At 35.2% G+C, this 144,179-nt stretch overlaps 1 pseudogene; it reads right to left on the reverse strand.

Annotated features, from left to right (window-relative positions):
• Positions 1–12,065: 12,065 nt before the first annotated feature.
• On the reverse strand, positions 12,066–114,193 carry LOC103552026 (flotillin-1-like; annotated as a pseudogene).
• Positions 114,194–144,179: the final 29,986 nt, after the last annotated feature.

Here is a 144,179-nt window from a genome sequence, read left to right on the forward strand (position 1 = left end):
TTTAATCTACTTTTCCCTTTTCCTTTAATGCTAAACAGCAAGCATTAAGGGAATTCAATTAAAACTACAATGAGATACTACAATATACCTATTAAAATGCCTAAGCTAGAGCAACTGACAATACTAAATGTTGGTAAAGAAATTGTTCAACTGGAATGATAATACTTTGCTGGTGAAAATGTACAATTGTAAAACCATTTTGGAAAAGAGTCTGATGTTATCTTACAAATTTAAACATACACTCACCTTAAAAGCTAGCAATTGTACTCCTAGATATTTACCTAAAAGAAATACCAAAAAAATAAATACCTTCCACAAAAACATGTATAGGTATGTTCAGGATCTATTCATTCAAGGGCTGGCTCAGTGGAGTAGTGGTTAAGGTTGCATGCTCTGCTTTGGTGGCCTGGGGCTTGCCAGTTTGGATCCCAGGCATGGACCTATGTACTACTTATCAAGCCATGCTGTGGCAGGCATCCCACATATAAAATAGAGGAAGACGGGCACGAATGTTAGTTCAAGGCCAGTCTTCCTCAGCAAAAAGAGGAGGATTAGTGGCAGATGTTAGCTCAGGGCTTATCTTCGTCAAGAAAAAAAAAATCTACTCATTCATAATAGCCCAGACATAGAAGCACTCCAAACACCCTCAACTGGTGAAGGGGTAAATCACAGAGAGGGTACATCACAGGGGTAATAGTGACACATTTGTGTACTATTGCAAAGTAAATAGGAAAGAACTACTCAGATACGCAACAACATGACTGAATTTCAAACACATGAAGCTAAGTGCATTCAAGTCTGACATGAAAGACTGCATCCTGAAGCACTGCATTTATATTATATTCAATAAAATGAAAAAATAAATAAAAGAGAAATTAGACTGAACTCAGAAAGTCTTTTGGGGGGTGATGGAACCGTTCTATGTCTTGGTGGTCATTGCACGGTCTTATGCTTATGTCAGAACTCATCAAAGAGTACACTTAAAATTGGTGAATTTCATTGTGTTTATATTATACTTCAATAAATGCGCATTCTTCATAGTTTATCCTCCAGGAAACAAGCGTGTTATGGAAATAATGTTAATCAAAATTTATTTACTGTTGGCTTTTGGCAAATTATCTAGCCTCAGAGTGCCTCTGTGTCCTAGTTTTAAAAATATGTATACTAGTAACTCCTTCTTCTGACTTAGAAAATAAAGTTGATAATCTTAGGAGAATGCAAACATACCTCAGAACCCACTAGCTTACTGGATCTCAAATGTTTCATTCCTGAGGATCAAATGCAATACCTGTTATAACACAGATTCTTGTCCCCTGATCCCAGACAATGTGATCAAGTTGATAAGGGTTAGCCCATGAATTTGCATTTCTAACAAGACCCCAGGTGTATCTGATGTTTCAGGCACATGGGCCACAATTTGTGTCACATTGCACTAGATAGTTTGTTGATCCTAGGTAAGATTACTTGAACTTGTGGGTTCTACAGTCCATGTAGCATCTATATACCCCTTTGTTAATCAGCCAGTTCTCAGCTCTTTTCTTTCTTTCTTTTTTTTTTTTTTTTGAGGAAGATTAGCCCTGAGCTAACTGCTGCCAATCCTCCTCTTTCTGCTGAGGAAGACTGGCCCTGAGCTAACATCCATGCCCATCTTCCTCTACTTTATATGTGGGATGCCTGCCACAACATGGCTTTTGCCAAGCAGTGCCATGTCCGCACCCGGGATCAGAACTGGAGAACCCTGGGCCGCCAAGAAGCGGAATGTGCAAACTTCACCGCTGCACCACCATGCCGGCCCCTCAGCTCTTTTCTTGTTGGAAGAGGGTCCCAAACAGAAGACCCCTGCAGATTTATGGATCTATGGGCTGAGGGAAGGAAAAGGGGAAAGAACTAGGAAGGGAAGTTACTGAGTACTGAGTCAGAGTGGAGAAAAATTGTCTCAAGCTTCCCTCCTCTCCTCCAGATAAGGAGGTCTCAGCAGAGGCACCTAAGCAAGGCATATGATGAAGGCTCCCCTGTAAAAAGGCTTCTGAGTGGAAGTATCTGGAATAGGAATGCAGATATGCATGAGAGCACGGCTGAGAGAGAGGGAGGACGGAGTCCTTGACAGCGACTCCGTCAGACCCTGCAGTGCATTGCCTGTGAGCCAAGTCTGGTGTGGAGAGGGCAGCTCTCCCCTGTGAGGCCTGCCAGGGAAAGCCTTTGTAACTGTCCATGCCCAGGCCTGAGAAATCACAGACACCCCTCCCTGGGTGCAGTCCCTGATACCACAGGCGAGTCTAGAGGGTCTCCCATGGCATCAATAACATATCTGCATCCTTGATGTTCACTGGCTAGTCTTCTTTCTTCAAGTGGGCTCTTACGGTAGATGATCTACTACTGGCATTCATAAGGATATTTTGTTTCAAATTTATCAGAATTAGAGATGAGGTGGCTGTGGCTAATGCTATGGTATCACTTACCTCTCACAAGGATTATTAAAACAGCCTCTTAAGTGGCCTTTCTTCTTTCACTACTGTATATCACAGTCAAATTTAGTCCACCAGCCAGATTGTCTTAAAAATTGCAAGCCATTCACATAATCCCTTTCCTTAAATTTTACAGCCATTTTCCATTTTGCTTCGAAGAGTAAGTGAATTCACTCCTCATGACTACTTTCTATAAAGTCCTGAAAGAACAAGACCCTGCTTACCTATCCGCTTCCTCTTCTCCTCTCCTTCTTACCTGTTCTGCAGATTCGTTGGTCCTTGCTTCTATTTTTCAAAAATGACAATCATTTTCAATGTAATTTCCTCAGAGGGGCATTACGTGACTATCGTTATCTGACTGCCCCATGTAACTTTAAATACTCTGAAACAAATTATCCTGTTGTATTTTCTTCACAAAGCTTCTCAAAAGTTAATTATGTGTGCCTTTGCCACACCAGATTGCAAATTTTCTGATAGAAGAAAATTGTCTGTAACCCACTTGAAGCTAGACTGCAAGTTATATTGCTGCCATCATTGCAAGCCTGATACTTATCACTTATGAAGTTACTTTATATATGAGAGGTTAATGCCTTATTTGGTTCTTCTTATTTTAATATATTAGAAAATATATTTCCTATTTACAATCAACACAATTGTTCATCTTGAAATCTTTGACCATAAACTTTACAAAGATTTTATATACAATCAAAGCTTAAATGACTTTTATGAACTGTTATTTAATATTTTCTCTCATCCTTGTTTGGTTTATATTTTCACAGGTGATAAAATTACGTGTATTTGTACTTCCTTTTGAGTATTTTATTAGTCCTTAACTTTCAAATGTGGGTGAATTATTTTCTATTCACAAATTTTAAGATGTAATGAAGAAAAATTCTTGCAATATAACGTTGATAGTTCTGAATCATGATTAAACTATATCCTGCTCTCTGGGATGATAATAATATGTATTAATAGTTCATCTAGGAGGAGCTCTTAAACGTGAAAGAAAAATAAGCTGAAATACACTTATCCTAAATAAAGTGAGGTAAAGGCTAGACCACAATCAGACACAAGGTTATAATAATAACAGGTTCACACAACACTTTAAAAACTGAACTTTGGGCATCCAGGTAGGGAACTCAGTCTCAAAAACCTGTCTAGGACCCAATCCCCATTGAGTCTGAAAGGTTTAAAAAGTTAGGCCAGCAGAATCCAAAGCAAACAAGAAAGAGGCTATAGACAGATAAGAACTTGAGGCAAACACAAAATGAGAAAGAAAATAAAAGCCTATCTAACACCTGGGACTAGGGATAAGGAGACTAAGGAAAGAAAGCTAAAAGCTTTCTATCAACGCAGCCAACCCTGGAAAATCAATGGACCCCAGGGAGCTATATATGTGTTTTCTTTGGCGTCTATCCTTTCCGATGCTTATACTAAGTATTATAGAGGACTTGTAATTCAAGGTGGAAACCTGGGATTTAAATGTTATGTTTAAAAAGTATAGTAATCAACTATTCTGCGTCAACAAAATACAACACACACAAAAGCATACCTACAAACAAATACATGTATATACAAATGCATTGTATTACTGAAATAAGGTAATGTGGAAGAAATCATGACATACTGATTTTTTTAATTATCTAGGAGAGGGAAGAGGATAAGAAAGCTTCATATAAGGTTTTTATAATATTTTAATAAGTTCATATAATATTTTACTATTGCAAAAGGCTCTAGAAGTTATCATCTTAATCACTGAACATATAACGATAGCAATTCAACTGGTTCCATCAGGTAATTTTGCAACACAGCATCGTCAATCTCTGTATTCCTTCCATAAGATGATAGTCTAAGTAGACAAATTCAAAAAATAAATTTAAGACTATGTTTGTGGTAAACTACTAGATAAAATGTCACTGCACCCAGACAAAAGACAAATTGTTTCCCATGGTTATGAGCCCTTAGAAGCCATCTTTAAAAAATGTATGTGAGGTGCACAGCATCCTTTAACAATAATGTATTTTTGTGCCCACTCTTTAAAACATGTTTAAAAAGAATATGGTGCACACATTTTAGGAAATTCCAAGACCTAACATCTATTATTTATAGGTCCAAATTTAGGAACCCTGCACATTATAATTAGAAGTCCTACACATAATTGAAGTTCCTATGTGTAGGCACACAAGGTTGCAATTCCCCGCAAGGTAGATGTGGCCATATTATTTGCCTGGCCATTGGAACGTGAGTGAAAGTAACCCACAACACTGTTAAGAAGCTGCTGAGGGCCAGTTTTCTATATCTACCTCTTTGCTGTTACAGAGTTTGTGTAAGGACCTGTCAAGATAAGCATTCTCTGTCTGAATCCCTGACTTAGGAAAACAAGCAGACCTTCCAGGTTTGAGGTGGATATGTAGCATGATAAAATGAAATGTCTTGTGATGCATCTCAAAGGTTGCGGGAGCAGGTTATGACTTCAGCGTACCTAATTTATCCTGATTCATATACCAAACAAGAGCAAATTCTTGTGCTGATCCTGCGATTTTGCATTGCTGTGAGATATGCTACTATTCAATTACTATCAAAAAAAAAGAAGCATCCAGATCAGCTAGTGGGCTCTTTTGACAAAATAAGGTTTTAAAAAAAAATCCTTTAAGGACCTGAAGCATAAAAGATAAGAGCAGGAGGAAATAAAATTTTGCTATATCCAAGAAGACAAGAGTTGGTAATTTTTTCAATGTGATCACTGAGAACAAAGTATGATTACTTACATTCTAGCACAGGTAAGAAAGAAGAAATTAGTGCTAATATTGAATGTAAGAAATTTAGAAGGATGGATTTGATGCGCACACACATATATACACACATAGTTGTACTTATACATATTATCATGTGTTCTATGTAGCTGTATCAACATATTTATATAAATATAACGTATATTGAAAAGTGGGCATTTTTGAAAATAATTCTTTTGCTTTTTGGTATAATTTAATCACATATTGAAACCCTGTTAGACAGTTTTCTCTGTTTTTTCTTCCCACTCTTGATATTGACTAAGTGGGCTCACATAGTATATATTCTTCTGTCTCATTAGCACAGCATTCTTTTGACAGCTTCTTGTATGTTTTTGTCTCTAACTGTTTGGTTGTAGATTATTTTCACATGATACACGATGTGTAGTACTCCATTATATGTATATAAACTAAATTTTATGATTCTATTGGTGATGACAGTTTCATTGTTTGAAGGGGACTATTATTAAAAATACTCCTATGAACAATGTTATTCATTTCTCGTGATGCCCATGTGCATGCATTACTGAAGAATATTTACATAAGACTTGAATTTTTGGAGCACTGGTTATGTCTACGTTTAATTTAGTTTAATTAAAAATATTTTCAAGAGTGTTTATAACATCCACTCCCACCACCAATGCTTGAGAGTCCACATTCTCTTCATTCTCGTCAAGATTGTTTCTTTCTCCCTCTCTCTCAAGCATCTCAACTGGAGTAGAGGGCAAGAAGTGATATATTGTAGTTGGAAGTTTTATTTTCTGGTTTATTAAGTAATGTGAAAACGTTTTCATATTTTCATTGGCCATTTTGATACCCTCTTCTACTATATGTGTTGTAGTCTTTTAGCCAATATTATTTCGTGATGTCTATGTTTTTTTTGATTTGAAGGAGTTCTTAACATATATTCTAGACTAGACTCTTTATTTGGTTACATATTTTGCGAATATATTCTTCTACTCCATGGTCTGACTTTTCATCTTCTTAAGGATGTCATTTTTGAAACAAATTTTTAATATAAATGTCATTTTTCTTAAAATGTCCTTGTATCCTATGAAGAAATTCCCCTAATCCAGATATTTGCATATTATTTTATTTTAAATTTTAGTATATTTGTTGTTTTACATTTCCTACACAATTTGTTTTGGTAAGTGAGGTCAAATTGGAGTTATATTTCATTCTCTTCCGTATGTGCACACAATTAATGCTGCCTAATTCATTGAAAGAACTATCCTTCCCCAATTGCTCCATAGTACCACCTTTGTCACAAAACAAGTGACCAAGTATGCATGCATATGACCCTGGCTTTTCTATTGTGTTCCACTCCAACCACACTCTACTCTTTTAATTATTTTAAATATAAAATAAATCTTGATATATGATAGTCCTCCAACTCTCTTCTTATCTTGAGTGCTTTTGGCCAGTTGCTTTTGCATGATAATTTTCAAAATTATAAATCCATTTCTACAAAAAAAAGAAAGAAAGGAAAGAAACTTGATGACATTTTACTAGGACTACATAGAATCCTAGATCAATTTTGCAATGGTTTGACATATTTAAAATATTGAATTTTTCAATAAAATAACATGGAATATCCTTCTTTCTTTAGATCTTCTTAAGTTTCTCTCAATAATGTTTCATAGATTTCTATGAAGATGAATTATATATTTAAAAAAATTTATTCCTTAAATGTATTCTGCTAAATTTATTAATGTTATTGAAGTAGTGACTATTTCAATTTCATTTTCTATAAACATGTTTGTCATACATAGAGATACAATAGATTGTTTTAATAAACATCTTGTATTTAGCAAACTTGCTGTTTTCATTTAATAATTACACTATTTTGGCTATAAATTCTTTTACATTTCCTATATTCGTAAGTGAAAGACGACAGTTTTACTTTTTCTTTCCAATTCATAGACATCAGATTTTGCACTCACTTGAGCTTCCATTACAATGTTGAATACTAATGATGATAGTATCCTTGTCTGTTTTCACTGGCAGAATGAAGCTGTCAGTAATTTACCATTACATTTAATATAACAATTTTGGGTATATATTCTTTATCATATGAAGAGAATTCCCTTCTACTTTTATTTTGCTGCTTTTTTTTTCAAGGAGGCTAATTTATATCTATTGAGATAATCATAAGAAACTTCTCCTTGTTTACTAACATAATGAATTACATTGATTTTCAAATTTAAAACAACTTTGCATTTCAATTTCTTTGTGATTATATGAGATTATTGGCCTATAAATTTAATTTCTTGTAATGTCCTTGTTGAGTTTTGTTTGCTTATATGTTTTTTAAAGAGTTTATTTTCTTAAAGCAGTTTTATGTTCACATCAATATTGAGAGGAACAGAGATTTCTATATATCCTTTGCTCCCACACATGCCTAGCCTCCCTCTTTATCAATATCAGTCACCATAGTGGTACATTTGTTACAATTGGTGAACCTACATTGACACACTATTATCACAGTTTTACATTACAGTTCCCTCTTGGTGGTGTGCAGTCTACAGATTTGGACAAAAGTATAATGGCAAGTATCCATCATTATAGTATAATACAGAGTATTTCCCTGCTCTATAATTCTCTGTGCTCCACCTATTTGTCTCACCACCCCTCCCCAGGAAACTGCTGATCTTTTTACTGTCTCCATAGTTTTGCTTTTTCAAGCACGCCATATATTCCAAATCATATAGTATGCAGCCTTTTCACATTGACTTCTTTCAGTTAGTAATATGCATTCAGGGTTCCTCCATGTCTTTTCATGGCTCTACAGTTCATTTCTTTTTAGCGCTAAATAACATTCCATCACGATGTACCATAGTTTTATTTATGCATTCACTTATTGAAGGGCATCTTGGTTGCTTCCAAGTTTTGGCAATTATGAATAAAGCTTCTATAAACATCTATGTGCAGGTTTTTGTGTGAACATAACTTGTGCAATCCATAATTGCTAGATCAAATGGTAAGAGTATGTCTAATTTTGTAAGAAACCACCAAATTGTCTTCCAAGGTGGCCGTACCATTCTGCATTCCTATCAGCAATGAATAAGAGTTCCTGTTGCTCCACATCTTCCTTGGCATTTGGTGTTATCAGTGTTCTGGATTTTGTCCATTCTAATAGATATGTAATGGTATTTCCTTGTTGTTTTAATTTGCATTTCCCTGATGACGTATGGCGTGAAGCATCTTTTCCTATGCTTACTTGCCATCTATATATCTTCTCTGGTGAGCTGTCTGTTAAGGTCTTTGGCCCATTTTTTAATCTTTTTTGTGTGTTTGTTTTCTTATTGTTGAGTTTTAAGAGTTCTCTGTATATTTTGGATTATAGCTCTTTATCAGATGTGTCTTTTGCAAATATTTTCCCCCAGTCTGTGGCTTGTCTTCTGAGTCTGTTGACATTGTCTCTTGCAGAGCAGACGTTTTTAATTTTAATGAAGTCCAGCTTATTATTATTATTTTTCTCTTTATGGATTTGCCTTTGATGTTGTATCTAAACAGCTATCACCATAGCGAAGATTATTTGTGTTTTTTCCTATGTTCTCTCTTAGGAGTTTTATAGTTTTGTACATTACATTTAAGTTTTGATCCATTTTGAGATAATTCTTCTGACAGGTATAAAGTCTGTATTGAGATTCATTTTTTTGCATGTAGATGCCCAGTTTTCCAGCACTATTTGCTAAAGAGACTGTCTTTGCTGTATTGTATTGCTTTTATTCATTTGTCAAAGATCAATTGACTATATTTATATGAATGTATTTCTGGGCTGTCTATTTTGTCTTTGTTGAGTTTTAACATTAAAATTTTGTTGGCCACATAAAACAAGTTTGAATTTTTGTCTCTTCCTGCTATCACAAAAAAAAAATTTACGAAAGGGTCATATTGTTTCTTCCTTAAATGCTTACAAAAATTACCCTGTTGGAGTCATTTTTCTGGGAAGAAGTTCAATTTTAGATTTTATTTTTTGAATACATATCATACTACACAAAATTTCTTTTTGTCAGGTTTTCTATGTTACTTTATTTCAAAGCATTTATCCTTTTTCATGTACATTTACTAAATTATTGGCATAAAATTTTACACATATCTTCTCATGATCAGCTTATGAAGTACTGAATCTATAGTGACATGATATATATATATATATATATATATATATGTTATAAGTATTTTTTGTGGAGGCTGGGGTGCTGATTTTCCCTTATGTTTACCACCATTCTTGTTTGGTAATTGTGATGTTTATTACTGTTATAAAGGAATTAACATTGAATTTTTATCTTTATATTTGTTGTTATCTCCTCTATGTGTTTTTATTTATGCCATTAATTTCCTATCTTATCTTTATTATTTTTCTACCTTATTTTCCTATGGGGTCAATTTGCTGTTCTTTTATCTGAAAATTATGATAAATAAACTTTATCTAATTACAAAGTTTAAGCAAACTATATGGAACAATGTACCTAAAGCTACAGAATACACATACTTTTAATTTTATGTATTACTTTACAAAAATTGACAATAGGCTTGTTCATAAAGCCAATCTCAAAAACCATCGATGTCATGCAGAATATCTTTTGACATACATATTTTGAAGTGAATAGCAATAGCTAACATTTTCTTCACTTATATAAGCAAATCATTTTGACATAAAAATGCATTTAATTGTCCCAGTCTACTATGGATCCCATAAAATTATTACTGAATTTTTGCTATTGACATTTTAGCATTTAGGAAAGTGAATTCATAATACCATTAGTGAACATAATTTGGCTCAGAGGACTAGAAGGTTGGGAAGGTAGGTTTTAATCCTGAACCATCTGATTCCATGGTCTACTCTTGCAGCTTGAGTGTTTCTATTGTCTGTACCTTCTCTTTCCATCTGCCTAAGGGGAGATCAAAACAACATTGTGTGGTTAGTCCACACTTTGCTTTCAGGTTCCACTGCAGCTGTATTCTCATGAGTAGAGTTACCGCATTATTGTCAGGTAGAACTGTTGAAGGAGAACGCAGAGACAATGCTTGAGGGATCAGGCTTCTACTGCACTCCATGTCTTTTCAGTCTCTGGCCTTCATCAAAGTCAGCTTTTAGGAATCTTGCTTTGTCTAGAGAAATCAACCACCTTCTAGGTTATTTGCTTAGTAGCCAATTTCTAACCACAGGGAGACAGAGTCTCCCTGGTTAATGCCAGATTGTTCTCTTTTCTCTTTCATTCAGATCAGTCCTCTTTGTACCACATTTATCACATGTGCAAACTTCCTTAAACTCAAGACCCAAAGTAGCCAAAACACTTCAATATTTGAAGATTTCTTGCTCAGTTCCCAAATGCAAAATCCTTTGATTCCAGTATTAAACAATGTTACAATTTAAATAAGTGTTTTGCTCATGCTTAACAAGTGTTGGCATCCTCCAAACCCAGCGTATATTAGGTACTTCTCTAATCTTCTCCCTATCTCTGATTAAAATTGACAAACTAGAACCTGTTATCTGTAGCTCCCCTCTTCGTGGTACTGAGTCTTATAAAATCAAAGCTTTTGGTAGCAAGGAATCTGCTAAGTCAAGGTAAAAATACATTTAATATAAGATTACTGGGTAGGTCACAAATTCAGCAAATAAAAATACAAGGTGCTTCGGATGTTAGGTCAGGGCCAGTCTTCCTCAGCAAAAAGAGGAGAATTGGCAGCAGATGTTAGCTCAGGGATAATCTTCCTAAAAAAAAAAAATACAAGGTGCCCAGTTAAATTGGAAATTCCATTAAATAACAGCAACAAAAAAGTAGTGTATGGGGCCGGCCCCAGGGCCAAGTGATTAAGTTCATGTGGTCCACTGTGGTGGCCCGGGGTTTCGCCGGTTGGGATCCTGGGCGCAGACATGGCACTGCTCATCAGGCCGCATTGAGGCAGCATCTCACATGCCACAACTAGAAGGCCCGGCAACTAAGATATACAAGTACGTACGGTGTTGTTTGGGGATATAGGGCAGAAAAGGAAAAAAAAAGAAAAAGAAGAAGATTGGCAACAGTTGTTAGCTCAGGTGCCAATCTTTAAAAAAAAAAAAAAAGTAGTGTATGTCCCATGCAATATTTGGAATATACTTATTGAAAATAATATTTGTTTCCTACCTGGAATTCAAATTTAACTGTGCATCCTGTATTGTATCTGGTGATCACGTTCAGGTAAGCAATACAAACACACACACACGTGTAGAAAAGTGGCCCATACCTCATAGCAAGACTTTCAAAATTACGCGGGAGTGGGGAGGGGTTTCCCTGCAAAATAGTACATTTGTATCATGTTGAGCAGCTTAAAATGCTTTTTTTCCTTATTGTATGTTACTGAATGGAGATTACATATCTCTATATTAGCTGTAAATAATAAACTAGAGTTTTTTTTTAATTTAAATAAATTTAGCAATTTATTTGACAAGTGAAGTTGAGACCCTTCCCTCCAGGCCAGGTCATTCCCTAGTCTTAGTCAGGAAAGAATTCTAGACAACAAGCTCAGACAGTCTAATTTAATTAGGAAGCTCAAGTTAACTAAGTTGGGGGTGGGGTGGGATAATCAGAAGGCTGGCCTGGAACCTCTTGTGGACTGGCAGTCTTGGTTGCATGGGGCTGGGAAGGAAAGCAACCCTTCCCCTCCAAGGCAATGTACAGGCTATTTGGCAAGGAGAGGTGAGGGGTGGAACCCCACTGTCAAAGAACATGCCAGTTGAAGGAGGCCAGTTGAAGTGCATACAGTATGGGGACCATTCAGGCAGCTTGGTCCATGAGGCTGGGTGTCAGCGAAGGTTGAGGGCTCAGGCTGTTCACAAATACTTGAGGTTCACCTGGGAGATGCTGACACCTCTGACTCTCCTCATGCTCTCAGGGAGGCAGCTTAGGGTGTCCAGTACCTCCTGGGAGTCCCATTGCACACCCAGCTGGGTGAGCAGTGTGGGATAGGCTTCAGAGAGACCAAAGAAAAGACCTAGAGACAGCAAATGAAACATATAGGTTTATTGGGAATCACTTACAGTGAATGTCCAGTGGCGGCTGGCTGGACAGAAATGTGCACCCGCTACCACCCACGGAGAGAAGCTGGCTTAAGTAGGCAGAGGAACAAAGGCTGTGTGCCTGCCAAGGGGGATTGTCCCTGTAAGACCTGCATTCCAAGGACTGGAATGCCCCCTGAAACCCCTGAGGGCCTCCGTGTTCCCTCAGTTGGAGGCAGTCTTTGTGCTAACTATCCTGGGAGAAACAGCTGGGTTGACTAAGCCCAGGACTGTTATCATCATGAGTGCTAGCGCTAGCCCAGACAAGGGGCCCCAGGAATGCATGGCTTAAAGGGCACATAGGCTAGTGTTCCCACACTGGGTCATTTTGGCCACCCCCACGGCCCCACTTCCACTGGACCCCAATGTGATCTTGTTGGCCAAGATCAAGGTACCACTGATCTCTGCCACCTGGGGCAGCTTCTGTAGCAGAATGTCCAGCCAAGCAGCCTCCAGGTACTGCTGGAACTCTTCTGCCTTCTTGGCCATCTTCTCAAGCTTGACCCAGAGCTCCAATCTCTGTGGCAAAGCCTTGGCATCCTCCCGCATCTGCACAGACTCGGCTTCTGTCTGCCTGCAGAATCAGCTGAGACGTTTCTGCCTCAGCTAGGTGCTCCAGCTTGTAGCACTAGACTTCTACTGGCTTCAGAACTCGGACCTCCAGCTCCTTCTCTCGGTGTGCGATCTCTGGCTCCTGCACTGCCACCTGCTGTGCCTGCTCCACCACCTGCATCTGTACCCACTTTTCCTCCATCTGCTGCTTAGTCTTGGCCACCTGAAGCTGACAGTCCAGCTCAAGCTGCTGGTGGTGACTTTGATGTCATACACAGCCTTCTCAGCTCCTAGTCCCTCTGCCCCTTGGTCATCTCCATCTCACTCAGGTGCTGAGCACTCACCTTTTCCTTTTTGGCTTTGGCCTCCTGGATCCCAGCATCTCTCTTGGCATCCACCTCCCCAATAGGAACATCATTTTGGACTTGAGAAGTTAGAGCCTTCCCCAAGGAGTGCAAATAGTCCTGATGATCATGAGTGTCCTTCAGTATAGCTAACCATGCCAGTAAGTCTTTAACAATTTACAAAAAAGGGTTATTGCTATTGTTATAAAAAAACAAAAAAGTCTTCTTCTCATTAAAAGGTCTTTGTTCCAGCCAATAAATCCCCATTTTAACCTTGGTGTACCAGTTTTTCTGTTACTTGCAACAAAGAAACAACTCAATTTAACTAATCTCAAATTTTTCTGTTTATATATATTTCTTTTTAATTCAGTCAAGGAGGTTTTTTTTGTAATAGTTCAACATATTACTGTTTAATCTAGTAAACTGAAAACTCTTTATACCTCAGTTGTGGTGTTAAATTACTTTGTTATAGTTTGGACGTTCCATGCATTGGATACATGGCCACACTTTTGTTTTGTTTTGTTTTTTTGAGGAAGATTAGCCCTCATCTAACTACTGCCAGTCCTCCTCTTTTTGCCGAGGAAGCCTGGCTCTGAGCTAACATCCGTGCCCATCTTCCTCTAGTTTATACGTGGGACGCCTACCACAGCATGGCTGCCAAGCAGTACCATCTCCGCACCTGGGATCCGAACCAGCGAACCCTGGGCCGCCGAGAAGCGGAACGTGCGAATTTAACCGCTGCGCCACCAGGCCGGCCCCAACATGGCCACACTTTTGGTCTTTAAGTTTAGTATATGAGAAAAACCTTCTACAATAACATGATCTGCTCCTCATTCTCTCTCTGCACCTGTGTATAAAATAACCACACATTCCAGAAGAAAAGCCCCATGCCCTTCTCTTTACGCTTATCTTGTAAAGAGAAAGCTGTAGTTTCCGACAATCTATAACACTAGTGGATTTGAAGGGGCCAGGGCAGATCATTAATTGATGGGAATTATAATGAGCTGTTGTATATAATTATACAACTTCATAAAAATCTGGGAGTAAATTACTCCAATCTTAAAAAAAAGAAGTCAAAAAATACATGAAGTTAGTCAATGAGAAAGGAAGATTATTCTTTTAAGTTTACTGATTTCAGATGTAGAGGCTATGCTATATGTCTTAGAAATAGTACTTGAGAGGTAGTTAACATAAAATGTTCTCATGTTCATAGTTGGTTATGATCTTTGGGGTTGAGAAATTTTCTTTGGAACAATAAGTTAAGTGGGAAGAGATCAATAGATATATTTTTTATGGAAAATTTCGACCTACTAACTACATTATAAATATATAACTTTTATATATTTATTATAGTATCTGCTGAAGTGAACTATATTACCAAAATAAACAAACAAACAAACAAAACATAAGTGAGTACTAAAATTCTAGAATGGAATACTAAGGAGCAATATGTAATTGAGTTTCCTGCACATATATTTACTAATGGAACAGATAACCATCTATAGTGATTGATTAAAATCATAAAATCTTTTAGGGCATTTACTTAAACCAGGAAATTTAAAGTGTAGTGCCATATTATGATTTCTCTGGTCCATATGATCTGAGTGCCTATTGATCATTTAATAATCACTGTTTTGCCTTTTTACTGACGCATAAAATATCCACATATGCTATTTACTAGCAAAGAGATGACACTAATCTGAATATCCACCCACAAAGATAGCCAGGAACAGAATTCAGGCAAACAAAGATTATCTCCCTATGATATTAATTATACTATCATTAGTTCCAAGAGCCCAAGGTCTCTTTTGGATAAGATGCTGAAATAATCCATTCTAACAATTTCCAAATTAGCTTACAAAACAACTTTTAACAAAACCTGCCATCATAGTGAATTAGATCATAGCCCACCTTGGGACTTTTGTTATGCTCCACATTCAGTCGAAACATGACTAAACTCCTCCTGTTGTAAGGAAGATGCTGTGAATTTCATCAAGGCCAGAATTTCACAACACAGTACTGCAGCTCAGTTATAACCCAATATGGTTTACTTCCCAGAAAAGCTGGACATTTGGTCCTGTGGTTGATTAGATTGGGTCAAACTGGGAAGGCATTTTAATATTCACTGTTTGGTTAAGCTTCCGTTCTCAGTGGTCAAAAATAAATAACAATAATATTAATGATAATGAGAAAATAATAATAATAATAATGCAATATTTGCTACTTAGAAAAATTAACTTAAAACATTTTTCAATATTGTCCTTAAAATGTACACAGTGACAGGATAAAATGCATAGAAACAATGAATACTATGGTATAAATAATAAATAATAAGAATTTGGTAATATTTCTTAATAACAAAATGCTACAATTAAAAAGAAAAGAAGCCCTCTTTTATTTAATAAGATTTTTTGGTAAAATATGCTTGTAAATAATGTTTTTTAATTGAAATAATGTGTATAAAATGGATTATTATTAGGAGAAATTATATTTTACAAATAAGATAAAAATTTTCTTTTTTTCCCTTTCTCGAAATAGCAGCAGCTCAGTTTTCTAATTTAAACATTTTGCTGTTACATATTTTCACCAGAAAAAAAATCTAAAGACAAAAAAACTAAAACCACACACACACACACACACACACAAATCCTACCTCGGTTGTATACTTCCGTTATGCATCATGCATTGTATCACTAATAATCATTTAGCATTGGGCCAGCCAGCCTGGTTGGTCAAAAATTTAAACGTATATTTTCAATATATAGGAGTTTGTAAGCTCAATAAAAGACACATCTCTTATAAAAATTAATGAATGGGAAAATAAGATCTCTGTGTCCACTTTCCTATACTTTTTGAATTTGAGATGTGTATCTATAACCTGTACAGTATGATATTTTGCTATGTATTTATTTTATACACAAACACGCTGTTGAGCTCTAACAAGAGAATCTAATAATGACTTGTAATCTCCCCCACATGGAAAAAACCTCATAAAATAAGCTTTGATATATTTCTTCTTTTTGTTGGATAGAGTTTCCAACAGCCAATCAGTGTCTCTACCTAAAATGACCACAAAAGTCAACAAAACATAGATATAATCTGTTTGAAGGAGTGGAAAGCTAACTGTGTCAATCAGAATTAGAGAGACAAGGGCCCAGAGCAGGAGAAATCTTGAAGAAGTGACCTAGCTCCTGTAGCCACTTCTACTCTAAGACAATTTCCTAATTCTGATTAGAGCAGGAGGTTAAAGATCCAAATCACAGCCCAGGGGATAGCTCTGTGACTAGACAAAGATGCCGGAAGAATTTCTAGTGCAGACGTGGGGACTTCAATGACAAGATATGACTGGTTTCCCTCAATACATTTGCTGAATACTAGAGTTAACTGGAATTCATGACTAAAATCGTTAGCAAAAGTTCTCCGACAAGCAAACAGGTCATTTTTCGAAGCTCCATTAGGCAAATATTAGAGTTCAAAAGCCACTAGAGCAATGGGTCTACAAAATAAAAGAGAATTATAGTTGAAAACTTTGGAAACCCAAGAGCGAATGAAAGGTAAATCTAGATTTATAAAGAATGCAATATAGCCTCAATTCAAGACAGTCCATAATTAATGAGAATAGCCACTACTCTATTGATCATTTCCAAAGGAAAATAACATTATCTGAAGATTCTAAAGTTTTTTATTTTTTCCCAAAACATCTAGCATTGTCAGACTTTACTAGGTTCACGTATATACACACATAAACACAAACACAAAATAGATCATTTGACTAAAATGAAAAAAAAAAATGAACTATACCCACAGGTAATCCAAGTATTGGGGTTACCTAACGAGGATTTAAAATAATTCCAATTAAAATGTTCCAGAATATACAGAAAACTATGAAAAAAGAGAAAAACGCATAGAGGATTTAACAGTAAATTGGAGTCTATAAAACGAATTTTAAAAATCTAGATGCTCTAGTACATATGAAATGAAGAACTCTGAAATGAATTTAACAGTAGCTTTTATACAGCAAAAATAAATAAATGAGTGATGAACTGGAAGATAGGTCAACTCAAGGTATCCAAACAGAAGCACAGGAAAGCAAAGAGAAAGGCACAGAGACAAAGAGACAGATCATTTTTGCAAAATATAATCTGCTACTCTTTCAGCTGCATTTTTGTTATCATGTGTTTTATTTCCAGTTCCCTTATGTATAAATGTTAACAAGATACTCAATGACATATATACGTTCACCAAAATCCAAAGCATCTCATATAGTGTTAAAGCACTTATTGTTAGAAGAATGCAGTAAGTAGAATAGTGTTTGTGGAATGTCTCTTGTGGCCCATGCTCAAGCTATTCCTAATAACTTAACAGATTGATCAGGGTCCTATATTTTAGATGGTTAAATTAATCATTAGTCATGTATCCCACTACAAATTATACGCTATAACAATTAGTCATATATGCTATTCCATTTCCCAAAATTTCTTGGCTAGCTTTTCTGAAAAAGACAATGGTATAATATAAGCAATATAATGAATCAAGTTACTTTTGATGGTAATCAACTCTACACATCATCTCACCAGGTAGTAACAGTACACTGGAAAAATCAGACACCCTAGGGGAGGAACAGTGAATGAACTCTTTAGGAGTTTCCAACCAAAAAAAAAAGAAAGAAAGAAAAAGAAAAAGAAAAGAAGAAGAATATATGCTTGACTTTCTTCAAAATTGAGATAAAACATAAAAGGAAACCTTAACCAACTCTATGACAGTCTAGCTGTGAATTTTCTACTTTAGCCAGTCATCATACCTGGCAGCAGATGCTATTAGAGGAATTACATAATTCAAGCCATAAGACTGAACATTTACCTTCCAGGAAATATCTAGTTTTCTCAGAGCCCAGCAGGGACACTTGCAAGTGAAGATATTTTGAGTGTAGTATGCCTCTGTTACTTCTACAGAACTACAGAATGTAGTTCTGCCATTCTTCCACTGAATGCAAAATTTCTGCTTTCAAAAGTTCCAAAATTTCTATTTAGCGTAACAATAAAACAAAGTGCAGACTTGCCCAACATCCAACGCTAAGCCGTCAACGGTAAATTGCTCCCATTTACAGTCTCATTCATTCCAATCGTGCATTCTGGTACAGGTGATGCTCTCATACCGTGGTACAGATTAATCTACAGTTTCACATAACACTGGTGACTGCTGCCATAGTATGAATTTACCTTGCAGCTTTCAATTTTAGTTATCTGATTGTGTCCTCTTGTCTTCCAGTGTATTATGCATCAAAATCTATTCCCCCTCCAAACTTTTGTTATCTACCCAAGGCTATATAACTTTATACTGTACAATCTTAGAACCCCAGCTAGAGATTTGGTGAAAGATACTGACCCTCAAATCACTCATCCTCTACCACTACCACATTGAAAGATTGAATTTATTCAGTACCTTGTTTTAATAGCTTGGTGTTTTTTTATTTAACCTCCTTTTACAGTTTTGGATTTATATGTATTCAAGATAGGATAAAGGGAAAATATTTGACAGGTTCTTTTAGCTGCTGTGTTCCCTGGCCAGGAGTTAATTTTCCTCCATCCAGATGGCAACAATGCGCCAACTAGCTTTTTGTTCCCTTTTTTTGTTGTTGGCCCAGGACCACTTCATTGCAACCAATCTCTGCTTCTGTCATCATATTTCTTTCTCTTACTCTCACCATCCTGCCTTCCTCTTATAAGGACCCTTGTGATTACATTATCTTTATCCAGATAATTCAGGAAGATCTTAAGCTCCTTAGCTTAATCATACACACAGATTCTTTGGCTATAAAGTAACATGTACGTAGGTTTAGAGGATTAGCACATGGCATCTTGAGGGGAGGGTCATTTTTCTTCCTGCCACAGTTTCAAATATGTCTCAACTTTTGCTTTGTTTGATTTTGTTTATTTTGCCTTCCCATATGAGTGGATGTATTATCATTTAAGGGATTGGCAGCAACCAGAAAATAGTTCATAGCCATTTCCTAATTTTTATGCCCTCCCCATTTTTTGCAATCTACCCTGAAATGCCCATTCTGCTTTTTCAGCAGCAATGGTCATGGGTTTGGACTGACAATCAAATTCTTGAAAAAGAATAAGCTTCTATCAATATCAAGTGTATTTACCTATAGCTAAGAGAGGATTTTCTCTTTTTCTGAGGTTGAGAGAACCAGCACAGTATAGCTAACATCCATGACTTCCAGCCACCATTTCCAAAGGCCCAGATATTCTTCAATCTAGATGTGTGTAATTATGAGAGACGAACGTAGCTGTTTGAGGAAGAGGTCGGCTCAAAGAAGCTGTAGTTTCCCTTCAGTGACTACTCAGCTGGTCACATTACTCCCGTTAGGCCATGTGACTAGCTAGTTACAAAATCGTCAAGGGACACATAACTAATAGCCATTATTCATTATCTAGTTATTCATTACTTGATAAATAATGTTGACAATGAGATACAGATGCTTAATTCAGTACATAGCCGTGGGCCGGATTCTCATTTATTATCGATCCAATACAATCAAATTCCTAATAGTTCCTTGAGTTGATGTTGCAAAGTGGATTTAATCAAGAATCAAATCCTCAGATATTCTTGTTGCTAGAGGAAAGACTACCAAAATAGTGATTAACCCTTTCCTTCTAGTATCTTTCATCAGATTTTGGAAATTTGTGTCCATTATCACTTCAAATATTGGCTTTCTGTATCCTCTCTCTCCTCACATTCTCAGATCCAAATCACCCATGTTTTATACTTTCACTGATTTCCACAGTACTCTAGTCTTGCTCTCTCTCTCTCCTACCTCACATGTTCTACTTTTGCTGTTACTGACACTCCTTTCACTGAGATGTGGGGTCTATGTTCCCTCCCATTGAATCTGAGGTTAGCCTTGCGAACTACTTAGACCTTTAGTGGCTTTTGAAGGTAAGACATAAAAAAGGTATAGCTTCTATCTTTCACCCCAAAGACACTTGCCTTTCGAATCCAACCACAATCTTGAGAGGAAGTCAACATGGAGAGTCCATGTGGACAAGCCAGGCCAAGGTAGCAAGTAAATGAGGTACTTTTGTCTGTCAGTCAGCATCTTTCTTCAGACATACGAATTAGTGACCCTTCAAATGATGTTAGCCTCCAGACTTGGAGTCTTCCCTCTTAGGCCCCAGACATCATGGAGTCGAGATAATCTATCCCTACTGTGGTCTCTCTGAATTCTTAACCCATGTTATCCAGGAGAATAATTGGTGATTGCTTTATGCTGAGATAATTTGCTCACAGTTTTGAGGTAAGCTTTGAAGAATTTTGCTACCCAGCTGTAATAACTAGAACAGGGAATGATAAGGGAATGAAGGGCAGTCTGCCTCTACTGGGTAAACATATACTTCATCTGAATATGAGGAATAGTAAATGGGGAATATCTTTGGAAAGATTTCATAGGTGTTGGTGAGAATGGCAGCATGTGTTGGTGGAATCATGGGATTATAAAATTCTCTATCTCTCCTACAAAAATTTGCCATTAGCCTGCCAGATATAATTACACCAGGCCTGGGACTGCATGTGCTAACCTGGCAAAGGGAAACTTCTACTCAGGACTGCATTTTAATTCTTCAGAATAAGACAACAGGGGGTTCAAGAGTGACTTCCCTTCAAAGACTAAACTAGGATGGATTATATGTCCTACCCAACTTCCTACTGGTAAAGGTAATCCCACTTTATTTTATTTTTCTAACACTGCTCCTTCCAGGGACCAAACCAAAAAGGAAACTCTGATGAGTCTCTTCTTGAAACTTGCCCTGCGGGTTGCCAGTATGGATGGCTCAATCAGAGACTCCCATTCAGAATGTCAAGTCTGTACAATGACAGGAAGTAAATGGAAGATGAGGGAAACTGTCACAGAAAGTAATGAAGTCCATAAATGGATAATGATGCTGAGGAAGAATACCATCACTCTCTTCAAAGACCTCGTATCAGCATAAGAGAATATTCAGGCTTGTTTCTCTCAATTGTGTGCCAATTCATGGCCAATTCTCAAAGACATTCCTGATTTGTTATCCTCTGAGAAGAACTGAATGAATTCAAACTATGAAATTTACCTGGCAAGTATACTTTGATGATTTGAGGGAAAGACATCAATCTGTGTCCTATGATATTCCACTTGAATATAGCAGCGTGGAAATTTTCATTTGGGTTACATTTTTTATTATTTTTATAATATTGGTTTTTATTCAGCCTGGAGATAAATCTTCCCTTTGAGCTTGACTGGATTTACTCTGACTGGCATACGACATCTGATGCATGTGTTGCTATGAATCAGAATGACATGCTGTTCAGGCAATTTCCTAGGAATGAAGGACAACACATTTCCTAGCGGACACAGTTCTAATAGGCATATACATTATACTTAAATTGCTTCAATGCCACAAGTATTCAATGGACACAACACTTGTAGTAGCGTAATCAACACTGGTCCCGATTCATAAGAGAGCCTTGGGGATATTGGGAACTAGATTGAATGTGTGGAGCCAAAAGGAAATTTATTATCTGAAGGTTAGGGCACAATGATGATGACAAGATAACTCCTAGGTGGGGACCCTAATGTCATTCACTTCTAAGAAATTGTTCATGTTTGGTAATTAACCTAGAAAGTTGATGAAGCAACTGCTTCAAAGCCAATTTTGAATTAATCTCACTGGAAATCTTGGACAGAGTGCATACTTTCATTTAGAAAAGTATTTAACATGTTAATTTCACTGCATTCTGATATGTTTAAAGGACATGACTAGGAGTGCTGAAGGCTCAGGATAGTGGGGTCAATTTGGGGAAATACTATGGACTGCTTATATAATGCAAAATCATCACTACCAATTTTACTACTTACTGCTGCATCCTCTTGGCCACTGTGCCCAGAAATAAAAGAAACTTACATTTCCTCTGATACATTCTTTGGAACAGTTAGATTAATGATCAACACCATGTTGATTCCATGGAAGGCAGAAGATTGGCTTTCCCCAGTGATATCTGGAAACATGCGTCAAAGAAAACATGTTCTTTTTGGCTTTGTCATAGTTATTCCCCAAGATAAGATGAAACTTGGACTTTGCATAACAATTATTCCCAAGGACTCTAAGATAGGAAACAGAGAGTATATAGGAAAGAGCATTTTGGGTTTTTTTTCCCCGAGAAAATATAAAACACTGACATTAATATTAAATAATGTGTGGTGTGTTAATCATTATATTAATGCCTTTTCAACAACTCTATAGGGTGATAAATGTATTTGTGGTTCAAATGTATAGTCAAATAAGAATGAAAGTATGTAGAAAACTACCCCCAAGAAAAAAATACATTTTAAAAAGGTGGCTTAAAATTCAAACTCATATAATACACATGGAGACTGATAATAGAAAAAGGAAGAAATAAATTTAGCTTTGGGAAAGTTACACACACCTTTAAAACTTCTATCAACGTCTGTAGAAACTTGCAAGTAACAGTAAGGAAAGCTGTATGGAAAATATTCCAGTTGGTAAAGGGCCACCAGAAAATTTCTCAGGGCTATGGACATGTTTAACGTGTTTGAGGAGGGAATTCTAATTTTCTAGAAGTTTTTTCCCTTTAAAATGTCTCAATAAACTTATCAAGTGTCCCAAGGATCAGGGTTGGGATAAACTGGAAGAAAAGAATTAGAAGAAAGTTCGAAGAATTTTATTACAGCCTCAGGATGCGTGAAGAATTGCCTGTGTTTGAATACTTTGTATAACCTTTACTCATGGAATTACTCAAGGTTGACCTAAATCTACTTTATCCTGGACAAAGGAGAATCTGAACAAAGGCTATGGGCCAGACCAAGCACCCGTAGCTCTTTGCTGAGATCATTTATTGAGTAATGAGTAACTGAGAATGATGAGATGCAGCTTGTCTGGGGAATGGAAGTGAGTCACATTTCTCTGAGTGGGCTATGTGATTAAGCCAAAGTGATCCCATAGTGGATAGCTTTCTGGAGCTGAGATTGTCTACAAACACTCAGCCTCTCAGGTTGTGAACACCCACATGCAATATGGAATGGGACATCAGAGGCTGTGCATGGGAGTCAGGAGATCGTTGCTCTGCTGTTACCAAAGATTTTTTGCTGTTTCCTTTCCTGTATCTTTTCCTAAAGTTCAGTAAATGTGGTGTCTGATGAAGCCACTGTTTTATCAATTATATAGTCAAGCTGAATCTAATATGCCACTGCTGCTAATAAGGTGAAATGGGCAGCATGATGATCAGTCAGTGGAATGAAGATAGTTCACCAGTCATAAACCAAATAATTATAAAAACATTAAGACATATCACAGTAAGACAACTAGAAACTTAAAACACCACCTTAAAACTACCCAGAAAAAAGTACATATTGTCAAAGGAGCTGTGACATGACAGACAACTAAGTTTTCAAGAATATCCACATTTATTTCAAGTAAATGTAGAACATTTACTGAAAGTGATTATGTTTGCTGGGCCATAAAGCACGTATCAACAAATTTCACAATGTTGAACATTATTCACAGTACAATATCTGACTAAATTGACCATAGACTTGTCCATAAACAAGTTTCAAAGCATTGAAATAATGCATAATATTATCTTTCGACACATAATTTCAAAAAGAAAAGTAAAGGCTAATACTTTAGTCATTTAGTGAAACCGACATGGGGAAATATTTTGTCATGATGGAAACACTCAAACTAGATTGCAGTGAGGATTGTGTATTGTGTGAATTTCTTTGACATGTACATTTACAATGAATGAATTGTATGGTATGCATGTATGAACTTACCATTTTAATTTTTAAGAAATATTTATGAAAAAATAAAATAGATCATATGACATTTTTAAGTTCAGTAAATTTGGTGTCAAAACTCTCCAAACATGGTTTTATCCTGAGCTCATTACAAGCAGAGTTTTTCCAGGGATAATAGTATGCTTAACAGTTTCACGTTTTTATATAATATGTGGTATCAATCACTTTAAGTGAAAAAATAGCCATCAGATGAATAGATATTAAATCCACTTGATTAAATTTAGAAATAATTATTGTCTTTTTAACTTTTTTATCATGGATATTTTTCTGTCAAACTTAATAGACTAAATAAGAAAAATCAATAGGATCACTTTTAAGTATAAGCTTTTATTCAGAATGAGGCAACATGAAAATGATTCCAAAGGAGAGTTCTAATTTGGGGAAAAAAAGGTATAGTTTTAGCAAGAGAGGTCATCAAAATTTCAACTAGTTTTGAGAATAGGAAATCAAAAAAGAGTCTTAGCGTGAATAGCCAAAGCATTCTTGAGAAAAGAGAACAGAGCTGGAAGTATCACACTCGAAGTTATAGTAATCAAAACAGCATGGTACTGCCACAAAAACAGACACATAGATCAGTGGAACAGACCTGAGAGCCCCAAAATAAAACCACACATCTATGGACAGCTAATCTTTGACAAAGCAGCCAAGAACATACAACTGAGAAAGGAAAGTCTCTTCTATAAATGTTGTTGGGAAAACCGGACTGTCACATGCAAAAGAATGAAAGTAGACCATTATCTTTCACCAGACACAAAAATTAACTCAAAACAAATTAAAGACTTAAAGGTTAGACCTAAAAGCATAAAACTCCTAGACAAAAACATAGGCAGTATGCTATTTGATATCAGTCTTACCAGTATCTTTTTGAATACTGTGTGTCCTCAGGCAAGGGAAACAAAAGAAATAAACAAATGGGACTGCGTCAATTAACAAGGGAAGTTACACAAACAACAAGGGAAGTTACACAAACGGCAAGGGAAACCACAAACAAAATGAAAAGACAACTTACCAACTGGAAGAAAATATTTGCAAATCATATATCTGATAAGGTGTTAATTTCCACAAGACATACTCATGCAACTCAACAACAACAAAATAACTCAATCAAGAAATGGATAGAGGATATGAAAAGACATTTTTGTAAAGAAGACATACAGATGGCCAAGAGGCACGTGAAAAGATCTTCAACATCACTAATTATTAGGAAAATGTAAATCAAGACTGCAGTGAGATATCACCTCATACCCGTCAGAATGGCTATAATTAACAAGACAAGAAACAACAAGTGTTGGAAAGGATGTGGAGAAAAGGAAACCCTCATGTATTGCTGGTGGGAATGCAAACTGGTGCAGCCACTATGGAAAAGAGTATGGAGATTTCTCAAAAAATTGAAAATAGAAATACCGTATGATCTAGCTATTCCACTTCTAGATATTTATCCAAAGAGCAAGAAAAAACACTAATTTGAAAAGATATATGCACTCCTATGTTGATTGCAGCATTATTCACAATAACCAAGAATTGGAACCAAGTGTCTATCAACAGACAAATGGAAAAAGATGTTGTATACATATACAATGGAATACTACTCAGCCATAAAAAAGACAAAATCATGCCATTTGTGAGAACATGGTAGACTCTGCGGATATTAAGCTACTCGAAATAAGCCAGAGAAAGACAAATACTGTATGATTTCACTCATATGTGGAAGATGACCAAACAAACACATAGATAAGGAGAAAAGATAGAAAAGATTGGTGGTTACTAGAGGGGAAGAGGATGAGGGGAGGGTGAAAGGAGAAAAGGGGCACATATATATGCTGATGGATGGAAACTAGACTTCTGGTGGTGCACCTGATGCAGACTATACATAAGCCAAAATATAATGACGTACACATGAAATTTACACAATGTTATAAACCAATGTGACCTCGAAAAATAACAATTTTTTTTAAAAAGAGATTCTTAGAAAATAAAGGAATTATTCATGTAGTTTAGCAGTCTGTGGTTGTTTGGATAGTAACAGGAGTTTAGCAAAAGAGGTAGGAGGTACAGTAGGGTTAAGTTAATCTGAGAGCCAATGTGACAATTTTCAATTCTATAGGGACTCCTGCCAGAGAGAAAAATACAGTAAACCCCAGCTACACATCGACCATTTTAGCAATTGTCAGCAATTTGACAATCAGGCTTTTTTTTTTTTTTTTTTCATTTCTATTCGCCCTCACACTCACTCACTCTTAGTTATTTAGTTACATGGCATAGCATTCATTTATTTACCTATTTTATTTACTTTATTTGGTTAGCTTATTTATTTATTTTTGTGGGAGCATTTTAAAGAAAATATCAGCACCATAATATTTAATTGGCTAAGACTAAGTCCTTGAAATGCAAGAATTTTTGTTTTTACATACACATTATGCCATTATCATACACAGAATTACTAAAATAATTCTTTAATATCATCCATACCCAGTTCATAATCACAGCTCCTATTGTATAAAAAAAAAGACATATCTGAATTAGGATACAAGAAAAGGGCTACATGGTAAAATTAGATGACAGGATCCTAAATCATTTTCATTTTCTAATAAACCCTTTTCTTTTATTTTCTGAAGCAGTTAATTTGTTAAAGAATCAGGTCATTGATATTGTAAAAGTCCTCACTTTATTAATAATAGGTTTATTAATAATAGGTTAATTAAAAAGTGAAACGTTAAACTGAAAGATCTAAACATCCATTATGCAACATATCTTTAATGGTGTGTCACAGACCTTTAACTTACTAAAATTATAACAAAGGAGTCTATCGAATTTCACTACAAAATGTTTTGTAAAATAGCAATTATGTACTAATCGCCTCTGGGGCACATCAAGGGGTAGGAAGAAGCTCTCATGTGAAATTAAGCTACTGAGATTCAACTAACTATTTGCAATTGTTGTTATTCCCCAACCAAATAAGAAATAATTGTCAACACTGCCAAAGTTAAAAAATATATGAATTAGTAAGGGAAACATACCACTCCTATTCATAAAGAAAGGATTAGTGTTTACTTTCACTATACAAATTCTGTTTAATATTCAATAAAAAAATCAGATTAACAAAAGTAGGGAAATTAGAAGATTTCACATAACATTGGAGACAATATTTAGAAGATCTGTAGAATTTTAATCATGGTAACGTAAAATGTCAGCTTCAAGCTAAATGTTTATAACAGTTAGGAGTCCTCCACGTCTTCTGAAAATATTAAGCTTTCCTAGTATAAAAAAGTAGAAATATTATAATAGATAGCATAGTACCTAACTATCTTATGGACTTTAAATAGGGTGGCCATATAATTTATTATCTAAACCAGGACATAGGTAAAGTACTATTTTATGAAATTTAGATATGATCCTGGAAGGGAGACATTCTCTTAGATTTAAAAAGTATTTATGAACCATATTCTCAATTTATTTTCAGTTTTTAAAATTAAGGTAAAGCTTCTTTTATTTTATTACATAAAATTAGCCATTTTGACATGAACAATTCAGTGGCACTTAATACATTCAAAATTGTGTGTAACTACCATCTCTACCTAGTGCCAAACCATTTTCAATACCCCAAAAGGAAACCTTACACCCATTAAGCCCTTGCCACACATTCTCCCTTCCTCCAGCCCCAGTAACTATCACCTGAACATGTGGAAATAGTACACATTCTTATAGAAATAATTTGTTAACATAGGAACTATTTGAAAGCATATTATGAACATAAAATAATTATAAGCTAAAAAAGAAAATATAAATTTGGCAAACTATGTAAACTATACCTCATGGTGTTACACATCATGATGCTTAGCAAAGTGAGAAAACTCTACGAATTTTCCTCAGTTTTATAATAATGTACCATTAAGAGATACATGATTTATGTAAGCATCCACATTAACATATTTGTTAAGTTATTAATGGGAAATATACATATGTAAATAAAGCATTAATTATAACTATGCTATAATCTATCAGTTGTTTTCATTAGTATTCTCTTATTTGATGTTCACAATAATCTAATCATTTTTGGTAATCGTGACACTTACTTTCATTTTTGATATCAGAAAATTTATTCCGGGACATATCCAAGGACACACATTTAGAGGGTGGTAAGAAAGGGATGAAATTCCAGATACCCTTCCTTAAGTTTAGTGATCTTTGCACTATAGAACATTATGTGTTTGCATGTGTGTATGTTGTATATACCTGTGTGTGTTTTCAAGCAGTTTAAGCTGGAAGTTAGGTTCCATATGCATGTCGATGAATATGCAACTATTCATCGTCATTCATCATATGAAATAAGCAAATAACTACAACAAATGCACCAGCATACGGAGCTCCCCAATTTATCGCCTCACCACTCTGTTAAGTCCTTGAAAAATTATGAAAATCTTCATCACAACTTTGTGTCACAGTGTTATATTCAAGCGTTCGCTTTAAAATTCATAGGGTATTCCCGGAAAACTTTGAAAAAAGTTAACCCTTAACCCTTAGCAGCTATGAGGTTGTTAGAATTCAATTGTTGAATATATAAGCCAGCAAAAACAGATCCTTAGAGAAATGACCAAAGTCCAGAGCAAGAGGAATAGTGTGTGTGGATGGGCACTGGAATGGACCAACCTTGAGAACTGAAAACAACTTTAGGAATCAACAGAGTCATCCACACTTGTTGTGACCAGTTCTCTTGCTAACTTCATCTGTAAACCCCATCTCAGATTTCACGCTAACACCATTGAAACTGCATCTCTAAAGATCACAAATGATCTCCACGGTGCTAAATCCAATAATCAATTTTCAGCCCTCATATCTTCATCTTGATTGAGCCATCGGCAAAATTTGAAACACAGCATCTTTTATAGTTGCTTAATATTTTCTTGTCTTGACTTCCTGTGTAGCCCACTTTACTTCTTTCCTTCTACCTCACTGATCATTCCCTATTTTTGCTTGTTTTCCCTCACTTCTTTGAGAACCTAACAGTGGAAAACTTGAAGTTCTGTTCTTATTTATCTATACTGACTTTCTTGGTCATCTCATCCAAACTCATAGTTTAAATATTTGGCACATCCACTTATATTTCCAGCCCAGAATTCCCACCTGAACTTCAGATTTGATATAGCGAAACATGTACTCAAAGTCTCCACTTGAAATCTAATAGGCCTCTCACATTGAACACTTCAGTACTAAATTATTGATTCCTATGTCTGTATCATGTTCCTCTCATAACTTCTCCTCATCAATAATTTTGCAATTCACTTTTTTCCAGTGTTCCAGAAAAAAAAAACCTTAGTAATTCCTTAATCCACATTTTTTTTAATAATCTTCTTTTTTTTTTTTTCCTGAGGAAGATTAGCCCTGAGCTAACATCTGTTACCAATCTTCCTCTTTTTTTTGCTTGAGGAAGATTAGCCCTGAGCTAATATCCATGCCAATCTTCCTCCAGTTTGTGTGGGAGTTGCTGCCACCCCATGGCTGAGGAGTGGTGCCGGTCTGCGCGTGGGGCCTGAACCTGAGAACTCAGGCTGCCGAAGCAGAATGCCCCGAACTTAACCACTAGGCCATGAGGCTGGCCCCTCAATCGACTTTTTATTTTACACCTTCATTCTCACAATTCCTCTTGAATCTACCATCAAAATATTTCCACAACGGCCATTCTTGTCCAAGCCTACATGATCTTTCACCTGGCTTGTTGCAATGTTGCAATATTCTTCTAATTGGTCTTGCTTTGGTTCTTGCACACTAATAGTCTATCTTTTTTTTTTTAAAAAGAAGAGCAGCCAGAAGGGTCTTTTTGGAAAGCTTATGTTATGTCACGTAATACGTATTTATTTGTTAAATTCCTTGCAGTGGCTTTCCATTTTACTGAGAGTAATAACCAAAACTTTATAAGGCCCTATATAATTTAGCACTTATTTACCATTCTGGTCTCATTTACTAATACTTTCTTACATTATTCACTCAGTTTCAGGCACAGTAAACTCTGCTTTTCCTTGAATAGAGCAGTTGCATTCTATACTGGGTGCTGTAGCTGGCGATCCTTTAGTCTGGAACACATTTCCCGTATGTATCTGCATGGCTAGTCCCTGCCTTTCCTCAGTCTTTGCTTGGTTTTAATATTCTCCTTGAGGGTTTCTCCTGCCACACCATTTAAAAGTGCATCCTGATCCCAACCATCAACATTGTTTATTTCTTTTTTCAGATGAATTTTTCTCCATGGTACTTGCGACCATCTAATATCTTCTAAATTTTACTCACTTGTCTATGGTCTATCTCTCTCTGATGGAATGTGATCATTATGAAAACAAGGGTAAGACTTTAATATTCAGTGCTCTATCCTCAGAACCTGTAATTGTTTTGACACATAGTGTGCATCAATACATCTTAATTAAATAATGAATAAATTGAGTCTGTGCGTGAAGAGTGAAGAAAGAAGTAATGGAAACATCATAAAAGCCATCTGCTTCCTTCAGAATCTTGTCTGGAGTTGATCCATTGTTCAATGAGAATTCTTATTAATATTTTCTTTTAAATTCATTGCATAAAAATATAACTAAAAAGTAGTCTTTTTTTACATAAAAGTGGTTATTATAATAAATCATAAAGGTGTTTTAAATAATGACAATGTCAGTAGAAAATGATTAACCTCACTAATAAAAAAATGTAAAACTATTTTGGGTGCTTCCACTTACTTTCTAAAGTCTCATGATTTCGTACACACATATCATGCAGCTCTGTGACTACTCCTGATGTCAAATAAAGAGTAATAACACATCCACTATATCAAAATGAAGGCAATAAAAATCACCAATATAAAAATTTGGACGTTACCATAAATAGATGATTGTGTCGTTGTCTTCTCTCCAGTTATGTCCGCATGCAAATCCCTAAGAATATATAAGGCCTGAGAGGGCAATTTGTTAGGGAATTATCAACATTTACAGGATTTCTGCGAAGTCATTTTTAATAGTTGGCTTATGTAACAAGAATTTTTATGAGTTTGTTTTAAATGCATATCTTTTTGGTGGGTGAAATCCCGCTGAGGAGCAGATTACCTGTGTGGTCACTTTTGCAGTAAAGTAAACTTCCATTTCTTTACTGAACACTTGTATATTACAGGAACTCTTCCAGGTTCTGCGTAAACAGCGGTGTACAAAACTGTTATACTTTCTTTTGCCAGCCTGAAATTTACAAAGTAATAGAGGAAATAAATTAATGAAGAATATGTAAGCAATTATTAGTTGAGAAAATAACACATAGTTACAAAACGGAAACATGGAGTGATCAAATTATAATTGGTTATTTAAGAAGACTTCTCTGTGAAACCCACATGTAAACTAAGGTCCAAAAGACGAGTCTAGTTAGTAATACAAGATTTAAGGTATGTGTAGTGCAGGCACAGAAGGTGGAATGCTTGAAAATGCATTGGCAGAAATGATATTGATGTTTTGGAGCAAATAAAGGTAAGCCAGAATGGATAAATTGAACAGTATACAAGCAAATGCTTATAAAAGTAGAGTTTGAAGAGGTAGGTAGGTTGCACATTTTAGTTTTTATTGAGGTAACATTGGCCTATAACATTATATAAATCTCAGATGTACATCATTATATTTCAATTTCTGGTAGACTACTTCATGGTCACCACCCAAAGACTGATTCCTATCTGTCACCACATACAGGTGCCCTTTTACTTCTTTCTCCCTCCTCCCTGCACCTCTCCCATCTGGTAACCATTAGTCTGTTTGCTTTGTCCAGGTGTTTGTTTATCTTCCACATATGAGTGAAATCATACGGTATTTGGCTTTCTCCATCTGACTTATTTTTCTTGGCATAATACCCTCAAGGTTCATCCATGTTGTGGAATACTGCTCAGACATAAAAAAAGATGAAATCTTGCCATTTGCGACAACATGGTAGGTAGGTTATAGATCATATAAAATATCAGAAGTAGGGAGACCATAAAATCTATCATCCAAACCCAGAGGAGTCTTCAGAATACAATGAATCACCCTAAATAAATATGCTAGGATCACAAATGTAAACCAAGATTGACCAGGTCAAACGAGGAACCTACATATAGGTCATTACTTAAATTTCAATTTTTTTAAAGCAGAAAAATTCCCTTTAGACTTTATATTAAAAGTCTTGGGATTGAATATAGAGATCTAAAGTAACATGAATAGAAATGAAGCAGTAGACCAGAAGCAAAAGGATAGGGAGCAGAAAAGATAAGAGGTATCAGGAAGAATGTGAAAAAAGGCAAGCACACTTCCAGAATGTGGGTAGCGCATGCCAGTGGTGCAAAAACTGACTATAAGGAGAAGTCATCAAGTTTAATTGAGAAGTATAGAAATTATAGTTACTTCTATTCCTGTATTCACTGAACTTTCTCACTACACCCCCACCCCCAAATGTGTTTGATTTTCATTTTCTCTTCGGATTTTAAACAAGTAAACCCATGCATTAGGTTACGGATGAAGAAACTTGAACAACTTGAAAACTAATTAATCTACGAATGCAAGATCACCAAAAGAATGTGAGGACAGTTATGTTGAATGTCTTGCAAATTTTAAATCTAGATATACTGAAATAAAAAGTAATTAAATTCTTATGAAATATTCCAACAGTTCTAGAAATTCCCACAAAATGCTTATGTCCTTATGGAATATATGCATTATAAAATGGCAGCTATGCAGAAAATAATTATGAAATCAACAAAACCGTAATCCCAACAAAAACTGTCACCATTTATATTAAATCATTTATATTGCTTCGAAGCAAGTATGAAGCATCCGACCTTCAAATATCAATAATAATATGGGTCTTTCAAACAGAGTTTGGTTCAAGAAATAGAAATCCCCCTAGGTAGTTTAACCAAAAATAAATCGATGCAGGGAATTAAATGGCTACAAAACATTTGAAAGGGCTGAGGAGTGGGTTCTTACTAAGCTTCCAGGAATGATATTAGAGCAATGCAAAACTGAACCAGAAGGGAAGCCATTACCTCTGAAGGCACCAATGAAACTGTGAGTTCAAGAATATTCACCTCTTGCTTTCCTCTTTCTAACGTGAAGTTGAGCTCTAGGTACTAGAAAGCTGGAATGGGGATGAATCTTCCTCATTCCAGGACTGCTGACCATAGAACTTTGCCTCAACACTTTGAGGGCTGAAGAATGAACAGTGGATTCACGTTTCCAAAAGATCCGGACCTCACTTTCCTTGTGGAAAGATGTTGACGTGCTTATTAAATTCATTTACTTCTTATAGGTCTATTCAGGTAAATTCCAGTTGACCTTGGACATATCAACCTTTTTCTATATCGCTGGATTTGGTTTAACAATATTCATTATGACTTTTGGGACCTATGTTCATGAAGGATATTTGCATGTGTTTTTCTTTTCTTGTACTATCAACATCTGACTTTTGTATTTGGGTAATTCTGCTTTCTTGTAGTAAGTTATTAAGAACCTCTTCCTCTTCTATTTTCTGAAAGTATGATGTATGTTACAGTGGTATTATTTATTATTTAAAAGTTTGATAGAATTTCTCCAGTGAATTCACCTGTGTCTTGAGATTTATTTGTGGGAAAGATTTTCAGTACAAACTCAAGTTTTTATAACAAAGAATGCTGTTTAGATTTTCATTTCTTCCTCTTTCTGTTTCAGTAAGGCAAGTTATTTTAGAATTGCTTCCATTTAATCAAAGTTGTCATTATTTTAATATAAAGTTCATGTTGTTAGGAACTATATACTATTTTTAATTTCTCTTTTTCCTGTGTTTTCTTAATTAGTATTGCTTGGGGTTGGTTTATCAATTTTATTAATATTTTTGAAAAAAAACACATTTGGCTTTGCTAACTTTCTTAAGTATTCGTCTTTCTTCTACGTGATTAATTTTCTTCTCTTATCTTTCCCTTCTTTATACTTTCTGTGGATTTATTATTCTCTTTTTTTCCCTAGTGTATTCATTTGGAGGCTATAAGGGTTCTGGTATCAATTTCAACATGGGGAGGGAGTTTCCCCCACACTACAACGCAATATGCCAGACACCAGCTGTGTCTCCTAACAATTCACCTCAATTCTGACACTATCTACCCAGAGAGAACATCAGCTCCTACAGATTAAGGGCTCAGTCCCACAAGACTGTCCCCTGCCCCACCACACCCCCTTCAAATACTAGTTGCAAGCCCAGGTCATTACCTGTGCTTCTGTCCTAACCATTACATGTTGGAGTTTCCAGTGATCCCCTCCAACTCAAGATGCCAATCACAAGTTCAGGTTGTTACCTGTACTTCTGACCCACTGGCTATAAATCAGAGGTTCCAATGACCCCTTCCTTGGATTTGTTTAATTTGCTAGAGTGCCTCACCGAACTCAGAGAAACATTCTACTTACTGGATCGCCAGTTTATTATAAAAGAATGTCATTCAGGAACAGCCAGATGGGAGAGATGCATAGGGCAAGGGATGGGGAAAGGGGCCAGAGTTCACACGCCCTCTGCTGGCATGCCACTCAGCACCTCCACGTGTTCACCATCCTGGAAGCTCTCCAAATCTCATCCTTTGGGGCTTTTATGGAGGTTTCATTACATAGGCATGAGTGGTTAAATCATTGGTCATTGGTGATGGAACTCAATCTCCAGCCCCTCTGCCCTCTCTGGAGATGGAGGGAGGAGGGGGATGGGACTGAACGTTCCAAACTTCAAACCTCATGCTTGGCTCCCCTGGCTACCAGCCCCCATTCTTACCTGTGGTCCAAAAGTCACCTCATTAACATAACAAAAGAAAACTTTGGCACTCTCAACACTCAGGGAATTTCAAGGAGTTTGGGTGCTGTGAGCCTGGAACCATGGACAAAGAACAAATAGATATGAAAAAGATATTTTGGTTACCTGAATGACTGAATATGTTTCTCTTATGCATCACCATATGGTAAAGGCTTAGACAAATGATGTCATACTGTTCTTATTGCTAATACAAACATTTAAAGCTGCAAATTTTCATCTGTGCACTGCATTTTCTTTATCCCTTACATGTTGATATGTTGTCATTTTATTAATATTCAGTTTGAAATCTTTTACAAACATTTTCTTTTAATTTCTTCTTTGATTTATGGGTTACTTAGAAGTGCTATGCTTAATTTCCAAATATTTGGTGATTTTCTAAGGACATGCTTTTTATTGATTTCTAATTTAATGTACTTGTAGTAAAAGAACACATTGGGTCTATTTTTAACCCTCTGAAATTTATTATGGGTGTTTTATGACTCAGAATTTGTGTTTTAATTTGGTAAATGTTCTTCCTGCACTTGAACTAAAATGTATTCTTGAGTTGTTGGATGTGCTTAGTAGACATCAATTAATGAATTTGATTGAGAATTTTGTCCAAATATTTAACATCTTTAATGATTTCCTGTTTATCATTTTATCAGTTACTGAGAGAAGTGTGTTCAAACATTGTCAGGGTTTATATGGGCTTTCTCTGTGCTGTTCTGTCAACGTTTCTGTATGTTTAAATTTTTGTAATAAAATATTTGAATAAAATGGAAGTCTTCTTAAAAATATTTAATTTTGTTAATTTACAAGTCCATTGAGCACCACGTTTTTTAAATAGCAAAATTATTTTAAAAATAAGCAGACAAACAAAAACTACCAGCATATATCAAATAAAGACAGTGTGGAAAAAAATTAAAGCAATATGGCACTGGTGTCTGGGAGATCTTCAACTCATTAGTGGGACATCTCCAATAGACAATTTGGGTCAACTTTGCAGAGCCTCTATAATATAACTACGCAACAAAAAAAATTCTATAATGATGGAAATTTTCTATAGGCTACCAAAACTGGTAGCCATTGGCTATCTGTGGCTAAGTAATATGCCTAGTACAACTCAGGAACTGAAATTTTATTTAATTTGATTTAAATAATTGATATTTAAACTTAAATAGCCACCCCTAGCTAAGGGCTATCTTATTTGACAGTAGAGCTCTATAGCTTTTATTAACATTCTATGTAAAACCACTGCACAAAATAATGTGGACATTTTCTTGTCTAGCTATTCCTTTGTATTTTAGTAATGAACAGGTGATCACAGAAGTCTGATACAAATTATTACTATTTCTAAATTTAAGTTATTCCACATGGAAATAGCTGAAGTAAAAATTTATAGTTGTTTTTACTTCAAAACATTATCATTTCTATGACTATTACAATGGTGAGAAAGTGTTTCTTCAAAATATCTGAAGTTCTCAAATAAGCTTAAAAATTATTTAATAATGATTTAAAAACTAAAACCTATGTATTCAATTTACATAATTTAACATGTGATTTTTCAAAGGGAAGTGTGCACATGGGTGAATTGTTAGGCTTCCATTACCAATACATCACCTTGAACATCATTAACTGAGACATTCAATTTCCATTACTTGTTCAGAGTTTGGAAGAAAATAGGTATAGTGTTTTTAGATTTTTATCTAAAAAAGTAATAAACATTTTAATCATCATATATGTAATTTATGTGTATATATATATATGTGTGTAGTGTATTACAATGTAAAAACCTTGTGAGTGACATAAATGATTACACCTAAAACATACTTAAACTGAAATTGAGTGTATATAATAGTATTTTAAAATAGTGAATGAGTGTATACTTTCTGAAGAATTTTTTTACGTTTAACTTTTTTGTGATTCTCAACACATTAATACTTCAAAGTGCCACTCTTTCTTTGAAGGGAGAGTATTTAATAATGTGGATGGAGCCTTCGTTAATTATTATTTATACACAAGAATGGATTTCTAGCAGTTAATGAGGTATAAATTTCGGGGCTCTTCACTGCATGAGCCACTTCTAGGCTCTGTACAGAATTTTGTATTCAAAATGTTATATTCTTTTTCTTAAATAAGAAACACAGATTTTATAATCCCCAGGTCCAGAAAACCCTAGTACAGAAACTGAGGAATAACTGATTAACAGCTCAACTTTTTTAAGACTTGAGAAGAGATATCCACAGAAATATCCACTATCAGTTTTCATCATCAGGTTCAAAGACATGCAGTCAGTGTGATTAATTTAAAGCACTGGTTACATTATTTTTGTTTAATTATAGAGGTTGATCACTGGAGATAAAGATCTAAATATAAAGGTGAGTTTTTTCCCTCCTTTTCCAAACCTCTCATTTTCTTCGTCCTGTTTTTCTTTTTTGCTTCTGGCAAAAATTTCAGGCTAGCACAAAAACACTCTGACACCTATTAGAAAAAGCACTATCAAGGTGAAAATGATTTTGTCATTTCTTCTGGGAAGGTAATCAATAACTGATGAGAATTCTACATTTGTGTTTCTACAGAAAAAAACAGTTTCAGATAAAAACCACTGAACAATAAAAATGAAGATAGTACCTTCCCAAAATGAAACATTATCATTACCAAATTCAGATTAAAAAATTAAAATACGTTAAATGTTCCAGTTGACACGGGCCCTGATCTCTGTTCCCCTACATTAAACCCAGCATATATGCAGTTAAAACCAAAACACTGATTCTCTGCTTACTCCCTGGCTTCCTGGCTCCAGAATCCACTATCCACCATGGAGACAAACAGCCAAAGTCGCCTACCTGCAAATTCTCTTATCTTCCTCCTTCTTGTAAGCAGCCTCCCAAGGTCCATTGCAGGCTAGTGGGAAAGATCCAACCAGTAAGGCCACTGACTCCTCCACCCCACCCCCCATCAAGCAGCCACATTCCTCATAAACCTGTAAAACCCCTGGCCTCCCATCTTTCAGGGAGGCTGGAGGAAAGGAGACAAATTTGAGGGCTCACTCTCGTCTCCCAGCTGATGTCACCTGAAATAAAAAGCCTTTCCTCTCCATTCGCCTGGCATTCCAGTTTTTATTTGGCCCCTCTTGTGTGGTGGGTAGAGAACCTACGTTTGTAGGTGCCAACACAGTGATTTTCCAAATCATGCACTCTTTTGGTGTTGAAAATTGTATGGGTGTATTTTTTGGCATGGCTGTTCGTGTGTTCTCATATACACATTTATTAATGCATGTGTACATACGCATTTACTTTATATGGAGAATTAAATCCATAGTCTCTATTTATATAGTGAGTCATGATTAAAAAATGTGTACTAGCTGAATGAGTAGACTAGTAAGGAGGAAAATAAAAGAGGAACACAGATCCTCCTGAAGGTTTTTTGTATAGTCGTGATTAAATTTACATAATTTTAAAAATCTGTCTGCAGTTTATCTGTTAAATTCAAGTGAATTCAGCTAAATGACAGAAGTTCTTCTTATTCTGGAAATACACTGTGGCAACAGTTCACTGTTATGTATTTTCAATCGAAGGAGGTAGATGTACACTGGTCATTATGACTTTCGTCTCAGAAGCGTTCTAATCTAATGTTTCTGAAACCAAGGAAATATTGCACATTTTGAGCCTTTCAAGTATTGTGCTGAGGAAAGCAGGTCACTCACAGAAGCATTTTTAATTTGACAGGGGATTACAAAAACATTTGGTGCTCTTTAGCTGTTGTCACAGCCATTTATTACATTAAGAACAAGTTGGTTTTAATATTAGTCAAATTAAAAAGCATTGTATCATGCTAACCTTGGGCATTCATTTACATAATTGGCTCTCTGCTTGCTGTGTATTATGTGCCACCCTCATTTGATTACTGCTCATTTTTCTGAAACTCTGGAGCAACATCTAACATAACCTGCATATTAATATTTCATTTTCATCAGGTCTTATTTTATGTAGTCAAGTTGCAGCAAATGCTACCTTTTCATTATTAAGGTTGTTAGAAGTCACTTGTTCCAGAGCTTTTAAGGAGACAAATTTCAATTCACTATCCTGTAATGGACCAATACAACTGCATTCTAAAGGTTTAGTTTAAGTAGGTAAAGCATCCTCTTGCTGGGGTTGGCCTTCGAGAAATCTCTGAAACTTGGATACAAAAATATGTAATGTTTATTGGCCCCCATATTAGTCAAGTTTGTGTAACCAGAACAATAAATAAAATAAAATCTTAGCGGCTTATAACAAACACTTAATTCTCCTTCTTAGATCTGCAGCTTATCTGTGGCTCAGCTGGGCTCACTGGGCTAGGCACCAGGCTACAGGTCTGGTTCCAGTCTGCTCCTGTCTCTCATTCTAGGACCCAGATTGATAAAGCAGTGCGTAAGTGTGTACTTGCACATGGTCTCATGGTGGAGGGCAGTGTGTTAGAGGGTAATCCGAATCTTTTGAGGTCATTTAAAGTCCCTATTCAAAAATTGTCATTGCCACTCATATCAAGGATGGACATCAATGGCCCAACAAAATATAGACGTTTCATTGACAAGGGAAGATGTAACAAATACTTATTGAAAAATGGTACAACCTGTCCCAGTCCTTCAAGGAAATTGTCCAATTTACTAGGCAATTCACACATGTAGACTCACTTGGTTCTCATTACAAGCCTGAGAGGCAGGGTTTTTTTTGTTTTTCTTTGGCAGATTATGAAAGTAAAGTATGCCGAACTTAGGAAGGAACATTTACATGGTTGAGCTGCTTACTGAGCCAGGACTGGAAGGGAGAGCTCTTTAGTCCAAAAGCCATTTAGTGCTATATCTCAGGTAGGCTTTCTTCCATCTAACCCACTCATTACATCTCCCTCTCTCTCACTTTATAGGCTCAACTTTTAAAGATTGTAACTCTATTCTAGTCTAAAAGAAATCATCTTTTTTTTTTTTGGTATTCCTTTCTTTTGTTCCTACCACCTAACACGTAACTTTTACCACCGTGGAAATTTACCTTCCTGAATAAGGTGTTTTTTAAGGTAACATCTAGTTAATTTAGGTTCAGGAGAACTCAAGAAGTAGCCCACATTTTTGCTCTCATATAATGTCCCTTCATGACTAATTTGGGGTATAGACTGAAAAGAGAAAAGAAAATAACACTATATCAAGTCTATGTAAAAGAGATTTGGAATAAAATGAGGATTTCCTTCCTGCAATATTCAAATGTCAAGATTGTCTATAAATTTCTATGTCTTGTCAAATACCAGGTCCCAAGTTCAACACCAAAGGATTGTAGTGCTTATAAAAGTGTGTGATTTACATACACTAGGAGAAAGTCTTTTCTCTGGGGGAATGGGCTGTAGAAATATGGCAGACAGGAAGCTGAAGGTGGGGGACTCCTAATTCTACAAAGCTGCTAGACAATAAAAGCTCCAGTTTTGTATATATGTTAAATTCTCACTGTCCAACCTAAATACCATTCTTTCAATCCTTGGTTAGTGACAAATTATATTCTGTAGACATTTGAAGAATGGAAACATATAGACACCGTGTGTGTCTGTAACGCCATCACCTTAATGTGCCTTTTCATGTACTATCTCCACAAAAAATCTTCCCTTTCTATTCTCACAATATGTCTCTACAGTAATCTGTGGGTGGAAGGTTGATGAAGGTCACTAAATAATTCTAAATAGATTTAGTGTGAAAGAACTATAAATATATATCTGACTCATCTGAATTAAAAGACTTGTTTATTAAACCTATGAATATAAACATCTAGTAATTTTCTTTATTGTCTTTTTTTTTTTAGATTGTATACTGTGATTTATCACAAAATGCAAGTGTTTTAAATAAGAGAAGTTCTGTGACGTGTTTAACAGAAGCTGATTCTGGAAGATAAAGCAGAAAAGATGTAAAAGGGTAGTCTCAGAATTGTGGGGAATGCTAGAGGACTAGGTTTGAGCCTAAGCTTCCACAACGGTTAAACAACAACATAGATCTGGTCAGAGAAGAAAACGGTTGCTGCCACTAAGGAATCCTAGATGATGCTCTCTGCCTCTTATATTTGTGCAGTCAAAATCCTACCTGTAGGTCATCTCTACTGCCACTGGAACAACCCTAATTATCTTCTGTTTATTGTTTACTAACCCTGAATTCAAAAAAGAAACTGGTGCCTTTGTTTTCGGTGCTGGGGAGGCAGAGTTAGTGGACACCACCATTTCGAGCTCCTCTGAGAGGTGGAGGCCAAATAGCACTCGTTAAGATGGAAGCACTTCAACATGATGGTCAAGTAAATGGCAAAACGTGCGTTACAGCAGAGTAGATGAAGTCAGTCATCATTGACACATAATTTATTTTGGTAAGGAAGTTTGGCCCTGAGCTAGTGTCTGTTGCCAATCTTCCTCTTTTTGCTTAAGGAAAACTGTCCCTGAGCTGACATCTGTGCCAGTCGTCCTCTATTTTGTTGTGGGACACCACCACAGGGTGGCTTGATGAGCAGTGTGTAGGTCTGTACCCAGGATCCAAAACCATGAACCCTGGGCCACCAAAGTGAAGCATGCAAACTTAACCACTATGCCAGCCCTGACCCACAATGTTTAAAGGAAATTATCACCCAGATGAATTAAAAAACTAAAAATAAGATCATTCAGTTTGTTTTAACCTAAATACCTTGTTTGCAGTGTATGTGGCCGCCATCTATTAATGCAGTTTGTTGGCATGCAAGCTACCTAAATATGTCAATATGAATAATACATACAGAATATCATTGCACTGGATGCAATTAAACGTGTTATGTATTAACAACCTTAGGGAAGTTTGCCACATATGGGCAGAAAAGTCTTTTGTAGTCTTACAAAAGATGTAGGATGCATGGGGCTACACTGATATTTTAGCTCATGTGGAAAAGTGCTGAATCTATGTAATGAAGGCCAAAGCATCTATGTGTAAACATCAAATAGAATACTACACTAATTAAAACAAAACTCATGCTGTTGATAAAATAATGTAACATAGAATTTAAAATTTAATGTGAAATCAACAGATTATAACCCAATACAGCATTAACAGAGCTAGAATGATAAAACTGACTCTTCATTTTCCTTACAAAAATGCATAAGCATTTCCTTTATCAAACTTTCTTTGCTAATCAACAATGTCAACGTATATGTACACATCTCCTGGATTCATGCATTCTGGTCAATAAATTTTATAATTTTAAGTTTTCTTAAGAATAAAGAACTGATTTTCCACAAGCTACATCAAAGTAGTTCACCAATGACAATGTAACCATTTATGATATATGACGTTCTGGGCATTTTCTTTCACAATTTTGTTGGCAGCAGTGAAATTATAAATCAATGTATTTAAACTTACAGTAAAACAAAAAGATTTTTTACATTATACTTTTTTCAGTTTTAATTCAGTTGTGATATTTCTGAATTTTAGCATAGTATTTCAGGAATGCAACAGTGATAGTGAACAAAAAATTCAATTTACTAAATTCATCCAAAATAATTCAATTTCATTTATGCTAGGAAAGGAGGAAAAGTTCAAAAAGAAAAAATAGGATTAGTATGGTAAAAAAATCTTCTTGGAAAAATTATTTCATAAATTTATTAGATGTGTGAATAGAAAGTAAATCATCTGGGGCTGGCCCGGTGGCCGAGTGGTTAAGTTTGTGCACTCCGCTGCAGGCGGCCCAGTGTTTCGTTGGTTCGAATCCTGGGCGCGGACATGGCACTGCTCATCAAACCACGCTGAGGCAGCATCCCACATGCCACAACTAGAAGGACCCACAGCGAAGAATATACAACTATGTACTGGGGGGCTTTGGGGAGAAAAAGGAAAAATAAAATCTTAAAAAAAAAAAAAAAAAAAAGAAAGTAAATCATCTTTCAATATCGAAATTAAGGAATATTTAAATTATGTAAAACCTTCATTTTATGGTTGAGCATCCTGTCAAGGGGGATTATTTGCCTATCAAATATCAGTTCTCTCTTCCTTAGTAAGAACCTTGATTTTGTGCAAGGCAACAATGGCCCCAAATAAAATAGACCTGTCTTGTTCTCCTTTGAAGATAGGTTTCGTTATGACAGTAAATTCTAGCAAGAAAGTATAAGCAGAATTTCATCATTGAGTCTTTAGGAAAATTTCCTTAAACAGGACTGACAATTTTAAATGATGAAATGACGCTGAAGATTGAAGCCACTTTTAAAGATGGTTGATATCAAATAGGAGATTGGCTTGCTATGATGTGCCTACCTCAAATCTCTTTCAAAAAGAGAAATAAACCACTACTTTGTTCAAATTTTTATTTCCAGATAGCATTGCTAACAGCCAAAAAAATTCCAAGTCATAACATATACACATTCAGAATCATCAATTACAGAAATTTACTAACCTTCATTGCTAAATTTTTTAAATATCTCATGCAATAGTTTTAATGCTCTAAAATACTGTCAATAGTATCTCTATAAAAATCACCTTTAGTAATTGGAATTCTTTAAAATTCCAATTAAAATACAATAGAGAGCCCAGAAGTAAGCCTATGCATATATGATCACTTAACTCACAACAAAGAGGCCGAGAATATACAAATGGGGAAAGGACAACCTCTTCAATAAATGGTGTCAGGAAAACTTTTTTGTAATAAATTATAATTTTTACTCATTTTGTTAGTTATCCTTTTATACACTTTTAGATATCCTTTTATATACTGCTGTCTTTTCCAGAAAGCAGAATTGTGTAGACTAAAACAATAGTCTCTTGCCATCCAGCTTTTTGCTGCATTTCTCTCAGTGCAGTCCTCTCCATGCAAAAATCTCCATCTAGTTTCAAGTGTTCCCCCTCCTACTCTTCATGCCTTGCAGGGTAGGAGTCAAGATGTTATTAGCTTTTTATTTCCCCTCATCCTCCTTACACCTTTAAACCCAACTTGAATTGCCCTAATTTGAATGTGCAATCTGTTTGCTGTTGGGAACCCAAGCAAAGTACTCAAGGTTTAACACAATAGCTGCATATTCAAAAACCTGCTGGAAACAAGCAATTGAACATGCACTAAGTTTGATAAAAGACTGCTAATATTTTTACCTAGAATAACATCTGTGTCATCAGGGTGCCTGCGATGTCTTCAGGCAACATACTTTCCCTTTTGTGACTCATGGTCTAAAGGAATGGTTTCTTTTATTTTTCAAATTGTAGTTACAAACACAGCAGCGTTTCCTCCTCTGTTTTCCTATAGGACTTTGTATTTTACATCTTACAATATTTTGTAGAAACCAGCTGTTATGTTTCTACATCTCCCCAAAGACTATGAGCATCTGGAGGGACAATGGTCTTATTCAGCTCTGAATTCAATGCACAGTGTTTGGATCATGGTAACCACTAAATAAAATACTTACTGACTTTCACTGACAATTATTTTGTATACTTAATTCAACATGTGTAAGCAGTTGTCCTATGAGGGGCTGAGTATAGATCTGGGAGGAAGGGTCCTGGATAATTCTTGGAGGCAGAAATCCAAGATATTTTCCTTCCGTTTTACTGCGTGCTCAGCATTCTACATAGACAATGCTGCATGAAGCTGTAGTTTATTTACTTTCTCATAAAAGCAAACACATTACTTTAATCTACATATGTTCCATATATCCTGAGAGAAAATGGGCTTATTTATAGGATATGTGGGTTATGAACTTAAATCTTATTTTTAATATTTTTTCTGACAGTTTGTAATCATCTTAACTGAGCGATCAAGGACAAGTTTCTAATACCCATTTTAGTCTCATTCCTCAGAATAACCTTGTGCTATGTTGTAAAAACTTAGTCTATGTTACACAAAGACATCTAGATATTGTAGAGGCCATGGTGATTTTAAAATGTATCTAATCCTGATAATGATTATGTATAAAATGAGTATATAACTCTATAAATCACAATAATTTTCCCTGGAAAATTATTTGGTTTTTGATTCCTATAAATGTCTTTGCATCAAGATACCAAGAAACAGTCATCAAAAGCTAAATGGTCAGGACAAAAAAGAAAAGAAGTCTGTTAAAGATAGATGGCATAAAAATAATGCAACCAAGAAAGCATCTTATCAGCAACTAGCATATGTGTCCCACTAGTGAAGCCTTTTCTTTCACTTGATGCAACGATCTCATCAATCGTGAACACATAACCCAATTCTTGCCGTGGACAATCTTTGCTTCTCTGTGAGAGTTAGATTATGCAGTTAGACTAATGCTTTGTTAACTACACTCCCACTGCATGAGTCAGTACCTGTACATTCAGGCTTTAGGAAATTCTTGCCTTTTTTTTAATCTTTCACCCAGCTAATATAGCACAGATGGCCTTACCCCTGAGCTATGAGAATTAAAAATAAAATGCATTAAAGCGTTAAGGAAAATTGTTTTCTACCTCTGCTGTTTTCTTAAGCAGTTGAATATGAAATCATTAAAATATCAATGAGATTAGACAGAAAGATACTGTACTTTATTACATTCTAACTCTCTTTCAGGTCATTTTCTATAACAGGGGACTGCTTGAAATTTAAAGGAGTTTTCTGTTCCTTCAGTCAAAAATTTCTAAACGCATGCAGTATTTAGTTAGACAAATTAACATTCTAGCATTTAGTTGAATTGTTAACATGTTTAACATATTTTCAAGGAAAATGGGATTTGTATCTTAAGTAAAATGAGTTATGGTCATTAAAGTATAAAATTTAATTTATTAATTCATGGCATAAAAGTATGAAGGAAACTATTCTAGAATGGCAATGTGGAGCTGGAGACCTGACTTCTTTCACGTTTGAGTCCTCTTTGATTTTCAATGAATATGTCCACAATTCATTTTAATTATTTTCACAACTTTGAGCACCTGCTATGTTCTGGGAACTGTGTTAGAACTCTGTTACGAAATATATAAACCATAGCCCTTGCAATAAACAGTGCTACACCGTACATATTTACATATTAAGTATAAATGAATGGCTTGGCTGTTAAAGTCTGTAGGGACTAAGAGGTGGAAGAAAGCAGTAAGGGCCAGTAGAGATTGGAAGATATTCTTTAAAAAGATGGTTTTAAAGCACAGTCTTAAATGTATGAGGGTATTGGAGGGAATTTGAACCATTAGTGAGAATAGGCAAATAATTACTAATTCCATGATATAGAGAGTAAAATAATCAAGTTGACTCAATTTAGGTGGACCTTCCATGTAGGAAAGAAGATAAATTAGGTTAGAGAAATAAATACAGATCTAAGTGTAAACATCCTTTAATGTTAATATTAAATAATTTATATTTTACTCTTTTTTTTAAAGACTGTCACTTGAGCTAACATATGTTGCTAATCTTCTTTTTTCTTTTTCCTTCTCCCCAAAGGCTCCCAATACATAGCTGTATATTGGAATTGTAGGTCCTTCTAGTTGTGCTGTGTGGGACGCCGCCTCAGCATGGCCTGATGAGCAGTGCTAGGTCCCCATCCAGGATCCAAGCTGGTGAAATCCTGGCCCGTGGGAGTGGAGTGCACGAACTTAACCACTCAGCCACAGAGCAGGCCCCTAGATTTTATTCTTGAGGGACTAACGGCAATCAAGGTTTGTTATTTTATATGCAGAAACATAATTACAGTGTCTTAGGAATATTTATGTATATATATTTGTATATATAATTGAGTAATTGATAGAGGAGGTAACTTTCTAATTGTTTAGCAAATATAAAAAAAATTAAGGATAAGGAGTTTTTATCTGGAAAGGAGATGATGCATTCACATTCAATAGAATGAATTGAAACAGCAGAAAAGCAGTTCGGGCACAGACTTCCCATTGCATCCTATTCCTCCTTAGTAACAGAACTCAAGAGTTTATATGAGGCAGCAACAGGACCAGACCAAAGAATTACTGCCAAGCCTCCTTTGTAAGTAGGTGTGGCTATGTGACTAGGTGTTGCTAATAAAATGTAAGCAGATGTCATTGGGTGGGACTTCAGAGACAGCTTTTCAAAAAGGAAGAGCTATATGGCAGGGTCCCTTTTGCTCTTCACATTTTCTCCTTCTTCCTGTCTGTAATATACATATGAATCTGGAGATTCCAGCAGCTATATTTGGTTCCAGAAGCAACTTTAATTATTGATGATAAATGTCAAGATATTGACCAAACGGTAGAATTTTGAATGATTTGTAAGTACATATCAGTACTTAACTGCCAACATTCAGAATAAAAAATAAATCATTGTATATTTATGCCAAAATTATTCTGAATTTTCTGTTTTATGATGCTCAAAGTGATACAGATAAAGGATCTTAGGTGAAGTGTCAAATAAGGTGCTAATATTGCAATGCAAGATCATTAGAATGAAATAAAATATATTAAATAAAACTTTTAAAAATTCTCCATTAGAATAAAATTGGTTTGAATGAACTCCTTGTGCCTCAGTTAGCTGTGCACATCACATAGGTGCATAGTTGGAAGATGAATAATAAAATGAACTTCCAACAACATCAAAAATAGAGATACTACCATCTAGAGAAAGGAGAAGTTCTCAGAAGGGTACTGAAAATCTATAGCTGCCTTTTCCCTCTGGTGTAGGTATTATTTGATGTAGGATATAGACTGCAACTATTGATATGATCACATAGAAATTCTCCATTAATCATTTATTGTGGTGAATTATATCTGGATTTTCTTAAAACGAACCAATCGAGTTCCCGGAAGAAACCAAATTTATTCATATCATTCTAATTAGTTATGCTGTGTAAAGAGTCACCTAATATTTGTTTCACACTTTTGCTTCTGTATTAAATGATACTAGAACGATCAGGCACAGATACCTAACAATCAGGAGGGCGGTTGGCAGTAAGCAATCTAAATGGCTGCACCGACATATGGCCCAAACACCAGCCCTGTCTAAAATCAGCACTGAGGGGGATTTGATTTTCTGGTCTAAAACAGTTCGTGTGAAGAACTGAGGCAAATTTAACCTTTGTCTATTATCTTAATTTGTTCAAGATTTGAGTTATCTGTTCCTTTAATATTTGGTAAAAGTTTATTATAAGACGATCTAGTGTTTTAGTCAATGGCAAGATTTTGCAGCTATGATTTTGTTTCCTTAATGGTTGTAGGGACTTTTAGGTTATCTCTTTCTTCTTGAGACAATTTTCATAGTTTGTAATTTCCCTAGAAAGAGTACATTTCACTAAATTTCAAATGTTTTGGCATGAAGTTATTTCCTCAGCACTTTTGTCATCTTGTGTGTATCTTATACTTATATATATTTATATTTAAAAATATTTATATTTATATTGTGTGTATCTTATATCTCTCCGGATGAACATTTGTAACTTCTTGAATTCATATTGACCAATTTTGGCATAGATCTGATAATTTTATAAATATTTTGAAGCAATTTTGGAATTCATTGTCTTTGGGGCCTTGATATATGATTTTATTCTTCACTGTTCTTACATTTATATAAATTTCATGTCTTTTATTATATTTTTTATGTGTAGTTTTTTCTATCATGTCAATGTTGAATGTTTGTCTTACTATTTTCACATATTTTTTATTTGCAAATATGAGAATTGAAGATAATATATTTTCCTATATGTAATACTTTAGCCACATCTTAAAATATTAGATAATTAAATTTTCAACATAATACTTTGAGAATATTCCCAATTCAATTATGATTTTTTATTGACATATTAATTTTGTAAAGCATTTTTACACTTCTAAAATTTTTCAGGGATTTAGGCATAGTTTATATTAATCAGAGAATGCGAATTTTAGGATATTCATTGTTTTAAATTTGCTAAAAATCACTTTGCGCTCAAGTATAACATCAATTTTTTAAACTTGTGCTTAAAAAGAATGTGTGAATTCTCAAGTGAAGGTGTAGCGTTCTACATTTGTCCCTTCAGATGAAATTTTCCATAATCTTAATAAATTCTGGTCTTCTTGATTAACCAAATAAGGAGCACTGTGTGCCAAAAAATCTCTGACATGATGATAAACTTGCAAATTCATTTTTGTACCTTTATTGATATTGCTTTACTGTTTTGAATACATATTAGTAGCATACCTATATCAATTTATTTAAACTTCTTAATTTTTTAATCTTTTAAAATAAAAGCTATCTTTACATTATAAAGTTTTGCCTTTAATTTTATTCATGTGATACTAATGTAGCATCACTTTTTTTGTTTTGTTTAATATTTCTTGAATATTTTTTCTATTCTTTTACTTTCAATTATTCATTGCACATGCGTTTCATGTGTTTAACACATACGTAGTTTGATATTGTTTTATCCCCTATGCCAATATTAACTTTCTTTTTGCCATAGAGTCTATGAATTATTGTGACTCTTGATATATTTGTGGATTCACAGCAATCACAATATTTTGTTTTCAATTTCTCCAACTTTTTACATTTACTTTCCAGTTTTACAGATTTTCTTTGATTTTTTTGAGGTCTTTTTTACCTTCCACACATTATTTTCACCATTAACTAGGCTCTGATCTACCCCACAAATAAAAATAAAAGCAATTGCATATAACAACTTTATTTACTCATGTATTTCTTTCAATAAAACACCAGGGTTGAGCATTAATTATGTACAGAGACCTAAGCTGGTGGCTGAAATGGCTATATATGAACTTGAGAAGAATGTTCAACATTGAACATTATTGAAAGAACATTGAAGAAACAACATTAAAGATCATTAAAAATTGCTTATTCATTCATATATTTATTCATTCATACTTTATTTCAGTAACTTCCTAGTTTTTCTCTCCTTCATGAATTTATTCAGAAATTATAGAGCATTCAATCTAGTGGGCAAATTGACCACTTCAGCCAGGTCAATGAACTATTTCCAAAGAAACAGACAACTGTTCTGTGATCTGAAATATGAATAATAGTTAACCAGATAAATGAGTTTACGTCTGGGAAATATAGGAGTTGAGGTACAGGGTATGGTCCTCCTATGTTCCAGATCACGGCAACAGCAAAGACATAGGCCCTGTGGTGAGAAGCAGCAATCAACATTTCATTAATTAAAAGACGATGTGGCATGAAGTAAGAGACTGTGTTGAATAAAAGGCAAACAATTCACCACGAACAAGGTACCCATTCCAAAATACGTCTGCAGCTTATTTTTTAATTTCTTAGTCAGAGTTTTTACAATAAAGGATAACTACAATTTTGATGGAAAATATGTAATCGTGTTGTCCTGAAAAACCAGAGGACAGAGTTTGGGGAAACCAGAATTTCTGAACAGTAAGGAAAGACAAAGAATTCAGCCTTAAGTTCTTTGTACAATCTCTGCTCATTCCATAGCAGTTCTCTGAACTACATATGTATGATCCAGCTTTCATGCAGCAAACTAAGTTTAAAGGAATTGAACTGAAATTTGGGCCGCCACCTGTGGCTGCAGAAATAGAATTTACAGCATGAAGTAGCCAAATTAATTACTCCCTTGAAAACATAATATTCTTCAGAGGAATGTAACAGAATCAATATACAACATATCATATTATTCCCAATGTCAAAGAAATAGGAAAACATGACCCCTTCACAAGAGAAAAGATTATCAGAGGACAAATTTGAAGTAACCCAAAATTTATAATTATCAGAAAAGAGTTTTAAAGTAGTCAATATATCTATGGTGAAGGATGGAGAGAAAATATTGTGGTAATGAATAAAAAGAAGAATTCTCAGCAAAGAAAAAATTGATACTCAAAACAGACGAAATTTAAGTTCTACATGGGAAAATGTAGTATATAAAATAAAATATTCACTAAATAGGCTTATGCACAAAGTGGAAATGGCAAAGGAAAGATAACAAGCTTGAGGAATAATCAATAGAAATTATGTAATTTGAAAAAAAAACAGATTATTGAGAAAAAGTCTCTCAGGAACCTGTAGGACAGTATCAAAAGGTTAAACCTATGTGAAATTGTAGTCCCTGTGGAAAGAAGAGAGTGATTCAGAAAAAAAAAACAAAATTGAGGATATAATAACTGTTTGGGGAAGGGTGTACCTTTACATAAATTTAGAAATTCCAGAGCTCAGAGAAAACCAAACTGGAATAATAAAAACAAACAATAAAACCATGTGAATACATCATTGCCAAACAGGTAAAAACCACAGATAAAGTAAACAATTTGAAAGAAGCCAGAGAAAAAGACACATTGCGTATAATGGAACTTGGTTGAATATTCAGAAAATATGGAGGCCCAAGGCAATGGGACAGTATTTTTAAATTTCTGGAAAGAAACAGTTAACCTGGCATTCTATCTCTGGCAAAAATATACTGTAAGAATGAAAGCTAAGTAAAGAATTTTTAGATGAAAGAAAAAAAATTTTCACCAATAGACATGCTAAAATAAATGATTTGGGCTGACACAAAATGGAAAGAGGAGAAATAGTTATTCAAGACAGAATGAAGCATGCTGGAAATATTAGTATGGGTGAAATAGAAAAAAATATTTTTCCTTGATATTTAAAAAAATATGATTTTAAAGCAAATTATGACATTGTATTCTGAGATTTATAACGTATATAATACATATAACTAAAACATCAAGGACTTACACAGTTGTAAGATTTTCTCATTTTAAGAAAAGTGAAATATTAAATCTAAGTCAGTTTTCTGGTGTTCAGGGTATACATTGTAATTCTTAGAGAAATTAGGTTAAAAAAATTTTTCTGGAAATTCTTCACATTCTGGCATAACTTTTCATGAGGTTCAAAAGTCAGGTTAACTATCATTAACTACTAAAATTACGGAAAAACCTAAGAAATATAAATACCCATATGTGATTCTCTTTTGGAGATGATACTATTGGTGACTTTTCCCCAGCATTTCCATTGATATGTAAATATGTGTTAAGCACTAATTAAAGTAAAACATTTTATTAAAAAAGGAATAAAAAATAACTTGAGGGGCTGGCCCAGTGGCGCAGTGGTTAAGTTCGCACGTTCCGCTTCTCAGCGGCCCGGGTTTGGCGGGTTTGGCTGGTTCGGATCCCGGGTGCGGACACAGCACTGCTTGGCACGCCATGCTGTGGTAGGCGTCCCACATATAAAGTAGAGAAAGATGGGCATGGATGTTAGCTCAGGGCCAGTCTTCCTCAGCAAAAAGAGGAGGATTGGCAGCAGTTAGCTCAGGGCTAATCTTCCTCCAAAAAAACAAACAACATAAAACCCCTGAAAAATAAAAGGAAAAAAATGTAATAAATAAAAGAGCAAACATGCTAATTAATTTACTTCATTTCATCATATTTGATTTTATAGCACTACCCCAGAAGATAACTTATGTGAATTTAAATAATTCTACCACCTGCTACAGGATGTGTTCATCAATGAAGGCTCCTGATTGCTTTGATAATGTATTTGTTGTTTACTACAGTTCACATTTTATGTTTATCAGTGATGAAATTAATTCTACATTTTTCTGCAGATTTGTTGATAGCTTTTATTATTAAATAGATTTAAAATCTTTATTTTCTCTTTATACTCTCCAAAATATGCTGGAAAAGTGTGTTTTTCTGAAATAAGTCTGTGATTAAGTATCTCATTTTTTAATACACCAAATCTAGTTATTCTCCACAGAGTTTATCAAGCATCTGCCTAAGGGTGGATGGTGTAGTAACAGGGTCCCATTCCAGATGGTTATACTCCACATTTTAACATGGAATCTTCATTTTCTGTGCTGGTGCAACCAAATTGTTTCTAATATTGGTCTTCTGACTGTGAGAGATCTTCAATTTGATGCCTAGATCACAGATCATAGCATCAATTGTAATTTTCGACAACAAATTGTCCTTCGTCCTTCATTTTTTTGCCCATAAGCATCTGTTGCCTTGAAAGGATTACATTAAGCTTTAGCTTGCGTTTCAAGTTCAGGTTTGTGAGTACAATTTGCTGCGCTTTGAACAGCTGGCTACCACTTTTGCTTTCCCATTTTCCTCACAGTCGAAATGATTTACCACCTGTAGATGCATCCTGTTTCTCCTGTGTTCATTTGTTAGGTTAATTAACTTTTACTCTTTTTGTATTTTTTATACAAGTGTTAATAGTTAATTCAACCATAAACAGCTAAAGGGTGTGCACTGTTGTACTGAAAACAACTGCGTTGAGAAGTCTGTGAATTTTATGTGTGAATTGTTCAGAAAAGCAAACTAGCTTCTTCAACTAACAAATATTATATTAAAGCTCAGTCGTTCCACAGAGTACTTGATTTTGACATTAGAACATCTAGACTATAAGTAAACCACCATTTTTGGTCAGAAAACAATCTTCCGTGTCTTCATAATTACTTTTTTCCCCACAGAAAAATCAGCTTTATTACCACAAATAAAATCAGGAAGCCAAACTTTATTTCCCATACACCCCTAGGTTTAAAACTTTCTTCATGGCTGTTATGTTCAATTGCAGCTAAAAATGCTTTTTTTCCCAATTTCCCTTGCCACTCTTCTTTTGCATACCTCAATTAACAAGGTCTTTCTTTCGTTTAAAACAAGTTAGAAACTCTACAATGTCAACTCAAGATGTTGACAAATAGAATTATTTTATGTTTTATTTTTAGTTCCAATAGATTTTGCCTGAGTAATATGGATATAAAAATTGTGCTTTCTTACCAAGGTGACTCACAGTAGTTAGTTCTGCTTTAGTGAATGCTGAGGTGGAGCAGCGCTCCAGGGTGAAAAGTCCTGTGGGGTATCATTTGTGAGTCATGACAAATTCTCTTGGCCCTAACTCTACCTTGAGCTTTTCCATCAACAACTAGTTTCAAGCAGACTCTTGTTAATCTTGTTCAGGTGCAACTGGGCATCTTCCTGACCCAAATCTTGCTAAAGACCTTTCACTTTCTTTTTTAGGGACTTCTCTGACGCCATGGAAGATGATATCTGTGATAAACCAGTGACAATCACACATGCACACCTCGAAAAAGCAAGAGTTAGTACTGCAGGGCCAGTCTTGACTATTGGCAATAAATGCTTTCCACTTTCATCAATGGGCAGAGAATTTGGGAAGAGAGGGTTTATTTATTTATTTTTCTAATTGCAGAAATAGCCTGATGTCTGCATGTTTGTCTTTCAACTTTCCAAAGTCAGTGGGAAGCCATGGAGCTTCCCTTGGTGTTCTCTGGGCCAATCTCTCCCCTAGCATTCCCTGTGATTTTGGCAAACCTTACTTCCAGGTTGTGGAGTCTCCGTCCAGGCTCGTGTCTATGGCAAGTAAACGTTACCAAATGGAAAACCCACTGGCGTGAACCTTCCCCGACTTGTACATGATTAGTTTTTCCAAAGGTACTTCAGAACTCCATTTTTTTTGTTATTCCTCTGAGCAGAGTTTAATGGCCAAGAATTCAGGATGTGACTTTCAGGAATGCAGACTATTTGACTCACAGCCGAATATCCTCTTTCTATTCATCCTTGGTTAGAAGAGACCACTGTGGGAAATATTTTCATTTCAAACCACTGTTGCCTTATTTCCCTTTCCAAAGTTTGCCTTAAAGTCAGCAGCAAAATTCTAAGACTACTTGATAAAGGACTCATTCTATTTGGAGGTTAAAAAAACAATTAACAGGAGGCTTACGAACCACCTTGAAGCTTAGATTTCTCCTTCAAATACAAGTGATTTCCTTAATCTTTTGCACACAAAACCTTAAGATAAACTCTCTGGCTCATGAAAGGGAGTCAGTGAGCATGTTGAGCAGTCATCTTTAGCAGTGGCTACCTTAGCAATGCTTCTTGGATCAATTTTCCCTTTCCTTAGTCCACTCTCCTAGCTTCTCAATTCTGTACTCAGGAATCATTTTCCAAATCAATCATTGTCACCAGGGAGTTGATTCAAGTTGTACTTTCAAGGGGACCCAGGTTAAGACACAGTTAATATCATTAATGTGTTTCCTTTATACTTTCCTTTTCTCTTTTGATATTTGATGAATCCAATTCTCTAAGAAATGATTATATGATTATGTCTTATAATAACTAAGGAAAAATAATTTAAAACCCTGTACTTTCTAAAACTAGGTCTTGCAGAAAGAGGTGTTTCCATATCTAGTTCTGTTATAGCTCTACAACTGTAAGTGAAAAGTTTTCATGAATGTAAAAAAAGCATAACTTCACATATTGTAAAACTAATGATGGTGTAACCTAGGTGTATTATTATCTAGCAAAAAAATATATAATTAGCCTGCTTAAGAAACAATGGAAACTTCCCTTTTTTCTACTGTCTATACATGTATCCTGTAGGGGAGGAAGACATTTCTTCTACCTACTCTAGGTCCTTCTGCTGGCTGGGCTACAAATTAAATTCACATGAGACAGAATAACAGGAGAAAATCAAACAAAGCTTTATAACATGTATACATGGGAGAGGCTCAGAAAAACTGAGTAACTCACTGAAATGTCAGAAGCTCTCACCTTAAATACCACCCTCAGCTAAAGACAAAGGAGGATGTTGGGGGTGGGAGGACTCAGTTATGGGAGATTACTAGAAAAGCACAGTAAACAAGAGTAAGGTTATTATGCGGATTTAAGTCCTTGCCTTCTGCATTGGTAAGAGTTTCTAGAGATAAGGTCATCCCCCTTCTTCCTGGTACAGAGGGGGAGATACCTTTACAGATGGAGATTTCCTTTATAAATGTAAATGTCTCTTAACAAAGGGTGACTTCTACCTCTCAGAGTTTCTCTTATGTCTGCAGTTTTTTAAAAGTAACCAGCCCAAAATAATCCTCATGCCAAAGAGACATATCTTGGGGTGGCCAATTCCAGTCCCCTACAATGCCAACTACCATATTTAATATATTCTCTTTTCCACCAATGAAAAATATATAACATGATAGACTGACAGGATTTTATGATCATATGTTCCTGCCAATCTAGGTGAATTGTGGGTGAAGTGTGGAGTTGTTAATATACTCTGCACAATTTAAAGCAGTGTCATTGCTTATTTCTGTGCTCTAGGAGATCCTGGTAAGAACAAGAGAACAAAACTTCAAAATGCACAGATCTCTAGAGAAGGATACACACACTCACACACAATGCTTAACCCATATTTTCACCTTTATTTCTTTGTTATATCTTCAACTTTATAAACATTTCAGTCATTGAGTCAGTCTGAATGAATAAGCTCTGATGGTAAAAGTTATGCACTCTCTCCCCCTGAAGCAGGTATCTTAATTCAAGGCAAGTTGCTGTGTTTCCTAGCACCCTTTTGCTCTGTGGTTGTTTTGAATTTTTCATTGGTATGCAAAATAGAAGAAAAAATAGGGAATCTTTTATTTGCCTTTCACTAACCTGCTGTTCTTATTGCTCTGAATATTGAATTTATCTTTGAAAAATTGGCAAAGTAAGAGAAGTATAAAAATTGAAGTGGAATTTGTAAACAGCTAATGATTTTACAGTACCATTGTTACAACCTACAGGAGCAAAAGATCATTTCAGCTAAAATGTGAATACACAAATGAAAGAACTAGAAAATTCTAAAGTTGGCAGAGATAAAAATTAATTTAAGATTGCATAATAGGAATTCCAATACGTAATTTATTGAAAAATCACATTTTAGGAATCAAGCATTAATGTGATGTACGGAAGTATTTATCTGATATCTTTCTTTTTTAGTAAATATTGTTAAAGCCCAAAATATCTATAGTGATATCTAGTCTAGCCACTTAATTTAGCAGAGAAAAATTGCTCAAATGGTTAAATGACTTGCTTAATTTCATATAGTCATTGAGAGAAATGTGAGTACAGTATATATTTTCTGACATATTTAAGAGGACCCAAATTGGGACAAAATGGACTAGTGGTATGGTACATAGCAAAAATGAAATTAATTTCATGGTTAAATTCTATATAACAGCAATAATAATCATGATAATGATAATCAGCTAGCAAATTCAATTGCACTAAGTTGTATAAGAGGAAACAGCTACTAAACAACTAAAAATGTATATATTTGTATGCCCAGATGTCTTATGTTCAAGATATTAACCACAGCTCTTATCATGGTTGCTGTATATACTATAAACTGAAGTGAGTTTTCACTAGGACTAAATTTCTAGAAGCCTCTGCTTGTACCAAACCCCATTATCCAATACTATAGCTCTAAAAAAATGCTTTAAGAATTTTACACAGTTATTATTATGTAAAACTCACTCATGTTGAATAAAGTAGTCTTAGAAAATACTTATTCCCTTCATATATGCCTTACTGCTTGTATTATTGATGTGTTATACTGATTTCATTGAGTGATTGAAATGGATTGGACAGGAGTAGAGAAAAACTAAGAATTATTTACAAAGTTCTGTCTTGGGAAACTAGAGAAATAATAGTTTTGTCAAATTAGGAGAGGGCATACAGGAAGAGGACGAATCATTTTACTCTGTATTTTCATGATGTCCAGCTTAAATATTAGGTAGGTGACTTATGATGTCTTCTCCAATAGTCAATCATCCATCTGTCCATCCCTTCATCCATCCATCCAACCATCCAAGTTTACTGGACCTTGAGTGTCTATATATTGCTGTTGCTGATGAATTTAATTTTGTGTACATGCTTGATATTTAAATTTTATGACACCAAGATTATTTATCAATCATTACACAGTTATTTTAATATCATTTAAAATGTGGCATTTGGATATTTCAAACACTCCTTTTACATTTTCATGTGATTTCACGCATATAGAAATAGTATCCTAGCATAAGGAATCCAGAAGTTCCAGGCCCTATGAGAAGGTCACCTCATTGAGCAGAGATGATCAGGTTCATATTAGCATGCATTATAAAAAATCAGGATTTTTTTTAAAAATATTTTAAACATTTTATACTGAATACTACACTACATAAAGCAAACTCCTAATTTTCTTCAAGAAAATTTATTTTATACATTTTATAGAAATGTGTGCTTCTTTTATTTACCATAAACATTTTTATAAATTTTAAGTGTAAACTGATTCATAGAACCATCCACAAAAGCTATTTGAAGTGTTTGATACTAGTAATTTAAGAATATTTGTATCATATAAGGAATGACCTGTATCCTGCAGGGAATCTTTAGAAAGATTAGAAAACTAGTATTGTGTTTTCTGATAAAATTAAAAAAAGACATTTTTTCAGCTTCAATATTTTTGGCTTTAACATGGTGGCAGTATATTGGTGCATTTTTTGTGAGTTCTTCCTTTTGAGCTATCTTTTACTTATTCTACCTTTATAATTCTTTTTTTCCCTTTAGTACAAAGAGCCTTGTGATGTGAGGATAGAGAAAGCTATGTTATGAGAACAAAGTGGATTAAGTTTTTAACTCAACTTGATATTTCTTCCACTTGTAAAACCCCTTTGGCTATTGTCTGGTCATCCACCAATTATAGTGGTTGAACAGGGATTTAATTTTCCAGGATGCAATATGAGAACATAGGATCCCTTTAGTGGACGTTTTTCTTCATTGGGGGATTCTTGCTAATGGGTCCTACCTCCTCAAGGAAAAAAGTACAACAAATTCCTTTCCCTTGCCTACAGAATCAGGTAAACCTGACTGCACCAATTAGACACACCTACTCAAGACTGCTCCAGAAGAGAGAAATGACGGGAAGCCACATGTGTTGATGACATCAAGGGCGTTTTGCTTCCAAGGGTTTCAGTTGATTTTCTGTTGTAGAATGAGTGGCAACATTAGATATGAAGGTGAAACTAAGGAAGTTAAACATTAAAACTCTATCAAGGCCTTACTGATGTTAGTAATTTTAATTTACGAGTTGATAAAAATATAGAGAGAGACTTTAGGAGAAGTAAGAGACTCCATATTACAAAATACTTTGCATTCAGAGAAGTTGGGACAGAATAACGTTCATAAAGTTCAGCAACTTCTTATACCTACTCTTTGTAAAACCTAGGCTATGATGTGCTTATTAATAAAAGTTTTGAGAGTGATTAAATGAGATATTATATATATATTAATCATCTATCATCACACTTGGAACATAAAAGCATTTCAATTAACACTTTTCGACTTCTACTTCAACAGCATTTGCTTTTCCTGGTGTGTCAGATTAGTTCATAGGTAAGATTTTCTTTTTTAATAGTTCCTATCATTTCTGTAATAAAATCTAAATGATACCTTCTTTTACATTATCATAGAATTTTTTGACTAATTTCTGTTTTGAGACTCCAGTTTCTCCACAGGTCCAAAGATAGAAGTTCCGGTTTATCCTCAATGTCTAACTAAATTATTTCATCTTTTGAGACATCTCCTCTAATTTCCTCATTGAAATGGTCATCATTTTCTTTGGTATCCATTTTGTTTGCACTGCAAAAATAAAATTAAGTTACTTTGCTTCCGTCCTCTTACAAATTCATGTCCCTTTGGACTGTGAACTTCTAAAAGGTTATATGGGAAGCTTTCAACAAGGGTTGGTATAATGGGTGTGATGTCATTTCCTTCTTTTGCTCTTTAATTTGAATTTAATGTTCTAAGTTTGTTTTGTATTTTAACAGATAAATGTCTTATAAATATATATTATATTCTAATTTTACAATTGTATCTTTTGAACTCTGTGCATAACATTTGTAACTATATATTTCATTTTCTGCTGAAATTTAATGTGAACTTTATTTCATAAAATTTTGTGTATTTTCTGGCTTCTCTGATACACTTGTATTGAAAATAGTTGGATACACTTATGTTGTTCATCTTCAGGTATCTGCTATTCAGTTGTCCAGATTATTTGACAGATTTCTTCCTTTTTGGCTTTATCTGAATTTCTCCAATTAAAGTACATATTATCAATATGAGGAAAATTTGCTTCATAATGCTTTCCTTTGGGTCCACATGAAAAAAGTTAAATTAGACCCTCTCTGAAAATCAATATTGGAAGAATAATTATTTGTTTCATGAGAATAGCTATGGAATTGGAGTTGAATGCTGTCTTCACTAGAAGTAGCTTTCTGTAATTTCTCTGAGCCTGTATTTCCTCATCTGTAAGAAGATAGTATTAATACCTATATTATAAGGTTGATGTTAGACTGAAATAAACTAATAATCTACATAAGACATTATTAAGGATGCTGCTTGGTAAAAAGCATTCACTAAAAGACAGACTTTCTTGAAATTGTTTTATAATTTTTTGGACTAATAACCTGGTAATAGAGTGATCAATTTTTCCTCATTTTAGTTTTTGACATAGCTGTCCTAGGACTTTTCCTAGTTTGATGTAGTCCTACTTTATTTTACTTATCTATCTATCTATCTATGTATCTATGTATCTATCTATTTATTTTGGTGAGGGAGATTGGCCTTGGGCTAATATTTGTTGCCAGTCTTCCTCTTTTTCCTTGAGGAAGATTGTCCCCTAGCTAACATCTGTTCCAATCTTCCTCTATTTTATATGTGAGACACCACCACAGCATAGCTTGATAAGCAGTGTGTAGGTCCGTTTCTGGGATCCAAATCTGAGAACCCATGGCCCCTAAAGCAAAGTGCACAAACTCAACCACTACACCAGCAGGTTGGCCCTAACCCACTCTATTTTTGTTTTTGTTGCCTCAACTTTTGGTGTCTTATCCAAAAATCATTGCCAAGGCCAATGTCAAGGAGTTTTCCCCTTTCTTTTCTTTTAGGAGTTTTATTATTTCAAGTCTTAAAGTCTTCTATCGATTTTGAGTTGATTTTTGTGTATGGTGTAGGATAAGTGTCCAAAGTTATTCTTTTTCATATTGTATTAGAAAAACCTACAATTCTTCCCCTCCCATATATATCTCTCCTGTATATCTTTCTCCTTTTCCTTCATAAAGAACACTTCACTTCTGACACTTCTAGTCATCAAAAGTGTGGGAGTCTTCCTCACAATTATCAATTTTCTGTGACACCAGCTGGGTGTTCTACAATTTAATCAATTCTAACACTATCTACAGGTAGATAGTATCAAATCCCACAAGTTAAGGGCTCAGCCCCACAAGACTGCTCCCACCCCAATTCAGATGTCAATCCCAAGTAGGAGGTCCCCAGGTTATCCACAACTTCTGTCCAACTTGACTACAAATTGGAGGTTCCCATGACCCCTCCTCAGGTTCTATTAATTTACTACTGCAGCTCACAGAACTAGTGGAAACACTTAGTTATATTTACCAGTTGATTAAAGATATGACAAAGGATACATGTGAACAACTAGATGAAGAGATACGTAGGGCAAGATCTGGAAGGGTCCTAAGTGCAGGAGCTTCTGTTCCCATGGAGTTGCAGTGCATTACCCTCCCTGTATGTGAATATGTTGGCCAGCTTGGAAGCTCTTCAAACCCCATACTATTGGGATTTTTATGGAGGCTTCATCACATAGGCATGATTGATCATTAACTCCATTTTCAGCCCTTCTCCCTTCTCAAGAGAATGAGGGGCAGGGCTAAAAATTCCAAGCTTCTAATTGTGGCTTGTTCTTTCTGGTGACCAGCTCTCATCCAGAAGCCATCCAAGAGCCCACCCCAAAGTCACTTCATTAGAACAAAAGACACTCCTATCACCCAGGAAATTACAAGAGGTTCAAGACCTCTGTGCCAGGAACTGGAAGCAGAGACAAATATATATTTTTTATTACCTCACACATGTGCATATCCAGTTTTTCCAGCACCATTTATTGAAGAGACTATCCTTTCCCTATTGTGCATTCTTCGTGCCCTTGTTGAAAATTAGTTGACCAAATATACTTGGGTTTATTTCCAGGCTCATTATTTTGTCCCATTGGTCTATGTGTCTATTTTTATGCCAGTACCATACAGTTTTGATTATTAAAGCTTTGAATTACAATTTGAAATCACGAAATCTGATGCCTCCAACATTGTTCTTCTTTCTCAAGTTTGCTTTGATTATTCAGAATCTTGTGGTTCCATATGAATTTTAGGACTGTTTTTTCTATTTCTGTCAAACAAGCTATTAGAATTTTGATAAAGCTTGCATTGAATTATATATCACTTAGGGTAGCATGTATGTTTTAATCATATTAATTCTTCCAATCCATGAAAATAGGATATTTTATTTATCTCTTCTTTGATTGCTTTCATCAATGTTTTACAGTTTTCAGTGTACGTATCTTTCACCTCCTTGGTTAAATTTATTCCTAATTATTTTATTCTTTTTCAAGCTGTCATAAATGCAATTGTTTTCCTGGTTTGCTTTTGGGATAGAGCATTGAGTCAGGTTTAGACTGGAAAGATTAGAAGTCTATAAACCATGAGGGACCAAAGATTTCAAATTTAAGTATACAAGTTCTGCAGTGAGTGTCTTGATAAAGAAATTTTCCTGTCTATATATTGTAAATGATTTAAAATTCATTTTGCAATATTTCAGAAAAAGATATTTCTGGATTTTTCAGACTTAGGCAACAAGTCTATGATAATGAGTATGAAAGGGAGATAATTACATAAAACAATTGATTTAAATTGAGCTTAAATATTTCTAATACAAGTTACTTTATTTTGGAAACATCAGGTGTAATCTATGCCAGAACCTATGTATTTAAGTACAGAGAGTATATACATACAGCAGTATATAACACTTACATACACTTCAATGTTAGCACATATATGCATGTGTGTGTCTATATATATATATACATATATATATATATGCATACGTTGGTCATTAAAGTCATAGTGACATCAAGTGAAAACTACAGAGATAGTGTTTGATATTTAGTGCACACACTTATCATGGTTTCATTAATGCATCCTCTCAGTTTACATTATCCGGCTTGGGAAAGATTTCATTTTCTTTCCTCTGTGTGCGTACGTTTGTGTGTGTGTGTGTGTGTGTGAGTGCTAGAATAATGGAAATAAGAATGCTATGAATTTGAGAAACCAGGTAGGTAGGTAGGTTCTCGTCAAGATGGCACTGTGAGCAGACATTGAACTCACCTCCTCCCATGAACACATCCAGGTTACAACAATTTTTGGAAGAATCACCCTGGATTTAAAACTGAAAACTGGATAAAAAGAACCCCCACGACAAGGGACAGTCCTGACGAAAGCAGAAAAGGCAGTAATTCCTGCTGGAGAGGAAAATAGCCACCCTTGGGAGCAGTGGAGCTTCTCAGCTGGCCAGGCGGGAGCCAACCTAAGGTACGCAGCCCTCCCTGGAGGAGTGAGGACTGGAGCGGGGGAAATACTGCTATAACCATCCTTCAGACTCAGCCCAACTGAGAGGGCGGTCTTGCTGTCTGGCTTTGCTGGCTATTGACTGTAGTGCGAACACCCCCAGAAAAGCTATCAGCTGAAAGCCGAAAAGATCCGGGTCTTAAAGGGCCCATGCACAAACTCATTCATTGCAGCAACCTAAAATCACCAGAGAGAAGGCTGACAGTCTTTTGGTGAAACGAGACTCACCTGGTGGGCTCTGGGGGCATCTTGGTGAGAGGAGGATCCTCTCCTGAGACTGAGACATTGGTGGGGCCGTTGTTCTGAGCTGGCCCAGGCGTGCTGACAGGGACCCTGGTGGGGGCCATTGAGCTTCTTCCCTTGGCCTGTTAGCCCAGGGGTCTGCCACACCCACTAGAGCACAGATTTAATCCAGTTCAGCCAGGGCAGGCAGCCTGCCCTAGGGAGTGGCCCCACCCAACAGCAAGCCTCAGGCTACTTTTAGGCCTGCATTGACTGAGTGCCTTGATCCTCTACAGGCAGGCAAGGGTGTCTGACTCTGTGGGGCAGGGCTTGTGTGAGGACCAGGTGAACTCTGGGGAGCATTGGGGCAGAGGTGGGGGCCTCTGCAGTGTGGCAGTGGGGTACTCTCCAGAGGGTTGAGAAGTGTGCATGGACCAGGACTATGTTGACAGTGTATGTGGTCCAGTGGGGGGTGAGGCTTATCAGTGGAAGAAGACTTGTGCTTCACAAATAGCCATAGAAAGGATCAGCCCCACCTTCCAAAGCCTGAAACAACTGAGTGCCTCCATTCCAAGGGCTAGCCCCACTCAGCTGCACTCCTAAGAGAACTGACATCAGCCTTGTTGGCCTCAGGCCTATCACAACTCTACACCCCTGGGCCTAGCAACCAGCTACACTGGGTACCAACCCAATTAAGAGGACAATTGCAATAAGAGTGTGCTAATAGACTTTGTAGCCAACAGTACTGAGGCCCCTCCAAACCAGATTTACAAACAGCTGGCCAGGGAAGGACGATCAGACTCCTTGGGTACCTGCAGTGGGAGCAACCCTGCCACAGCAGAAGAACACAAGTAGCCCACAAAGGGGTCACTCCTGGTTCTTATGGTCTGGTGACAAGAGGGAAGCATACTGTTGGGCCTCATAAGGCATCTCATACATAAGGCCACTTCTCCAAGATCAGGAGACATAGCCAACTCACCTAGTACAAAGAGAATAGCACAGAGAAAGAGGCATAATGAGGAGGCAAAGGAATACTTTCCAAGCAAGGGAACACTACAAAACACCAGAAAAAGAACTAAGTGAAACAGAAACTAGCGACCTCCTTGACAAGGAATTCAAACAAAATATAATGAGGATGCTCACAGATATGCAGAGAAGAATGGATGATCACAGTGAGCACATCAGCAAAGAATTGGAAGATATAAAAAACAGCCAACCAGAAATGAAGAATACAATACTCGAAATGAGAAATTCACTAAAGGGACTCAATAGCAGAGTAGAGGAAGCAGAAGAATGGATCAGCGAGCTAGACGAAAGATTAGAGGAAATCACCCAAGCAGAACAGAAAAGAGAAAAAAGAATTAGAATGAGAACAGTGTAAGGGAACTCTGGGACAATATCAAGCATGCTAACATTCGGATTATAGGGGTCCCAGAAGGAGAAGAGAGAGACAAAGGGGCAGAAAATTTATTTGTCGAAATAACAGAGGAAAATTTTCCTCACCTGAGGAAGGAAACAGACATGCAAGTTCAGGAAGCACAGAGAGCTCCAAACAAGAGAAGCCCAAAGAGGCCCACACCAAGACATATTATACTCAAAATGTCTAAAATTAAAGACAAAGAGAGAATCCTAAAAGCAGCAAGAGAAAGGCCACAAGTGACATATAAAGGGAAGCCCATCAGGCTGTCAGCGGACTTCTCAGCCGAGAGCCTACCAGCGAGAGGAGAATGGCACGACATATTTGAAGTGCTGAAAGGAAAAACCTACAACCAAGAATACTCTATCCATCAAGGCTGTCATTCAGAATGGAAGGAGAGATAAAGAGCTTCCCAGACAAGCAAAAATTAAAGGAGTTTATCACCAAGAAACCAGTTCTACAAGAAATGCTGAAGGGACTTATTTAAGTGGGAAGCTAATGACCACAAATAGAGATAAAAGAAAAAAAATTATCATAAAAACCCAAAACATCAACAAGAAAAAACAGGCAATAAAATCAATTGTAATGTAAAAGTATAGTAAAGACAGCAGATCAACTACCTGTGAAGGTAATATGAAGGTTAAAAGACAAATGTACTAAAATTACCTATTTCAATGATAAGAGGGTAATGGATATACACGCACTAAACAAAAGACTATATATGATGTGAAAAACATATAATGTGGGAGGAGGGGAGTGAAAAAGTAGAGCTTTTAGAAAGAGGTCAAGCTAAAGAGTCTATCGACTCAATATAGACTGTTACATGCATAGTATATTAAATAGGATCCTCATGGTAACCACAAACCAGAAACTGATAACAAGCAGGAAAAAAAGTAAGACAAAAGAAATAAAAAATATTACTAAAGATAGCCATCAAACTACAACTGAAGAGAGCAAGAGAAAAAGAAAGGAACTGAGAAAAACTACTAAAACACCCCCCAAAAAAAGAAAAAGTGACAAAATGGCAGTAAATACATATTTATCAATAGCTACTTTAAGTGTCAATGGATTAAATGCTCCAATCAAATGTCATAGGGTGGCCAACTGGATAAAAAAACAAGATCCATGTATATGCTGCATACAAGAGACACACTTCAGATCTACAGACACTCACAAACTGATAGTGAAAGGATGGAAAAAGATATTCCATGCAAATGGCAAAGAAAAGAAAGTGGGGCTAGCAATACTTATATCAGACAAAATAGACTTTAAATCAAAAACTGTATTAAGAGACAAAGATGGGCACTACATAATGATAAAGGGAACAATCCAACAAGAAAATATAACACTTGTAAATATCTACGCACCCAACATAGGAGCACCTAAATATATAAAGCAATTATTAACAGAGATAAGAGGAGAAATAGACAGTAACACATTAACAGTAGGGGACTTTAACACTCCACTTACACCAATGGATAGATCATCCAAACAGAAGATCAATATGGAAACACTCGCCTTAAAGGACACATTAGACCAGATGGACTTAGTAGATATATACAGAACATTCCATCCAAAAAACACAGAATACACATTCTTTTCAAATACCCATGGAACATTCTCCAGGATTGATCACATATTAGGCCACAAAACAAGCCTCAATAAATTTAAGAAGATCAAAATAATACCATGCATCTTTTCTGACCACAAAGGTGTGAAACTGGAAATCAACTACAGAAAGAAAACCAGAAAAGCCACAAAAATGTGGAGATTGAACAAAATGCTACTGAACAATGATTGGGTCAATGAAGAAATAAAAGAAGAAATAAAAAAATTCCTGCAGACAAATGAAAATGAAAACATGACATGCCAAAATCTGTGGGATACAGCAAAAGCGGTTCTACGAGGGAAGTTTATAGCAATTCAGGCCTACCTCAAAAAAGAAGACAAATCTCAAATAGACAATCTAAAAGTGCATCTAAAGGTACTGGAAAAAGAACAACAAACAAAGCCCAAAATCAGCAGAAGGAAGGAAATAATAAAAATCAGAGCAGAAATAAACAAAATAGAGACTAAAAAAACAATAGAAAAAATTAATGAAACCAAGAGCTGGTTCTTCGAAAAGATAAACAAAATTGACAAACCCTTAGCTAGACTCACCGAGAAAAAAAGAGAGAAGGCTCAAATAAGTAAAATCAGAAACAAAAGAGGAGAGATTACAACAGACACCTCAGAAATACAAAAGATAATAAGGGAATACTATGAAAAGCTATACACCAACAAATTGGATAATCTGGAAGAAATGGATAAATTCTTAGAAACATACAACCTTCCAAAACTGGACCAAGAACATGCAGAAAATTTGAATAGACCAATCACCAGTAAGCAGATCGAAATAGCAATTAAAAACCTCCCAAAAAATAAAAGTCCAGGACCAGATGGCTTCCCTGGTGAATTCTACCAGACATTCAAAGAAGACTTAATACCTGTCCTTCTCAAACTCTTCCAAAAAATTGAAGAGGAGGGGAGGCTTCCTAACTCCTTCTAAGAAGCAAACATTATCCTGATACCAAAACCAGACAAGGACAACATAAAAAAAGAAAATTACAGGCCAAGATCACTGATGAACATCGATGCAAAAATCCTCAACAAAATACTAGCAAATTGAATACAACAATACATTAAAGAGATCATACATCATGATCAAGTGGGTTTCATTGCGGGGATGCAGGGATGGTTCAACATCTGTAAATCTATCAACGTGATACACCACATTAACAAAATGAAGAATAAAAATCACATGATCATCTCAATAGATGCAGAGAAAGCATTTGACAAGATACAGCATCCATTTATGATAAAAACTCTAAATAAATTGGGTATAGAAGGAAAATACCTCAACATAATAAAGGCCGTATATGACAAACCCACAGCAAATATCATTCTCAATGGAGAAACACTGAAAGCTATCCCTCTAAGAACAGGAACCAGACAAGGATGCCCACTGTCACCACTCTTATTTAACATAGTATTGGAAGTCCTAGCCAGAGCAATCAGGCAAGAAAAAGTAATAAAAGAGATCCACATTGGAAAAGAAGAAGTGAAACAGTCACTCTTTGCAGACAACATGATTTTATATCTAGAAAACCCTAAAGAGTCCACTAAAAAATTTTTAGAAATAATCAAGGAATATAGTCAAGTTGCGGGATACAAAATCAATGTACAAAAATCCATTGCATTTCCATACACTAACAACGAAGTAGCAGAAAGAGACATTAAGAATACAATCCCATTTACAATTGCAACAAAAAGAATAAAATACCTAGGAATAAACTTAATGAAAGAGGAGAAAGATCTGTACACCGAAAACTATAAAACATTGTTGAAAGAAATCAAAGAAGACACAAAGAAATGGAAAGATATTCCATGCTCTTGGATTGGAAGAATTAGCATTGTTAAAATGTCCATACTTCCTAAAGCAATCTATAGATTCAACACAATCCCTATCAAAGTTCCAACAACATTTTTCACAGAAATAGAACAAAGAATCCTAAAATTGACATGGAACAACAAAAGACCCCAAATAGCCAAAGGATTCCTGAGAAAAAAGAACAAAGCTGGAGGTATCACACTCCCTGATTTCAAATTATACTACAAAGCCATAGTAACCAAAACAGCATGGTACTGGCACAAAAACAGACACACAAATCAATGGAACAAAATTGAGAGCCCAGAATCAAACCCACACGTTTATGGACAGCTAATACTCGACAAGGGAGCCAAGAGCATACGATGGAGAAAGGAGAGTCTCTTCAATAAATGGTGTTGGGAAAACTGGACAGCCACATGCAAAAGAATGAAAGTAGACCATTCCCTTACACCATGCACAAAAATCAACTCAAAATGGATTAAAGACTTGAATGTAAGACCCGAAACCATGAGACTTCTAGAAGAAAACATAGGCAGTATGCTCTATGACATTGGTCTGAGCAGCATATTTTCAAGTCCCATGTCTGACCGGGCAAGGGAAACAAAAGAAAAAATGAACAAATGGGACTACATCAAACTAAAAAGCTTCTGCACAGCAAAGGAAACCATCAACAAAACGAAAAGACAACCTAACAATTGGGAGAAGATATTTGCAAATCACATATCAGATAAGGGGTTAATATCCAAAATATACAAAGAACTCATACAGCTCAACAACAAAAAAAACCCAACAATCCAAATAGAAAATGGGCAAAAGATCTGAACAGAGATTTCTCCAAAGAAGACATACAGATGGCCAACAGGCATGTGAAAAGATGCTCAACATCATTAGCTATCAGGGAAATGCAAATCAAAACTACAGTGAGGTATCACCTCACTCCAGTCAGAACGGCTATAATTAACAGGACAGGAAACAACAAATGTTGGAGAGGGTGTGGAGAGAAGGGAACCCTTGTTCACTGCTGGTGACAGTGCAAACAGGTGCATCCACTATGGAAAGCAGTTTGGAGTATCCTCAGAAAATTTAGGACAGATCTACTGTATGATCCAGCTATTCCACTGCTGGGTATTTATCCAAAGAACTTGAAAACACAAAGGCATAAAGATACTTGCACCCCTATGTTCATTGCAGCATTATACACCATAACCAAGACTTGGAAGCAACCTAGGTGCCCATCAAGGGACAAATGGATAAAGAAGATGTGGTATTTATACACAATGGACTACTACTCAACCGTAAGAAATGACGAAATCCAGCCATTTGTGACAACATAGATGGACCTTGAGGGTATTATGCTGAGTGAACTAAGTCAGAGGGAGAAAGTCAAATAGCATATGATCTCACTCATAAGTAGAAGATAAAAATGGCAAAAAAAAAAAAAAAACACATAACATTGGAGATTGGACTGGTGGTTACCATTGGGGAAGGGGGGAGGGGGGAGGGCAAAAGGAGTGATTAGGGTCACATGTGAGGGGATGCACTATAATTAGTGTTCTGGTGGTGAACATGATGTAATGTATCCAGAATTTGAAATATGATGTACATCTGAAAAAAATAAAAATTAAAAGAAATTAAAAAATAATAAAGATAAAAAAAAGAGAGAAACCAGGTATGTAATTATATAAATTGTAAATAATTAAATAATAGCTGATTGTTAGCTATTACTATATGTTATCAAATACAGATTATATGAATATTAACACAATGCTTCTCTCTAAATGTTTAAATTAACTTAACTTTATGAAACTTTGTCTTCAAATAATTTAAAAATGTATTAAAGTAGAATAGCCTATTCTCCATCAATCAATATATATTTAGAGTGTTAACTTCAGTATAAGAATTGTCAAATAAAAATGGCAAGTAATAGGATATATTGGAATACACGAGAAAGCCATTTTGGTGTAAACCCAATTCGGCCTGACCTTGTCTTTCCAAAAGGGTCTGACCAAGGCCGTAGAGCATGCATTGTATACCTGCTTTAGAGATTCCCTATGGCAAGAGCAAAAGGTCCTTGAGATAAATGTGCAACTTTCCTCCCCCTCCCAACGTTGTCGTCTCCTTAAGGATTAAGCATCTTTCCTTAGGCTAGAAACTGCTGCGCTGTGAAGGCCCAGCTCGAGACAATAGACTTGCTTCCTGCTACACCCACCAAGATAGCAGACCCACTACCTGCTGTGTCCATCAAGTGCTGTGCCGACAGGGCAATCTTGTGACTATTGTGGGAGGGACATTTCAAGCATGTGAAACACCCTCTTTGAGGGTATATGACCACCCTATGTACCCCGGCTTCTTTGGAGTGCTCTGTTCCTTTGTGGAAAGACTCTCCCGGATTATTATCCTAAAATTTAAGCTCAGAATAAACTCACACAAATTTTCATTTATAGATTGGTTATGGATTATTTTCGTCAACAGAATAATGACTTTAAACACATCTCAAAAGTAATGGCAAAAGGCATGTTTACTTTTTATTGTGCATATTAAAAATGTCATTCATAATTTTAAAATCTTAAATTGATGAAGTCACCAAAGTTATTTTATTTTAATTAAAGATTGTATTGCATAATTGTCTGGAATTCTTAAGCCAAACACAATGTTGAATATATACTCAAATATATGCATCATTACTACTTTAAAATACTATAAATAATTTTACAAATAAAACTTTTATAAAACTTTAATTTCCATACTCTTTTATTTATAGTTTTAAATATTTTTCTTTCTAAGAAACTATTAGATAACAGGTGTAGAGGACGAAGACATTTCCTCTGTCCAAAGTGGGTTCGTCTGGCAGGAGAACGAATTAAATTCACATGAGACAGAATAGCAAGAGAAAATCAAACAAAGCTTTATGAGGACCATGGCCCGGGGCCTTTCCTCCCGAAGGAAGAAAGGGCACCAAAGAAGTGGGGTGCACACAGTGGTTATATACCCCCAAACAGGCTGTTTCACATGTGATTGAAATGTCCCTCCCACAATAGTCACAAGATTGCCCTGCTGGCACAGTGCTTGATGGACACAGCAGGTAGTGGTCTGCTATCTTAGAGGGTGTAGCAGGAGGCAAGTCTATTGTCTCGAGCTGGGCGGTCACAGGTGAGCGCAGCAATCAGTTTCTAGCCTAAGGAAAGATGCTTAATCCTTAAGGAAATGCCACTGTTGGGAGGCGGAGGGAAGTCAGTTACAGGAGGTTACCAGACAAGCACAATAAAATGCAGATTTAAGTCCTTGCCTTCCCCATTGATTAAGAGTTTCTGGAGATATCTTTACAGACAGAGAGTTCCTTTGCAATGTAAATGTCTCTTACAAAGGGTAAGTAAATTCTACTTTTCAGTTGCTTTCAGGTCTGCAAAGAAACCAGCCTCAAATAATCCTCATGCCAAAGAGACGTATCTTGGGGTGGCCATTTCCAGGTCCCCAAACAGGTTTGGCACACCGAAGCAAGATCAATTATTATTTATTTTTCGTTGTTGATGATATTGCTCATGTTAAAACATGAAGAGGTTAAGAAGGGAGATTTCTGGAGGAATAATAGTTCAAAGAAATTCCATGAAAGGTTGTATTTTAACAAATCAATAAACTTTGTGTGTCACACACTTAACATTTTGTTAAAATAAACTGGAGACCAGGCTTGAAAATCCTCTATTTAAGCCACATAAGCAAAACTAAATTTATATTTTTTCATGAACATAAGTGAAACTTTTAAATTATTTCTTGTAAAAGTCTCTGATTATCATAAAAAAAACTTATCTTCCTAAAACAGTATTAGATAACCACTTTTAACCAATCGCCTGCAGTCTGGAAACCCCCATTGTAATAACACGTAACTGTAAAGGCTAAACGACCTCCTCAGTTTCCCACTATAAGCCATCCTGTAACTTCACGCCTCTGAGCTTCACGTCACTTTTGGATTTGAAAGTTCCCAGTTTGCAAAGTATTTTATGTGCACCACAGACTCTTATTAAATACTATTTTGCTGATCTAGCTTTAATTTTTACTGTTCCTGGGTTTTTGACAATTTTTGTCTTGTCCTCTTCAAGTTGCAGTTATTAATGGTGGTATGCTGTCTGCTGTTTATGCAAAGGTTATGAAATGTTTAAAATGTTTCTGTTGCATCAGTCCAAAATAGGTTAAATTCACATTTCTTAACATACTCTTGCTCCCATCTAAACATTAATATCAGAGACTTTTTAGAAGTAGAAAAAGAAATTAATGTTATTTAAATATAAATATGCATACACACATATACATTTATATATATATAATTTAAATATAAATCCTATTCAAAGTTCTACAACAGTTTGCAGTCTTTGAAGATTTTTATCATTTTATTCAAAGAAATAGTTTTATATTTTTCTAAGTAACTATTGTCCCAAACTCTGATTTAGGTGTGAAAATTTTAATGGTTATATGTTAGCATAGACTTTGACAGCATTTGTAAGAAGCATTTACTAATAACCTATAAATCACAACTATGCTTTCAATATAAATTAATTAATCACATATAAAGTAAACATGACTAAGATGAAGAAAATTAGTTTTGTCCAGTTGTTTGCTATTTAATTTTAAAAGATAAAATTAGATGAGAGTAAACGAATGATGACTAGTTACTTAAACTACTAATGTATTGAGAAAAAATTAGGCATGTGTGTTTAATAATGTTTAGAGTATAAATATCTAGCTGTAATTAAATCTGAGATTTTTATATTTATAAAGCAAATAGATTTGTTTTACATATTGACAAAAGAAATATTTTATTCATAGTGTTTTCACAAAATTTTGTTTACAATGGGATAACATAGATGAATGAAAACAACTAAAAGTTATAATCATATTAGACAAGGTATTGTAGACACTTAAAACTGAAACTTCATTTAAATTCAATAATATACTACGAAAGGTCTCTGAACAATATCTTCAATAGTTTTATAACTGATTTTTTAAAAACTCATACTCATGAAAATTTTTTAAAGTTAAAAGTCAGATTTGCTGATCACCAAAGATACCTGGCTGGTTTTAAAAATTATGCCTGCATTTTGCTTTCTCCCTCATTTTTGGGCTGTATTGTTTAAAACACAACTTGATAATTCAAATGTTTTTGAACAAATGCTAGACAATCATGTAGGTTTTAGGAAATGATTTTCTTTTACAACTATTAAGAAACAAGTTTAAAAACACTGTTTTTGTTCAGATTGAAAAACATCATTAGCCTACTGTTAGTTTATAATGGTACTAACTTTATTTTTGACAAACATTTTTTAATAACAAATTATAGCCAAAAATGACGTTTTGAGGATACATAAATTGATTTGATCTTATTTGTAATTGAAATAACAGGAAGTAGTTGGCTGAGTGTGCCCCCAAAAGATTGGTTTCCTCTTCCCTGGAACCTGTGAACATTACATTATATGGTCAAAGATGTAATTATATTAAAGATTTTGAGAGAAGAAAGATTATGCTGGATTAGCCAGATGGGCCCTAAATCCAGGGATGATTGTCCTTGAAAGAGTGAGAAAGAGGGAGATTAGATAGACAGAGAAGAGGAGAAGGTGTTGTGAAGGTGACGGCAGAGACTGTATTAATGTAGTCACAGAACAATGCACGAAAAGCTGAGAGTCAAGGAACGGATTCTCCCCTATAGCCTCTGGAAGACAGTGCAGCCCTGGCAAGACTTGGATTCCAGAGCCAGCCCTGATGACCTGGCAGGTAAAGTTCGGTGTGCTCCATTTCGGCAGCCTAAGTTCTGTTCCTGGGCATGGAACCACACCACTCATCTGTCACGCTGTGGTGGTGGCCCACACAGAAGAACTAGAAGGACTTACAACTAGAATATATACCTATGTACTGGGGCTTTGGGGAAGGAAAAACACACAAACACATCTTTGATTTCAGATTTCTGGCCTCCAGCTTATGAGAAAATTAATTTCTGTTGTTTTAAGTGCCAAGTTTTTGATAATTTGTTGCACTAGCCCTAAGAAACTAATTGAGAGAGCAAACTGGCATTTTAGGTAGCTGATAATTTAAAATTAAATCATGATGTAGGTTTTAAACTCTATAAAAGGGTTTGAAACCATCATAGGATAGAAGATCAATGGTGGTGTAATCAGGATACTTATATTAGTCTGCTTTACTGATAAAACATGAAAAAGATATTAGTTAGTAGAAACGGAATCATTTTGTCTCTGAATTTTACACATAATTTAGAAGTTTTTAAATTGTGAATACTAGTTTGACTATAGAACTAATTTGCTGATATTTTCCCTCTGTTGCTGAAAGATGAGAACCAAGTCTTTAAACTTTAATCATTCCAGAAACGATAAACACAAATTGAATTGATATCAAGAATGAGACATTTTACTCAACAGTATCTTATGAATTTCACGTTGTAGATGTGAATTCTCAAGTGGTTAGAATATATGTTTCCTACTTATTTGTATTAGTCACTTGAAATTTTTGCCGATTTTTCATGATTTCAGGGCGAGGATTACTATTTATGCCTCTCTTCATTAAACTTTCTTTTTACTTCATTTGGTAAACTTAAATATGATGGTTTAAATTAGGTGGTTAATAGAATGCTTTGTATTTTCACTATGTTCATAATGTTTACACCAATATACGCATGGGTTTTTGAAGGTGGTCAAGGTCTGGATATTAAAAATGAAGAAGATTCCACTTACTTTTATACAAGGCTATCGGATAGTCTGAACATGACTCAATGAGACAGGTCAATCTTCCCTGATATTCCTTTCTCCTTGAGTCCCTTTCACTCATTTGTCAGGCTTGTCTCAATGGAAATAAGTCCCATTCATTTTAAATCGGTTGATACTGAAGTCTTTGTGACTATCTGTGCTGCTCTGTAGACACTTCTATATTCATTTTATTATTATTTTTAATCTTTCAGAGCATTAGCATGGAAAAAATACTAGCATTTTCCATGGTCTGATGCTTTCTTTATTTTTATTCAACAGTGTGAGATAGGGTAAGTGAATTTCAGGATTAAAAATCCTACATACAATATATCATGTCTAGTGATTGCTGTGTGAGGGAAGGAAATTTCAGAGCCCAAAGGTTGGCTTGTCTTGTGACAGGTAACTTACAGGCTGACAGCACATAGAACTCTCATATTGCAACTAATACGCTGAGCAATCAAGCAGACAACAACAGCTTTTGTTGCTTTTATAGCTCCTCTAAGAGAGATTTTTAGTTTCACCCTGACTTCATAATATTGTTACTAACAATTTTTCAAATGTGCCACTATAACAGAGAGAGTGGTCCATTTTATTTTCTGTGCATTCACCTCAATAACTTTTTTTCCATTTAAGTCTCCACAGCATTCATTTATACTAATTGATTCACTGCTTTCTCAAAGATTTTAAAACCCATTTTAAAGCCTATCCTAGGAATACTTCAGGAAGTAAAACAGTAGCAGACAATAGGTCTGGCCATAGTTAAACTAGAAAAGAAAAAGAAAAATAGACAAAGACCTAAAACATACCAGTGGAAATAGGATACTAACATCAAAGACATTATACAGAGTGTAAAGAAGTATAAAATAGTATTATTTCACAGTATCAAGAGAATATGGGATTTCAGAAGAGGGAAAGATCGTTTCACTCTTTGGTAGATAAAACTTTTCTCTTATAAGTGCTCTGAACTTGGATTCCTTTCTGCTTAAGGATTATTTCAAACTGTCTCACTTTCCCGAATCCTCCATTCCCCTCACTTCTTCCCTCGCTCCCTTTATCCTATTAATTCAAACAAAAATGGAGCGCACCAAATAAGAACTCTCTCAACCTGCTGATACAATAAAATCAAATCTACTTTAGTATGCAACTACCCGCCTGTTGCCGTAGTACCATAGTTCTTCAACTTTTGTGTTCATCAGAATCACCTTGAGGACTTGTTAAAGTACAGATTTCTGCACCATAGTCCTGAAATGGGGCTCTCAAAGTTGCATTTCTACCAAGCACCTATAATCTCCTTGGTCACGGAGAGACTCTACGCTAACTTTTCAACTATGCGATGATTTTGTATCCTTTCCATATAAGGATGGACTACCCAAAGGTGTCTCATTTCTTGGTATTGCTCATCAACAAGTAATTGTGTTTTTCTTCATAAAATGAGACCTAATAGTGTAAAAATTATTTTAATCAGTGTAAAATTAAAACTATCCTTTATAGATAAAATAATAAAATTATTTTTTAATGGAATGTATCTTTAATTTTTCTAAGAAATAACTTTTTCTTTATTCTCATGCTGGTTTCCATTCCTCACTCAGTTGCTTATGATTTCTTGTCTGGAAGAATGTATTAGTCTAGATAGAAAATATTTACGTATCTCTTTGATCTTGCATTCAGTCTGAAACTGCCAACAGAATTACCTCAAATCACCTAAAAACAAAAGACAATCCTATAGTCAATTTTTTAAGATAAATCGTTGTGATTTCTCCAATGTCACCAAAATAAAATCCCAAATTATTTTATCACATAGTGCAGACTTATCCATCCCATCCAAATGGGGAAGGAAGAAATAAAGTTATCTCTGTTGCAGATGATGTGATCTTACACGTAGAAAACTCTAAAAATTCCACAAAAAAATTGCTAGAACTACTAAACAAATTCAGCAAAGTAGCAGGACATGAACTGAACACACAAAAATCAATTTCATTTTTACACTAAAAATGAACAACCCAAAAAGAAAAGAAACATTTCCATTTACAATAGCATCAAAAAGAATAAAATACTCAGGAATTAACCAAGGTGGTGCAAGCAGTATATAATGTGGTGGTATTTTTTCCTGTCCACGCTGCTAATCTCTTTCTCTGGATTAGCTTACATAGGTCATTTACCTTTAAGGTAATTATTGACTGGTGACACTTGGATCTGCTATTTTTTTTGTTTAAAATTTGTTTTTTGCGTTTCTCTTTTCCTTATTTTTCTTTTCTTGCCTTACTGAATGCTAACTTGCACATTTTTTTAGGATGCAGTCTTGTCTTATTTGTAGTGTTCTGCGAGTATCACTTTTTTTACTTTTGTAGTGGTTGCTCCGGTTTTTACAATATTCATATATGACATATCAGTCTACTGGTGTCAACATTTTACTCAAATTTGAAAAACAAAGTTGTTTTTGGTATCTCAAAATGAGACAGATGTCACTTCAGGTTTTTAGGTTACAGACCACGTGTCATGATGATCTCCCTTTCTCTCTTGATGCTAATGTTCTAAGCTGAGAATTAGCTCATTAGGTCACAATACAAGTGTTCACGTACTCCTCATAAAACACGAATTATTTATTCAACAGGTTTTTATTCTTGGTTTGATTTTTATATAATGAATCCCCTATATGTTAATTACATACTAAATTTTGTTATACATTTACACAAAATATAAACAGATAAAATATGCTTATAGGGGCTGGCTCAGTGGCATAGTGGTTAAGTTTGTGTGCCCCACTTTAGTGGCCTGGGGTTTGCTGGTTTGGATCCTGAGTGCAGATCTACACACTGCTCATCAAGCCATCCTGAGGTGGCATCCCACATAGAAGAACTAGAAGGATGTAAAACTAGGGTATACAACTACGTACTGGGACTTTGGGGAGAAAAAATAAAAGAGGAAGATTGGCAACAGATGTTAGCTCAGGGCCAATCTTCCTCCCCACCCCCCCAAAAAAGCATACCTTTAAAATATATATATATATGTACATATATGCTTATGTATGCTATATAGTAATCCTTTTAAAACAAATATTATAATCCTTTGATATATTCTCTCATGTTTCCAAGACATTACTAGGATATTTCAGCATATAGTTGATAATGTGATTATTTTAAACCATCTTCTTCAAGAATATTAGAACTTAAATTGAGGTAAATTATCTTTACTCTTTTTGCTTTCTTATAGTGTAGACTCCAAAATCACAAATGACATAGAGGAGAGCTGATTTGTGTTTTAAAAGACCTGAAGATTTTATAGTTATGGGAAGCTTCCTTAATAATAAAAAAATTAATTTATTAAATTAAATTAAATATAATGGTGAGTATATATTTAAAAAATTTACAAATTGTAAAAATTTGACAAATAGTACAAAATCCAGAAAAATAATCAAAGACTGTTTAGTATAACTGTCTGACCATATCAATAATCCTTTTCTTTTCTACATAAGATTTGTTAGCTTTAAGTCTTATAAAAATATATTCTCTAGGGCTGACCCCATGGCCTAGTGGTTAAGTTCAGCACACTCTGCTTTGGCAGCCCAGATTCTACCCCTGGGGGTGGACCTACAGCACTCCTTGGTGGCCACACTGTGGTGACGACCCACATACAAAATAAAGGAAGATTGGCATAGATGTTTGCTCAGAGTAAATCTTCCTCAAGCAAAAAGAGGAAGATTGGCAATAGTTATTTGCTCAGGCAAATCTTCCTCAGCAAAAAAGAAATATATATATATATATATGTATATGTATATATATTCTTTAGTAATAACCATCATGATGTTGATACAAATTACATGGATTCTTTAGTAAGTGATGACTGTGTATTTGTGACTCTGAAAAGTACAATGGAAATGGGATCTTTCATCTTTTCTCCTTAGCACACTCATCTTTGGCCTGGATATTTGCAGGAACTTCCTGACACATCTCCCAGCTTTCTCTCTTATTCTGTTTCAAATGTTTCTCTCTGTGGCTGTCAGGGATCTTTTATTAAAATAAAATAATATGACTTGTCTACTTAAATATATCATTTTCTTCTCTCAACACTTAAAATAAAAATTCTTTTTATATATTCTGCAAGATCTTATATGACCTGATCTCTATATATCCTCACAGTGCCCTCTTCCACCGTTCTTTCCTTATGTTTAATATATACTTATCATCCTGGTCATTTTCAATTCAATTTCAAAGAGAATTTCACCATTTAGCTTCCAAGGCTTGGAGCTGTTCTCTTTCCAACCCTTCACATAGCATTAGAAAAAAGAAAACAACTTCATCTTTCACTATAAATGTCATCTCTTCAGAGATGATTGCTATGATCATCCCATATAAGTAATTCACAACTCTTCCCAAAACGTCATGTTACTCTCTGTCATAATGTCATTCTTTATTGTCTTAAGTATTATTAAATATTAATCATATATTAATTATTATTGATCCTTGGGTTATGATAATTAGATATTAACTGTTTTGTCTATGATCTTTTCCTAATTTTTGAGCAAACCAACAACAGATTCATGTCCCTCCCTCACTGAGATGTGCTTCATCTTATGAATGATGCGAGGTATGAATTGTGGAGAAGAAAATAAAAAGGCCCTTACAGAAAATAAGATCTTAGATTTTGTTCTTCAGAAACTTAAGTTCCTTAAGAATTATGCAAACAGAGAGCAGAGGCAGGTGAGTGCTTTGAGGAGAGAAAAGTTGAAAAAGGAGAGCCAGTGGTGATTTATTCTAGGTCTAGTAGGGGATGGTGTTCCTAAGATAGTAGCCCCCATAAGCCACTACCTTGTACAGAGCCGGGGAGGTGGCTACAGATCCAGATAGATGGTTTCATGGGTTGGTTTGAAATAGTCTAAAAAATATAAGTGAGCATTAGGTTGCACATAAGCAGCAGTGTATCATAACCTCAAGGTACTACTGAGCATGGTAAAGAGCATATCGAAGGTAGCCATGATGGGGTAAAGATACAGAAAATTAACCTGCCTTTTAATCACTGCAGTTGAATTGCATTTTTGGGAAACCCTAGAGGAAGGAGCATGGTCCAAATAATACATTAGATGTAATTTCTTGCCCTCATAAGATAAGCCCTCAAAGTCAGTTTTAATATGAATCCAAGTAAATAAAGAAACATGGCTTTTTGTTCTCACCTCTGAATTTTTGTGTAGGATTTACATGGAAGACACAGTATTTGTTCTTCTAATTGTTGTTTACCATCCATGTGGTCAAAGTATACATCTGCTTGAATGAGTACTACATACTCACTATCTAATAGACTTACTGGTAGAGAATAGGGACATAAAACATATTTTTATCAATCAGTTAAAATATGATCCAATTTTGGCAGGAGAGAAAAGAGAAGCTCAGAAAGTTAAAACAATTTGACCAAAATTAAACAACTATTAGTGCCTGAGTCTGTATTTGCTTACAAATCTCCAGCTCTTAGCCACTGCGCTGGAGCTTTGTCTATGTAAGGAGGATAACACCCAAAAACTATAGCATTTATAGAACATCACAACATGAGAACAGATAGAAAATGAGTTGAGTGTTCTGAGAAGAGTGAGGAATTTAGGATATCACAAAACACAGGTGGGAAAGTCAATCAGAGGTTAGTTAGGATTTTTTTCTGAAAAAGTGTTCTCTACTCAAACATTTAAGAAGATATTGGGAAATTTAGGTAGCATAAACCAAAAAGCAAGTTATAGAGGCTGCAAATTGTGGTTGTGGGTTAGCTGCCATTATTTAGAAGTTTTGATTTGGCAGGATGTGTGAGGAGAAATAACCGAGGGCTAAAGCCATGCAAGAAATCATTTAGTCTCTCAGGATCTCCATACCGTCATTTTCTGTTTTTCCTATACTCACATATTTATGTTTATTTTACAAGTTATATCAAGATTTATAAAAAACATTTTAGTTTTCAATCAATTATCTGTAGAATTGCACTGTAAATGCACTTGTCAGTGCATTCCTATAAAATAAAATTTACAATGGGGGCCAACCCTGTGGCACTGTGGCGCTCTGCTTCAGTGGCCCGGGGTTCACATTCTGGGCACGGATCTACACTGCTTATCAAGCCATGCCGTGGCAGGCATCTCACAAATAAAATAGAGGAAGATGAGCACAAATGTTAGCTCAGGCCCAAGCTTCCTCAGCAAAAAGAGGAGGATCGGTGGTGGATGTTAGCTCGGGGCTAATCCTCCTCGAAAAAGAAATAATAAAATTTACAATGTATAATACAAAACGTTCTAGTAATTACCATTAGATTATTTCCTGATATGTATTTCATTAGGTATTAATTTTACTATTGAAAAATGAATACAAATTTTTTTTTTTCCACATCTTTAAACATAATTACCTGTAAGGATAAGCTAGAGCACTATTTTCTTCTGACATCTCTTTCTCACCTGTTTGAATATAGATTATATTATAGTAAAAATTATTTTCCCAAGAAGAAAGGAATTTTTCTTTCTTATGTTGAATATGTCAATAATGATTAAAATAAAGGAAAAAGGAATAAACAGAGCTTTATAAAGCAGCGTAACAATGAGTGGGTTGCCCAATAGGCAACAAGATGATTTAAAAGATTAAAAAATGATAAATATATAGTATATGTGAGAATAGAAAACACAACCTCTACCATAGAACCAGAAATTTTATGTGGCTTCTTGAGGCAGGGACTAGCTCCCACATCACTAGTCTGTGTCACACAGGTAGGAGAGCTGTTGAAGTGATAAATGTGAAGAAAGACAGAAGTAGCACTTTCTTGCACATCTTAACAGGTGTAACCAAAAGTTCCGAAATAAGTTCAGTTTAAGAGGCAGTTTTAAATGTCTCCTACAGAGTGATAAAACCTCTGTGGTTAGCATATAATTGGTGACAGAAGTCCTGGAAGGAAAAAAAATCAACAACCTTTGAACTTCATGTGGACTCATCAGCCACATTTGAGCCCCAGTTAATTATCGGCAGGTGTCCCTATTAAGGGCCATTACCACTCCAATTAAGTGGGAGACTATGTTATCAGATTTAATTTAGGTTCATGGAAATGCTGCCAGTTAAGTGCACTTCCTGTTGAAAGCACATTCCAATTAATGCAGGGTATTTTATTTAGTGAGAACGTATGAAAGTAGAAAAAAATAATCAAAGTTATGGTAACTTTGTTATAATACAAACTAATGAAAAAATGCAACCAGTAAACTAAACTTTAATACTTTTTTAAATAAAACACCTGATTTAAAGAAAATAGATATCACACTCAATTAACCTTATCTGTTCAAGTTATATATGTAAAACACATTGTGAAATAATGAACCTAAATTCTAAATAATCTAGCATGATATTAATCTAGCATCCAACACACAAAAAAACACAATACATCATATGTAGTCTTCTCATTGTGTTATTTTCTTCACACACGTGCACACAAGCACACACACACACATACACACACACACACACTTATACTCAAACAGATTAGTCTTATTCATTTTTCAATACCATATTTTTTATTATTCGTATACCATCACTTTATAAAATAGTTTTCCAGTTTGTAACAGAGAATAAATCACAAAAATACTTTTGTAACCTAGAGATTCAATTAGGAAATCTAAATCTTCACAATCCAAATACAATGCTGCCATTCCAAATAAAATGGAAGTATTCACTTAAATTTACCAAAAGAAAATAGCATTTTTAATGGTTTAGGTTAAATGCTTATCTCATTAGCGAATTAGTTAATTCTTTAGTCAATTTCCAAAATTCAAATTTTAAAGGAACACTTAAGATTGTGGTTTACTTAGTCACCATGCTAACTCACCAGATATCAATACTAATCAGATTAGTCTCCTTTTTGAAGTACTTTTTATCTGTTTCATTAAATAAATAAAATACTAATAAAGGTTAAATAACAAATGGAATGATATTTGTAGCCCGTATAACTAACAAAAGGCTGGTATCACAGTGTATAAAATTCTTTAACAAATCATAAGGCATAATCAGGCATTACCAAAATCAGGATATCCAAATTGTTAATAAACACATTAAAAATATAGATACATTAGCAGTAATCAGATACATGTAAAATAAAACCACCATGAAATATAATGACTACACATAGATATTATATGTCTAAAATCTAAGGACAGCTATAACTAAGTGTTGATGAAAATGTGGTTCAACACGAACTTCTATACATTTCTTGTGGAAGACTAAATTGTTACAACTAATTTGGAAAACATCATGGTGTTATCCACCAAGTAATTGAATTTGTGTATAGCATTTGACACAGCCATTCCAAACTCAGATGTATTTATATCTTTAATTAAGCATGTCTGCAGAAATCATCAATAATTGTAATTGCTAAAACTTGAGAAAACGCAAATGCCCAACAACATGATAGATAAATAAATTCTTGCATATTCTTTTAATGAAATACAATAAATCAACCTGCCTTAACTTCATATAACAAAATGGTTGAATCTCATACACATCATGTTGAAAAAACTAATGGAAAAAGGAGGAGCAAGAATCAACGAACAAAGAACATATCATGAAGGGGCTTCTAGGTTGCTGACAATGTTCTCTTTCTTGATTTAAGTGTTGATTACATGAAAAATATTTTCCTAGATCATTGACATGATATTATAGTTTTGTGCGTTTTAATGAGTGGTGTGTAATCCAATTATTTAAACAGGCATGAAGATAAGACAGGGGCAGAGGATAAGCGAGAAGAGAAGAAATAGCCCAAAATTTGTGAGAGTATATTTGAATTAATCCTTAATTTGGCAGGCAGATGTCCATTGGTGAGTCTAAAGAAGTATGTGGGCCACGTCATGGTAAACTTTGCAGAGTATGTTAAGAGTTTAGACTTTATCTGAAAGAAATCAGACAAGCATTTAAGACAGCAGGATATATTTTCAATATTTATTTAGCCATTGTGGGATATGGGTTGTTTTGGGGGTGCAAGATTGAAGTTAGGAAGACTAACTGGGAGACTGTGTTTAAGAGTCACCAGGATTTATATTGAATAAAGGGCAATTAGAATGCTGAATTATAACCTATTTTCTGGAAAGAAAAAGAAAAATCAGAGAAGAGGGAGAAAACAAGTGCAGTTATGCTTCTGAAAAACAGAGGGGTAAATGCCTAGAAATGTGATGAAAACACAGAACCACTTTAGGAGAAGTATGTAAACAAAAACCTCAGAAATGCAGAAGATTTTACCTAGAAAATGGTAATTTTACAAAATATTTGTGATAGCAAAATTCTAGGTGATGTTTCAAGTTGTGAATGAAACCTCTGTTGTGGGATCAAAGTAAAAGATAACAGTATGAACTAGAGTGTGTGTGTGATAAATAGGCATAGAAATGATTATAAATGTGTATACATACACGGATTTGTAAACATACACATGTTTTCCAGCTCCATCTCCTGAGATGACCTAGAAGCCGTGACACAGTTTCTGATAGCTAAAGTTGGGAACTTCTGAGCAGCAAAATTAAACAATGACAATATTGGATTATGACAAAAAGATTCAAAGAAATGTCTTTAAGTTCATCCTGATATAGAAAAATCATTAAATAAATAATTGTGAGATATAAGGGAGAAATTTTTCTTTTTGAAGAATTCCAAATAAATGTATAAGCAATGAGAGAAAGACAAATTCAGATCACCACAGTAATAATAGCTATAGCCCAGATCAAGCAATTTAGTGGAGTAGTGAGTGAGAATTTAACAGAATATATGCATAGCCTCAAAGTAACTCACCAAAAATAATTATAACTACTGTGATGACTTTAACATATGCCTACAAATTATAGGATAATCCTCCTTTCAGGAAGTAGACACTAATTTCCTTCCCTTAAGTGTGAGCTGGACTTAGTGACTTGCTTCCAACAGCAAATTGAGTATGGCCACAGAAAGTAGTAACTTTGCTGTGCCATATACTCAATGAAGTGAGCAAAGCTAACATCACCAGGGTTAAGTCATGTGGAGAGCAGCTACTCCCTGATATGATTGGATAAGATCATCTACAGAATTCTTCCTCAAATCCATAATCCTATTTACTCACAAGAAAACTTTAAATAAACCCCAATTCACAGGCAATTTACAAAATACCTGAGAACACTTTTCAAGAGTCAAGGTCATGAAAACAGGAAGAGAATAAAAAACTGTCACAGATTGGACGAGACTAAGGTGACATGACAACTAAGAAAAACATATTTTTTATATGGTCTTATTTTAAAGTCAGAATCTTCACATTTAGGGGGATGGAGAAGAAGATGACACTGAAAAGTGATTGATAAAATCTCTTCTATTGTAATACTATATAATCCACCTTCTAAAAAGAGACATTTCTGAGAGTGAAGGGGGACACTATCCATTATTTTGTCAGAGCATCGTGCATCAAACTAGAACTTTCTCAGTCAGACTAAGAAGTTCATCCTGATATACACAAATAATTTAATAAATAAATGTGAGATAAGGGAAAATTTTTCTTTGCACTTTGTAGGCCAGAATATATATGTATATGTAGTCAGACTAAGAAGTTGACAAATAGAAATGGCAAGCAATAGGATATATTGGAGTATATGAGGAAGCCATTTGGTGTAAACCTAATTCGGCCTGACTTTGTTTTTTCCCAAAAGGCCTGATGTGGCTGTGAAGCACGCATTGTATATCTGGTTTAAACATCTCCTATGGCAACAACAAACGGTCTTAAGATAAAGGTGCAACTTCCCCCACATTGGCATTCCTTAAGGATAGGCATCTTTCCTTAGGATAGGAAATGATTGCTGCGCTCACCTTTGACCACCCAGCTCACCTGTGACCACCCAGCTCGAGACAACAGTCCTGCCACCCTGCTGTGTCCATCGAGACAGCAGACCTACCTGCTGTGTCCATCAATCGCTGTGCCGACAGAGCAGGCTCGTGACTATTGTAAAAGGGACATTTCAATCATATGTGAAACATCCTCTTTGGGGGTATATAACTACTCTGTACACCCCACTTCTTTGGTGCCCTTTCTTCCTTTGGGAAGAAAGGCCCCAGGCTGTGGTCCTCACGTTTTAGTTCAGAATAAACTCACCCAAATTTTCACTTCTAGATTGGTTATGGATTATTTTTGTCAAAAAACTTCATCCTGATATACGCAAATAATTTAATAAATAAATGTGAGATAAGGAAAAAATTTTCCTTTGCACTTTGTAGGCCAGAATATATATACACATGTATATATACATACACACATATACATATATATACATATATACATATACACGCATATGTATTTCCCCTTTTGTTGCTGAGGAAACATTCAGCCTGAGCTAACAACTGCTGCAGATCTTCCTGTTTTTGCTTGAGGAAGATATGCCCTCAGCTAACATCTGTGCCAGTGTTCCTCTATTTTGTATGTGGGTCACTGCTACAGCATGGCCACCAATGAGTGGTGTAGGTCTGTGTCTGGGAACTGAACCCAGGCCGCTGAAGCGGAGTATGCTGAACTTAACCACTAGGCCACAGGGCCGACACCCAGAACATAATTTTTAATTGACTTGCTTCTTCTGACCTAATCTAGAAGACAGTGTAGCCCAAGAAAATCTTTTGAATTATTACACACATGCCATTTCATTCCAGTATAAGTATAGTTTACAGAAACATTAGCTCATCACATATAACTGTATATGTGATATACTATATACATCACATGTAGCTATGTATACTATATATATGAGAGTAAATAGTATTCGAAGGCATGTTGTCTCTTTTGTCATGTATCTTTAGAATTAGAAAATAATTTATAATTTTTTCTTTATTTCTGAGATCAGGAATATTTCTGTACGTTACATAAGTGATTATAGAAGGAAGATTATAAAATGAAGAAGAAAAAATATTTGACAGAAACTGAAAATTATGAATTGGGAGGGCCAACCCCATGGCCAAGTGGTTAAGTTCGCGCACTCTGCTTTGGTGGCCCAGAGCTTCACCAGTTCGGATCCTGGATGTGGACATGGCACTGCTCATCAGGTCTTGTTGAGGCGGCATCCCGTATAGCACAACCAGAGGCACTCACAACTAGAATATACAACTATGTACAGGAGGTCTTTGGGGAGAAGAAGAAAAAAAAATAAGATTGGCAACAGATGTTAGTGCAGGTGCCAATCTTTAAAAAAAAAGAATTGGACAAAATTTTGGATTCTAGATTATGTATAGAATACATTTGAACTGGAAACAATAAATTACACCTAAGTGCAAGAGACTAGATCAGAAAGTTAAAATATGCCAAAATACGCTTGCCATCTTTGTTACAACTGACATTCTCAGTAGTTTGATACCTACGGGTACATAATAAAGGTACAAAATAAAATGATGTCTTATTACAGAAAGAACATTTGAAGAAAAACTGACACACTGGTCTTTTCTGTAACGATAAATAAAATCTTTTCACTGCTACAACTAGCTCTGACTGAGAGTGACACTAATCAACTTGAGTTTTGTCAAAAAACAGGTGGAAATCAAAACATTGAGTATCTGAATTAACCCCACAAAGATTTGTGGGTTGTTTTTATTTTTAAGAATAAATATTGCATAGTGTAGATTTTATTAAGAAAAGAATCACTTTCGTCATTCAATCCCGGAGATAAATTTATGTTCATCACCTGAAGACAAAAGCTTAAGTAATATTAGTTACTCTCAGAATGAAAAAGTACTGTCAACTTCTACATGATAACAATGTTACATATAGTGTTTCCTTTCCATTTTCCACCCCATTCTCTGACAATGAGCGAAGAGGCATAAGACAGGTTTAGAATTTTGAGACAGGGTTTTTATATTGAAGAAACAACAGGAAATTTCTACCAAATGATTGTCATTTTTGGATCTGGGGCAGAAACAAAGAAAACAGCCCAACAGATAAACACATGAAATTCAAACCTAAGGGAAGTATTGGTCCCATCCTTTTTTAAGTTTATTCATTTATATTTCTTGGAAAAGAATTTCAACAGGATCTAACATTTACTACATAGTGTGTGAGGTTTCTGCTGACATCTCCAAGTGCCATATGCATTTCTTTTTATTTTGGACCTTTATAAGATTAGAAATGTTTGTAGCTTTGTGATCCTAATTAGAAGAAAGTATGTGAGCACACATATGTACCAGAGGATAAGGATAGTAGCAAAACAAGTCAACATTTTGTTATAGCTACTGTGCTGAAAGCTAAAGAATTGCCACATTCCTTTAATTAAATGCTCAGCTTTAACAATAATTTATTCACATATTTGTAAGCCTACATGCTTTTACTAGATATTAGACCAAGTCTCTAAGAAGCATTTTATGAAGATATTGGATTTGTTTTTTAATAGACTTTATTTTTCTTAAGTTTTCAATTTATAGAAAAGTTGAAAAAGCAGTATAGAGAGTTCCTATGTCCCTCGAGCCTAGTTTCTCCTATTATTAGCATCTTAAGTAAGAATGGCACATCTGTCACAAATAATGAACCAAAATTGATACATTATTATTAATCAAGGTGTATAGTTTATTCCAATTGTCTTAATTTATAACTAATGTCTTTTTTCTCTTAGAAAGAAGACCACAGAGGTAAAGTGCCATTTTCATCACATCCTGTTATAGTTGAAAGTTGATGTTGACAGTACGTACTGTCAGTAGGTTTGTCATCATTGATGTTCACCTTGATTCCATGGCTGATGTAGTGTTTGTCGGATTTCTCCACTATAAATTTACTTTTCTTCCTTTTTCTGTACTATGCTTTTTAGAATCACTAAACACAGCACACACTTAAGGACTGGGGCTGATGCCCTCCTCAAGCAGGGCAAGAGTAGCCATACTATTTGGAATTATTCTACATGGGAAATACATACCTTCTCCCTCATTAACTTTTTTATTCAGTTTTTTCTTTAAAACAGCATGGATTTATAAATATTTATTTGTACCACTGACATTTTTACTGTCTTTTTAGTTTAGCCTTTTGCAGAATGTCATGTAGCTGGAATCATAGGCTATGTAGTCTTTTTTTAGATTGACTTTGTTATCTTAATACTTTAAATTCATCCATGTCTTTCTGTGATTTGATCGCTCATTTCTTTTTATTGCTAAATAATATTGCTTTGTACGGATGTAATACAGTTTGTTTATGCAGTCTCTTATTGAAACACATTTTGGATTCTTCCAGTTTATGATGATTATGAATAAAGCTGTTATAGACATCCACGTGCAGGCTTTGTGAGGATAGAAGCTTTCAAATTAGTTAGTAAATATCTAGGAACACCGATTGCTGGATCTTCTGGTAAGACTAGGTTAAGCTTTGTAAGAAATCTCCAAAAAATCTTCCAAAATGGCTGTGCCATCTTTCACTCCCAACAGCAATGAATCAGAGTTCCTGGTATTCCACGTCTTCACCTGAACTTAGTGTTGTCAGTTTCTGGATCACTCAAGCCCCGGAGTTCTGGGCTGCCATCTGCTATGCTGATCAGGTGTTCATGCTAACTTTGGCGTCAATATGGTGACATCCCTGGAGCAGGGGACCACCAGATGGCTTAAGGAGGGGTGAACAGGCCCAGGTTGGATTTTGGCTTTTCTAACCAATGTGTAGTGCTATCATGTCATTGCTCTAATTTGCAATTCCCTAATGACAGATGATACTGAATATCTTTTCCCATGATTGTTTACTGTCTGTATATCTTCTTTGGTGAAGTTCATATCTTTTGCCCATTTTTTAATTGAGATGCTTGTATTTTTAATTTTGTTTTAGAATTCTATGTATAATTTAGTGACAAGTAATTTGTCAGATGTATGTTTTGCAAACATTTTCTCCAAGTCAATGGTTTGTTTTCTATTTCCCTTAACAGGGAGAATTAATTTCTTTCACAGAGCAAAAATTTTTAATTTTAATAAAGTCTAACTTACCACTTTTTCTTTTATGTATTTTGCTTTTGTTGTTGCATCTAAAACTCATCACTAGATCTATGATCAACATGGTTTTCTCCTTATTTTCTAGAAATTTTATAGTTTTGCATCTTATATTTACATCTATGATCCAATTTTTGTTCATTTTTGTGAAAGGTGTAAAGTCTATATCTAGATTCATTTTTTTGCATATGGAAATAATTCCAATTTTTCTGGCACCGTTATTGAAAAGTCTATGCTTTCTCATTGAACTTCCTTTGTCAAAGATCAGGTCACTACATTGATGTGAGTTCATTTCTCAACAATTTATTCTGCTCCATTGATCCATGTGTCTATTATTTCACCAATACCGAGCTATCTCAATTACTGCAGCTTTATAACAAGTGTTATTCTTCAGATAAAGCCGTGTTAGCTGTGATTCTTTCTCTTATAATCTCTCTCCAGATGTGGAGGGGAGAGGGCTTCAGTGTGATCTCATTAATCTGATAGGTCCAAGAAAATTTGCTGACTTTTTTCAGTTTAGCTTTTTTTGGGTCATAAAATTGAGAGAGACAACTTTTAAGCTCTTACATGTCAAAGTTTAACTTAAACCTGATATATATATATATGAAATATATATATAATTTTAACACCAAATTTTACAGAAAGTCCAATATTTTTCACTGAATTACTCTATTGTTAAATTTAATAAAGATAGCATGACAACAACGAAAAAAAGTTTTCCTACTGAATCCTCACTGAGTCAAATAGAGAAAGCTTGAAGGAACAAACTTTTCTTTCTCATTATTAGAAACTCTAAACTAATTAGGATAAAAAGATAATATATTATCTCTCAACTTAGTCTATGCTAAATTTTCTATAGACATAAATGACCTATTTCAAATTCATATTGATATTTTGAAGTATCTGCTATGTTGATTAATGCACTGATAGAAACAGAATATTGCTTAATTTTACATATATAAACGAAGAAAGGTTAGGTTAAAAAATATGCCCCATTCTAAATCAGTCATTTGGAAAATAAGGCCATCTTTTCCTTGTGACTTATTTGGTATATCCATTACAGAATTAATTTCAAGGGAATCAACTGATAAGCTGGTTTTACATTATGTTTCTCATAGAAAATATATTTTGAGTTGTTTTATTCATGTATTATTCTTTTGATTAATTTATTAGAGACAGTAACAATTGCCATATCATCATAAACGTATGCAGATTAGTGTAAAAATATCTCATTTATTGTATATATTTGATATAAATATAGGTTTATATAAACTACTATAGACAGAAAATAATATTTTTGAGTTTAGCTCATCTTTTGACAGAAGTTTCTTATTTTTCTTCTAACAGCAGAAGAGCAAAAAAATATTTGGTTTTTATTTTTCTCTAAGACTTTTGGCTTCTAGGATTTTTATTTGGTTTAACCTCTTGATATCTTCTCATCAAACTTATTTTGGTCTTTGAAATATTCCTGACCCTCCTAAAAAGACTTTTACTCTCTGTGATGAATTTATTCTCTTTGTTTATTCTGACTGCTCTGGATGTTTATTTACAAGATATTTTAAAAATTAACTTTCTTATTCCTTTCTATCTTAAAGACATGAAGGCTTAATTGTTCAATAATACAACTAAAATGCAGTTCTGCTGTTAATCATTCAGGCCACAAATAAATCAAATATTTGACCGCTCTTTTTAATAGACATCTAATATTAAGTTTTTCAATATATTTATGAGCAATGAAAAGATGGCTTTTTAAAATAGGTGACCAACTATTTTCTTATGTCACTTTTTGTTGAAGTAACTACACTTTAATGTATGTGTATGCCTTTTTAAGCCACTGTTACCAAATTCTATATGTTTAGTAGAAACTTCTGGTTAAAGTTAACGTCCAAATGAAATAGAAATATATAGAACCCTAAGAGTATTTTTTACAACTGAATTTTGAAAGCTTCCACTTGATTCTTCAGCCTCTATTCACTGATAATTATCAGCAGTGCCTTATACATGCCAACTGCAAGCCTTTCTCAAACCACAGGAATTCTCACTGTTCCATGAGTCATTATCTGTGAGTTCACTTCACCTTTGGGTCACTGTGGGGGTGAGAGGTCTTGAAACAGAATGAATGAATGAGCAAATACATTCTAACGAATCTAGACCTTTGAGTCTTGGCATGGCGAAAACAACTTTCTTTTAAATTGGTCTCTCTACATTAATAGTCTGATTGCTTTTGTATGTGCGTGTTTGCAATTTTCTTATACAGCAGCCCAAGGACTTACAGTACTTCGAGGCTTTATGCTGGTCAAGTACAGCGTGCCTTTCTTACAACAAAACATGTCTGTCTTTAGAATTTCATAATCGTTTCTGATATATGTAGTGAATTAACATTCTTATTTTGAAGAGTCAAAATAAAATGATTGTTATCAAATATGTATTTTTCTCCTAACATATTTGCCTGTTAACAATGTAGGCTGCATTGACACTTGGACCAAAAAGTCTGCATCTGGCCTGCAAATGTACCATTTATTTTTGCTCCAAAGCCAGTGACAATGAAGTGTCCAATATGCATGAAACTGCAATTCTCATAAATGACTTGAAAATAGATGGCTGAGAATTTGTAGCTCTCCTATGACTCTTGTTTGAAGATCTATTCTAATAACCACTTACATGTAATCAGATGGACTTTATGCAACCTCATCTTGTAAATGGACCATGTGAATGTTTCCCTATTATTGCTGCCATAGCTCACAGACTATATAAGAGTTACTAACCATTCTGCGCTGAAACAAATTACTATTCTAACAATAGAAATACAATGGCCTTCGCATAAGTCATGGCTCTATAGTGTGGATATTGATATAAAAATTGCTTAGGACACTTAGAATTCACCCGTTAAACTGTCTTCTCTGTTAAATTTGCCACTGAGATATTTTCTGTATGTAAAGAAATAAGGGAAATTGCTATGAAAAACTATTTGGGGCCCACCTTAAAAGTCATAGGACATGTTAGGATTGCAATACTTTTTAAAGTATTTGTGAAATATGAATATTAAATATAAAAAAATAACTGCCCCCAAACAGGTCGTGTTTTAGTTTCTTCAGTTTTAAACATGATTCATTCTGTTTGTGCTTTGTTTAACTAATGATATACAAAGTTATTCAGCTGTATTTTGACCGTTTAAGATTAATACATCTAAATCTAAGAATTAAAAAACTCTAGAAATTGAGTTTTTGTCTTTGCTGTCAAGTGCCTTTATTTAAAATCATGAGCTAATAAGCACTGAATGAAACTTACGTAAGTACTTTGTTAAAATTGAGAGTAACCAAGTGCCCCATTAGCATTATATAAAAATGGGAGAGTAAAATCTAAAACAATCAAATAAACTCAAATACAGGCACATATATGGACTATATTTTAGAAACGATATGATAAATATGTCTTTATTATGACATGCTAAAATTATGTATTAGATAATTCAGAGTTATTTGTAAAACAATTATGGATAACAAAGAGTTCAACAAAATAGGCATAAAGAGAAAAACAATGTTAAAACATTTCTCAATATTACACAGATTTCTTAACCATGTCCAAATTTCCAATTGCTGTGATCTAAATTTAATCAGCATCATGAAAAGTTTTCTGCTGTGGCTTTTAACAATGTTTAAAATTGAATGACTACTCGAGGGAAATAATGCTACCAATCTAGGTGTCTAGATTGGCATTGTAACTTGGACATCAGTTAGAAGATTGAAATGTTTATTTTTTGATCATTTGCCAAATGCTTACTTTAGTGATTTTATATAATATTTTTTGGATTCTTTATCTTACAATAGAGGGTATACCTTCCCACTTGAAAATAATCAATGGCAATGAGGAAGGCTACTCTCTTTACATTGGATATACCATCCAGAGTTTATGAATCTCTACAATTCGTTGGCATTTCATAAAAGAGAGGTCCAAATAATTCGTTTAATTTTTTCTTCTTGGCCTAAGTGTTAAAGTTTGTGAGCAGAGAAGAGTTCATTTCAGGAGTACAGCTGAGGTTTGGTAAACCAGGGTAAAAAAAAAATGAAACTTGGTTTCCTTAAAGATGCAACTTGTCCTCTTGAGGCAAGAGACATTTTTACTTCTCTAATTCTTTCTAAGATTAAGAGAGGAGAAACTAATGTTAAAAGTGAAAAATCAATACCCAATAGGCAACAATAACATTAATGATGACAACAATAATAATATTCACTAGGATGTACTAAGTATTTATGTGCTTAAAAATTCTAGGTAAGTTTGTCTTACCTTGTGGTCCAAATTTATTTGAATATTTCAATACTGAAATTGCTGTTGGATGAAGCTGAGGTTAAAAGTGCTTGCCTTCAACCAGTATGCTGTATGTCATTCTGACATTTCAAAAAGGAAGCAAGACTTACATGGCAATAACTGTTTGTAAACAATATCTTTTTCATGCAATTTTTTCATTCTTATTTGATGTTAGTGTGTGTGTGGGCACATGTAAAGATATACACAAAGAGTTGTTGAGCCAGTACTATTCTGTTTCAAATAAAGGTGACCTGGTACATTTTCACTTTTGGCAATAACTTTTACACACACGCATACCTTCTTAGAAGATGCATTAAGTTATTTTAAATCAAGAAAGCTAAAAAGCCCTTAAAATAGTTGGAAGTAAATACAAAACAATTTCTAATTAATAGAGAAAAGATAAAATTGGTTTTTTGAGGAACGACATTTTTTTAATAGACAAAAAGACAAGTTTTTGGTAACATCACAACCAGTAAGAGTTCAATAAGTTTATTGGTCTTAAAGAAATAATATTGCTCTAAAAAGACCACATGAATTAATTTTGAACAAAAATAATAAAAAGTATACTGTCATATATGTAAAAATATATTCAAGACCTTTGTGAAGAAAAGTATATCTTAAAAAGGGATATGAAAGAAACCTAAATAGAGAGATGTATAATTTTCAGTGATGAGAAGACTGAGCATCATAAAATAAGCATTTTATTAATCTATATGTTCAGTAGAATTATAATTTAGCTTAATATAGAAATTCATCTTTTCAGGGGCCGGCCCCGTGGCCGAGTGGTTAAGTTCATGCGCTCTGCTTCAGCCGCCCAGGGTTCCACAGATTCACATCCTGGGCGCAGACATGGAACAGCTCACCGAGCCGTGCTGGATGGCATCCCACATGCCACAACTAGAAACAACTAGAAGGACCTACAACTAAAAATATACAACTATGTCCCAGGGGCCTTTGGAAAGAAAAAGGAAAAATAAAATCTTTAAAAAAAAAAACCAAATAAATTCATCTTTTCAGAGTTCAAAGCCTTTTATGAAGCTACTATGATCAAAATAATGTGTTACAGGCCTAGATGAGAAACGTTGATCAATGGACAGGATGTAGAACAGATAAACTGCTCTTATTGCCACTGTTCTACTCTCTGCTTCTCTGAGTTGAACTTTTTCAGATTCCACATATAAGTGAGATAATACAATATTTGCCTTTCTCTGCTTGGCATATTTCACTTAGCATAATGTCCTCCAAGTCCACCATTATTTTTGCAAATGGCAGGATTTCCTTCTTTTTTTCTGGATGAATAATACTCCATTGTCTGTATATATCAAATTTTCTTTGTCCATTCATCTGTCAATGGATATTTAGATTTTTCCATATCTTAGCTTTCTTGTGAATAATGCTGCAATGAATGTGGGAGTGCAGATATCTCATCAACGTAACGATTTCATTTCCTTTGGATATGCAACCAGTAGTAACTGGGTCATATGGTAGTTCTATTTTTAATTTTTTGAGGAATTTCAATACTATTTTCCATAATACCTATACCAATTTACATACATATCAACAGCATACAAGGGTTCCATTTTTCTACATCTTTATCACCATATCTCTTGTCTTTTTGTAAAAAGCCATTATAAGAGATGTGAGATGATATTTCATTGAGGTTTTGATTTGCATTTTTCTGATGATTAGTGATGTTGAGTATCTTTTCAGGCAGCTGTTGTCCATTTGGATGCCTTCTTTAGAGAAATGTCTATTCAGGTCCTTTGACCATTCTTTAATTGGATTATTTGGGTTTTTTTGCTATCGAATTGGATAAGTTCCTTATATATTTTGATTATTAACCCTTTATTGGATATCCAGTTTACAAATATTTTTCCCATTTCATAAGTTGCCTTTTCATTTTGTCAATGGTTTCCTTTGCTATACAGAAGATTTTTGGTTTAATATAGTCCCATTTGTTTATATTTGCTTTTGTTGCCCGTGCTTTTGCTATCATAGCCAGAAATCATTGCAAAGCCAAAACTCCAATGTTCCCAATGTTTTCTTCTAGGAGTTTTATGGTTTCAGGTCTTACTTTTAAGTCTTTATTTGAGTTGATTTTTGTATATAGTGCAAGAAAAGGGTTCAATTTCATTCTTTTGCGTGTAGATGTCCAGTTTTCCCATTACCATTTATTGAAGAGACTATCCTTTTTCCTTTACGTATTCTTGGCACCCTTGTTTAGATTAATCAAATACATTTCAGTTGATTTCTGGGAGCTCTATTCTGTTCCATTGCTCTATGTGTCTACTTTTTCCAGTACCATACTGTTTTGATTGCTATATTTCTGTAATATAGTTCAAAATCAGGGGATGTTATGCCTTCAGTTTTGTTCTTCTGTTTCAAGATTGCTTTGGCTATTCAGAATCTTTTGTAATTCCATACTAATTTTAGAATTCATTTTTCTATTTCTGTGAAAAATGCCATTGTAATTTTTATAAGGATTACACTGAATCTGTAGATGGGTTTGGATAGTATAGACATTTTCACAATAGAGTCATGCATCCCACAAGGACAGGGATATATTCTGAGAAATGAGTCATTAGGCAATTCAATCATTGTGCCAACATCATAGAGTGTGCTTATACAAACCTAGATGGTATAGCCACTACACATCTAGGCTATTGGTACTAATCTTATGAGACCACCATCATATATGCAGCCCATTGTTGACCAAAATGTCGTTATGAGACGCATGACTGTATTAATTCTTCCAACCAAAGAACCAGAATATCTTTCCATTTGTGTCTTCTTCAATTTCTTTTCATATGTTTTCATGTTGTTACTTAGTGTCTCTTTCTTTCAACTTGAAGGACTCTAACATTTCTTGTAAGGCAGGTCTAGTGACAAACTTCCTTAGCTTTTGTATGTCTGGGAATATCTTTATATCTCTTTCATTTCTGATGGACTGTTTTCCCAGGTATAATATTCTTGGTTAGCAGGTTTTCTTCTTTTAGCACTTTGAACAAATCATCCCACTCCCTCCTGGCCTGCAAGCTTTCTGCTGAGAAATCCACTGATCACCTTATGGGGGTTCCCTTATATGTGTGAATGGTTTTTCTCTTGCTGCTTTCAAAATTCTCTCTTTGTCTTTGACTCCCACCAATTTGATGATGTGTCTCGGGTTAATCTTCTTTGGGTTGATTTTGCTTCATCCTTTGAGCTTCATATATCTGGATGTACACATCTTTCCAAAATTTGGAAAATTTTCAGTTATTATTTGTTTAAATAAGCTTTTTGAACCTTTCTTTCTTTCACAGTGTCCTACCTGGATCACAAAAGGCACTTCTACCTGTGGATTGCTACCAGATTATTGTTGCTGGGAGGGGATACTAGCAGATGAACCTGGTGTGCCATCATCTTGCTGATATTTCACCTGGAAGGCTTAATCAATTACTTTAATGAAAGGATTAACTATACTGGAAAATTTATCCTCATTCAACAAAATAAATAAGTAGAATAAAATAAAAATACCGTCACCGTAGAAAGTTGGCACTACCAAAAACAAAAATGTAAGTCACCATTATTTGAAACAAAATAACACTGTCTCAATAATTGCCTTGGTATGTTTTTATATGTGCCTCAACACACATACACAAACATTGAATAAATACTAACAATGGGGAAAATCACAGAAAAACCATATTGTTAACTAACATTTACAATTCTACAGGTCTTCATTCTGTCTTAGAGTCATAGAAAGTGTATTCCCATTTATAAATTTATTTATTTTTAAAACAGTCATTTCATTACAACTTTATTATTTCAAAAATAATTACTGGATTTATTTAGATTTTCTGAATAAAATGATTAAGTACAAAATAATACATGTGCTTTTTTTTGTACTTTTATTGACACACAAGGTTGGTTATAATTCCCTGAATTACACTGGATAAAATTTGTGATGTTGATCATTTTTGTAGTCATCATATTAATTGGAATATTTCTATTTATTCGACAATGGTACCTGTAAGGAATTTTCTCATGTTAGATATATACTATGTTTCAATATGTCCTCTTTTTTACTCCTAAATTACAAACAGACTTTAATTAACACAACTGTCATTTAACACTAGCTTTTCTGAATATTTGAAATTACTTTTCTTTGACCAATAGTTCTGTGAGTTATTTTAATAACTTTCTAACATTGAACCTTCTAGGAGACCTAAGATTACATCTTCCCATCCAAGAGTTGAAAAGAAAACAGGAGCTCCACTTTTGGGCAGACTCAAGCTAAAACCCCACCTTTAGCTCACATTTCATCTGACCCTTACCTGTGGGTAAGGAGATAAGTCCAGTAGGCCAGGCCTGGCTCAAATATTTACCCATCAACTGAGAGTGAATTTAGGTCCACTTGAAATACATCGGACTCGTGCTGGGTTATCTGTTTCAATCTGAGATCATTATCCTCACTTCTAAGGTCATCTCTTTCTCATAGAAAAGTCATAAACAAAATTTTTCAGATGTCCTTGCCCTTCTGGCCCCATATTTTTACACTGGAGTTTTCTAATGCAAATAAATCATATGAGATTTGAAAAGGAGAAAAGAAGGACAATCTGTGATTCTCTGGGAGCAGTTGCAGACAGTGTCATGGGCTGATGTGAGAAACCTCCAGCCTGGTATAGATCAAGAACATGCAGATGGATCAGTGGAACAGCTACGATAGCAAAGCAACATGAATTTAGAATATGATAAAGATTAATTCATTCATTCAACAAAGAGTTCTTGAACTCTTACTATACGTAAGACAACAATCTAGGCATTGAAGGTGTAAGTTAAAATAAAACAACAAAAATTCCTCCTCCAATAGAGCTTACATCCTAGTGTTATGGGGAGAGAAGCAGAAATAAACCAAATATAGTGATGCATTCTATTTACCTACCTCCTGAATCTAGGTTGACCGTTGATTGTGTTGGCCAATAGAATGCAGCAGGAATAACATTGGGCACTTTCTGAGCCTGGGTCCCAAAACGTTTCTAGTCACACTCTTGGAATCTGTGGCTCCATATAAATAAGCCCATGCTAACCTGCTGGAAGATGGCATACTACATGTAGGATTCACTCTATTCAGCCATCTCAAATAAGGCCATGATAACTGATCTACCGCCTGACTACAGAATCATGAGCAAGTCCAAGCAAGATCATTTGAGCCCACTGTATCTAGAAGAACTGCCCAAATGAGCCCAGCTCAAATTGCTAATCTGCAATATCATGAAGTGAATACATGATTATTGTAATCCATTAAGGCTAAAGTAGTTTGTTCTAGAGCAAGAGCATACTGATATGAGGTTTAATGCTACAGAGAAAGTACAGCAGGTCAGATGCACAAGAAGCATCCAGGTTGAAGTTACAATTTGATGTAGGATGGGAAGAGAAGTCCTTATGGAGAAGATGATATTTGAGTTAATTCTCAAAGAGAGTTAAGAAAGAAGCCAAACATATTTGGGAGTCAGAACATTTGAGCCAGAGAGGATGGCAAGTTCATACATGAAAAGGTAGAAGTATGCTTTACGTACCTACAAAACAGCAAGAAGGCCAGTGCAGGAAGAGCAAAGTAAGCTTTGGAAGGAATTATAAGAAGTAGAAGAAGCCAAATGCAAACAGACTATTTTAGACAATTTTAAGACTGATTTTTATTCTGTATGAAATGTGAAGAAAAAGATTATTGGAGTCGAGGGATACGGTCTGATTTATGTTTTAAGCAGATAATTTACATAGTTGAGTTGAGAAGACACTGTAGATGCAGGAGAGCAGAGTCAGGGAGAGAAGATAGGAGACTAAGAGTAATTCTTCAAGAATGATGAAGACATATTAGGCTGCTACCAATTAGAACAATTTACAGTAGATCGTTACTCTTACGTTTACCTGTTACACTAATTTCCCAGATAACTCAGTAGTTAAATAATTAAAACTTGGTAAAACTTTATCAATGAGTTTGAATCAATACTCAGATTAAATGAAGAACTTCTAGTTATTTATTTGATCAATATGTTTGTTAATTAGTTGATTAGAGAGTTATAACACTCCTTCAAGAAATAACTTATGCCTGAGTATATAAACACTTGGAAATTTCAATGTATTATCAAAGGACTAAAAATAATAGTAAAAGAAGAAAGGACATGAAAGATTTCAATTACTTACCATTAGGACTTTACCTTCTATTGGAAGTAGGCATAATGGATAGCTTTCTATTAAAGAAAAAATAGATACTTATTAAATACATAATATATAAAATAGAATATATAAAAACATTAGGATTGTTCATAAGAAAGATGTCTATTTTTTGTTTTTGACTTTCCCTACTCTAAAGGAATACTGTACTGAGAAAGCTATTTTAAAGGCATATAGTAAAAATATACAAAATTATATCCAAACTATCATTATAGAGTAAAAGTTACGTTTTACATGGCTGTTTATTTAAAGTATCAACCTGATACAATGATGGTGACAAGTAGAAGACAATGCCATCGAAGATACTGTGCTCCTCTCTGATTAATGTCATTATAGTACAATTCTTAACTAGCTGGTTTGACCAGAGAATACAAATTTGGAACTCTGTAGAGAAATAGATAGGATCTATGTCCTATAAATAACCATCCAAATACCTTTCCCCATAATCTCTAACAAGTTTTTGTAAATCTGAGAAGCAATGGGCTTGAGCGTCCAATTCCAAACAAGGACCTGGATTACAAGTACTCCATAAGACTAGTTAAATTAAAAAATGTGTGTCATAGATATTTTAATGGAGACTATGGCTATTATTTTGTTTTAAGTAAAGCAGGACAGTAGGCTTAATAGATATTCATGGTCATGGAAAAGCTTTCTCAGCATGAAAGTCATGGCCATGTAAAACTGAAAAGTATATGTTTGTAGGTTGATTACAGAAAACTCCATAAGTCACATCTCTCACATAAAGAACAGTTAAACCCAACTGCAAAACTAGTAAAATATTTCTGACATATATGATGAACAAAGTATTCATATCCTAAATATGTAAAATCTTTCCTTCAAATCAATATGACATATATTATCACTCAAATAAAAAAGTGGAGAATGGGTGTTTGAAATTAATTTACAAATATCTGAAAATAAAATTTCAGGAAGTGGAATATAAAAGAAAATATACTTTTTCTCATATCAATTTGGCAACGATCAAAGAAAATTTTATGATTTTCCTATTGGGAATAGAAATCTAAGTCAAACGTTTTCTATCTGGATTTTAGACTGTAAAATATTTCAGGTATTCTAGAGACTAATATACCTTGCAAATATGAGTATCTTTTGACTAGGTCATTGGTTTTTGCTGAGGATGATTCACCTTGAGCTAACATCTGTTGCCAATTCCCCTCTTTTTGCTTGAGGAAGATTAACCCTGAGCTAACATCTGTGCCAGTCATTACAGAGACCAGCAGTTTTGTATGTGGGATGCCACCACAGCATGGCCACAGATGAGGAGTGTAGGTCTGTGCCCAGGAACCAAACCTGGGCCACCAAAGCAGAGTGCACCAAACGTAACACTAGGTCATGGGGCTGGCCCCTTGACTTGGTCATTTTACAGCAAAAAGTATATATATGCACTAATAATATTAATAAATTTTATTCGTTTATTTCACATTTTATCTACATCTTGCCCATGTTGCAGGTGAGTGCTTTCTCTGTTTTGGAGAGTTTGTCTGTTGCTTAGCTCTTTCCTTTTCATAAAGATTTACACTTCATCATAAGACAATTATAGATTGCAAAGTTCATTGTCAAAAGTAATGTAAGCATTGGGGCTGGCCTGGTGGTGCAGCAGTTAAGTTTGCATGTTCCAAGGCCCAAAGTTCATGGGTTCAGATCCCGGGTGCGGGCATGGCGCTGCTTGGCAAGCCATGCTGTGGTAGGCATCCCACATATAAAATAGAGGAAGATGGGCATGGATGTTAGCTCAGGGCCAGTCTTCCTCAGCAAAAAGAGGAAAATTGGCAGTAGTCACCTCAGGGCTAATCTTCCTCAAAAAATAAAAAGTAATGTAAGCATTTAGTCTTGTCATATGCATTAGTTCTTTATGTGTGATATGTAATAAAATTTTGTTATATAGAATAATTGCAAGAAATTACCAGCCAAAATAATTATTTTTATTATAAATACTGTATATCTTATATAATATTAGTTTAAATATTGGTTGCTTATTAATCAGTAATGAAATCTAAGAAAAATATTTAACTACTTTCTTTCCTTAGCTGAAAATTTATAAAATAAGCTTGCCTACCTCATGGGATAGGAATTCATGGAGCATAGTAACAAGTTCATCACAGTGATTGCCATATTTAAGTAAATAAAATGTCAACAAACCAACATTTTAAACAGAAGTTAATCTTCTGTTTAACAAAGCAGTTGCCATCTAGTGAGCAGACATAATTTGCATAGTTCATTTTGGCTGATCAGTATGCTAGAAATACTGATAATATTGTTTTTTAAACTGTTTAATTTTCATAAGGTACATAATTGATTTAAGAAACTGTTTCTGGGGTTGGCCTGGTGGCGTAGTGGTTAAGTTCGTGCTCTGCTTCACTGGCCCAGGGTTCACAGGTTCAGACCCTGGGCACAGACCTACACACCACTCATCAAGCCATGTTGTGGTGGCATGCCACATACAAAAAATAGAGGAAGATTGGCACAGGGGTTAGATCAGGGCAAATCTTCCTCACCAAAAAAACCTCAAAAAATGAAATCAAAAAATTATTTCTACTGTATTAAAATCAAAACCCTATTTAAGAACACTCAGAAATAGATTAATTTAACAAAATTTCAAATATATAAGAAAGTGTTGCTTATAGTTTTCTTGTAATAAAATTCAAATCATAAAAACATTTCAAAAACATTATCTCACATATGTTATAATCCCCTTTGAAAATGTTATTTTTGGAGAAACATGTTAATTATGATTTTATGCTAGTATTAATTCAAGTTGTAGTTTTCAAGGCATATAAATATTGTCACAGCTTGAAAATTTTTTGCAAAGTAATATTTTGTCAATCTTTTTTTTTTAAACAATGCTAGATTCATTGCCACTTCTTGGAATAGTAGTATTTGTAGGGTAGTATTACTGTTTTATAGAGCAATATGAATTCATTCTTGCAAAATTTGACTGTTACATAAAATAATTATGTCAGCCATTAAAATAATCTAGTAGAATGACAAAAAAAGAGCAATGAAGCTATAACAAATGACATGTTATTATTCAAAGACCAAAATAAAGGTTTTTATTAAATTGTGCACAAGTTAAATTACACTTTTCAATATTTTTGTGAGCGTATCTTGTTTTATTAGAATCAGTTTTGTTTGCAAAAAAGGTGAACACTCTTCTTACAGCCTCTGTGATCTAAGTAAATTGAAAGAATAGGAGGAAAATTAGTAAAACCTAGTTGCCATAGTAAAGTACAGTCACACCAAACTAGAGAAGAATGAAAAATACACAACTCAACACAATCTCATTATTCATCTATCTGTTGTTTTCTCCATCACCACAATGAACTGCTGTGTGCCAAAATTTAATACGAAGGGCACAAAAAGATCTTAGATAACACACTAACAAGGAACATCAAATTGAAAATTCTTTTGGGGGCCAGCCCAGTGGCACAGCAGTGAGGTTCACGCACTCTACTTCAGTGACCTGGGGTTCGCAGGTTCAGATCCTGGGTGTGGGCCTGCACATTGCTCATCAAGCCATGCTGTGGCAGTATCCCATACATACAAAATGGGGGAGGATTGGCAGAGATATTAGCTCAGCAACATTCTTCCTCAAACCAAAAAAGAAGGATTGGCAACAGATGTTACCTCAGGGCCAATCTTCCTCACCAAAAAAACAACAAAAAAAAACCCCCTGATTCAATTACTTCAATAATGCTAGGACAGAAGAGTGATAATACCAAAAACATAATTTCTGTATATATTTTATTATGAGCATTATATTCTGTTTCCTGAGTACACATGATGTAGCAAAAGAAATACTAGATTGGGATTCTTTTCATTTCTTTTCATTAGATTAAGAAAATGCTCTATCAAAAATTTCCAGGGGAGTCTATAAATAATTAGCTAGTATTTGCTGTCTTCTTAACGTCAGTTAATATACTGAGAATGAAGATTACTTAAAAATTATGACTGTAATATTCTGATTGAAAATCTTGACACAGGAAAAAATTAGAGAAACAATGTATTGGGTTTTATGATCTTCAGATTGAATACTTGTTTTTCTATATTCACATGAAATGTATTTTGACTCTGCTCTTCTGGATAGGAGTTCATTTTATTATTATAGCCCTTGTCATGACTCAATAAGTGAAAAGCAGAGTAAATGAGTCACTGTCTGTCAACTAGCCCTGATTCTGCTGTGAACTAGCTAAGGGACAATTCCCTTGATAACCCAGAGCCTGTGAAGACTCATATCTCTTATAGTGTAATCAGTCTAAAATTATAGCAGGGAAAGTACATTTAAAGCAGTGGTTTTCAAACCGTAGTACATGGAGCCATTGAAAAAAGAGGAAGCCAACTAAACAAGACCTCTATCCATCCCTTCTTCAACCAGAGACCAGCTTCTACGTTGTTTTATATGATATAATTTTCTGTCAAAATTTACTTCAGGCAAATATATATATAGCTCTACAAATCTTTTGGCACAGCCTTGGTTTAATTTGTGTTTGATGATTTGAGTTGCCAATTCATTCCAGCCTTGGGAAACATTTTCAGTCCTACATATTGTGATTACTTAGAACATACCACTAAATCACTGTGAACTAATTGTTGTATTTAAAAATGTGCTTTGCTAAGGTTGAATGTTTTGGTTGACTACAGTTTCAATCAACAAACATTTCTGGTAATATGATTCTGTACAAATATATCTCTTATGTGAAAAATAAATGTGTGTCTAGATTTAGCTTTGATATATGTTGAATATTGAGGGTTTGCAGCTCTTTTCTTTTCTTATTAATTTCTGGCTTCCAGATATGCAAGGTGTTTGTTTAAAATTTTCTATTTGTCATGGAATCAAGTTAGACATATGGCAATAGTATTACATGGAACAAGTGGCAGTGACTGTTTATTTTGTGTATACTTTGAGAAGAAATCGAGTGTTCACTTAACTTTAAGGAGTATATGTTATTGATATTTTCATATACTGAGACAATATTATGGAATAAGAAAAAACAAATTAATGTCAATTACTGTGAATCATATGCATTCATGAAGATTTTACAGCTGACGTTTGTTTTTTCAGTCATAGATTTTTTGTGTGTTTTTTAGATTTTATTATTTTTTTCCTTTTTCTCCCCAAAGCTCCCCTGTACATAGTTGTATATTCTTAGTTGTGGGTCCTTCTAGTTGTGGCATGTGGGACACCACCTCAGTGTGGCTTGATGAGCAGTGCCATGTCCACGCCCAGGATTCGAACCGACGAAACACTGGGCCTCCTACAGCAGAGCACACGAGCTTAACCACTCAGCCACGGAGCTGGCCCCATCAGTCATAGATATTATGTTCAACAGAATTGACTTAGCCTTATTTCAAATGAAAAACTAAAGAAGTGAGAGTTTCAACTAAGTACACGTAAATAATCTGAGGACAATATATTTCCAATATAAAATATTTACAAAATTAGACACCAAGCTTATCCTTAGCTATTCTTTTTGATATCTTCTAATAAAATTCTGAGAGTAACATGGAATATAAAATGAAAGTATATTTTAATATTAACATACAGATTGCATGATTTATAAAATAAATGCTTTGTGAGAACATTTACAAACTAAGGGGCCCAAAATGAGCACATTATAAAAGTAGATACTTTCATAAATTATTCATAAATATTAACATTTATAATTAATATATATTTTTTTCTCAGATTGGCACCTGAGCCAACAACCGTTGCCAATCTTTTTTTTTTCTGCTTTATCTCCCCAAACCCCCCTCGTACATAGTTGTATATCTTAGTTGTGGGTCCTTCTAGCTGTGGCATGTGGGATGCCACCTCAAGGTGCCCTGATGAGCGGTGCTGTGTCCTTGCCCAGGACCGCCGCAGTGGAGCATGTGAACTTAACCACTCAGCCACGGGGCCGGCCTCCTATAATTTATATTTGAATAAAAGGCCATAAAATGGAGAGAAGAAATTGCCAAAAGATTATCCAAAATCATCATAAAAAATTACACTGTTTAAAGTGGGTAAGTTATTTGCTGCATGTTACATGTTTATAGTCTGCAATTAAAAGAATTTAATACACAAAGAGAGTTAAAAAATGCCACCTTTGGAATAAAAAAGCAAAAGAATGATAAGAAGAGTAAAAGAATGAACTCAGTATTACTTTTCTTCAATAATAGAAGCAAAATAAATTTTGTCATAGCGTGTAACTTGAAGACATGGAACACTCCTCGTTAGATAGGATACAAAAGTTTTGAACCCTGACCAGACGCACATTGCATTCATTTGCTTTTTAATACTCTTCTGAATAATAGATTGCCTGATTAAGCAAAACTGTGTGTGCGTTCAATAACGTAAATGAAATTGTATAAACCTGCCACAGAACTGAAGATTATTTTCTACATGCAAACATCTTTTATAAATTTCTTTAAGATATACAAAAAAATAGATTGAAGGAAAAGGCACTGGAAAATCGCTAACAATCAATCCACCTAGAAAAGCAGTCTGTTGCCATGGGAAGTAATTAGAGGAGCTCTTTCAAAAGGTATATGAAGAGAGGGTGGGAGTGGGAGCAGGGAGCGGAAAGCAAGTGCTGCAGTTGAAATCTCTTTCAACTCTGTGCTTCAGAGGTGGTTGAAAGGTGCTGAGCAGCGGGCCTCAAGAATGAGTAAGAATTAATCAAACAAAAAGCTCCCCAGTGGGTCAACCTCTCACTGACAGACAGGAGCTTTTACTGCTGGAGAGGAGAAATGCAGAGCCACAGCTTTATTTTTTTTAATTCACTCACTTATTCATTTAACAGGTACTTAACGAGCTCCTACATTGTGTCAGGCATTTCTCAATATGGATCATAAAGAGAGGACAAAACCCATAGAGACCTGCAAAGGAATCCAAGACAAAGGCTAATTTAAAAATGCAGATCTTGTTGGTGACATGGCTCCTCCACAATCAGAGAGAAGAAACACAGAGAAACAAAGTTTCCATGTGTGGGTTTCCCATGATGTTTTCTCCACGTGTTATCAACAGACTGCTGGATCTCTAGACTAGAAATGAAAATTTATATCAACTCTCTTTTAATTTTAAATATGGGGCAGAATTTTAAGAGAATCAAAGCGGTGTTAGGCAATAGAAGTATTTTTACCTCAGTTGGTTTTAAAAATTGCTTTCTTTGATTATTCTCAACAAAAAGGAGGAATGATTGTGAAGATTCTGAAACTGGGTCAATGTACTGGCAGGAGCACACTCAAATATCCCCCTTCCTGTATAAAAGTCCATTCATTTATTGCACCTTACATATACATGAAGAAACCTGAAAGATGCTCTTAGATGACTAGAAACATGCAAGAATTCCTGAGAATAAAATGCAAATGTGCTGAAATTGATGGGAAGCAAGAATCAAAAACGGCAGACAAAGTTTGTCACGGAGAAGTCAAAATAGAGATAAAAACACTTTTCTCTAACAAGGACTGGGGGGAAAACCCAGCTCAGAGAATCAAAATTAGAATAAACACAGGGAGAAACAAGGCTAAATGAAGAAGGACATTTCTATCAAAGTATGTCATTCGTGTTTTATTCTTTCATGAATAGTGACTACAGTATTATTTGAAACCAAGAGGAGACTCCACAAATTGTAAAAGTTTGGTGATAAAATTACCTATATTTAAAAAGTGAAGTAAGAATAAATTAATGTGACAGTTACAGGATTAGAACATAAAATATATATTCATATCCTGATAATGTTGAAATGAAACAGTTTACAAAAACTGTAAATTTTTGCAGCTAGAGAAAGTTAGCAGATTTCTTCATCTATAATATCTTGTTTAAATAAATTATAAATCAGAAAACACAACGAACTTTTATGACAATTTTAAGACAGTAGTAGATTAATTTATTTTTATTTTTTTTGCTGTGGAAGATTCACCTTGAGCTAACATCTGTATCTGTCTTCCTCTATTTTGTATGTGGGACCACCACAGCATGGTTGACAAGTGGTATAGGTCCACACCTGAGACCTGAACCCATGAACCCAGGCTGCCAAAGCACAGCGTGGGGAACTTAACCACTACACCATGGGGCCGGCTCCAAGATTGCTTTTTTTAAATGGCCCCAATTCTTTACCTCTCCTTGCATCCATGTCCTTTGTAATCTCTCTGCACAAATGCCTCTTGCAATGAGATGGCACAGCTCTAACTATCAGAGATAAGAGTCTGTCTCCCCAACCTCTCACATCTAGGTAATCCTTGTGATTTAATTTAGCCAATAGAATGTGGTGAAAACAGAGTCATGAGGAATGTGGGCTTGAGGTTTAAGAGGACTGACTCTGGGAACCCTACCCCCACAGTGTGAACAAGTTCAGGCTACCCTGGTAGAGGATGAAAGATTATGTTGACCAATTGATAGCGATCTGAGCCCCAAATACGTAAGAGAACACAATCAAGATCAGCAGAGCTGAGTCTCTCCCACAGAGGACTGATGAGAAAACAGCCCAAGTAGAAGAAATGCCCAGCTTCCCCAAACACTGAGGAACGACTGTTTTAAGTCACCGAGTTTCAGGCTGGTTTGCTAAGCAGCAACATTAATATAATATGGATGTACGAGATGAAACATATTTTTTATTTCAAATGACTCAACTTTATTAAAAAAATGTTCTGCTCGTATTTTACAAAGAAAAACTAACTCTCAGATATATAACAGAGACATACTTAAAAAAATAGTAGATTAAAAAGGTGATTCATGGGGCCAGCCTGGTTAAGTGCACATGTTCCGCTTCAGTGGCCCAGGGTTTGCTGGTTTGGATCCCGGGTTCGGATCCCGGGTGCAGACATGGCACCACTTGGCAAAAAAACATGCTGTGGTAGGTGTCCCACATATAAAGTAGAGGAAGATGGGCCTGGATGTTAGCTCAGGGCCAGTCTTCCTCAGCAAAAAGAGGAGGATTGGCAGTGGATGTTAGCTCAGGGCTAATCTTCCTCAAAAAAAAAAAGAGGTGATTCAGAAAAATTGAGGAATATATGTGATACTAAGTAGTAGGTATAAAACAAAAAAAGACAGAGGAGCAATAAGCTGGTTTTGATCCAATAAATATACAAAATAAAGTATAGAATAAAATAATAAAATATATCATCAATAACTTGAAAAGCAAAGAATAAATACAATGATGCCCTCATCTAGATCCGGAATTATCCACATTCTGGAACATTATTTGCACAACCTTTTTTTTTTTTTCTTTTCTGCTTTGTTTCCCAAACCCCCCCAGTACATAGTTGTATATCTTAGTTGCAGGTCCTTCTAGTTGTGGGATGTGGGACGCCACCTCAATGTGGCCTGACGAGCGGTGCCATGTCCGCACCCAGGATCTGAACCCTGGGCCACTGCAGTAGAGTACATGAACTTAATCACTCATCCTCTCAGCCGGCCCCCTGCGCAACCATTTTCAAGTAAAGTGTAGATATCCTGACATTCATCCTGAATAAATCAGGATGTTTTTAAAAAAATAAGTATAGTCTACATTGTTACAATTATAATAATATCATTATTCATAACAAAAATATCAAATTCTGTAATATAATTTTATATCTAGTCCATAGTCAAATGTCCTCAAAATATTTTGTATAGGTGTTGATTTATTTGTTTGCTTTGGTTCAGGATCCCGTCAAGCTTAAATGATTATACCTGATGTTTAAAGCACTTTAGTCTCAACCTAAAATAACCCCCACACACACACAGTTTTTTCTGTCCTTTCTTTGTTTCTCCCTGCCTTTCTTCTTTCCTTCCTCCTTCTCCTCCTCTCTTCCTCCTTTCCTCTTTCTTTTCTTTTTTTGATAACTTAGTTTGAAGACAAAAGCCATTGTCTTTATAGTATCTTTTATCCGAAGGAAAAATTCCTTAGTTGATATCAATAAGGGGGCTCCAAGGAAGAAAAAAGCACCCCACATCTTGCTTTACACTGAGATGCTCAAGGTGAATTAATTATAAATATAGGTGGTTAGACTAATCCACTCCTGATACATATAGATGCTACCCTTCCATCTTTGCTTAACATTTTACCCAGAGTAAGGACATCACACATTTGGTAGCCGTTTCAAATACCCCACAAATATTCCATATCTTCTAGGCCTTAACTGTAAACCTGAGGCCCTGGACTGGAAAGCATTTATTCCTCCTCCGTGATACTACCTCTGTAAATTTAATAGGGAGAGACTTTCTGTGTAAATGGAATTATAATATTAAATGCACATAACAGGGACCAATTCTTAAAATTCCAGAAGGCTTGTCTAGTCATATCCAAATTGTGTCTGCTCTCTTATATTTGAATCATATCCCAGATAAAAACCTTCACACCATACCTAGGTCTCTATGGGCTAACAATTCTGCTGACTGAGGAAAAACAATTGGAACAGAACATATTAACAGATAGAGCCTACCAAACCATTACCCAAACTTCCACAATATCCTTTGAAGCCAAATGCAAAGGAAGGGAGCAAATCTATACTTGAAGGCCTTATGTCCAAAACTTTCCTCATATCTCTTGCATCAGAGTTTGTAACACTCCTGTCCTGCAAGTGAGAAAATGAAACAGACAGTGATATTGATTTGTTCAAGACCTCAGGGCCATCAAACAAGTTGTTGTCCTTCACTTCCTGGTAGTACCTGACCACAACACCCTTCTGTCATCAGCTGCATCTGAAGCCACTTGCTTCATGTAGTGTATCTTTGCACTGTGCCTCAGACCAGAATAGTCAATACCTGATTGCATTCACCCAAGAAGCACAACAACATGCATGGGCATTCATGTCACCATGATTTTTTTTTAAAGATTTTATTTTTTCCTTTTTCTCCCCAAGGCCCCCCGGTACATAGTTGTATATTCCTCATTGTGGGCCCTTCCAGTTGTGGCATGTGGGACGCTGCCTCAGCGTGGCTTAATGAGCAGTGCCATGTCCACGTCCAGGGCGCGAACCAACGAAACACTGGGCGGCCTGCAGCAGAGCGCAAGAACTTAACCACGTGGCCACGGGGCCAGCCCCCATGTCACCGTGATTTACTAAAGCCTGTCCCTGCTACACACACACATTGTCTACCTCATGATTTCAAACCAAGACTTAAATGACCTAAACCCCTAAATCCTTTGTGTTTCAGTTTTGATACAATATGTAGATGATTTCCCACTTTGTCTAGAAAATAAAGAAGCTTGTAAAAAGGATTTCATTTACTTGTTCTCTGCCTTAGCATAAAAGAGACACAAAGTTTCTAAATCCTAAATTACAATTTTGCCAAAATACAGTTATTTAGCACATACTTTATCTGAGGAGAGAAAAACTCTCTCTTCTGATATGCTAAAGACTATACAAACTTATCCTGAATCCCTTCAAAACAACAATTAAAAGGATTTCTAGTTTTAACGGGATGTTGCAGGTAGTGGGTATCAAATTATTCTGAGATTAAGATATGTCCTTGTAAATTGACTAATATTCTAAACTTGGTTTTCGGTGGCCAGGAAGTCCTCACCAGTGAGCCAAACCTTTCAGAGCCCAAATAATACCCAAATGAGCAAAGAGAGGGCCTCAAGAGTTCACACCCTGTCATGCCTCCCTTCTTCTTTCTCCTCAGACAAAGTGGTCGCTGTCAGGAGAGTCTGAAGGAAGACATCTATAGTAATGTGCCCCGCAAGGTCCCATTGTCCCTCACTAAATTCAACAAGATATCCACCTGCTCATGGAGCCAAACTAACCAAGTCTCTAAGATGTCTTCATTTACCTCTGCCTCAACCAACAAAAATGAGGCCCAGAGACTGGTAGGCCTATACGCTACTGGCACTCTCACATGCCCCATACAGGGATATTACAGTAATCATCGATAGTATTACCAGAAAAAAAGCTGCTTTTGAGTGGGGCTCAAGGCCCCACTACATTTGCCATTTGAGTTGAGGGTCTCAGCTACCTCTCAGTTTGTCGGTTGGAACCTATTGCAGAAGGACACTGCCATGGGCCAGAGGCACCCGTTTGGCTTGTGGACTCGTAACCTCCTGGATCCCTAAGCTCCCAGAGTCACTTGAAAGTACACACCTTTTGAGAGGAGATTATTGCACAGGATATTGAGCATATCACCCTTGGCCGTGAAGTGGTCCTGTGACCAGAAATCCCCATCACGCTGTCCAACTAGATGGCTGAAGTCGCTGAGTCGGGGCAGTTCAAGAAACCTCTCTAGTGAAGGGAAAAGGGTACAAACTGGAGTGTGCAAAACCCAGGCCAGTTGGGGTTTGGCAACTCCATGAAAAAGTCTCAGCAGTGCCCCTCCATGCCTCAGGCATGTCGAGGAGGGAGCCGCTGTCTCCACCGGCCCAATAGGGACCCAGCTATAGTGACCTCCTGGACCTCACTCGGGTCTAATTCACTGATGGCTTCTCCAGGTTGACTTCTACTAGGATGGAATAGAGTACAGCTGCCATGCGACCTAAGAGAGGACTGTCCCTTGTGAAGAGCAGGCCACTCTTTTCACTTCAATAGTGGAAAATTTCAATTATTGCTACTTCTTCTGTCTGACAGTCCTCTATCATAAATAACCCTATAAAACACACAGTTCTTTATTGGAGTTTTGCCAATAGTTTCTAATCTACCTTCTTTCATCTAGTCAGATCCCCAGTATCTAAAACAATGCTTCCATAGAGCAGAAAAATCAATGTTTCTGAATAAACTAACTCAAGAAGAAGCAAATATCTATGTTCCTCATCCCATTTTCCCACCGAGTACCACGGAAAAGAAAATTCCTGTCAACCTTTCTACCCTGTCTGTGCTAGTAAAGAACATTTAATATTTCTGAACTCTACCCACAGAAGTCACAGATGAGAGCCTCGGGTTTAGAGAGCCAAATTTATGTATTATTAGTCAGCTTAAATCTGTCATAGGCAATTTCTCATAAATTGCCCGGCATCTTTTCATCCAGAACTGAGATTTTTTTGTTGTTGTTCTGTATGTGCTAAGCCCACCATTTCAAATCCACCATAAAAAAAAAGATATGGGATGTGTGTTGAATGTGCCATTTTGCCTATTTTTTGCCAATGCTTGGGTTACAGAGTCAAGTTAGCTTTTCATACGAGATGACCTCATTCTTTAATTTATCTTTTACTATAAACCAAATGTATAATATTGGTGCTTTTCTGCTTATTAATACATTTGATATTTTACGGGTTTGTTTTGGGTATCAACTCTTTCTGTGTAACCTCCATTGGCAGGAGGTAAAGGGAGTCTGGAGTCTCTGCTCATATTGTGCAGCTCCAGGCCCGGGAGCCAAAGAGAGTCACCAAAATATCGGCACGTGTGGACCAGAGGACGGTAATCAGAGATGAAGACTCCTAGTAGAGCAACAGTGTGTCCTTAAGATGTGTGAAGCGTGTGGCCTGCAGTATTTGAGACACTGTAGGCAGTTTTGTTGAGTATTCTCAGCTGCAGTTTAGCTATAAAAGGGGTTAAATTCAGGGTCCAAGAGAGCTGTCTGGAAATTCAAATAAACACAAGAAGCAGGACTAGCATCATGAACGGAGACTGCTTTGTTTTAGGATGTCAGAAGTTTTCTTAGGGAACCTAAACTGATAACACATCTTCATTTCTCAAGTGACTGTGGAGCCCCTGGGAGACAGCAAATTCCCACCTAGACCCTACCAAGCTCTTGTTTTTCTCTGACCTCGACTCCTGTGACTGTCCCTCACTCCACTTGATCCAGACTAACAATCTTGCTGTTCCTCAGCCAAAACGACCATGGTCAGGCCTCAGTGCCTTTGCACTGGTGGTCCCTTTGCCTGGAATGGTCTTCCCTAGATACTGGCATGGAATCTCCTGAATTTTCTACAGACCTTTTCTCAAATGTCACCTTTGTGAGGCTGACTTGAGCAACCGGCACTATTGATCATTTTATCCCGCTCTATTTTATCTCCTTTCTCCATCTTAGCATTTCTAATCTTCCAAAATACTTTACAATTGACTTTTTATTGTAAATTATAGTAGGTTTATAAAGTATTTGCTCTTTAAGAGTAGGAATTTTTTGTTTTATTTGGTTCTTGTTATTCATTGGAGCATACAAAGCACATGAAATGGTATCTGGCCATTTAATAAGCACTCAATGAATAAGTAGAATGAGTGTGGTATGGACAATCTCACTTTCAATTTCTGCCCTTGTATAAAGTATTAATTCACTTTATTAATGAATGTTTTGGACTAAATTATCATAAGAAATGGCAAACTGCACTGTTATAATGTTCTCAAATTGTGATCTTCTTTACAGAGAGTCATGGAGGAAGTAGAATAGAGACTTTAATTTATGTAGCTTTTTGTTAATAAGCTATGGCTGGCACCACTGCACACACACACATATTCTCACACATACATATACACATGTTGCATCATTGCCATCTAGTTCTTTGTTGTCTCGATTGTTCAATGATCCATAATCAAATTTTAGAATTTAGAGACTTAGGTTGCATATTAAAATACAGGGGTATGACTTTTGTCCATGGTGAATTGAACATATAGCTCACCTATGGATCAAAATAAAGGAAAATCCCAAATACATTATCCAGCGTAATGAACATCGAATATTTTTAAAGGCAGTAAAATGAGGGAAAAAGGTAAAAAAGTAGCTTAAGATGAATTTAGAAATTTAGAATTGAGGGAGAACTACTTTAAATGTGAGAGACTGTCATTTTATGCCTAAGGAAAAAGAGCCATTAGAGAAATTGAAGGTAAACTTTCAAGAGAGAGCAAATAAATGATGCAGAAAATTCTTTGAAAACTGTGAGAAAATGAGATGTGGACTGCAAGTAGAAATATCAACTCCCATTATATATTTCTCGTCAGAGTAAAAAGGAAGAAAAAAGGTTAATGTGTGTCTTAGCCTGTTCAGGCTACTATGACAAATTACCATAAACTGGGTGGCTCAAACAACAGAAATTTATTTCACACAGTTCTACAGGCTAGATAGGCCAAGATCAAGATGCTGGCAAACTCTGTGTTCGGTGCGAGCCCACTTCCTGGTTCAAGACAGCCATTTTCAAGCTGTGTCCTCAAGTGGCAGAAGGGAGGAGAGAGCTCTCTGGGGGTCTTTTTTAAAAGGGCACTAATTCTTTGTAAGGGCTCCTCCTTCATGAACTAATCATTTCCCAAAGGCCCCATCTCCTAATACCATCACTTTGAGGATTAGGTTTCAGCATAGGAATTTGGGGTGACACGAACATTCAGTCTATAGCAGTGTGTTTGGATAAGTCCTTCCGTGTGACAGCATGCGGGAAGTTGAGAGGGCTGCTGCCTGGATCACTTGGATAGAAAATCACCCATGTATACAATGGTGGTTGTGGTGGTGGTATGTGTGTGTGTGTTTGTGTGTACTGTGGTTCTAGGAGCATCTGTGAGGATTACGAGGGCAATGATATGCTTGGCATGATGAACTTGAGAAGAGTAAAAGTTTTGAAAAATTCCCTGGGAGTAGAGATAATGGGGATTACTAAAAACACACCAAAATATGTCTTTGTGGAGTATTAGTGATGTTACTCTGATTGAAAGAGATGTGAATTTGTAAATAATTTTAATGCTTTTGAATAACATCCAACTTCATGGAACAACACATTAGTATTACCATCAAAATATTGAGAGATTTTTATAAGGACTGACACACTTCCTCTGTGATGGAAAGGCTATTTCAATGACTGGTTTAATGAGTAATCAATAAGATATTCAAGGAATTAAAATTTTCAATTTTTCTCCGCACTGGACCTATTTGTAAAACATCCATGCTTTAAAATTCAGAATCACTCGAAGATGTTAGAGCATCCTTATTTCTATGTCACAAACAGGTTTTTCTGGGCTCAAAGAGGAAGAGATTGTAATGAACTTGACTAAAAATATATTTCTAAAAATTCACTTGAGAGGACAAGCAACAAAAATAGTAATAATTTTGTATTTTGCATATGGTTTATATAACTTTCACAAGCTCAAATAATCTGTAATAAATTATCAACCATTTCCTTCATTGTGAATCATACAAAACAAAAACAAAGAAATCATCTTGTACGCAGTAATCTTATTAAATTGTAGTGGCCTAATAAACAAAGGTAATAAAAAGGGGCACTTTCATATCGACATTACTGTATGTCTCCTATACTATGCAGTACTTGGCAAAGTAATAATTATTCAAAAAAATTTAGAACCAGTAGCAAGTCTAATTTCTTACGTTGAGGACACGTAATTCCTGTTCTTTGATTTTAGAGAAGATTTTGATATATTTTTTGAGATTTTAATATATTAAAGTGAAAGAGATATTTAGGCTGCATAGAAAGGAACATCAAAAAAATGACTTGAGAAACCATTTTTTAAAACTAACATATTTTGCCCAGTTTTAACCGTCATTCAGTTTTTCACCTATGAAAATTCTCCTTTATGGTAACTATATATTTCAGGCATGTTTTTCATTTTCTGGGGTAATACTAACTTGGTGACATTGGCAAAATTGTTTTAGTTTTAAGCTTGATAGAAAGATAAATTGGATCATTATACATAGACATTATCTTTACCTAAAATCAACAGCAGCATTAGTAGGGCTGTTTTGCCTATCTAGTTTTTTAAAAACTTTAATTACCTCTGTACCTGAATTTTCTGCTTATCTTAGCTGCTATAGATTGGCCATGAATTTCCAAACAAATATAAATAGATCGAAATTCAGCACGATGAGTAGATAGGAAAATTCCAATTCTAATAAATAACATTTTAAATAATGACACAACTCCCTAAAATTCATGTTCATGACCTCAGAAGGAAAATGAAATGTGCTCTTGGAGAGGCTAAATGTTACCCAACATAGGGACAACAAGAATATTGGAAGTAAGCCACAGGTGTTACAAAAACAGATAAAAATAATTACTGCGGTACTTCCTTATGTCCTCTCCAGAATGTCAGCCTTCCACTGCAGCCTCCAGGAATAACATTCCCAAAGAGCTACAGGCCATTCTGGTTGAATGTTTTTCTGTTATTGATAATTAACAGTTACTGAGAGATTAGGATGCAATTAGGTACTGTAATAAACATCAGCTAATCTGATAGCTACCTGGTCTAAAGTGACAATATAAATAGATTAAGTTTAGATTGAGGTAAAAGAGAGAGAGTAGAATTCTGAAGGGCTGCATGGTGGTAAATCAAGTATGGAAAATTCTGTGGGAGAAAGTGTTCCTTGACTTATTTTCAAATCAAATAAACCTACACAGAAATGGAAGTCATTTATTTATTCCACAAATATTTAATTGACTGCCCACTCTGTGCCAGTCAATAACCTAAACTCTAAGGACTAAGCACTTAGGAAAGAATCGTCTTTGCTCATTGAGTTTACATTGTAGTAGAAGACATAGTAAGTAAATTACTTGCTCCTACTTGGATTGAGGAGACCAGGGATACACACTTAGGGTCACAAAACAAAAGACTGGAAAGTATGAAGACTTCTGAGGTCTTGCTAGAACACAGCCACATTCCATTAATGGATTGCCTACCCCAAGACCGTTGAGGGAGATGTTTTTTCATTGTTTAAAGTACTATTATTTTGATTTTCTTATATCAATAGAGATATCATAGAATCCATAGGAATGCTGAAGAATCAGCCTCAGAAAAAATGTCAGGAGCCAGAAGAGGCTGGTCAGTGAGGATCAAAGCCCAGCACACACAGGGCCAGTCCCCTTAGGACACAGCTGGTAATGGACTCTCAGTACCACTGCTATAATGAATAATTTCAGAGCTATTCTTGGTATTTTATTCTCTTAAGATTCAAAGTCGAGGGTTAAAGCAGCTGATTGAGAAAACCTAGGTTCCATGGCCAGGTTCTAATTCTTAGCAGGAAGAATACAAACTTCTGGCTCCTTTCTGCTTCCACAGTGCATTATTGCATTATGGGGCAATGCATTCCACTCAGACTCACACAATAGGGTATTGAATGAATAAACAAAAGACTTTTAAAGCTCGGATGCAAAACAACAAACAAATAAACTGACATACCTACTGTTTTATTGCATAGCCTCTAATGTTAACTGCATGCCCATATTATTTCCTTGGACTGACAAGAGTGCTTTAAAATTTAACTTGTTTGTTGCTTTAACTAACAAATGAATAACTGAATGAACGGTTGTAAATAATTCCAAGTTATACGCAAATTCTCAACTTTAAATACAAATTTTTAGTTTTAAACCTAATTTAATATGATTTTCACTTTCCTTGTTTAGGAAGTAGCTTGCATGTTAGTTGAGTGGTAAAGATATTTTTAGAATCACTGCACAGTGAAATTTTAAGACATGTTATTGGCAGATGCCGTAAAAACATGAATGGAAGAAATACACATTTTATCATTCAGGAGATCTTGTCTTTGAGAAGATATCTTGCTAGAAGGAAGAAATTTTAATTATTACTATTAGCTATTACCTAAATCAGATGCCACATGGATTACAAAGAGATCGCCATTTTTGCATATTGGTTTTATCGTTGAAAAGGCTATGGTCCTTTAGGAGTAAGAAACTCGAAGATACCTCAGAATGACAATCACATTTTGAAATTAGATGGCATAGAAAGATTAAGTGAGCAGAGATGGTAGCTACAAATATAAAAGAAAGCTGGGATCTGCAAGGATTTAATCAGATCTAGAATAACTTCCTTATCTTCACTATTTGAAATGCAACCGAGAAATGAAATGTAATGTCCCTCAGCTGCAGAACTGGAGAGTGAAGCAAAAAATAATAACCAATGATCCTTGATGGCATTGTGGAAAGAATAATAGAAAAGAGCAACATGATTTTAAATACTCATTAATGTTATTAAATAAAGATGAATTACATTTAAACATTCTGATATTACTGTGCCTAATCTAGGGTCTCTCACAAAGAATCAAATGGCTAGCAATCATTAGTGCCAATCAGTTTATGCTGCCACTGGAGAGTCTGAGAATTCCCCCAAGATTTTGACTAATGGGAAAAGGAAAATTTATTACAGAGTATAAAGAGCAGCCATAAATCTCTACTTTTTAAATTGGAATATGTATTGGCAAATTAACTGTTAAAAACATAAAATGTACTCTGGAATCCAGAAATATAACATTACATTTATAGTTCAATATAGTTTTTTTAAAGGAAGGTTTTTTTCTCTGAAAAGTAAGGATTTGGTATAGATATGTGAAAAGAGAGCAACAGTTAGCAGCAATGGATATGGAAATTAAACTTCAGTATACATGTAAGGAAATTAATAAAATTTCACCATTAAATCACATAAAGTAACAGCATCATACCAACAATTATTAAAATAACCTTTATAAAGATACCACTGATACTTGGAAGATGAAATATCAAATAAGGTTCAAAATACAGTAGTGTGATCTAAATGAAAAAAAAGAGTTAACGACTTAGAAACAATTTTGCCATTTGGAATATTCTATATAGTAAGGGATAATGTGGGGCCCTGTATATAATATTAATTTGGGCCAATACTTTGGCATAGCAGTACTCAAATCATAGTATAGACTCATTCACTCCATAAGCTATTTATGACTGTCCACAATGAGTTAGCATAAAAATCGATGCCAAACATTGAGTAAATTTTGTAAGCAATTTGCCAGAGTAATTTTATGTCTGTTGAATCTAATGACAAAACTGTTGACCTTTATTTCATATATTTTTTTTAAATTTCAGTTTTCCAAATAATTAATTTGTACTGTATTTCTAAAAAGCCGGCCCGGTGGCACAGTGGTTAAGTTCTCACATTCCACTTTGGCATCCCAGGGATCTCCAGTTTAGATCCCGGGTGCAGACCTAAGCATCACTTGGCAAGCCATGCTGTGGCAGGCGTCCCACATATAAAGTAGAAGAAGATGGGCATGGATGTTAGCTCTGGGGCCAGTCTTCCTCACCAAAAAGGAGGATTGGCAGCAGATGTTAGTTCAGGACTAATCTTCCTCAAAAAACAAAGCATCAATCCCCCACAGAGTGAATATTCTAAAGAAAACAGAGAATGAGAAGCACTAGACATTACATATTGGATTGATCTGAATTGATCCAATTATGAGAGGTCAGATATAGTGTCTCTTAACACCTCCTCAAAGTTGTTGATTTCTGCCTTTCACTTCTCTGTGAGAGAGCTCAGCGTAATTGTGAAGACTCATAGTTTGCCATCACTCATATTTGGATGTGAATCTGAGCTCAGCCACATATTAAATGATCTTATATTTTAATGTGTTGACCATGGTCTCAAAAACAAGGATAGTAGGGGATAAGTATAAGATAAGACATACGCCAACAGGACTCACAAAAAGAAAACAAAAAATATTAGTGACCAGTTCTCCCTATTGCTGATGGAAGAAAAGCCTAGACACAGAATGAAAAAAATAATTCCTTGAAGGAGGAAGAGAGTAGAGAGCTCTAGGGTGTTTTTCCATTTCCCAAGAAGGAAAGAGGATGATCCCACATAACAATTATATGCGGGGAGTTGGCAAAGGAAATGCAATGTTAACAATATTCCTCCAGTCCACAATGGAATGAGGGCTTTGCACCAGAATATAAAGGAATTATATCACCAAGTATGCTATTGAATGCAACTGGCATTTTATTTTCCACAACAAAATAATTCCAAGGACAGAAGCAAGGCAGAGATCTACAGTGTGTTACAAGTTCCTTATCTCATCAACTCGTTATAGCAAACAAGTTGACTGGTGACTTTAAGTAGGTCTATTAAATAGCTTAGGTCTCAATGCAAAAGCAAATTCTAACACCTCTCTGAATAGCCGGATTCTGTCTGAACTGCAGTATCTCAGTGGCCTCCCCAGGGCTGCAGTAGGAACAGAGCCTAATGAAGTTCTTGGGAGAACCTTGACACGTGCCTCATGGAGATCCAGGGTCACAGAATGCAGTGCCAATTTTACCTAGAGGAATCTGGAAGTGGGACATCCAATGCCCTTATGGCTGAGTCAAAAGAGAAGCAGAAGTAGGAAGGCCTAAAATATGAGAGTTTTGTGGGGCTGACTTTCACCTTGGGGCTAATGACTCACGGAAAGTAACAGACCTTACATTTTCCTGAAAGAACCTGCCCAAGAGTGTGCCCTTCCAGAGGTGTACCAGTGGGGAAGGGCCTTGCCAAGAATTGTGAAAGGGCTAAAACTTTACTCTTCTTATAAGCTAACAACTTAGCCTCCCACAGTTTCACAAATGCAGGCGGATAAGAGAGACTCCTGGGTCAGCAATAAAGGCATTTATTGATCATGGCAAGCAGAATGACAGCATGAGCTTAATGTTCACATCAGTGCTCTTTGCCCCTACCCACCACGGGAGCATGTAAAAAGTAGGCCCAAGTATATGGAGGACACATGGTGGGTTTGTGTCACAGCTGATGAAGTGCAAGTTTAGGAATCTCTAATATCTTATAGGGGGCTGCTAGCAAACTTGCCCAAACACTGCCTTGAAGAGACACGTTACATTTATTATCCTGGATATTAAACAAATCTGCCCTTTGACCTAGAGGAAGACACTGTATCTTAGAAACTGTTTGCTACGCAAACATTCTTGAAAAGGCAGTCCAGAACAAAAACTGATGCAAAATGTGTATAAATTCTACAGAGAATTGCTTTCCAGTAGATCTGAGAAAGCAACAAGATTTTAGGTAAATTTGTGTTAACGTGGTCAATGACAGTTACTGCACCTTGCCATGAGAGATGAGAGAACTATAAATAAAAGTAAACATCTAATACAGGTTTGTTTCATTAGTTTCATATTTTCAATGCTGCATGTCACCCATTTCCTGCCCTGAGATCAGAGGAGGCAGAAGAAGCAGAGACAGAGATGAAGTTGGAGCAGGGAGAGTAGCATAGCAGCCTACCAACCCCCTCCTCCTCCATAAGCAGGCACACACACACACCCCCACTGCTGGTCTGTGGAATGAAGTAGTCAGATATCCTACTTAAGATGAGGAAAACATGAAAGAAGATTTGCAGAGGGTCAGAAATTAAAGTTTGATATTATTGGGGATTACATCTTTAAATAAATAGGTTACACACATATGACCCTGAATATATTATTTAGTACTAAGTCTAAGTTTTTTCATTAACAAACGGGGTTAATAGTAACACCAAGACCACATTATATAACTGTATAAGGGCACATTCAAAAGCACATGGTTGAAAATAATCACAAAGGAAATGTTTAATATTGATATTATTATTATTTTTGTCAATTAGATGATGGTATATGATTACATTTACTTTAAACGCATTTTAAATGTTTTTTGCTGGGCAATGCAGTACTGTTTTTGACAATGGAAACAGAATAGATTGTGTATTTAAAATTAACGTGAAACATGTAAACATGTTGTTGTTAGTCTATCTGTATCTTGGGATTTATACCTTAAAGTGATTTACACAATGAAGTAAATTAAATAGTAGACCTTGAGCAAAGGTTTGCACTGCCATGGGAGAGGAGGGAATCAGTTGACAGTGCCTAAAAACAAGCTGACATATATACTAAATGGATAATTGAAATCTCAGAAGCCTAAACTGAAGAGTAGATCTTAAAACGTTCAAGATACATTCTGCTTCTGTCCTGGACCTCAAGGTTGAACACCCTCATGAAATTCCATGTTCTGAAATATAGATCCCTTCCTCACAAAATATAGAATGCCATCATTCTAACTGAAAAAAATGCTTTGAGAAATACATCAAATATTGATATTTGAATTTGGATAGAAACTGGTTTGAAGCCTACAAAAGACTAGAAAATTTTGGATCCATGAGGGCATCACAATCCTGGAAAGAACAATTGTGCTAGAAAGGTTGAATACATAAGGAAGACATTTAAAAATGATCCAGGCCGAACCAAGAAAACATTCCTATTGCTGCAGGTCCTAACAAAGAAGCAGAAAAGCTGTATTTTCTCTATTATAAGGTCACTTTGATTACAAGAGAAACTTGTGATTTAATTGGTGTTTAAGAAGAGAATAAGGTATTTAAAGAGAGTAAACTGCTTTATTTTAACTTAATTGATGATAATTTTCATGCCCTCCAGTGAAAGACCGTCAGGAACAAATCTGAACTTGAACCAAGTTAAGTTCGTTAACTCTTTGCATCAAGGAGGAACACATGCATACATACGTATGTACAATAAATATAGTAAACATGCTTGGGAAGAGAAAAAAGTGATCACACTGGACTTTTAAAAATCCAGCTATGTACTGGTTTACCAAGGACTAAACCCAGGGCCTCAGAATACTTGAAACTAAAAGGAAAAATGAATGCTAACTGTATCACTGTTTTTAATAGCTACAAATCAGGAAACCAAAAATAAATTGCAATATATTTATATGATATAATATTAATATAGCTATGAATGGACCACAGCTTCACATAGTAATATGAATGTAAATTAGTACCAATCTAATTATGATTGAGACTAGAATAAGCAAGTCCTGGAAGATGACTGTTCATACAATATTCATAAACATATATCAAAATCTAAATAAAAATTATAGATATAAACATATATATAATAACACTGCTCTTAAAAAATGCAAAGAATCAATGAAAATAAAATTCAAGATCTGGGTTATTTCTGGGTGTAAGCAGGGAGATTGAATAAGGAAGGATCGACAGAAGATAGAAAGAGTAGATAGAAGTAGATGTTTTTACGTTTCTAGCTTTTGGGTTTATGTTGATTTCACGGTTGCTCACAAACCCCCACCCACACTCCTACATACATAAACACATACATAGTGCTATTGACAGACTAAGTCGTCGTGTCTTCAAATAAAGATTATGATTAATCCAATTCTGTTCACCTGGGGGCAGATTTTTTGAAAGTTTAGACACCTCTATCAACAACAAAACCTGTTCCATGTACTGAATTAATAATTCTTACTATAATGACTCATCAAGTGTTAACACATTGCCACGTGAATTAGATGCCCAAACAACATTATCTGTATGAGAGAATGGAATCATAAAATCCTTTTCTGAATGGTAAATGGGACTACTTACTCTGACAATTGTCACTAACCCCATTGTTTACATACAAATCCTCCAATTATTGCTTAAATAAAAAAAAAAAATAAAAGAGCAATATTAGCTATTTTCACCTAATAGGCTCACTTGATTGCCTTCATTCAAATAAAGATGTTAAAGTTTAAACAGAACATTTTGTCATTTGGGGGTTATTCACTCTTAGGAGAAAGGAAGCTACAAATTAAGAAACCTAAAATACCCTAAATAAAAAGAAAAAGTGGAGATGACTTGTAACTATAGACTGCTGGCTGCTTTTCCCATGCTTAACTGCTTCTGAGGTCATCAGGGTGATGTTGCTAGGAGATTTCAGACATCTATTGCTCATGATTTCTGCGTTATCCCCCACGAAAGACCCACTCAAGTGTGTTTTATTTCCCCATTTTATTCTTTTAATCCCCAAACACCCTACTTAAAGTTAACATCCAAAAATCATGGAACAGCTTGTTAACCATATCTGTTTTTTCATTATTCTTAGAAAACTCATTTTTAAAGCACTGACTTCATTATTGACAGATGGATAGATAAAATTTAAAGTCTCAATTATTAAGAAGTTCCTCAGAAGATTCTAAAACCAGTTGCCGTCAAAAACTTGTTTTCCTGAATTTGTTGGTATATCATAGCTTGTCTTACATTAACTTTGCAACATTTTCGGTAAAATGAACTGAAGTATAAAGTCCATAAATTGTTTAATTAACATTAGATTAAAACAGGCATATTTTTATATCATATGCACTTATAAAGAGTGCCTTATGTGAAAGAAAAATAATCAATTCTACTTTATTATACTCTAGTAGTATTGTGTATGTGTGTATATACAAAATGATAAACTAATGTCTTAAATTATACAATACGTCACCAGATAGAGGCACCTAGTTTTGAACATTAGAAGACACTATTTTTAAAATTTAATTTGAATTTCCTGAGATGTTATCCGAACTGCTTATTATTTATGTCATTTGGTAAAATCTGGATTAATTTGCATTTTTGACAAATAGTAAAATAAAGACTGACATAAAAATGTATAAAAGCAAGTTTGTAAAAGTAAAAATCCACTAGTGTCAAAGGAACTGTATGCTTTCTCACTGTCATGACTTATATCTGTGCCCTTCTATCCATTTCCAGAGATGGAAGAGTTTGGCTTGCTCATCGGTGCCTGTTTATATCCATGAGTTTGTTGTGGGGTTTGGCACTTGGATGGGTCTAACTTGGCAACTGTCCTGTATGTTGGAACTGCTCTGTGAAATCTGGTATATTTGGTTGTTTACATTGCTGTTGAGATCCAGACAAAATTCAACCTTGAAAGTCAACAGGGCACCAAATTATAAACAGAAAGACATTATCATTTACTGACAACATGGCAGAACTCTTTTCCCTGTATTAAAATGATTTAGGCATGGTGATATTCTTCACAGTTATCAGTGGAAGAGAATTCAATCGTGTGACTTAACCATAGTGAAATAAATATGAAAATCTCAAGTTCATTAAAATTTAAAATTTAAAAGGATTTTTATTAATCAGGCTTAAAGATTATTTTGGTATTCATAATCTCCCTTGCATTCCCATTTCCATACCATTGGTGATAAAGACTTTTTATACAATGGGCCAATCTGTATCCATGCTCTTCAGCAAAACAGATAAGATTTTTTCTGTCAAAACATTTAATTATAAAGTTGTTCGTGTTAGTTAAGAAGTAAATCATTTAAAGAGTAAGAAAGATTAAATGTAATCTTGAACAGAAAATGCTTACAGATAAAAAGGAGAGAAACTTGTATTCAAAGAAAGAAAGTAATTTGTCATTTCAAGATAGTTAATGAGCTTCAGATCTCTTTGATGATGAGAAAGAGTGTGATATACACAAAAAAAGCTTTAATGAAGTATAAAATTGTAATAGATAATGAAGTTCTTTTTTTAGAATATGCAATGAGCTACTGTTGGGTTTTCCTATTTCTTAAAATTATAAATGTATTGACAATGTTACGAACATGTAAAACCATTTTGAGTATTTGAGTAAGAGTTATCAATTCTAACTCAGCATGATCAAGATCAAACTAACATTTTTTTTTTACCTCAATTCTCCTTTCTGAAAGATTAGGTAAAAAAAACAACCATCTATGTTCAGCATACAGGACTTCAGAAAGGTTTATATTATACTGCTTGAATTGTAATATTATGGGAATTAACTGAGGAGGTTTATTTAATTATATGGTAAAGAGGCTTCATAGTGGTACTCTGAAAAAAGAATTTGTGAATAACATGAACAGAAAAAGTAAAATGACTGATAATTTGGGAAACAAGAAATAGTGGAATTTTGTGTAGCTTTTAAAATTATGATACTAGAGACAAAGTAAGAAACAATACGCCATTTACCAGTAGATATGTTAAAGTTAATTTGAACCTTCAAGTCCCAATGATTTGCCTCTCCAAATACTTCTATTTTGTGATCATTTTTTATTTTTTGTCTTAAATGTATGTAATGAAATAACTTGTACCGTTGTAAAATGTGTATGTAAAAGGATGCTACCTGCAGGTATATGCATAAGGATGTTACTCACGATACTGTTTGCAAAGAAATAATATGCATATGACTGAAATGTTCAATAATAAAAAATAGCTTAGGGGCCATCCCGGTGGTGCAGTGGTTAAGTTCACATGTTCCACTTCTTGGCGGCCCGGGGTTCGCTGGTTCGGATCCCAAGTGCGGACATGGCACCACTTGGCATGCCATGCTGTGGTAGGCGTCCCACGTATAAAGTAGAGGAATATGGGCATGATGTTAGCTCAGGGCCAGGCTTCCTCAGCGAAAAAGAGGAGGACTGGCAGTAGTTAGCTCAGGGCTAATCTTTCTCAAAAAAAAAAAAAGTTTAAATGTAATTTAATTCTCTAAAAAATCAGAGGCAACTATTATAAAGGTTAAGGTAGATATACATCTTATAGCAAAAAAGATGTTAATCAGCTAGTAATTGAAAAATAAGGTATAAAACAGCACATATACTCTGGCATTGTCTAGATTATAGATGTAGATTGGCTTAGTTGTGCATTTCTTGGTGCAAATCATCCGCTAAGGTTATGTACTAACTGGGTAATGTTGGCTTAGGGGGACATGCTTTTGGGATTTATCAGGATTTTCACAGTTAGGTATAGTACAGTGATGTTTAAAACATTTTAAAGTATGATTTTTTTGATGAGGAACATTGGCCTTGAGCTAACCAACCCCAGTACATAGTTGTATATCCTAGTTGTAGGTCATTCTAGGTCTTCTGTGTGGGATGCTGCCACAGCATGGCTTAATGAGCAGTGAATAGGTCTGTGTCCAGGATCCAAACCAGAGAACCCTGGGCCACCAAAGCAGAGCACACAAACTTAACCACTCCACCACGAGGTCGGCCCCTAAAATATTTTAAAGAAAAAATATACAGACAAAATAAAAGTAAAATATGGCATTGAATAATACACTGTTAATATGTACACACGTTGCTTTTGAAAAGTTGACTAAAATCTTTCCTTAATTTGAATCTTTGACTCCCTCTTTAAATTAATTGTATTGAAAACTATTTGAATAAGCACCATCCTTAGATGTCCAAGAATCTAGGTAAATATGATTTTACGTATCCCTTATGTAATCATTTCACTCAGAGGATAATGTTAGGTAATTGCCTTTATTAATGGTCCCCAAGTAAAGCAGAATATGCTCCATAATGTGGGTGAGCTTTATCCAATCAGTTGAAGGTCTAAAGAGAAAAGATTGATGTCTGAAAAGCAAACTGTTCTTCTCTAGACTGCCTTCAAATTCAAGACTGCAGCATCAACTTCTGCCTGAATTTCCAGCCTGCCAGCCTGATCTACAAATTTTGGTCTTGCCAGCCCCTACAATGGTATGAGCCAATTCCTTAAAATAAATCTCTTTCTCTATGTATATACATCCTGTTGGTTCTGTTGCTCTGCAGAACCCTGACTAATAGTGTAACTAACAATGTTAAATGTATTAAAGCCCAAGTAAATTGCAGCAGTTTTAAATTCAAATGCTTTTAGATGATACCAATCAATAGGCTCACTCTGCTCGTCACAATCTGAGCCAATTAATCACAACAAGTTAGGGATTGAGAAAGGAAGTTTAATTAGATTAGCTGGCAAATCAGAAGATGGGTGACTAATGTCTCAAAAACCCATCTTCAAAAATTGCTGAATCTTGAGGCAATTATATAGGGAAAATGGACAGTAAGGAAAGGGTCTAGAAATGTACATGATGGACTCCAGGATTTCTCATGGCTCTTTTCTTTTATCGATGATGATGAATATTCTGTAGTGTTCTTTCTTCCTGGAGGCCTTCTTATTCTCTGGGAAAATTCATTAAAGTTATGAAGAACAAAGCTATCAGAGTACCTCAGCAGGAGTATGTGCACAGGCTCAGAGGCAGAAAATCATGAAAGCGTGCAGCAATTTATAATGTTCACATGCTAGAAAGGTTTCAACTAGGAAAGAGTTATTTAGTGTAACAAGATGGTCTCACTTATGTTCACTTATAAGATGGGCTTACTTATGTTCACTTACGTAGGGACATAGCAGATGACTGAAATTAGGAGATCAGATGGGTATAAAACCTTAAGTCGTGGTGAGAATGATGGTGAAGTTGAGATTCTATTTTGAAAAGCATTCAAACTAAAATATGTTAAACATGTACTCTAATCAAAAATGCATGTAGGCTGATTCATCATGTGGAATACCTATGTGTGACTTAGTTCAAAGACTTAATAGAAGAGAAATAGAATTGTGGGTTAGAATGAATAGGTTAAACTTCACATGGGTAAAGAGACTGAATCTTCCTTTACCAAAACTGACTTAGTGTTCCCTGTAACTTGACTAAACTTGGCAAGATTCTTCCTGACTCTGGGTCCCTGACATTCCTTTTCTGAGAGCATTTGTTTTAGAAAACCGGTAGTTGTACATCCTTTCTCTGCTCCCTTGAGATGTAAATCTTTTAAAAAGAATCTTGCGGGGCTGGCCCCGTGGCCGAGTGGTTAAGTTTGCGCGCTCCGCTGCAGGCGGCCCAGTGTTTCGTTGGTTCGAATCCTGGGCGCGGACATGGCACTGCTCATCAAACCACGCTGAGGCAGCGTCCCACATGCCACAACTAGAAGGACCCACAACGAAGAATATACAACTATGTACCAGGGGGGTTTGGGGAGAAAAAGGAAAAAAATAAAATCTTTAAAAAGAATCTTGCTAGCTTACCAAACAGGAATGTTTTTCTCAAGTAGCCTAACTTTGGCAAGTTAACTCCAAACTGTAAAACTACTGCCTGACCTGAACAGATGAGAAAGTTTGCTTTTCATTTTGGTAAAACCGATTTGGAAACACACATGGCCTAAAATTCCCCAGTTCTAGCTCTTAAAAACTCTCTAGCCTTTTGTTTTAGTGGAGTTAAGCTCAAATTGAGTTCTGACCTTTCTCTCCTCTTTCAATAGCATTAGAAAAAGTCTTCCTTGTGAAGCCGGGTACCTGAGGGTTAATGTAAATATTCAGTAAGATCTTTCAGCCCTGTTCCCAGCACAGACATACATGAAAAGAAGTTGATCTTGTCAATTTGCTATTTTCTTGTTTAACCCAACAGGTGACTCAAGGGTCAGAAGGAGTCATGAGCTTGTTTTACAGAAGAAAAGATAATGCCTTGAGGGAGGTTTTGGTCACCAGATAACCAGTCCCCAGCGCCCTTGATGCCCAGCAGTCAGATTGCCCAAGGGTTTATCTGGAGTGAAAGAAATACAGATTATGCCTTTGTTTCCCAAACTCCTCCTGCCAGCCCCTTAGCTCTGTAAACCCTTGCTTTCTTCTCTTGTTCAGGTTGATTTGAGAGAACCTATCCTCCTGCCTTCTTGTTTTGGTCAATTCGAGTAAACCTTTCTCCATCTCCAAGTCCTGATGTCTCAGTGGTTGGCTTACTGTGCGTCGCACAAACTTGAGATTAACAGGTTCAGTATCACTTGCTTATTTAAATTTGTTGAGTGCAATTTTTCCTTTAATTTCATTTTCATATTTTCATTTCAATTAACATACAGATATAAGTAGATATAGATACCTGAAAGTTTGCCTTTGACTAAGAAAATGACAAAAAACTATTTCAGTAGTGTATGTATTTCTTATGATCTTTACTCCTTTTTCCCTCTAAGTCATCAGGAAGTCTAGACAATTAGTAGAGACATAATTCAAAATAAAACAAACAAATAAGAGACATGATTTTATTATAAAGAAGCCTTATTTCCAGAAGATTTATAAGTCAGCATTTCACCATGGTTGATTGATGAGACTCATGATTATGTAGCCCATTTGTACTTCTCACTAAATCATTGAAATTGCAGATTTTTCTTCCCTTTTTGCAATTACATTAAAATCAAATGCTCATTTAGCAACTGTGATACATACACTCTCTCATAATCAGCTGGAAATTTCTTCTACTTTTCAGAGATACAAACACAGACATAGGTACAGACATAAAAGTGGAGAGAGAGAGAGACAGAGAGTAGTAAAGACATTACATTGAAATGCAATCTCCATAAGGAAAATGACCAAATATGTTATCCACTCCACATTACAACAAAGAATTCCTTAGAAGGAATAAAACTTTCAAATTTTTTTCCCCCATATCATTAGTGAGCTAGAGCAAGAATCTTGACTTTTAGCCACTGACCTCTTTTTTTTTTTTTAATTTCATTCAAAGGGCTTTAACTACTAAATTACAACAGGAATCTAATATTACTCTCACATATTAGTCAACAGAAATTCTGAAAGATCAACCTTTAAAGTTTACAATACCTATGAGATATATATACACATACATATATTTATATGTTTTATCTTTTCAGTAAATATAGGCTATTGTATTATGTTAGTATATCTAGCATTGAAACACTTTCATAAAAAGATAAATATTTATTTTGATAACCCAAGTCCTAATAAGCACAACTTTAGGAATGAAAGAAAGTTCTTTAATAGAAATGGAAAGTAAAATCTCATGTATACGTTGTAAGAATAGCAGTTTCAGAATTCACAATGTGAGTTTTCCTCAGATGAAAGGCTGTCAGAGATATAAAATCTATTGCAAATTTCCATCTCTGACACATAGATTTCTTAAAGGAAACAGAAGAGTTACCAGGTAACTGAACAGTTTAGCATGGTCAGGGTCCATATTTCTAGTCCCTGGTAAAGCAAAGGAAGAAGCAAAGTATTTGGTAGCTCAGCATACTTCCTACATATCTTTCGTGATTGCAGTAATAGAAAAAAGTGTGAAGAAAACTGTATTCAAAATTCACCAAAATGTATGCCAACTGGATGCGTTTAGAATAGAAAACAAGAACAGCGATATTAGCCACTGGCAATATTGAATAATTCATTTCCTAATTTATTGCTGTACTGAAATTCAGAAACAAATACAGAGGTACAGGACAGGTGAGTTGTGAATTTCCGACAGTTTAAGTGAAAAACACCTGAAGTTTAAGTTGACTACAAGTGGAATATAAGTCAATGGCATGACAGGGCTGTCAGAAAGGCAATTTTGACTTAGAGAGAATTAATACTTCTTCAGCGTCCATATTAAAATAGAGAACCATTCCTAGCTGTCAACCCTACTCAGATTAGGTTGTATATAGCAAGATAAGCTCTAAGTACCACAAGTTACAAAGTTCACAAAATCTAACTTATTTAAGGGGATACTGTCCATTTGTTTTTAAAATTTGGCTAAAGGAAATGAAACCACTTTCTTTAAAGGGTTGGAGATAAGAATGGGGAGTACTGTCTTCAGCTGTTGAAAAAGTTTTCTCAAAATTAAGAACAATTTCCGATACGGACTAAATGCCTTTGTTCTCTCAAAATGCTATCTTGAAATTCTAACCCTTAATGTGACGGTATTAGTAGTTGGGGCCTTTGAGAGGTAATTAAATCATGAGGGTAGAGCCCTCATGATTGGGATTAGTGCCTTAATGAGACAGGAGAGAGAGTTTGCCCTTGTTCTCTCCTCTTTGCCGCATAAGGATAAAAGGAAAAGATAACCGCCTGCAAACCAGAAGCAGGCCCTCGCCAGGCTCCAGATCTGCTATCACCTTGATCTTGAAATTCCCAGTCTCCAGAACTCTGGGAAATAAATGTCTGTTGTTTAAGCCACCCAATTTGTGCTATTTTGTTAGAGCAGTTCAAGCAGACTAAGACAATTTCATTCCTTCATTCATCTATTAACTCAATAAATATCCACTGAATGTTGAATTTCTGCTATACACTGAGCTGGACATAGAAGATTTACAGTGAGACAATAAAACATGGTCGGCATACGAAAAGAGACTTTTGTCTTTCAAAACGAGGGATTGTGACATTAACCATAATGCAACTCACTGTAATAAGGCTCTGACAGGGGAGCAAAGGGTATTACATAAGGGAGTCAGCTAAACTAGCTGGGCCCGTAATAAGGGAATCACATTTCTATCAAGAACTGAATAAATAATCTGAAGAATGTGTAAGAGTTCGAAAACTATAGTGATAACAGAAATGCAGATGGATCAAAGGAGAGGAGAACTTTGTATAAAATAGCCAATGAGAGGGGTAATGCTTTGGATGATTTGAAAGTAATTCTGTACTTATAGATTATAGAGTCTCTGAAGGTGTGCGGCAGGATTTGTTGCAAATAACACGGAAAAGGCTCAAATGATGGTGGGTCTTGTCAGGCAGATTTAGAACTGGAGTTAATCCTACAAGTAAGAGCAAACCATTAAATGGAGGGATAAAATTTTTGTTTTAAGTTGTGTGTCCAGATAAAATAGAGGAAGATGAAAAACATTAAAGAGAATTATAACAGTTAAGTTAAATTTCTCAGGAGATAAAGATGATCTGAAGGTTGGAAAAGTGTGGAGATGACGGACAAAGGAAACAGTCAAGAGAAAGTTTGGAGTTAGAATCTAAAGTGGGTGACACACCAGAAGGGTAAGGCAACACAGCAAGGGAATTTGGGAAATGAAATCTTCAGCCTGTCTGGCTGTGCTCAGCTGAAATTATTCACATGGAGAAGTAGGTGAACAGATATGGGGGCAGGGGGAGGGGGAGGCAACTAGAAGTCTTTTACTTGGTGTCCTTACCATAGCAAAGTAAAAATTTCCATCAAGTCTGTAGCATCACAGAGAGCTTTTGACAAGACATGTAAATTGATGTATTCTCATAACAGTAGAAGGATATTAGTAGAATCTATGGAAGTAGAAGACTTCTATGATTATGCCATGCACAGGAAGAATTATGTATATATATAATAGTATAATAGTAAGATCTTTAGGCTTAAATGTTATACCCAGCCTTGACATTTGATTGTTTAGCCTTGGGAAAATCAATAAATCTTTACAGCATTTATTTCCTTAATTATCAAGTAGAGATAATTTCCCAGGATTTCTCATGGCACAGAATTGTTGATTAGATTAAATGGGGTACCATCTATATGGCATCTAGAAATTCCAAAGCATTATACAAATTTGAACTACTGTTATCAAAGCTAGATTTGTAAAAAATAGAAGATTAAGTTAGAGGTTCTATGATGTAAGGGATATTACAAAAGTATTATTGATTTAGGCAAGATATCTGGGTTACAAATAATTCCATTTAATTTTGTATGTCACATGATATGTGACAGTGGCTTTTAAAGGAGACAAGATAGTGCATAGTTTACCTGAAAAATTTTGATATTGTAAACATCCCTGGATGATTTGAAGAAAGAACTTGAAATATTCATTTCAGGGAAAAAAAACACTTTTCTACATATTCTTTTTCTTTTTGAGGAAGATCAGCCCTAACATCTGCTGCCAATCTTCCTCTTTTTTTCTGAGGAAGACTGGCCCTGAGCTAACATCCGTGCCCATCTTCCTCTACTTTATATGTGGGATGCCTGCCACAGCATGGCTTGATGAGCTGTGCCATGTCCGCACCTGGGATCCGAATCAGCAGACCCTGGGCCGCCAAAGCAGAATGTGCGCACTTAACCACTGTGCCGCTGGGCCGACCACATACATGTTCTTATCCCATGGATAAAAACCAGTGTTATAAAGTTTCACAGTAGTCAGATTGTGGAAAATAATATTGCCATTTGGAAAATATCCTCTAGTCTGAGGAGATACCTTTTGATAAATATAAAGTCTGGCACTGTACTCTTTAGTCAGTGTTTATCATATGCTTATTAAAATGACTGCTTTCTCTGAAGAAATGAGTTTTACAACATTTCATGTGGAGAAAGAGACAGTCATTTAATCCAAATTAAAGCTTTCTCTACTCTGCATGTCTTAAAGCAAATGGCTAGCACACAATTGTTTTGATCAAAGGAATGTACTGAAAATTTGGGTTTCTGCCTCATGAGGAAATGTCTTATCTCCTCAGAAGTCATATTATTTTGAGGGACTAAGTTAGTTCATGATAATTAGGTACTTAAAAAGGGGGTTGACTTTTCAAACTGAAATAACACTTTACATATGGTGAAGAAAAGTATAGAAATATGAAACTTCAAGTGACTGACTATGAATTGAATAAAATTGAATCTGGAATTTCACTAAAATGATTTCTGTTATATCATATTCCTTATTTGTTTTTGTGACCACTTTGTCTCTACAAGGCCTGCCCTGCCCATACTTTTCTTAACTATCATGATACCTTCCAGCCTGGTGTCCTGTATGTTCCTCCTCATTGATTTGTACCTTACATCAGAGTTCTCCAGGATTGGGGTTTTGCTCCTTATGTCTTATCAATCTTTGTCAGCGCTTCCAAAAGTGGATTTAATGCATATGAGTAATGAGAGATATGTCTCAAAATCTCAGGATAAGGCATAATAATATGGTGTTTAAGGGCACAAACTCTGGATTCCTGCAGCCTGGGACTGAATCCTGGCTAGGCCACCCACTCTCTGGGTGACCTACTCTGCACATAAATTTCTTCTTCTTCCTAATAAAATTACTATGACTAACTTTAAAGTCTTGTTGCAGATTTTAAATGATTTAGTATATGTAAAACCCTTTGATCAGTGATTAGCACACAGGAGGTCCTCTATAAGTATTTGCTGTTAATATTATGTTTATTAATAATACAACAACATATTCAATTCTTTGAAAGGCCAGTGAAGTTCTTTTGGCAAACTACTGTCTTCAACTTATTTGAGGTCAACTTATTGTATAGTTTTTCATGCCAGACATTCCAACTTTTCACATCCACTGAAGTCTACATTTAGTGAATATTTCTTGTTTATAAGGCCTTGGTTCCAGCAGTTGTATTAATAATCATTTTAATATTCACAGCAATTGCAGAAGGTAGGTGCTACTTTTATTTCCAGTATAAAAAGTAGTAAATCGAGGCCTATGTTTAGTAAACTACCCCAATCACACAGCTGGTGAGGGACAGACAGGGATTTGAGCCTGGGCATCTAACTCTTCAGCCAAAATTCTCAAACATCATGCCTCCTCAGCGTCTCAGAGAACAGACCGCTGATCTATAAATGATCGGTAATCTCTTCCACTCCTGTAACATTTATTTCTCCCTTTACTCAGAGCCCTTATCCTTTAAACATTGATAAATCTCATCCTTAGTAAATAATAAAAATAATATCAATTTGGTGACTGTTTTTATGTGTCTCATGTCTCTCAAAATGAAAACATTCTTTAAAATATCCTGCTCTCTTCAAGCACTGAAATTCTTCTTTTGCCTAGGTCTATTGAAATTGTCACTCGTTTTTTTACACAGTCTATTCTTGTTTAGGTCACCAGAGACCTAATAAGTTCTATACACAAAAAACACTTTATAGGGGGCTTCACCAGGTGGTGAAGTTCACACGCTCTGCTGCAGGAGGCCCAGTGTTTCATTGGTTCAACTCCTGGGTGCGAAAATGGCACTGCTCATCAGACCATGCTGAGGCAGCGTCCCATATGCCACAACTAGAAGGACCCACAACGAAGAATATACAACTATGTACCAGGGGGCTTTGGGGAGAAAAAGGAAAAAATAAAATCTTTAAAAAACAAACAAAAAAAACACTTTATAGTCTCTTTGTTACTTTGGCTTTTTCATCACATCTTGTTTACATTACTTTTTCCCGTGTCTATTTACTTGAGTGACATCATTTTTTCTCTTATTATCCTTATACCTCTCTATAATTATTCCCGCGCTGGGTTCTTTTTATTCTTTGTCCTTTCTCTACCCCATAAATGTTTCTGTTACTCAAGATTTCATTTTGGGTCACCTTCTCATTCTGCCTACTCCCAATCTGTGTCTTTAATATTTACTAAAGTCTCAGTACTTCACAACTTTACCTCCAACTCTGACCTATTGTCTTAGCTATAGAGACCTCAAATTATTTTTTTCAACGTCTCTTTCTGTATGTATTTCACAGGAATCAGTGCTCGTCTCCATGCCTACTGTGATATTCTTAGCTCTCTCAAATTAGTTACTTGTCTCAATTCCTTGAAATTCATACCCACTTCCTTCAACAATACATTTTCCAAGATAGTGGGGGAAATCTTTTCAGCTTTATATCAACTAATAAATTTTAGGAACCATGAAGAAGCCTGAGAAGACCTTTTTATTCAGGGGAAATCCTTGGCTTATACCCATGGGATGTAGTCTGTTCTCGTCTGGAAAAAGCAATCATACTATTTACACATCTTCCATTTTGCCCACTTTCTATTGAAATAGGCTCCAATATTCTGGTTAAAGTTAAACCTTGGAAGTTTTAAGATTTTCTTTTTATGAATCTTTTCCAATTTACAACTTACATGATATTTTTTAAAAATAATGACAACTTGAATATATGGAAATTATTATAATAAAAATAGTAGGGGAATAGGACTTGCATTTTATAACAGTAGTACTCCTTCAGGTAAAGCGAGTTTTCCTGTCCTCATTTATTCAAATCATTCTTTCTAGTATTGTATGGACCCTTAATAACAATTAAAATAATGAAAATTAATTGAGATCTATGCATGATTTATCAAGGAACAAGTATTTCATGGAGATCGAGAAAAGAGCTCATGAGAAACTTGAAATCCCCATGAGCAATGTTTTTTAATGACAGTTTTAATATAAACTCCCATTGGAGTTTCAGAGAAGTAGTCTTTACTTAACATATACTTACTCCAAAAACTTAGACTTTTTTTTCCTTTTTAAAGATTTGCACCTCAGCTAACATCTGTTGCCAATCTTCTTTTCTTCTTCATCTCCCCAAAGGCCCTAGTACATAGTATATTCTACTTGTAGGTCCTTCTAGTTGTGGCATGTTGGACGCCTCCTCAGCATAGCCTGACAAGCGGTGCCATATCTGCGCCCAGGATCCAAACCAGGGAAACCCTGGGCCACCGAAGCGGAGAGTGTGAACTTAATCACTCTGCCACTGGTCTGGGCCCCAAAACTTAGACTTTCTGAGAATGAAAAACAAAAAATTGTTCAAGTAGATTGAACACATGAGTCATTTCTATGGCACCATAAGTTAGGTGCCAGGTGTTCAGGGACCGGATACCCACTTTGCTCAGAGGAGATGCTGAGACACATTAGGTTCATAAATTGGGACATGTAAGAATATATAAACAAGATCAATTCTGACATATAACTTAAAAAACATAGACCATAGTTTCAGATCAGATGATTAAAACCTGACAGTATTTACAAATTCGTGGTACTTATTATGATTTCAAAAGTTTCTCATAAAATCATGCCATGATTTTTACAAGAAAAGCTTTCCTAAGACTCTACCTGATATGAGAGAAAATAAGCTGCATTAAAAAAAAATTTCTTTTACATAGATTTTTCTGTTAAAAATATTTTTAAAAAATAGATCTGCCTGAGAAAAATAATTCAACTAGGACATTAAAAACTGCTTGCTATATTAGAAGCATACTTCTGCACAATTCTTCTGGAGAAAACAAACGAACAAACAACAAGCAAGCAAGTAAGCAAACAAAAAGTATGTGTAGAAAAAATATTGATGGGCACACTAATCTCTATTCACTTTCCTGAGTAACTGCCATAATTACAAGGTAGGGTTGTCAGAGTGTTTTGCAGTTTCATCATTTACAGAATATGCACATTTAAATGTGAAAAGGATTGGCATAACACTTGGCGCCTCATATTATTTTAAAGTATAATGAGCAAGTTGATGTGAGAATATAAAAGACAATGAATATGTCAGTTTGTTATTCAAGAATCCCCAGCAATATAAAATCAGCAATAATAAATGTTTAGTTTTGTTTTATTTATATGTGTCAGGCATTGATTATACCATCCACTACTATATGTCAGTTAAAGTGAATTAACTGTATCTAACTTTTATCAACACGGTTATACCTCAAAAATACTTTGCTCAGATGTGATCAGTGTGCAGAAAAAAACACGTGAATTTCAGATATTTATCTTGCTTTCTAGTTGTATGGAGAGGGATGAATTCTTGTCTTGATTATACCATTGCTACCAAGAGCAGTCCAAAAATTAGATTTTGCTACAGTCTTTGTGAATGTGCTTGTTACTGTATCATGGGATTATGTGAGGTGAGTGTTAGGGTGTGTGAGCGTGCGTGTGTATTTTATACAAGGAAAGAGCACCTGAGTACTCTTGAACAGAGTCAGTGTTATTTGAAAAGTAGCACATTCCATGATGGGAAGAGACAGCCTGAGTCATCTCTTTGTAGACAGAGAGCAAGAATGCTTTTTATAAATATCCAAAAATAGTGTTTATAAAGAGTTCAGCTTGAAAAGGAGATTACTATTGTTTATATCATGACAATTTTAATACCCATAAAAATTATTAGTTTTAACTGGAAAAGGTTGAGTTGGCATTTTCTTTTGAAAAACTGATCAAAGCAGGGGGAAGTAACTCATTTATATATGAAATATGAAATACTTTGAGGTGTTCAAATCGAACACCTCATTACTAGGAATTTTTGTAGTAATTGTGTTTATCGTGATGAGCTTTTGTTTGATTTTCTACCATATATGAAGGCAATATTCTTAAAAGACTAAAAAGATGAGAATAACTAACTTAATAGTGAGAGAAGAGAGTGGACTTCAACAATTCCTCTAATTAGGCTTGAATTCTGGGCCTACCAGGGGAACCTATAGCTGAGAAATTTGCCTTTGATTCACCCAGCTCACTGCAAACACTTAAAACGTGTTGAGGGTGTTACCCATTTATTTTAACTTATGAGCCAGCAGGAACCTTCTAGCTGGAGTCTCCAGAACAATTAGAAGAATCTCCAGGAATTTAACTATGGGCCAGCTTCTTGAAGAACTTGATTGTATTTTGACTTTCATCAGTTGGTGTGTTTGGCCATTGTGTATGTTTGTGACTGAAGGACTGTGCAAGCTTGCCTCTGAAAAAAATGTTATGGTATACTCTGATTTAGTAGTTTTCTATAAACAAATAAATGACATTCTTTACATATATAAGAACTTCTATTATTTGCCTATTCTGTTAAACTGTATTTCTTTCAACCATATCACGCTTGAGGCTGTCAAATAAAGGTCTATTCTAAAATTCATTATCCAAGCTGTCTCTTCTCACTTTAGTGAGAAAACTACATTGACATAAACAAAAGGTCTACATGAAACACATGTCATATGTTCTATAATAGAGTAATATTCAGAAATAAAGAACAAAAAGCATGAATGCTAATTTTGTGTGATTCTGATATAGTGCTGTTTAGGATCAAATATCATCCTTTTAATCAAAGCCATTTTCTTCTACAATGTAGTCCAGTGTGAAACACAAAAGTCAGTACTTCACATGACTGAAATTAGAATTATTGAAATAGCATTTGAATAGCACAAAGAATTTCAAAACAAAATTAATTTTCTAGGCATGAAGGAGAAATAACATCTTGATCATTTTAGTTCTAGAAAGCTGAATTAAAAGTTTCTTCATGATTCACATAAAGTTCATTATCAGTTAACTAAATTTCTCCAAGACTAGCATTGATTTCATAGTATTAGATTGTATATAAACATGGGAATACATCTGCTACCATCATCTATAGACAATGGTTCAGTACATTTGGATAGGGCAAAGTAACAGCTAAGGGTTGAGGTATGTTCCCCTCAAAATTCATAAGCCAAATCTCTAACTCCCAGTACCTCAGAATGTGACTATTTGGAGATAGGGCCTTTCAAGAGGTAATCTAGTTAAAATGAGGTCTTTAGGGTGGGCTTTGCTCCAATCTGACTTGTGTCTTTGTAAGAAGGGGAGATTTAGGTTTTAGAGAGATACCAGGGATGCATGCTCACAGAGGAAAGACCACGAGAAGAAATAACAAGAGGGGAGCCACTTTCAAGCCTAGGAGAGAGGCCTCAGAAGAAATCAAATCTACTGGCGCCTTGATCTTAGACGACTAGCCTCCAGAACTGTGAGAAAGTAAATTTCTGTTGTTTCTGCCACCCAGTGGATAGTATTTTATGTCTACTCTAGCAAACTAATATAGTAACTGTATATTTTAAATATTCTTTAATTTATTTATAACTCATTGCTATAGTTAGAAATAAACACTAACTTTTTGGCATGCATTGAATGTGAAATATTCATTTTGATGTTTTCTCAGTTTTTTGTATAAATTTCATTTTTACTAGGATATAGCTTCTCAACTTAAGTTAATATGGAAACATCTGTTTTTTAAATCATTTTCCTTGACCGTGTTACAAATAATTAAGCCCCTTCTAACACCAAAATTTGCTCCCCCAAAACATCAAAGGATATATGCAGCAACTAGAGGAAATACGCTTCAAGTGAATCTTTGAAAATAATTCAGTCTTTTGTAATATTATAGATTGATTTCAGCTATCAGATTGTCTTTTAGACCCACACATCACAATACATAAATATGTTTATATATAATTGTAACGAAATGGAAGAGACATTAAAACAAAAGAGAGAGAAGGATTTGTTGAGATAACTCCAATGGAGTGAAGTTACAAAGGACTTTAGGAAAATTATAACAGTCACATTTTGCCATGGAATTTAGAGGAAATTGATCTTGAACTAGGGAATTGGAAAAGTTTACAGATAGAGAATTCTAAGCACACCAAAATTAACTGAAATTATAGTAGGAGATGGTTACATAGCTTTCAAAGTACAGTATGGAGAAGGAAAAAATGATAGCATAATGGATTGTACAGTTTCCAACTCTAAAAGGTGAGACAAGCTGCTGTGACAACCACATCTTTAAAGAGTCAGGTGAAATTTGGATATATTCAAATCCAATTATAAGGTTCCAAGTTTAGAGTGAAAGATATTTGAGAAAGAGGGCTGAATTGTCACCTCAGTTAAAATGATATGAAAACAAGTGACTGAAGGACTAGGGGGGACTCAGCCATCCTCTAGCTTGTGTGTGTGGCATCTAAGGCCCTTTTCAAAGATATGGACCAGAGGGCATAGGGTGTGATGAGATATAGGTTGCAATGTGCATTGATTTCCATGAGGAGAAGAGAAGATATTCCACAACTAGCTTGGAGGATACAGTGATGTTGTGGGGGAAATGTTATTGTCTTACTTAAATCACCAATTGGAACATGTCACTGGAGAAAATAGTCTGTGGCAATGTTGCCTAACCAGAATGCATAATTGAGGTGGCTATTATATGCAGATGGCGGTCTCTGCCACCGTCATTCTCTAGTTGTTGTTGAGCTAAATGTACCCAGTTTTAATTGAGTATGCTAGATGTGAACTTGTGGAGCTTCTTAATCTCTCCTCTGTAATAAGCACCAAGCAATGCAGAAATCTGGGGAGGAGGCAAGAGGTCACTGCTATGATCAAGGTAAAGGTGAGGATAGGAGCTTTCTCACTAACTTATTTTCTAATTCCCCCACCTGGCTTATAGGTAAGGCAGATGTGCATGGAGGCTGGAAGTGGACAATTAAAGATTAAAGGAAGTGATTTCTTTAATAGCTGAAACCATACTCAGCATGGCAAATAATGTACAATAAAGTTATGGACAAAGGTGATTAGTATATTTTATTGGATTAGTTATTACATTTTTCCACTTTTATTTATGAATTCAGCTAAGGACAATTTTCATTTATATGGGCTAGCCTCCAGTACACATTACATACTATAGACTGCATTATTGGTAATGGCTCTTCTTTTGAGCTTTGAGAGACAGTTTATGGGAATCCTTATGGCACAACCTGACTTTGCTGGAATTAGAGGTTGAACGTGCCCAACTTGCAGTTTCATGGAGAATGAATAATGTTGAGTGAATACTTTTTACTAAAACTTTACTTATAGTATGAATTTTGGCTTTTTGCATTTAAAATCAGTCCATCTTAGCCACATATAATATTTTTTTGGCTTATGTATTACTATATTTGATATAATATAAGGATTACATTTTTTTATTAATCTTCTTTCCATATTCTTGACATAAATATTCCCATTTCTTTTTTTCCCTTAGTCTTTCTGAATAATTTGTTTTAGGAGAGTTTTTGTTTTGTTTTGTTTTGTTTTGCAGAGTATATAATTGATTCCCGCAGATGATCACATCAGCCAAAATCCTTGCTCTTTCCTTACAGATTGTCTTCATCCAGCTGATTTAGCTAACCAGACCAAAAATTAGAACTTGGGTCTTTGGCCAGTAATGCATTATAAAACTGTAAACTAAATATTATCAAAGTAATATTATATTTAAAGTAATTACTCATTTATATGTGACAATAATGCAAAGTTACATAGTGAATTTATTTGTACTACCTTGCTGAAGAAATAGAAAAAGCCTTACTGGAAAAACGGCAGCACACAAGGTATCGAATGAGGATGTGCAAATCACAAAATTCAAACCTTGATTACTTGGACAGACCTTAGTCTTGCAAAAATACTAGTTGCAGTTTTCCATAACCATAAGTTTTGTAGACTATAACCATAATGTTAAAACTGGCCATCTCAGTAAGATAAGAGAGAACAAAATTGGAGAAAAAACATATTCTGGTGACTTCCGAAATATTAAAATTTTAAAGCCAAGTGAGTTATCAAAGTAACAAAATTATCTCTCTCTATATATGCTAATATTAAATGAGAAGCAAAAATTGTAAAGGTAATGGTTAATAGGCTGTTAGAATTATTGTTGTGTAGTTTCCTCAAAATTGGTTTGTTATGGGAAATTGATGATGCCACTTTCCATTTGAAATGATTTTTCTGAACTTCTTTATACGCAGCAATGTATTTTCTGTGTAGAATCCCTCTCTAGGCAAATCATATTCGGACCTCAAGGTCTGGATTTCCCCCTCGCATACATGCACAGCATTCATTTATAAAGCTTGAACTAATTCTTATTTAAACTCAAGAAACAATATTATTCTTATGCAAAACCCAAAACCAACTAATCAACAGAGCGTTTGAAGAAGTATAGAACCATCGGACGTCTTTACTTTTTCTTTCCTCGCTTTGTTCATTTGTTCCTTCCTTCCTCGCTCTTTCCTTCCTTCCTTCCTCACTCTCTCTGTCTTTCCTTTGTTCCTCTCTTCTTCCTCTTTGCTTCCTTCCCGTTGTTTCTTCCTATCTTTCTATCTTACTGTCTTTCTTCATTTTTCCTCCCTTACTTGCATTCTCATTCTTTTTTTTCCCTCATGTTTTGAACTGATATTATCCTCTTGAACATTGTATTTATGACTTTCCTCCAAAAGGGCTAACTGTGTCACTGTTCAAAGCCAAGGCTCCACTCCTACCTCTACAATAATGCACAAAAAGTATGATGCTTTCCTCTTAGTGTATGGTTCAAGATTTAAACTCTGTTCTTTCCATCAAATAAGGGTATATCATATTAATATTATTTATGATCTGTATACAGAAACTATGTAAATCCAAGCTCCTAAATGACATTTTGGCATTATTTGATAAGTGAATGAATGAGT

Source organism: Equus przewalskii, chromosome 16 (assembly GCF_037783145.1).
Source record: "Equus przewalskii isolate Varuska chromosome 16, EquPr2, whole genome shotgun sequence".
Classification (NCBI taxonomy): domain Eukaryota; kingdom Metazoa; phylum Chordata; class Mammalia; order Perissodactyla; family Equidae; genus Equus; species Equus przewalskii.